The sequence below is a fragment of the Pelobates fuscus genome, chromosome 6 (assembly GCF_036172605.1).
Source record: "Pelobates fuscus isolate aPelFus1 chromosome 6, aPelFus1.pri, whole genome shotgun sequence".
Classification (NCBI taxonomy): Eukaryota; Metazoa; Chordata; class Amphibia; order Anura; family Pelobatidae; genus Pelobates; species Pelobates fuscus.
The window spans coordinates 297,295,855-297,440,033 of record NC_086322.1 but is presented as its reverse complement, the minus strand read 5'-3'; the positions used below and the strand labels follow the sequence as shown (position 1 = coordinate 297,440,033).

At 45.2% G+C, this 144,179-nt stretch overlaps 3 protein-coding genes across 7 annotated transcripts; 1 reads left to right on the top strand and 2 right to left on the bottom strand.

Annotated features, from left to right (window-relative positions):
- Window positions 1-52,897: 52,897 nt before the first annotated feature.
- YTHDF1 (YTH N6-methyladenosine RNA binding protein F1) lies at window positions 52,898-76,625 on the bottom strand. Its single transcript, XM_063459574.1, has 5 exons — window positions 76,336-76,625; window positions 69,856-69,880; window positions 68,393-68,511; window positions 64,188-65,732; window positions 52,898-53,835 (listed from the first exon to the last, which is right to left on the bottom strand). The coding sequence occupies exons 1-5, from the start codon at window positions 76,363-76,365 to the stop codon at window positions 53,809-53,811; spliced, it is 1,746 nt and encodes a 581-aa protein (XP_063315644.1). The 5' UTR covers window positions 76,366-76,625; the 3' UTR covers window positions 52,898-53,808.
- A 10,628-nt stretch (window positions 76,626-87,253) lies between these two features.
- Window positions 87,254-96,185, top strand: BIRC7 (baculoviral IAP repeat containing 7). 4 transcript variants are annotated; one of them, XM_063459571.1, is made up of 7 exons: window positions 87,254-87,825; window positions 91,324-91,423; window positions 91,517-91,598; window positions 91,689-91,731; window positions 93,023-93,217; window positions 93,991-94,059; window positions 95,432-96,185. In XM_063459571.1, the coding sequence occupies exons 1-7, from the start codon at window positions 87,273-87,275 to the stop codon at window positions 95,629-95,631; spliced, it is 1,242 nt and encodes a 413-aa protein (XP_063315641.1). In that variant the 5' UTR covers window positions 87,254-87,272; the 3' UTR covers window positions 95,632-96,185. The 4 variants fall into 4 exon arrangements, with proteins under 4 accessions (XP_063315641.1, XP_063315640.1, XP_063315643.1 ...); XM_063459570.1 differs by having other exon boundaries at window positions 93,988-94,059; XM_063459573.1 differs by lacking the exon at window positions 93,023-93,217.
- A 2,227-nt stretch (window positions 96,186-98,412) lies between these two features.
- NKAIN4 (sodium/potassium transporting ATPase interacting 4) lies at window positions 98,413-142,952 on the bottom strand. Of its 2 annotated transcripts, XM_063459584.1 has the most exons (7): window positions 142,745-142,951; window positions 111,584-111,721; window positions 111,093-111,173; window positions 108,645-108,842; window positions 107,097-107,157; window positions 104,483-104,567; window positions 98,413-98,829 (listed from the first exon to the last, which is right to left on the bottom strand). In XM_063459584.1, the coding sequence occupies exons 1-7, from the start codon at window positions 142,796-142,798 to the stop codon at window positions 98,820-98,822; spliced, it is 627 nt and encodes a 208-aa protein (XP_063315654.1). In that variant the 5' UTR covers window positions 142,799-142,951; the 3' UTR covers window positions 98,413-98,819. The 2 variants fall into 2 exon arrangements, with proteins under 2 accessions (XP_063315654.1, XP_063315655.1); XM_063459585.1 differs by lacking the exon at window positions 104,483-104,567 and having other exon boundaries at window positions 142,745-142,952.
- Between the last annotated feature and the right edge of the window lie 1,227 nt (window positions 142,953-144,179).

Genomic DNA, 144,179 nt, shown 5'->3' with positions numbered 1-144,179 from the left:
CTGAATTCTAAAATGAACATGTGGGTTTCTGTAAATTCTTCTAGGTCCCGACGTTGGGTCGGTGTTACGTTTTAACCCGGGGGTGAGGGGGAAGGGGAGGTGGGGGGGCAGTATGTTGGCTCAGGACTGAGTGCTGCTTGAATTAGTAAAGTGTTAAATTGATGACTGCTCTCAGCCCTGAGCGTGTGTCCCACCCCGCACGCTTCATGTTAGACACGGGGGATTAACGCCTGTGAGAGAGCTGGCCTCTGATTAGTTGGGCTTTGTGTGTGTATCGCTTTTTAGGATTCAGACCCCTGCATTGTGTTTGGGAGGCTGCGACGGCGGCTGGCAGGTGTGAATGATGCAGAGCGGCATCTGTGGCACAGACTGCAAAGCTTTTACCCTTCCACCAACCAGTCCCCGCAACCCTGCTAGAGCCCCAGAGACCCAAATTAAAGGAGGAGTCCTGAGGTAGATTGATTGCTCCGCAATACTTTTTAATGTAGTATTTCTGTATAAAAAAGTCCAACTTGATTTCAAGATACACTTCCCACCCGTGATTTTAATTTCAGGTCACCAAATGTATGAAAGGTTAAAAAAAAAAAAAAAGATTTGGTGGGAGGCCAGGGAATTGCTAACTTATGGGAAGGTTCTATTAAAGAGCCATGTTAGCAATCAATCATTCTATGGGTGATTTGTAGAAAGACCAGATAAATCAGGACTTCCAATCTTCATCGAACAGATGTCATTCAATATTTTTCTAGAGCGGTTTGTGTTCTGTGAAACTGGATTGTAAACGTATCGAGGCTGTAAACTTTATTTAACACATTATCAAAGTCTTTGGAAAAGTGTCTTTTTAAAATGTTTTTATTTTTTTAAGCAGGTCTCAAAAATATGTTTCATACGTTGTTTAAATATGTTTCACGTGACCATATGTATTCTGGCTCGCTTTGTTCGCCGAGGTAACGCAAAATAATGCCTTTCTGATAAAAACAAAGTGTGAATATTAATTAATGGAATTCACCTCACTAAAAGTAACGCAAAATGATGAAAATTTGCAAAAGTAATAAATAGTGGAAAGTATATCGGAATGGATTAAGAAAAAAACAAAACACAAAACAGACACAGATCTAACACTTTGATAAATGTCTCTTCTGTGTCGTGCGAAGAACTGGGCCACGTCTCTATTAAATATCCGCTCCTCGCGCAGTGAATGGGCTAAGTCTCTCTCTTGCCACCTCATGCCTGTCCTGTGCCAGTCGAATGCAAGACAGCTAAAAATGTTAGGAAGTGGCAAAGCGCCCGTGGGTGGCATTGTGCCACATTAGCATAGTCCCCACTTAATGGACTCTGGAGCTGGAAAAGTGATAAGGACATCATGCAAGGACATCACGCTTGGTGCCTCCATCCCTGTACAGACACACAGGGCATTTGTTCCCTAAGAGGAACTTCCTTTCCCTCTGTAGCTTTTATTTTGTACTATAAGGTACGCAGTGCCCTCTTGGGTGGGTGGATAGGTCTTGCCTGAAGAGCTTGCAGTCTAACATGCTGAAATTGTGCTAACAATCTTACTTTACTGAGCAACACGTCTGTTTGGCGTGCGCTGTTATCCCTTCTCTCCCTTTCATACTTGGAGCCCGTCCAGGTGTGCTGTTCTGGGAATATCCCAAACACCAGTAGGAATTCAGATCTGTGCCACTTTGGGCATCGAGGAGCACCAAGAGATGCCGGATAGTGCTGAATCACTGCCAACAGCATGAAATTACTCTATTCACAAAACAGAGAGATGAGGAGGACATGATAGCCAGACGTAAGGGTTAAATAGCTGAATTAGAAAACATCTCATCCTTCAAAATTGTGGATTTGTGTCTAATTCTGGAAAATTACTTATTGAAGTTACACAATTTACATTTCCCAAATAATGTCCCAAATAATGGCATTGCAGAGGAGAAACTGAACACTGTCAGAAGCAACATTGCCCAAATGCTGTGCTTTTATGGATTATCCTCAGTATACATAATAATATCTGTTCTGGCCATTCTGGTGTTCTATGATTGTATTGTCACTATGTGAGTGAGATCTGGAGGCTCTGCCCAGCACCCCTCTCTATGTGAATAAAATCTGGGGGGCTCTGCCCAGCACCCCCTCTCTGTGTGACTGAGATCTGGGGGGCTCTGCCAAGCACCCCTTCTCGGTATGGCTGAGTTTTGGGGGCTCTGCCCAGCACACCTCTCTGTGTGACTGAGATCTGGGGGGGATCGTCGCAGCACCCCCTCTCTGTGTGACTTAGATCTGGGGGCTCTGCCCAGCACCCCCTGTCTGTGTGACTGAGTTCTGTGGGGCTGTGACCGCGATCTGGGGGGCTCATGTCTGTATTTGGGGGGATTCTGCCTGGGTACCCCTCTCCATGTCAGGGGCACTGTATTTATGGATGGGCGCCCTCTCTAAGAATAAAGCAAAAGCTGACAATATTATTGCACCCTGGTCCTCTCACCTACATCTATGATACTCTCTCCACACGCCACATACCTCCACCCCCACTCCCCCATTCTACAGATTAATGGCTCACACTTTGCCAAATGCAAAAAAAAAAATAGTTGCTAGGCAACCAGCCAGGGGTTGCTATGGCATTTTAAGTAGAGCATTTGGACCAATTGTGAGATGGTGCTGGCTGCCAGGACAGGCTGCGAATGAGCATTGTAGATGCTGTTAAGGCATGCGTGATACAGAACGCGTGCCTCCATCCACACGCTGCGTCCCCAGAGCACGGCCTGCATGCATCAATATTCATTGGGCCAAGCGCAGCAAAGGCAATTAACTAGTCCACTGCGCAGGTTCTCTTTATTAACTCCTCGTAGGGACAGCTGCAGTGACCTAGCGATGGATTCCTCCATTGCAAGCCTGGGCGAGACAGGGTTAATCAGTATGTCCCCTGCCAGGGATCCTGGTTAATCAATCAGAAATCTTGCCGTTCTCCTCCTTTCCCTCTCGTTCAATGTTCTCTCTATTTTATGTTCTCTATTTATATGAGGAACACGTCGATTGTGATCTTGGATCCATACGTTTCGGTGGTTTATTATTTAGGATTTATATACATAGAAATGTGATGTAATCGCTGTTACTGTGTCGTATGAAACACACAAACGTCACAAATTGTCTATTGTCACCACATAGCCCTTAATAATGCTACAAACCCCTAAAAAGGCAGGACACACAAAACATGCTGACATACATATACATCAATATTTTATCACAGACATCAAAGATTAGAGGGAGAGGAGGAAAGAGACAGAATGTTAGGGAAAGAGACAGCGTGTTAGGGAAAGAGACAGCGTGTTAGGGAAAGAGACAACGTGACAGGGAAAGAGACAGCATGACAGGGAAAGGGACAGCGTGTTAGGGAAAGAGACAGCGTGTTAGGGAAAGAGACAGCGGGTTAGGGAAAGAGACAGCGTGTTAGGGAAAGAGACAACGTGACAGGGAAAGAGACAGCATGACAGGGAAAGGGACAGCGTGTTAGGGAAAGAGACAGCGTGTTAGGGAAAGAGACAACGTGTTAGGGAAAGAGACAGCATGACAGGGAAAGGGACAGTGTGATAGGGAATGAGACAGTGTGATACGGAAAGAGACAGCTTGTTAGGGAAAGAGACAGCGTGTTAGGGAAAGAGACAACTTGTTAGGGAGAAAGACAGTGTGTTGGGGAAAGAGACAGCTTGTTAGGGAAAGAGACAGCGTGTTAGGGAAAGAGACAGCGTGACAGGGAAAGAGACAGCGTGTTAGGGAATGAGACAGCGTGACAAGGAAAGAGACAGTGTGATAGGGAAAGAGACAGCGTGTTAGGGAAAGAGACAACATGTTAGGGAATGAGACAGTGTGATAGAGAAAGAGACAACATGTGAGGTAAAGAGACAGCATGCTAGAGAAAGAGATAGTGTGTTAAGGAAAGAGACAGTGTGTTAGGGAAAGAAAGTGTGGTAGGAAAAGTGACAGCGTGATAGGGCAAGAGGCAGCATGTAAGGGAAGGAGATAGGATGTTAGGGAAAGAAACAGTGTATTAGGGAAATAGACGAGGATGTGTCTTTATAGAATGTCTCTGAGTGTATTTATATAATGTCTGGCTGTGTGTTTATAAAATGTCTGTGGTGTGTGACTTTATATAATATATGTAGTTGTGTCTTTATATAATGTCTGTGACTGTGTCTATATATAATGTCTGAGTCTCTATATAATGTCTGAGTCTATATGTAATGTCTGTGGCTGTGTCTGTATATAATGTATGTGGCTGTGTCTGTATATAATGTCTGTGTATTTATATAATGTCTGTATCTGTATATAATGTCTGTGTATTTATATAATGTCTGTGTCTATATATAATGTCTGTGTATTTATAAAATGTATGTGGCTGTATCTGTATATAATGTCTGGCTGTGTATTTATAAAATGTATGTGGCTGTATCTGTATATAATGTTTATTCCCCTGAGTGATTGTACGGCAGTGTACTATGTGCTATGTAACTATGTGTCCGCTATAAATCACTATAAATCACGCTGAGAAAACAGTAATTATACAGGGATCGAACAGGATTGCCCAAGTGAGGTTAAATGTCCAGTCTGATCCCAGACAAAACCCAGCAATGCAGAGGTTAATGCTAACTGTTACGGCACCAAGTGAATATCCCAATTAGTTTATGATTTTGTGCTAATTGCAGATTCTATAGATGGTGCTTGGTTTGTGTCTCTCAACGCAATCACTGAACCGGTTATTTTGTACCAAAAGCTGCAACTTTCTGGCCATGTTAAGGTCTCAGCCGTAAAACTAAGCCCCCTATACAAGACATTGGCAAACTCTGAATTTGATCTTTATTCGATGAAAGGTTAGAGAGAGCCGAAGGGGTGAATGGCTTAAAACTAAAATCTTCAATATAAAGTGATAGAGAGAAAGGATCCATGCAGATAAACTGCAGGGTAACTCACTTACTCACACCATTGGGGAGCTATTCACTAAACAGGAAACTTCTAATAGCGTGGTCTACAAATTGTAATTTATTTGCCAGTTCTCCAATTTGAGTTTGAGGCATTCCATAGATTTATTGTATTGCTATCAGTGTGTTCAGATTACACTTCACAATGCAATGAGTGGGGACGGGAGAGCGTGAAGGAAATGGTGAACTCTGCACCAAAATGTGGGTTAGGAATGAAAAAGGGGGAAGGTGGTAATCAATGCGGAGCAGAGATGGCAGGACTTGGTAACAATGACCTAAAAATGGAGTACTATATCAGGTGACCATAGTAGTCCGACGCGGTCACAAGACAGGATTGGGGAACTAGAAAAAAGCCAAGGAGAGCATAGCCGGCGGCATTCAACGACGGGGCGTGGGAAGGAAGGATGAGAGCAGTCATGTTGGCGTGGAGAGAACCAGCGATGAACTTATGTTACGTAATAAATGGCAACAGCCAGGTTCACCTCTCTAGGACTGCGCCGTTCCTATGGATCTCACTTTCCTGCTCCGTTAGACTCTCACCCAGTCTCAGTATCTTCAAAAGATCATTAAAAACTCCATTCTTAAGGAAAGTATATTCATTAAACTGTTAATAGCTTTCCCTCCCTGCACTTTGCTTCCTTTCCAGCAACCATGTCCTCCAATAAACTAACCCTTCACTGTTCTAGCAAGTAGCAACCTACTTCTCCTGTACATGAAATACATCCTACCCTTACCTTTTGTGTCACTATACCCCACTCCCTCTGGAATGTAAGTTTGTTTAAGCAGGGCTCTCAACACACTCGGTTCCTGCGGGTTCAGCTCGTCTTGTTGTAATTGTTGTTAGTCAGCCTATTGTACAGCGCTACGGAGTTGGCGCTTTACAAATAATAATAAAAATTTATAAAAGTGCTCATTTCTATTGAAGTCTGCATGACCACATCCTTCACATCGCCTAAAAACCATTTAATTCAATAGAAGGCATCACTACCTACCCAGGCAGCTCACATTATCAGTCACATATACGGTGTGAGTAAAACAGTACCTTATAAGCACAGGCATATTTACTAACGATGTGATGCACGTCAGGCTGTTATCTCCAAGATATTTCACTGATTCAGCAGCTGAGCTATGTGAATTTACTGATAGACTGTTAGCGTAAATACTGAGTGTCGTATTCATGTAAGGAATGCTAGTAATAAGTAAGACACCCCTACACCCCCAGGCTTGAGCCACCAACCAGCTCGAACCTACCAATACCAACTGTACAAAACCCTGTGAATAGTCTTAACTAAACGTAACCATCCCAAATTGCCACCAATTCTACCTCTGGTGTACAGGTAGCATGGTGTCACCCAGTGAAAGCTGAGTTATAGTTATTGGTGGAAGCACACAGATTTAGTAAACATTGCAGTCTGGGTGACCCCGGGACACGCTCTGATCTAGTTTAAGTCCTTCATTAATAGACACAGATTGGAGATTGGACTGAGTGCCTGGAGCTGTCCATGGTGCTGGGTGTGAGGCCGGTGCTTTTTACGCTTTAATTGCTGAGCAATAGACTGCCCTGGCCCTGATAACTTGTTAAATAATGGGCTGTAACCCTACCCACAGTGACAGATAGCTGTGTATGGCGACAGATAGCTGTGAATAAGGCGACAGATAGCTGTGTGTATGGTGACAGATAGCTGTGTATATGGTGACGGTGACAAATAGCTGTGTGCATGGTGACAGATAGATGTGTGTATGGTGACAAATAGCTGTGTGTATTACGACAGAAAGCTGTGTGTATAGTGACAGATAACTGTGTATGGCAACAGATAGCTGTGTATGGCAACAGTTAACTGTGTAACACTGACATACACACACACACAGTCCATGACAGACACACACACTTACTGACAGATACACACACATACCCATTGTACAGCGCTATGGAATTTGCTGGCGCTCTATAAAAATTAAAATAATAATAATAATAACATACTGACAGACACACAGACACACACATACTGACAGACACACACTCACTGACTGACATACATACTCACGCACACACACACACACACACACTGACACACTGACAGACACACACACACACACACTGACACACAGACTCACACACTGACAGACACACACATACACACTGACACACAGACTCACACAATCAAGTTTTTTGAGGGCCACCCAGCCTCCCTACCTTTGGCGAGAGCTGGTGTGGGTCCTCTCCTATTCCTGTTGTCCAGTGTGGGGCAGCTCCTCACTCCTCCAGCGCACTGTTTAGAATGCCGGGGTCAAATGATTTCATATTCTGGCTACTGGCATCACAGAGGGCGCGTGCGGGAGGAGTGAGAAGCTGCAAGAACAGCCTCCCTCGCCACCCACCTCCTGACCCGCCTGTGCTGGGCTCCTATCGGCGGCGCGACCTTCGGGCCCCTTTAGCATCAACCCTGTGCTGGGGGGAGGGGCGGGGGGGACGGCTCAAGAGCCGCTTGCCCAGCGTTGTGGCCCAGGACAGGGGCAGCCCACCGGAAACATCCTGGTGAGCGCCCCCTGTAGGCCGGCACCCTAGGCGAATGCCTAATTCGCCTAACGGTTGCGCCGACCCTCATGATTTATATTTTTATGTGTTCCCCTAACTCTGTCTATCTGTCTGTCTATCTATCTAATAGTTTCCATTAATGTATAGATGTAGCACGGCATCAGGAATTTTTTTTTTTTGTCGGAAACATCCAAACTTTCCTGTGATTTTCCGTATCCACGCCAAACACAGCCGAATAAAATGACGAAATAATCGGCTGACATGGCCCAGTGTTGTGGGAGCCAGAAAGGTAGAACCCTGGCTAACGGCAAATGAAGCGTGGTGGAAAAAATGCAGATTGCGTAGTGTCCTTCACTGACTATTTCATCATACACTGTTACAGATTGAATGTGTGTCCAGATAAAAAGAGGTTAGATGCAGGGTTCGGACATCTTTAAAGTACCTTGGTCAGTCTGCCTGACAGATTATCCAGATTAATCAGAGCGGCCATCTGGGAGGAAGACAAGTAAGCTAAAAGCTGTAATTGTCTTTAGCTTTGCTCTATAGTTTCTTATGTGACTTTTCATGAATGAAACTATTTACACATGCAGAGTAGGATATTTTGGGTCATGGACAGCACATGTTTCCTAAATTACGTTTCTGCCAACTCTTGGTCCACAATGAACCTTGTGATTTGCAAAAAAATGCTGGAAAGTTTTTTATATTTTTATTTTTATTTTTAAATCAGTAAAAATCCTACAATAAGGGTGTGAGGGTTGTTTAAAATTTGGATCAGTATTGTAGCTAGAAAATGACAGACCTGTGAGCATGCTACCCCTGCTGGGGAAATTATTTGTGTTTACAGTGGAAGATATTCATTCAAGTAACTCCATGGCATTCTATGAAGAGGTCAGTAGAAGTATAGATCCCGGTGTTTGATTAATGTGATCTACTCGGATCAGGGTGATGCAGTGAGGATTAGGGTTAACTGAAGATACTGCATATCATATGTCCAATCCAATATACTACGTACCAAACTCCAAACCAATATACTACGTACCAAACTCCAATCCAATATACTACGTACCAAACTCCAAACCAATATACTACGTACCAAACTCCAATCCAATATACTACGTACCAAACTCCAATCCAATATACTACGTACCAAACTCCAAACCAATATACTACGTACCAAACTCCAAACCAATATACTACGTACCAAACTCCAATCCAATATACTACGTACCAAACTCCAATCCAATATACTACGTACCAAACTCCAATCCAATATACTACGTACCAAACTCCAATCCAATATACTACGTACCAAACTCCAAACCAATATACTACGTACCAAACTCCAAACCAATATACTACGTACCAAACTCCAATCCAATATACTACGTACCAAACTCCAAACCAATATACTACGTACCAAACTCCAATCCAATATACTACGTACCAAACTCCAATCCAATATACTACGTACCAAACTCCAAACCAATATACTACGTACCAAACTCCAAACCAATATACTACGTACCAAACTCCAATCCAATATACTACGTACCAAACTCCAATCCAATATACTACGTACCAAACTCCAATCCAATATACTACGTACCAAACTCCAATCCAATATACTACGTACCAAACTCCAAACCAATATACTACGTACCAAACTCCAATCCAATATACTACGTACCAAACTCCAATCCAACATACTACGTACCAAACTCCAATCCAATATACTACGTACCAAACTCCAATCCAACATACTACGTACCAAACTCCAATCCAATATACTACGTACCAAACTCCAATCCAACATACTACGTACCAAACTCCAAACCAATATACTACGTACCAAACTCCAATCCAATATACTACGTACCAAACTCCAAACCAATATACTACGTACCAAACTCCAATCCAATATAATACGTACCAAACTCCAAACCAGTATACTACGTACCAAACTCCAATCCAATATACTACGTACCAAACTCCAATCCAATATACTACGTACCAAACTCCAATCCAATATACTACGTACCAAACTCCAATCCAATATACTACGTACCAAACTCCAATCCAATATACTACGTACCAAACTCCAATCCAATATACTACGTACCAAACTCCAAACCAATATACTACATACCAAACTCCAAACCAGTATACTACGTACCAAACTCCAAACCAATATACTATGTACTGTAACTGCAAACCAAGATACTATGTAATAAAACTCCAAACCAAGATACCACATACCATAACTCGCAACCAAGATACCATGTACCAAACTCCAAACCAAAATTCTATGTACTGTAACTGCAAACCAAGATACTACGTACCATGACTGCAAACCAAGATACCATGTGTTATATCTCCAAACCAAGATACTACGTACCATAACTGCAAACCAAGATACCATGTGTCATATCTCCAAACCAAGATACTACGTACGATAACTGCAAACCAAGATACCATGTGTCATATCTCCAAACCAAGATACTAAGTACCATAACTGCAAACCAAGATACCATGTGTCATATCTCCAAACCAAAATACTAAGTACCATAACTGCAAATCAAGATACCATGTGTCATATCTCCAAACCAAGATACTACGTACCATAACTGCAAACCAAGATACCATGTGTCATATCTCCAAACCAAGATACTACGTACCATAACTGCAAACCAAGATACCATGTGTCATATCTCCAAACCAAGATACTACGTACCATATCTGCAAACCAAGATACCATGTGTCATATCTCCAAACCAAGATACTACGTACCATATCTGCAAACCAAGATACCATGTGTCATATCTCCAAACCAAGATACTACGTACCATAACTGCAAACCAAGATACCATGTGTCATATCTCCAAACCAAGATACTACATACCAAACTCCAAACCAATATACTATGTACCATATGTGATGTGATGGGATGATGGGCAGTAATTTGATGGGGCGCTGGGCAGTAATTGGGCAGTGCTGTGATGGGGTACTGGGCAGTGATGTGATGGAGGCTCTGGGCAGTGATATGATGCTGTGCTGGGCAGTGATAGGGTGCTGGGCAGTGATGTGATGGAGGCTCTGGGCAGTGATATGATGGGGTGCTGGGCAATGATGGGGTGCTGGGCAGTGATGTGATGGGGTACTGGGCGGTGATGGGGTGCGATGGGATGGGATGGGGTGTGATGGGGCACTGGACAGTGATGTGATGGGGCACTGATGGGGTGCTGGGCAGTGATGTGATGGGGCCCTGGGCACTGATGGGGTGCTGGGCAGTGATGTGTTGGAGGCTCTGGGCAGTGATATGATGGGGTGCTGGGCAGTGATGGGGTGCTGAGCAGTGATGGGGCACTGGACAGTGATTGGGTGCTGGGCAGTGATGTGATAGGGCACTGATGGAGTGCTGGGCAGTGTTGTGATGGGGTGCTGGGCAGTGATGTGACTGGGCCCTGGGCAATGATGGGGTGCTGGGCAGTGATGTGATGGGGCACTGGGCAGTGATGGGGTGCTGAGCAGTGATGTATGGGGTACTGGGCAGTGATGTGATGGGGTGCTGGGCAGTGATGGGGTGCTGGGCAGTGATGTATGGGGCACTGGGCAGTGATGTGATGGGGTGTAGGGCAGTGATGAGGTGCTGGGTAGTGATATTACAGGGTGCTGGGCAGTGACGGGGTACTGGGCAGTGATGTGATGGGGTGCAGGGCAGTGATGAGGTACTGGGTAGTGATTTGACAGGGTGCTGGGCAGTGACGGGGTGCTGGGTAGTGATGTGATGGGGCACTGGGCAGTGATGGGGTGCTGGGCAGTGTTGAGATGGGGTGCTGGGCAGTGATGTGATGGGGCCCTGGGCACTGATGGGGTGCTGGGCAGTGATGTATGGGGCACTGGGCAGTGATGTGATGGGGTGCTGGGCAGTGATGTGTTGGAGCACTGGGTGGTGATGGGGTACTGGGCAGTGATGTGATGGGGTACTGGGCAGTGATGTGATGGGGCACTGGGCAGTGATGTGATGGGGTGCAGTTCAGTGATGAGGTACTGGGTAGTGATATGACAGGGTGCTGGGCATTGACGGGGTGCTGGGTAGTGATGTGATGGGGCACTGGGCAGTGATGTGATGGGGTGCAGTTCAGTGATGAGGTACTGGGTAGTGATATGACAGGGTGCTGGGCAGTGACGGGGTGCTGGGTAGTGATGTGATGCGGCACTGGGCAGTGATGTGATGGGGTGCTGGGTAGTGTTGAGGTACTGGGTAGTGATGTGATGGGGTGATGGGCAGTGATGAGGTACTGGGTAGTGATATGACAGGGTGCTGGGCAGTGATGTGATGGGGCACTGGGCAGTGATGTGATGGGACACTGGGCAGTTACATAGTTACATAGCTGAAAAGAGACTTGCGTCCATCAAGTTTAGCCTTCCTCACATTTGTTTTTTGCTGTTGATCCAAAAGAAGGCCCAGCTCCCGATCACTGCCCAGCACCCCATCACTGCCCAAGATCCACCACTGCCTAGTACGCCATCACTGAACACCACCACATCACCACCAAGCACCCACCACTGCCCAGAACCCTATCACTGCCAGCTCCCCATCATTGCTCAGCACCCACCACTGCCCAGGACCTACAACCCACCACTGCCCAGGACCCCATCACTACCCGGCACCCAATCACCACCAAGCACCCACCACTGCCCAGAACCCTATCACTGCCAGCTCCCCATCATTGCTCAGCACCCACCAGTGCCCAGGACCTACAACCCACCACTGCCCAGTACCCCATCACTGCCCAGTGCCCAATCACCACCAAGCACCCCATCACCGACCAGAGCCCCATCATTGCCCCATCCCATTACTACCTCTATTACTGCCCCCTCTCATTATTGCCCCATCGCATTACTATTACTGTCTATCAGATGCCCAGAGCACCACATCATGCTCCCCTCCCTTGGTTCTGCATTGCAGAGATGGAACTCACATTCAGTAAATACCAAAGAATGGATTTCAACTTTGGATAGGATCTACATTGTATCTGTAAAGTGACTGTGACAGACCGCCTGGCACCCCGACCGGGTACCTCCGTCAATCGCTGCTTCTTAGTAATCCTTGAGTACCATAAGCACCGCAACAGTCACCATAACCACCGTAAACCCCACAAACCGCTGCAGCTTGTTTGGGGTCTCGCTGTCCCCCACCCACCCAAGACCAGGATCCAGCTCCCAGTGGGTAGACTAGTCCAGAGAGCAAAGCAGGCTGCTCTTACAAAAGCAATCATTGTGATCCAAGGGAGTATAGTGATTATAGTAATCCCCAGAGTGAATATAGCTCTCCAATCCCCCAAACATAAGCCTAGACTTCATGAAGGGTAAAACAAATCTTTTTAATGGCAGCCACAACGGGCCTTATATGCATGTCCCCATGCAAGGGGCACTCCCCCTTGGACCTGAGAGTAGACCACAGTAAAAACATATACACTATTACATTGGCTCTCAGGTCCAGGACACTATGCCTGGGAGATAATTGAGTCAGCACTGTATTAAACTCAATTATCTCGAGGGACAGAAAACACACATTTTTACAAAACACCCAAAATACCTTAAAACACACAAAATCCCCTGATAGCCCTGATCAGGGTGACCAACATATCCAAATATCACCCAGATCAGTTCAGGGGTTCAGGAATTTCCTCAAAGTCATAATTTGACCAACCGCCCGCATGGTCCCATGCCCAAAACAGTTCCAGAGAATCAGGGCTTGCGGTCGGTCTAGTTCGGTAGTAAAAAAACGAACAAACTACCGAACCGAGTCAATAGTCTTGTTCGTGGGAATGTTTCCACCTAACAACGCTTTTCTAAGTGTTGTAGAACCGAATGCAGGCGATGCTGGAAGTCCAGCGGTGTTCAGGAGTTTCTTTGTCCGTTTTCAGTTCCATGAGATTCATGCCCAAACACCGCTGCCTGCTTTCGCAGGAACAAGGCCGCCACATTGTGGTCGTCCATAGGAATTGCGGCCACCCAGTTGAACACTTAGAACACTGCGGTGGAAATTGTTACAAAGTAGCAATTAGGCTAACAAGCTCCAGGATGGTCTCCGGTTTGTGCGGCTGTTCGGTTCCTGAACCAAATAGAAAATCCCACGAACCAAGTCTGTTAACATGGATTTTTAAAGGGCCCATAGTCTTTTGGTAAGAGGCTCTCCAGCAGGCCCCTCCAAGAACACGTGACAAGGCTCAGTTCGTCACAGTGACTTCTTATAAACAATTCACAGCTACAAGTTGTCTTACAATGGGACACAGTGCAAAGGGCTTCCTGGGGCTGATGATGGGGGGGGGGGGTACAGCAAGCAGGGGGGGGGGATTGTTTGGGTTCTGTAAGAAGGAAAGCTTATAGAGCAGAGAGGTATTCACAGCTTGTTACCATCGTGGTTTTTGTCACTGTGTGAGAGGGGGCCTCTTCTATTGAGATCAAGCTCTCTCTCGCACTATGAAGGGCTGGCCTGTCAGACCCCCTGGATGGTGTAGCTCTAACAATCCTGCTTTTGGAGCTGTACACCACTGAGAGTCCTCACCCGCTAGCTCTTTACAAAATGACACCTTTCCTGAACCCCATCGAATGGAGCAGAATGTGAGGCCAAGGGCAGAGTGGGGACACAGAGCTGGGAGAGTGGGCAGGAGCTGCATGGAAAGCCAGTGAAAGGGCAATCAAAGGCCTGATTCAAAAATGCACACAAACAGGATAAAATGAGACACAAAGTGAGGGAAGAGAATGGAGGGTTAGTCAAACAAGACGCAGACAGGTGGGGGCATCGTTCTTGCAACACTTGGTAGTTTTTGCACAAAGACAATTATTGCATTGGGTTCCGTTACTACACTGGGACAAGTATCACATTGGGTTCCGTTACTACACTGGGACAGGTATTACATTGGGTTCTGTTACTACACTGGGACAAGTATCACATTGGGTTCCGTTACTACACTGGGACAGGGAATCACATTAGGTTCTGTTACTACACTGGGACAGGTATCACATTGGGTTCTGTTACTCCACTGGGACAAGTATCACATTGGGTTCCGTTATTACACTGGCACAGATACCACATTAAGTTCCGTTACTACACTGGGGCAGGTATTATCTTGGGTTTCCGCTACTACACTGGGACAGGTATCACATTGAGCTCTGTTACTACACTGGGACAGGTATCACATTGAGCTCTGTTACTACACTGGGACAGGAATGCATTGTGCGCTGTGCTGTGTATTACAGGGTATGTATTGTGTGCAGTGCTGTGTATTGCAGGGTGTAACAAACGCTGGTATTGCAGGTAACCGTTCGTCTGTTTCCTCCGGAACTGTGATTATAGCTCGCAGTTCGGGTGTTGATTCCAACGTTCTCCAGATGAAGTACAGCATCTAAGTATATTCCCCAAGCAAATCAGGCGAATACCTCAATTGCATCCAGTAAGATCCATGTCTGTACAAGTTTAATGGACGGAATATACTTGTTTTCTATGGGAGGAACTGCGCACCTCGTCCAGGTACAATCTGTTAATCAGGCGTGAGGAAAGCGCCACCTCGTTTGAACCATTGAACCATTTATATCACGCACTTCCTACTTTCTGTATCAAAATGACATAAACCTCTTCTCTAACAGCACACAACTAATGATGCACACACTCTCACACTATATGTCACACACACACACGTATACAGACCCGCATCCTTACAGAACATGTTCTCCTTTAACATACCAGTACGTACACATTCCCTTATATACAACTAAACATACACAATCACATACACAAGCACACAGCAATTCAAACAGACACACACACAGCAATTCAAACACACACACACACACACACACACAGCAATGTAAACCCATACACACAGTCAATTAAAAACTAATATACACACACAGCAATCCAAACACATATACAAAGCAATTCAAATGCACTTTTACACACTTACACAGCAATTAAAACACATACACATAACAATTCAGACACACTCACATAACAAATCAAACACACGCACTTACACAAAGCAATTGTAAACTCATATACACACAGAGCAATCCATACACACACACTACAATATAAACACACACAACCCTACGAACACACAAATGGCAATTCAAACACATGCAAACACTCACACAGCAATTCAAAGACACACACATTCAGCAGTTCACAACAATTCAAACACACACTCACGCACGGCAATTCAAACACACACACACACACACGAACAACAATTCAAACACACAACCACACATACACAAAGCTATTCAAACACACACAGTAATTCAGACACTCACATATACACAGCAATATAAACACACTTACATACACACATCAATCCAAACACTTAGAGCCGTATACACACAAATCAGTTCTATACACACACACATAGACATCTTAATGTGTGCTTAGTCCCAATATTTTTCTCTCTAAACTGAATTACTTACTCTGCTCTCAGCACTCCCAGTGTACACAATTCACACATCAGAAACACTTTACCCCTTCTTACCTAAAAGGGTCTGAGTTTCCCCCATTTGGTAGCAATTGGTTAAGGACTACATGTTGCAGTATTAACTCTTTGCATTCTGAATGCTGTGGGCTGGGAGGTCCCTGAATGAGTATTCAGATTCTCTAATGACTAGACTGGGATCTGCATTCTTTGTGAGGGTTTAAGATTGGGGGCGTGGGGAGGGCTTTGATCCCCCCCATCTAGCCACCCCTCCCCCTTCCCACCCTCACCCCCTGATGCTGCAGGATTGGTGTCTGTTGAAAGAAGGAATGAATAGGTATAAATCAGATTGTGAATCGGTGATGCCCCCTCCCCTCTTACTTACACCCCCCACCCTCTCCTCTAGAAGATGTAGGGGCAGTAGGGACAGGACTGTGGGCACAGTTTGGCTCTGCATCCCACTCATCTCACACTGTTTTATTCCTCCAGATCTGCAGGTGCCAAGGAAACAGGAAGAACATTTTGGGGGGGAATTTGGATGGACTTGGTTAACCCCATCATACACCCTGTAAGTTTCCTGTGTATGGCTCTCTCTAAATCGATGGTAGGATGTATACATAAATGGTAGGATGTATAGACTTATAGTAGGCTGCATAGATAGATGGTCGGATGTATAGATAAATTATACAAAGTATATAATCATGCTTTACATTTATAGATAGGTGGGAGGATCTATGGACTGGTGGTATAATGAATAGACTAGTGGTAGGATCTATGGACTGGTGGTATAATGTATAGACTGGTGGTAGGATCTATGGACTAGGGGTATAATGTATAGACTGATGGTAGGATCTATAGACTGGTGGTAATTCGTATAGACTGATGGTATAATGTATAAACTGATTGTAGAATCTATAGACTGGTGGTAATACGTATAGACTGATGGTAGGATCTATATACTGGTGGTAATTCGTATAGACTGATGGTATAATGTATAGACTGGTGGTAGGATCTATGGACTGGTGGTATAATGTATAGACTGGTGGTATAATGTATAGACTGATGGTAGGATCTATAGACTGGTGGTAATTCGTATAGACTGATGGTATAATGTATAAACTGATTGTAGAATCTATAGACTGGTGGTAATACGTATAGACTGATGGTAGGATCTATATACTGGTGGTAATTCGTATAGACTGATGGTATAATGTATAGACTGGTGGTAGGATCTATGGACTGGTGGTATAATGTATAGACTGGTGGTATAATGTATAGACTGATGGTAGGATCTATAGACTGGTAGTAATTCGTATAGACTGATGGTATAATGTATAAACTGATTGTAGAATCTATAGACTGGTGGTAATACGTATAGACTGATGGTAGGATCTATATACTGGTGGTAATTCGTATAGACTGATGGTATAATGTATAGACTGGTGGTAGGATCTATGGACTAGGGGTATAATGTATAGACTGATGGTAGGATCCATAGACTGGTGGTAATTTGTATAGACTGATGGTATAATGTATAGACTGATGGTATAATGTATAGACTGATTGTACAAATTATAGACTGGTGGTAATACGTATAGACTGATGGTAGGATCTATATACTGGTGGTATAATGTATAGATTGATGGTAGGATGTATAGACTGATGGAGAGCATATATAGGCTCATGGTAGGAAATATAGACTGGTGATATAATGTTTAGATTGGTCGTGGGAAGTATAGACTGGTGATATAATGTATAGATTGATGGTAGGATGTATAGACTGATGGTAGGGTGTAAAAGGTTGATGTTAGGATGTATAGTATCACGGTGGATGTGCATAGACTGATGTAAGGATTTATAGACTGATGTTTATATTTATAGTCTAATGGTAGGATGTGAGACTGATGATGGTCTTGTACAGACTGATGGTTGATCTGTAGTCTGATTGTAATACGTATAGACCGATGGTTGAATTTGAGACTGATGATGGGCTTGTATAGATTGATGGTGAGCATATATAGGTCCATGGTAGGATGTATAGACTGATGATCAACATATATAAGCTCATGATAATACGTATAGACCAATAGTAGGATGTATAGAATGATGGCCGGCTTATGCAGACTCATGGACTGTTATATAGACTGGTGATAGGATGTATAGACAAATGGTGAGCATATATAGATACATGGTACGATGTATAGACTGATGGTGGTCATAAATAGGCTCATGGTAGTATGATTTATAGATAGTGTGATTATTAGACTGATGGTAGGATGTATAGACCGAAGGTACGTTGTATAGACTGATAGTGGGCACATATAGGCTAACGGTAGGATGTATAGACTGATGGTACATTGTATAGACTGATGGTACGTTGTATAGACTGATAGTGGGCACATATAGGCTAACGGTAGGATGTATAGACTGATGGTACGTTGTATAGACTGATGACGAGCATTCATTCTGGTCTCTTGGTAGAATTTATATTTACAATAATACGCAGCTGAATGGCGTGTACATTTGGCTTCATGTGTTAAATTCCATGTGCCGGTTTAGAGGTGTTTCTGGACTTATTTTGTCCTATTTGGACAGGGTCAGATGCCCCCTGTCTGTGGAGCTCTTCTGGGTGTTTGGTGAGGGCAGAAGGTCAGCTTGATCTGGGTCAGCAGACTGGGACAAAGCACATCCTTCCTGTGCCGGGGGCCGCGCCACCCCCACCCCTTCCACCTTCTGAAGAATTAGGAAATTATTGTACCCAAACTCGTGTGTGTTCCCATCCATGTCCCCCACTGCTTTCATTGTTAGACCCCATCCTGGTAAAGGGGGTTCCTGTCTGCTAACAGAGTACAGCATTATTGCTGAGACTCCACTACCTTCCCCTAAAATGGAGGAAATGGGGCAGATGTAAAACAGGATAATTACTGGGACATAAACACATACCCAGGGATCTCTGTTAGTCAAAGAGAGATCCCTAGCGGGAGAGCAGTTTGGATATGGAGGGGGGAAGTGTTACCATATACATTGCTGAACCACCATTAAAATTACAAATGGGTGCTCAACCTCCTCATACATGTAATGTGGGAGCCTGACCACACTCTCTATATTATTTATGATGTGGATACCTGACCACCTTTATATTATTTAATGTGGGAGCCTGACCACGCTATATATTTTTTAATGTGGCAGCCTGACCAAACTATATATTATTTATTGTGGGAACCTGACCACGCTTTATATTATTTAATGTGGTTACCTGACCAAGCTATATATTATTTATTTAATGTGGGTTCCTGACCACGCTATATATCATTTAATGTGGGAGCCTGATATTGCTATACATTATTTAATGTGGGTACCTGACCACCTTTATGTTATTTAATGCCTGACCACGCTATATTTGATTTACTGTGGTAGTTTCACCACGTTATATAATATATAATGTTGGAGCCTATCCACACTATATATTATGTAATGTGGGAGCCTGATTATGCTATACATTATTTATTGTGGGTACCTGACCATGCTCTATATTATTTAATGTGGGAGCCTGGCCGCTCTATATATTATTTAATGTGGGAGCCTGGCCACGCTATATATATATATAATTTAATGTGGGAGCCTCACCACGCTATATATTATTTCATTTGGGAGCCTAACCACGCTATATATTATTTCATGTAGAGCCTATTATATTATTTATATATTATTCATTATTATTTAATGTGGGAGCCTGGCCACATTTTATATTATTTAATGTGGGAGCCTGACCACGGTGTATATTATTTAATGTAGGAGCCCGACCACGCTATATATTACTTAATGTGGGAGCCTGACTACACTCAATATTATTTAATGTGGGAACCTGATCACGCTATATATTATTTAATGTGGGAGCCTGATTATGCTATATATTATTTAACGTGGGAGCCTGGCCGCTCTATATATTATTTAATGTGGGAGACTGGCCGCTCTATATATTATTTAAAGTGGTAGCCTGGACGCTCTATATATTATTTCATGTAGGAGCCTGACCACACTCCATATATTATATAATATGAGAGCCGGACCACTCTGTATTATTTAATGTTGGAGCCTGGCCGCTCTGTGTACTATTTAATGTGGGAGCCTGGCCACGCTATATATATAATTTAATGTGGGAGCCTCACAACGCTTTATATTATTTAATGTTGGAGCCTGACCACGCTATTTATTATTTAATGTGGGAGCCTGACCACGCTATATATTATTAAATGTGGGAGCCTGACCACGCTATTTATTATTTAATGTGGGAGCCTGACCACGCCATATATTATTTAATGTGGGAGCCTGACCACGCTATATATTATTAAATGTGGGAGCCTGACCAACTCTTTATATAATATTTATTGTGGGAGCCTTGCCGCTCTATATATTATTTAATGTGGGAGCCTGTCCGCGCTATACATTTATTCAATGTGGGAGCCTGACCACGCTATATATTATTTAATGTGGGAACCTGACCATGCTATATTTTATTTAATGTGGGAGCCTGACCACGCTGTATATTATTTAATATGGGAGCCTGACCATGATATATATTATTTAATGTGGGAGCCTGACTGTGCTATATATATTTTTTAATGTGGGAGCCTGACCACTCTATATATTATTTAATGTGGGAGCCTGGCTGCTCTACATATTATTTAATGTGGGACTCTATCCGCGCTACATATTATTTAATGTGGGAGCCTGAACAAGCTATATATTATTTAATGTGGGAGCCTGACCATGCTATATATTATTTAAAGTGGGACCCTGACAGTGCTATATATTATTTAGTGTGGGAGCCTAACCAGGCTATATATTATTTAATGTGGGAGCCTGTCCACGCTACATATTATTTAATGTGGGAGCCTGACCATGCTATATATTATTTAATGTGGGAGCCTGTCCACGCTACATATTATTTAATGTGGGAGCCTGACCATACTATATTTTATCTAATGTGGGAGCCTGAACTTGTTGTATATTATTTTATGTGGGAGCCTGACTGTGCTATACATTATTGCATGTGGGAGCCTGACCACGCTATAAATGTTATTTAATGTGGGAGCCTGACCATGCTATATTTTATTTAATGTGGGAGCCTGACCACACTATATATTATTTAATGTAGGAGCCTGACCATGCTGTATATTATTTAATGTGGGAGCCTGACCATGCTATATATTATTTAATGTAGGAGCCTGTCCACACTATATTTTATTTAATGTGGCAGCCTGAACATGTTATATATTATTTAATGTGGGAGCCTGACCGTGTTATATATAATATAATGTGGGAGCCTGACCATGCTATATTTTATTTAATGTGGGAGCCTGAACGTGTTATATAATATTTTAAGTGGGAGCCTGACCACGCTATATTTTATTTAATGTGGGAGCCTGACCATGTTATATATTATTTAATGTGGGAGCTTGACCACGCTATAGTTTATTTAATGTGGGAGCCTGAACGTATTATTTAATGTGGGAGCCTGACTGTGCTATATTATTATGTAATTTGGGAGCCTGACTGTGTTATATATTACTTCTAAGTGGGAGCCCGACCATGTTATATATTACCTCTAAGTGGGAGCCCGACCGTGTTATATATTAATTAATGTGGGAGCCTGACCGTGTTATATACTAGTTAAAGTGGGAGCCTGACCGTGTTATATATAATTTAATGTGGGAGCCTGACCGTGTTATATATAATTTAATGTGGGAGCCTGACCATGCTATATTTTATTTAATGTTAATGTGGGAGCCTGAACGTGTTATATATTATTTTAAGTGGGAGCCTGACCGTGTTATATATAATATAATGTGGGAGCCTGACCATGCTATATTTTATTTAATGTGGGAGCCTGAACTAATATATAATATTTTAAGTGGGAGCCTGACCACGCTATATTATTTAATGTGGGAGCCTGACCACGCTATATTATTTAATGTGGGAGCCTGACCACGCTATATTTTATCCAATGTGGGAGCCTGACCGTGTTATATATTATTTAATGTGCGAGCTTGACCACGCTATATATTATCCAATGTGGGAGCCTGACGGTGTTATATATTATTTAATGTAGGAGCTTGACCACGCTGTATTATCATTTGATGTAGGAGCCTGACCGTGCTATTTATTAATAAATGTGGGAGCCTGACCGTGTTATATATTATTTCTAAGTGGGAGCCTGACCGTGTTATATATTATTTAATGTGGGAGCCTGACCGTGTTATATACTATTTAATGTGGGAGCCTGACCGTGTTATATATTATATAATGTGGGAGCCTGACCACGCTATATTTTAACTAACGTGGGAGCCCTGAACGTGTTATATCTTATTTAATGTGGGAGCCTGACTGTGTTATATATTATTTCATGTGGGAGCCTGACTACGCTCTATTTTATTTAATGTGGTAGCCTGAACGTGTTATATATTATTTTAAGTGGGAGCCTGACCACACTATATATTATTTAATGTGGGAGCCTGACCACACTATATTTTATCTAATGTGGGAGCCCTGAACGTGTTATATCTTATTTAATGTGGGAGCTTGACCACGCTATATTTTATCTAATGTGGGAGCCTGACTGTGTTATATATTATTTAATGTGGGAGCCTGACCGTGTTATATATTATTTAATGTGGGAGCCTGACCGTGTTATATATTATATAATGTGGGAGCCTGACCACGCTGTATTTTAACTAATGTGGGAGCCCTGAACGTGTTATATCTTATTTAATGTGGGAGCCTGACCATGTTTTATGTCACTTAATGTGGGAGCCTGACCGTGTTATATATTATTTTAAGTGGGAGCCTGACCACGCTCTGTTTTATTCAATGTGGGAGCCTGAACGTGTTATATATTATTTTAAGTGGGAGCCTGACCACGCTATATATTATTTAATGTGGGAGCCTGACCACGCTATATATTATTTAATGACCGTGTTATATCTTATTTAATGTGGGAGCCTGACCACGCTATATATTATTTATTGCCCGTGTTATATCTTATTTAATATCAGTGCCCTAACCCCCTCCCCCATACATATTATCTAATGTTGGTCTTGGTGGGTGTTTGACCTCCTTCTGTATTATTTTGTGTGTTTGATTCTTCCTAAGCATTATTCAATGAGGATGATCAACCCCCCCCCCCCCCCCCTCTAGATATGTTGTTATGTGCTGGGGAGGGATGTGCTTGTGATCCTTATTGAAAGGGTTAAATCAATGCATCTTCTTCTTAGGAAGTATAAGCAAAAAGGAATTAACACAAACCATACAGCTGGGATAATAAAGCGTCAGTAAACTCTATATATAGATATATATTGATATCGTACAGCTCTCTCTCCGGGGGGGGAGTCTGCCAGTCAAGATCACATGATATCTCCTGTCACTTCTGGGGGTCCTATCAATATGTAACCCTTTCACGGCTCAGTGGGGATAAACAAAGTGAATGCCTCCCCCCACTAAATCCCACTCAGTGACCCCATATGGACTGACACAGAATGATAGTAGCATGTCAGGGGGTTGGTTTAATGGAAACCTAGTCAGTGTATAGCGCTGTGATGGCAATCCATTTATCAAATTCTAATTATACAATTTTATTAAAATGAGTCAGAGATAAATAAACAGTGCAGAGACGGCGATATGTTTTAAAGGACCAATATTAAATCGAAGTATGTTTTATAATAATATTTATGTTTTATTATCGGCCACCAGACCTCCATTAATGATCCCATGCCCCTAGTGGCTTCAGGCCCTGGCTGTGCCCTGCCTGTGCTCCTCTAACACCCCCGACCGTGTTTATCTCATAATGACATGCACCCCAAAACAGCAAGGGAGTGTTTATGAGCACCCCCATTGAAAGACAAAAGATATAAGGAACGATTTAGAATTGCGGCCACGTGGATAATGCGCACGGTTTCAATGTATCCATATATCTTTACCGATAAATAGAATTGTATCCTGCTCGGCTCTGGGGCCGGAGATTAATCCAATCTCTTAGAGAAGAATATAATCTGCTTTTATTTATTGGATTCCACATAAAATATCTGATCTGCCCAAAATGCTGAGAAAATAGAACATTTTAACTCATCTCTGGAACCAGAGTCTCTCTGAACAAAAAAATAAAAGAAAATACAAATAGACGTCAAAGATTATAAATAAAATTTTGTTATACAATAGCTAGCATTTATTAATTGTATGCACATTGTGTAATTAAACACTCTGCCAACTGTTAAAATGCTTTTGCTGTGTGTTTAATAAATGTAATCTATATTACATATATATATATAGATCGTGTCTTTTATACACTACCTGTGTATATCTACAGATCTCTCTGTATATAAATATATATAATATGAGAAGAGCATAATACGTAATACTATATCTATGTATAAATGCGTAATATTTAGAATGTACAGCAGGGGAATGAAGGCAGACAGACGGACAGCCCTGTTATAGGAACACAGACAGATATTGTCCCAGTCGATAACCCTCACAGGCACTTGATGCTACTGCCAAACTCCACGTTAGTCCAGGTCGGAGGGGCCAGGGGAGGGCTAGTTGTAAGCTTGCCCCTACCCCTGTCTCAAGGACACCTCTCTCTGATGGGATTTGGGTAATGTTGATGGGTGACGTCACAGAGTCCCAGTGTAATCCTCTTGTTAGAGCAATCTAAGATGCTCAGGGGCTGGTTGGGCAGAGAAGGCTCTAATCCCATAGAAAGGATCAGATCAGGACTAGGAGCAGACCCAAACCCCCTCTCTGGACGGAAGATCAGGAGGAGTAGGATAAAGGCTCTCAACCCCTCCCAGTCTCTTTATAGAGCCGCTCGGAGGACAGGAGGAAGCTTACAGAAGAGATGGAACTAGTACCTTTGTGCTCAGAGGATCAAAAGGGGGATGACAATTGTTTGAGAGAATTCCAGTTTTTCTTTTGTTGCTGAATTTTTCTCATATCTGAGGTTTAGAGGATCATCACAGAGAAGGCTTGGTGAACGACCCCGCACCAGGGGATCATGAAGATAATAGGGAAGGTTCCTTCACCATCATCTTATGCCCTTATCATTCTGGTACTCTTAACTCTTACACCTCTTCTGTCCTGCCCAGCATTGCTCCTTTTCTCCTGGTGCATCGTGTTCCCCTGTCCCCCCAGCATTGCTCCTCTTATCCTGGCCCATCGTGTTCCCCTGTCCCCCCAGCATTGCTCCTCTTATCCTGGCCCATCGTGTTCCCCTGTCCCCCCAGCATTGCTCCTCTTCTCCTGGTCCATCGTGTTCCCCTGTCCCCCCCAGCATTGCTCCTCTTATCCTGGTCCATCGTGTTCCCCTGTCCCCCCAGCATTGCTCCTCTTATCCTGGCCCTTATGTTCCACTGTCCCCCCAGCATTGCTCCTCTTCTCCTGGTCCATCGTGTTCCCCTGTCCCCCCAGCATTGCTCCTCTTATCCTGGTCCTTCATGTTCCACTGTCCTACCCAGTATTGCTCCTCCATCATGTCCCTCTGTCTTCCTCATCAATGCTTCCTTTTACCTGATCCATCATGTTCCCCTGCCCTGCCCAGCATTCCTCCCCTTCTCTGCCCCTAATCATTCTGGTATTCTTACCTCTTACACGTCTTCTGTCCTTCCAGCATTGCTCCTCTTATCCTGGTCCTTCATATTACCCGGCCCCCTCTCCCCCCCAGCATTGCTCCCCTTTTCCTGACCCATCAGGTTCCCCTGTCCTCCCCTCCCCTCATGTTCTCATGTCCTCCCCAGAACTGCTTCCCTTCTCCTGGTCCATCATATCCCAATTTCTTCCCATGTTGTTCCCCTTCTCCTGGTCCATCATGTTCCCCTGTCCTCCCCAGTATTGCTCACCTCTTAATTGTTGATACATGTTACGGGGTTCCTGCCCCCATTGATTTCAATTGGAGTAAGCAATGTTGCTCTGGGATAGCTGTGGTTGGTTACCTGGAATAAATCAAAATCATCGAGATTTACTGACACAAGGTAACGGGCTGATTTGACGTAAAATTGCATTCTGTATGAAGACCTGTGAGAATTCTTGTGCATGTTATGTGTCATGATTCATTCATTAGAACTATAATTCCTGGATTAGTTAATTGATTATTGGCTAATGGTGGCTGAGAATGATAATGTATGCACGCCTTTCTTGCACAGGGTAATTATTATTACATTGAATTAAGATACAACTCCCTCCAAAGCCAGTTAGATGTTGCCTACAGGCTGAGCTGGGTGTTACACTTTGCCCTCCATCTGGGCAGATCTGCACCCTGTTCTTGGCCAGCACCCAGTAAACACTTTACTGTACCCTCGATAGAAGAATAGGGATGGTGTCCTGTGCCCACTGCAAACCTACTTCCTCTGGTACAGCAGTAGAAACCTCACCTTCCCTTCTTGTTAGTTGTTTTTTAGTTAATATTTTCACTATACAGAACCCAGCACACTCTAATATAGAACCCTTTTCTTTTCCAGAATGCAGTAAGACCCTTTTGGATTTGGTGCACAGCTCACAAGCAGTAACACAGAGCGTATTCTTTAAAGTCATCCCAATTAACCTCAATTGTGCACCACCCTCTACCAATAAGGTCCCCCCTCCCTGCTATACTGAGACCCCCTCTGCGTGTTCACAGTGGACCTTGATTTAATGTCTATACAATTAAGGCACGCGGTGAATGCCAAGAGAGGTGCTTCTAATCTGCTAATGGGGGAGGCCCGAGGCCCGGGCTGTGGGATAGGTTGAGAATCCACGCTATCCCCTTTGTGTCCCCCAAAGCTTTGTCTTTTCTTCAACTTAAATTACTATGATCTCTAGAAATACAATCCCAGAACTGATTTAGCACAATAAAAAAAAAACACTAAGAACAAAAGACTACTCAAAGGAACAACATTTGTGTGACCTTGTATGTGTGGCACAGTTCCACATTATACAATAATAAAAATAAATAAAAAACCCAACCATTATAATTGGCATTACCTGGAGGCACAGCATAAGCCTTCTGTAGCGGGCAGATAGTTCCTGCTCTTCCTCCCGGATATTATGGGAGTTTGGTCCACAGAAGGCTGCGGTCAGAGTACAGACCATTGGGGAGAATGGGAAGCCCCAGTGAAACGCGTGACCGACTACCCTCTGTATAACGATAACAAATACGTTTGGTTACATATGTGTGTGTTTATTACTCAATTTCTTTCTTTACCCTTCTCAGCTGACTGATGTCCTGGTCATTAAAGGTGAGCACTGAGCAGTCCAAGCGTGGCCCCTGAATAGAAGTCCAAATCAAGTAACTGTGGGAAGTGTACGAGCAAGCAATGCATCTATATGTATACTGGAGGGGCCTAATGGCCGCATAGGGTGAATAGGTGAAAATATAGCGCAATATTGAAGTCTACACTGTGCGTATGATTAAAGCGGTCAAATTCTGTTGATATGGCAATGTGTGTGAATTAATGAGTATTGCTACACTGTAGGAGGCGATGCGTGTGAATTAATGAGTATTGCTACACTGTATGAGGCGATGCGTGTGAATTAATGAGTATTGCTACACTGTAGGAGGCGATGCGTGTGAATTAATGAGTATTGCTACACTGTAGGAGGCGATGCGTGTGAATTAATGAGTATTGCTACACTGTAGGAGGCAATGCGTGTGAATTAATGAGTATTGCTACACTGTAGGAGGCAATGCGTGTGAATTAATGAGTATTGCTACACTGTAGGAGGCGATGCGTGAGAATTAATGAGTATTGCTACACTGTAGGAGGCAATGCGTGTGAATTAATGAGTATTGCTACACTGTAGGAGGCAATGCGTGTGAATTAATGAGTATTGCTACACTGTAGGAGGCGATGCGTGAGAATTAATGAGTATTGCTACACTGTAGGAGGCAATGCGTGTGAATTAATGAGTATTGCTACACTGTAGGAGAGGATGTGTGTGAAATAATGAGTATTGCTACACTGTAGGAGAGGGTGTGTGTGAATTAGTGAGTATTGATACTTTGCAGGAGGCGATGTGTGTGAATGAATGAGTATAGCTACATTGTACGAAGCAATGTGTGTGAATTAGTGAGTAAACTTACATTGTAGGAGAATATGTGTGGAAATTAGTGAGTATTGCCACATTGCAGGAGGCGATGTGTGTGAATTAATGAGTATAGATACACTGGCGGAGGCGATATGTGTGAATTAGTGAGTATAGCTACATTGTAGGAGCTGATGTGTGTTTGTATAAGTGAGTAGAGCTACACTGGAGGAGGAAGCGAAGTATTTGAATTAATAATTATAGCTACATTGTAGGAGGCGATATGTGTGAATTAATGAGTATAGCTACATTGTAGGAGGCGATATGTGTGAATTAGTGAGTATAGCTAATGTGTGTGAATTAATGAGTATAGCTGTATACTCACTAATTTCCACCATCTTCTAAACTGCAGCTATACTCATTAATTCACACACATCGCCTCGCCAGTGTAGCTATACTCATTAAGACACACACACATATTCTCCTACAATGTAGCGATACTCACTAAGTCACACACATTGCTTCGAACTCAGAGTGTGATTGTGTTATTGATGTATATGATGCTATTGGACCTGGAACCGGATATATGTTTGTGGGCTTGTTGTTGTCTATGAAAAATTGTAGTAGATGTAAAGGATTTTTGGAGAAGTGGAATGCATGAATAAGTGGAGACTACTAGTGTTGGTGTCATTGCAATATTTACTTAAAGGACTGGAAGGCCGTCATATTCATGAATGATGGCTGTAAACGAAAATGAGTGTAAAACGAGGGAAATAAACCACGTGGATTGAATTGTGTTGGTGAGTAAGTAGATTTGTGGTGGAGGCAGTGGTGAGCAGATACAGTTGTGATGGAGGCAATAGAGAGCAGGTAGACTTGTAGTGAAGATCGTGAGTAGAGTTCTAGTGGAGGCAGCATTGAGTGAGTAGAGTTTAGATGAAGGCAGCAATGAGTGAGTAGATTTGTGGTGGAGGCAGTGGTGAGCAGATACAGTCGTGATGGAGGCAGTAGAGAGCAGGTAGACTTGTGGTGAAGATCGTGAGTAGAGTTCTAGTGGAGGCAGCATTGAGTGAGTAGAGTTTAGATGAAGGCAGCAATGAGTGAGTAGATTTGTGGTGGAGGCAGTGGTGAGCAGATACAGTCGTGATGGAGGAAGCAGAGAGCAGGTAGAATTGTGGTGAAGATCGTAAGTGAGTAGAGTTGTGGTGGAGGCAGCATTGAGCGAGTAGAATAGTGATGGAGACAGCAGTAAGTGAGTAGATTTTTGGTGGAGGCAGCGGTGAGCAGATACATTTGTAATAGAGGTAGTATAGAGCGGATACAGTTGTGATGAAGACCATGAGTTTGTGATGGAGGCAATAGTGAGCAGATAGAGTTTTGATGGAGGCAGCTGTGAGCGGATAGAGTTGTGGTGGAGGCAGCTGTGAGCGGGTAGAGTTGTGATGGAGGCAGCGATGAGCAGATAGAGTTGTGGTGGAGGCAGCGGTGAGCAGGTAGAGTTGTGGTGGAGGCAGCGGTGAGCAGGTAGAGTTGTGGTGGAGGCAGCGGTGAGCAGGTAGAGTTGTGGTGGAGGCAGCGGTGAGCAGGTAGAGTTGTGATGGAGGAAGTGCTGAGCAGATAGAGTTGTGGTGGAGGCAGTAGTTGTATGTTAGAGGCAGGTTTATGTGTATTATCTGATTTGGGTATTTGGGGTTACGTATTTGGGATTTGGCTGGAGCAAAGGAGGTATTTCAATGAATACATTTATGTAAAGGATGAATGTTGACGTTTGGACAAGCAGTGTGTGCAGTCATTTGGCATGAGACATGAATGAGTCAGGTATTTTATCAGCATTTGGCGTCCATTATAGTGTAGTGTTAGTTAACGCTAGAACACCTATATTTCCTGTTTTCTCCAAGTAGAGATTTTTTACCTCTATCTAAGCTTATTTAATGGATATTGCTCTCTGACCAAGACTGAAAGCCAGCTGAAAGGGTTAAATAACGGGGTGCACTCGAGAATTGTAGGGGCTCTCTGTGTCTTTAATTTACTGGAATGATGCCTCTTACTGACTCCCATACCACCCACACTGACATAATAACATGATGACACACTGCACACTCCACTGGCATGTCAACACACCGCACACTCCACTGGCATCAACTTAATAAGGACCAGCAATTGTCAGCCTGGTCTCACATTATTTTGCTTTGCACTGACAGGGGTTGGGGGGCTCAGCTGATGTCTCCCCTCTTTTATGGTTCTTAGTATGATCCACTCCTACCGCATGTGTGGAGAGCAGAACATATGGAGGTACGTGGGGGCTGATTAAAGTAGAGATGTTTTACATGGGTCGATTTTTACATACAAAGCAGTATGTAAGCTGTATATAATGATAGGGGCCGGGAGAGATGTATTTATAAGGCCTTAAGGAAGAGTCAGGACATTTGAGGACTCTGTGAATTTTTTTCATGTGTTTTAGCACTTTCTCTGTATTTCTCTGTTTTTCCTCCACATCGCATCTTCAAAAATAAATGTCTAAACTATGACTCATGCCTCCTCTCGTGATCTTCTTTGTGCTTGTGTTTGTATGTGTGTGCGTATGTGTTTTCGTGTAGGTGTGTGTTTGTGTTTTTGTGTAGCTGTGTGGTGTGTGTGTGTAAAGTGGGTTTGGTGTTTGTGTATAGGGGGGTGAGTATAGAAGGTGTGGTATGTTTATATGTGGCTGTGTGTGTCTATAGGGGGTGTGGTGTGTGTGTGTATAAGGTGTGTTCTATGTGTGTTTATAGGAGGTGTGGTCTAGTGTGGTATGTTTATATGTTTGTTATAGGGGGTGTTGTGTATGTGTCTGTGTATAGATGGTGGGGTCTACGTGAATGTGTATGTGTGTATAGGGAGTGTGGTCCATGTGTGAGTATTTAGGGTCTAATGTATGTGTCTGTGTGTATACGGAGTGTGGTGTATGTGCCTATATTTGTATAGGGTGCGTGTTGTGTGTCTGTGTGTGTATATGGGGTGTGGTGTATGTGCATGTATATAGGGGTGGTGTGTGTATGTGTGTATACGGGTTGGGGGGTATGTACCTCTATTTGTATAGGGTACGTGTTGTGTGTATATGGGGTGTGGTGTATGTGCATGTATATAGGGGTGGTGTGTGTGTATGTGTGTATACGAGGTGGGGGGTATGTACCTGTATATAGGGGGGGTGTTGTGTGTGTAACATGACTTCTGATAACATTATCAGAAGTAAACATTAACAGTTACAGGTTAGTAACTAAACTTAAATTGTGAAGGTTTATTTTAGGAACTTAAATTTACTTTAAAAAAAATGAAATGTAGGCAGACATGTTTCCTGTTTGGCTATTGTGACCAAAGTGTTTAAATTCCCAGGTGAGTTCTCCCTGAATCCCAGTTTAGTAGATTATCCTATAAATGGGCTAAAATGAGAAGATGGGAACCTGCAGCTAAACTCCCTGTCCTACCGCGTCCTTTTATGACTGATCTAGAACTGGGAATCCGACTTCAAAGCCATGTTTACACTTTCTCTACCTTTATATTTTTTCGCAAATTTTTTTTATGAAATGTTTTTACAAATGTATATCTTTCTGTCTATCAAACTAACATCTGTCTTCCTATCTATTGTCTGTCTGTCTATCTAACTAGCTACTGTCTGTCTGTCTATTATCTATCTATTTGTCTGTCTGTCTATCTATTTATCTGTCTGTCTATCTATTATCTGTCTGTCTATTATCTATCTGTCTCCTATCTGCCTCTGAATTTTTCACCTACTACTGAGCTATTATCGGCCCTCAGTTCCCTGCTTAAAAGTTTGATGAAGTACTATATGTATGAACAGAAATTAGACATATATGTAGAAATTAGCACTTTTATACATTAACTTTGTTACACCCCTTTGGCTGTCAATCAGATAATCGGTCCTGTTACTTCCTGGTTTGGTTAGCTCAGTGGTGATAAACTCAAGAGGCATCAATTTACCTGAGCACCTGCCTTGTAAATGCTTGTCATTGAGCTGCATTGGGACGTCTGTGATTGGACAGCCACAGAAATGCTGGGCGGGGATTAGGAGAGGGCTTGCATGGGCTGCAGACAAACGATCTGCAGCGTTTACAAGCTGTTTTTAGATATAACCCAATGAAAAATGTATATTAAAATGCATGCATGTTTTCATTGGAGATATGTATCATAAACTGATTGTATTTATTTATTGGGGTAGCGGTGTAGTGTCCCTTTAATACTGCCTATTGTAAGCCTATCTCACCCCTGCAACATCACCGATCATTTGTCCAACAGGTGTCCCCCTTACTACTGCCTTTTATGAGTCTCTCCATTCTGGTGGTGTCAGTAACACCCCGAAAACCTTTACACCAGTCTCGTCTAGTTGTCGTATCCTTATAAGCTAAGATTGCTGGGTGTGATTTTGTTACAATAGGGGTGCCAGGCTTAGGATATCCAGGAAAAGCTTTAAGTAAAACCTCTGAGCCAAAAGAACATTAATAGATCACATTCAGTGTTTAGTAATAAAGTTACCCTATCGATTGGGCACAGATCAAAGGGAAACGTGTTATTGGTGTGGCTGCTTTCCATCTCATGTCTGTGCATTTTGTTTAGTGAACTTTAAGTTTAAAGACAATCACCTAAGGTGTAAAAAAAAATTTAAAAAAAATTACAACCCATCTTTAACCCCTTAAGGACACATGACATGTGTGACATGTCATGATTCCCTTTTATTCCAGAAGTTTGGTCCTTAAGGGGTTAAATGATTGACAGAGTCGCTCTATGTAAACCCCAAAAAAGATTTGCATGCAATGACATCAAACTTGACATAACACTGCTAGGAAGGGGACACAGCACTTGGAAAATGAAAGTGTCTGACGCATTTGACAACCACAGGGCACTGCAAGGAAGAGCAGCAATCAGATGGAAGGATAGGAAAGTACCCGACGCATTTCACACCACAAGACATGGTTTTAATTAATTAAAGGTATCAGGTGGGTTTAATTAATTACAGGTCACTGTGATGGGTTTCATTTACTGTGATAACTAAAGTGTGGAGTCATTCTGTATCCCTAATTTGTGCAATGTGAAATATCAACTACGTTATTTATCTGGTACATATCAACCCCACCATGACTCTCTACCATGGAGTGAGTCCACATACCGACATCACAGCAGAGAAAATAAAATTAGGAAGATTACACACGCAGCATACCTGAGAGCGCAGGACACCGTAGTTTGCCCCCTTTTAGTACTTCTCCTGTTCTTTGTAGTATGAATTATAATGAACATTAGGAATCAGCCCATGTTACTCCTAAGCAACTGCTAATTGATCTTCGTTCATCCCATAGCTGGATAGTGATTGGCGATTAAAGGTCAATATTGCCACCCTGGTTTTAAGTGGATTTATATCTGACCACGGGACATATTTAAGGGAACATTGGTGGACAACGTAAACCACGTAGTGTGAGGCTTTATCCATGCAGCGTAATACACCTTATCACTGACGGGGAGTGTGTGTATATATATATAATATACATTTTACCTGTAGGTGTGTGTATATATATATATATATATATATATATATAATTATCCACGGTCCTGCACTCGCATTTGTTTCTTCAGTGCCACGGTGCTCCTTCAGCCTTCTATCATAAATATCCCGGAAGAAAGGCACTTACTGGCCTTATTAATCAAAGAAGTGGATCCTGATGAAAGTCTTTGATAGACTGAAACGCTGACTGTATTCACAATAAACATTTGAACTTGGTCGAAAAGTCCAGTGAGAGCTCTCCTTCGTGACCATTATATATATATAGAAAATATAATATTAATCTTCCTTGTATATAAAATATAATATTGACCTTCCCTGTATATAATATATAATATTAACCTTCCCTGTATATATATATATATATATATAAATAAAATATTTACCTTCCCTGTGTTTATATATATATATATATATATATATATATATATAAATACAATATTTACCTTCCCTGTATATAATATAATATTAATCTTTCCTGTATATAATATATAATATTAATCTTCTCTGTATATAAAATATAATATACTTTGAATCTTCCCTGTATATAATATATAATATTCACCTTCCCTGTATATAATATATAATATTAACCTTCTCTGCCTATAATATAATATAAACCATCCCTGTATATAATATATAATATTAACCTTCTCTGCATATTATATAATATAAACCATCCCTGTATATATAATATAATATTAACCTTCCCAGTATATATAATATAATATTAGCCTTCCCTGTATATATAATATAATATTAACCTTCTCTGCCTATAATATAATATAAACCATCCCTGTATATATGATATAATATTAACCTTCTCTGCATATCATATAATATAAACCTTCCCTGCATATATAATATAATATTAACCTTCTCTGCATATAATATAATATAAACCTTCCCTGTATATATAATATAATATTAACCTTCTCTGCCTATAATATAATATAAACCATCCCTGTATATATAATATAATATTAACCTTCTCTGCATATAATATAATATAAACCATCCCTGTATATATAATATAATATTAACCTTCTCTGCCTATAATATATAATATTAACCTTCTCTGTATATATAATATAATATTAACCTTCTCTGCATATAATATATAATATTAACCTTCTCTGTATATATAATATAATATTAACCTTCTCTGCCTATAATATAATATTAACCTTCCCTGTATATATATAATATAATTTTAACCTTCTCTGTATATATATAATATAATATAAACCTTCTCTGCCTATAATATAATATAAACCTTATCTGCATATAATATATAATATAATCTAAACCTTCTCTGCATATAAAATATAATATTAACCTTCTCTGTATATAATATAATATTAACCTTCCCTGTATATATATATAATATAATATAAACCTTATCTGCCTATAATATATAATATTAACCTTCCCTGTATATATAATATACTATTAACCTTCTCTGCATATAATATATAATATTAACCTTCTCTGCCTATAATATAATATAAACCTTCTCTGCATATAATATAATATTAACCTTCCCAGTATTTATATAATATAATGTTAACCTTCTCTGCCTATAATATGATATTAACCTTCTGTGCATATAATATATAATATTAACCTTCTCTGCCTATAATATAATATAAACCTTCTCTGCATATAATATAATATTAACCTTCCCAGTATATATATAATATAATATTAACCTTCTCTGCCTATAATATACAATATAAACCTTCTCTGCATATCATATAATATAAACCATCCCTGTATATATAATATAATATTAACCTTCTCTGCATATAATATAATATAAACCATCCCTGTATATATAAATATAATATTAACCTTCTCTGCATATAATATAATATTAACCTTCCCAGTATATAATATAATATTAACCTTCTCTGCATATAATATATAATATTAACCTTTCCTGTATATATAATATAATATTAACCTTCCCAGTATATAATAATATTAACCTTCCCAGTATATATAATATAATATTAACCTTCCCTGTATATACAATATAATATTAACCTTCCCTGTATATATAATATAATATTAACCTTCTCAGTATATATAATATTAACCTTCCCAGTATATCTAATATTAACCTTCTCTGCATATAATATAATATTAACCTTCCCAGTATATAGTATAATATTAACCTTATCTGCCTATAATATATAATATTAACCTTCTCTGCATATATAATATAATATTAACCTTCCCAGTATATATAATATAATATTAACCTTCCCTGTATATACAATATAATATTAACCTTCCCTGTATATATAATATAATATAAACCATCTCTGCCTATAATATATAATATATACCTTCTCTGCATATCATATAATATAAACCATCCCTGTATATAAAATATAATATTAACCTTCTCTGCCTATAATATATAATATAAACCTTCTCTGCATATAATATAATATTAACCATCCCTGTATATATAATATAATATTAACCTTCTCTGCCTATAATATAATATAAACCATCCCTGTATATATAATATAATATTAACCTTCTCTGCATATAATATAATATTAACCTTCCCAGTATATATAATATAATATTAACCTGCCCTGTATATATAATATAATATTAACCTTCTCTGCCTATAATATAATATAAACCATCCCTGTATATATAATATAATATTAACCTTCTCTGCATATAATATAAACTATCCTTGTATATATAATATAATATTAACCTTCTCTGCCTATAATATATATTAACCTTCTCTGTATATATAATATAGTATTAACCTTCTCTGCCTATAATATATAATATTAACCTTCTCTGTATATATAATATAATATTAACCTTCTCTGCCTATAATATATAATATTAACCTTCTCTGTATATATAATATAATATTAACCTTCTCTGTCTATAATATAATATTAACCTTCCCTGTATGTATAATATAATATTAACCTTCTCTGCCTATAATATAATATTAACCTTCCCTGTATGTATAATATAATATTAACCTTCTCTGCCTATAATATAATATTAACCTTCCCTGTATATATAATATAATTTTAACCTTCTCTGCATATATAATATAATATAAACCTTCTCTGCATATAATATATAATACTAACCTTCTCTGTATATAATATAATATTAACCTTCCCTGTATATATATAATATAATATAAACCTTCCCTGTATATATAATATAATTTTAACCTTCTCTGCATATATAATATAATATAATATAAACCTTCTCTGCATATAATATATAATACTAACCTTCTCTGCATATAATATAATATTAACCTTCCCAGTATATAATATAATATTAACCTTCCCAGTATATATAATATAATATTAACCTTCCCTGTATAGACAATATAATATTAACCTTCCCAGTATATAATATAATATTAACCTTCCCTGTATAGACAATATAATATTAACCTTCTCAGTATATATAATATAATATTAACCTTCTCTGCATATAATATAATATTAACCTTCCCTGTATATATAATATAATATTAACCTTATCTGCATATAATATAATATTAACCTTCCCAGTATATAATATAATATTAACCTTCCCAGTATATAATATAATATTAACCTTCCCAGTATATATAATATAATATTAACCTTCTCTGCCTGTAATATAATATTAACCTTCCCTGTATATATAATATAATATTAACTTTCCCTGTATATATAATATAATATTAACCTTATCTGCATGTAATATAATATTAACCTTCCCTGTATATGATATAATATTAACCTTCCCAGTATATAATATAATATTAACCTTCCCAGTATATATAATATAATATTAACCTTCCCTGTATATATAATATAATATTAACCTTCCCTGTATATATAATATAATATTAACCTTCTCTGCATATAATATAATATTAACCTTCCCTGTATATACAATATAATATTAACCTTCTCTGCATATATAATATATTCACATTCTCTGCATATAATATAATAGTAACATTCTCTGCATATAATATAATAGTAACCTTCCCTGTATATGATATAATATTAACCTTCCCAGTATATAATATAATATTAACCTTCCCAGTATATATAATATAATATTAACCTTCCCTGTATATATAATATAATATTAACCTTCTCTGCATATAATATAATATTAACCTTCCCTGTATATACAATATAATATTAACCTTCTCTGCATATAATATAATAGTAACCTTCCCTGTATATATAATATAATATTAATCTTCTCTGCATATAATATATAATAGAAAATAAACCTTCCCCTGGAAAGACACTAACAGACCCAGCAGGCTATACAAGGTGTTAAATAGTAGCCAGGCTCAATGTATAGCTGATGTAACCCGAATCCCCAGTCTGCAGGGGGGCCGTGTGGCAATGATGACACTGGGAAGAATCAGAGTTATTACATATATCCAGATTATAATGGTGAAAAGTCATCAAATTATTGTTACATAGGCATTTAGCACCCCCTAGTGTCCAACTGAGCAAATAGCACTGCAGTGCCAGCTTGGTGGTGTGTATCACCTGCAGCTCAGTAATTAATAATCTGACAGTACCCCAACATCCTAATACCCGAACACTCCAACATCCGACCACCCGAACACCCCACCATTCCAACATCCTAACACCCGAAAACCCCACCATTCCAACATCCGAACACCCCACCATTCCAACATCCGAACACCCCACCATTCCAACATCCGACTACCCGAACACCCCACCATTCCAACATCCTAACACCCCACCATTCTAACATCCGACCACCCGAACACCCCACCATTCTAACATCCGAACACCCCACCATTCTAACATCCGAACACCCCAATGCCCTAACTGGCTGTCCAGCTTTCATGGGATGTGTTAGAACATAAATGGGGTGATCTAAATGGTTGCTTGGAGTTTCGCTGTGTAAAGCTCAGGAATTGTACAGACCGGTCAGACTAACATCAGAACTGAAAAATCTAGAAGTAATATTCCCATGATGTTTGGCCAACCTAAAGCAACTGTAAACTACATTTCTCATGATGCTTGACTTTTCTAAAATCTGGCTCCCAGTCAGCAGTCCTTTAAAGCGGCACTGTCATGCCGAACTTACCTATCCTCAATCTCTTCCTCTTCTCCCCCTCTCTCAGGATCTGTTATTCTTTTCTTCCTGTCTTATTTAGTTTTCTTTAAAATCAAAAGACAAAGTAGGGACTTTTTGCCTTATGGAGGTTTCCTCCGCTTGACCAGCTATGACCAGCGGAGGAGCAAAGTGTGCTTCATTTCCGCTGATCAGAGCAATTTTCCCACAATCCTTAGCTTTCCTCCCTGTTCCCACAATGCTTCCTGTCACTTAGACAGAACGCCGGCAAAACTGCCGAATTGCATCCTAACAGAATGAGAAGAGTTTCTCCATTCGTGTTAGGATGCAATTCGGGACTTTGTTCGGATCGCAATTTCATTCGAATTAATGAAACTCCGTTCCTATTCGTGCTGTGGCTGCATCTTGCAGCCGCTTAGTGGATAACTCCCTAATTCCCATGGTATTAGGGAGCTATCTACCAAAAGGCTGAGAGACCTAAATTGGTCTAACAACCACATTTACTAATACTAAGTAAAGATTACTTAGTATTGGCAAATTATGCCCCTACTCGCTATACCGTGAGTAGGGGCATATCTACTGCTCACTGTTTAAAAAACAAACAAAAAACTACTAACCCATGGGCGATGGGTGGGGGCCCTAAATGACAATGAGGGGGGGGGCTACTGTCCTCCCCCGGCCCCCACCCCTGCGCAGTGGGTGGGGGCTATAAATCACAATGGGGGGGACCTATTGCCCACCCCCGCCCCCACCCCTGAGCGGTGGGTGGGGGCCCTAAAAAACAATAAGGGGGGGGACCTACTGTCCTCCCCTCCGGCCCCCACCCCTGAGCGGTGGGTAGGGGCCCTATATGAGAATGGTTGGGGGGGACCTAATGTCCTCTCTCCCTGGCCCCCACCCCTGAGCTGTGGGTGGGAGCCCTAAAAAACAATAAGGGGGGACCTACTGTCCTCCCCCCCTGGCCCCCACCCCTGAGCGGTGGGTGGGGGCCCTAAAAAACAAATAGGGGGGGTGGACCTACTGTCCTCCTCTCCGGCCCCATCCCTAAAAAACAATAAGGGGGGGGACCTACTGTGGGGGCCGGGGGGGAGGACCTACGGTGGGTGGGGGCCAGTAGTTCCCCCCCCCCACCATTATTATATAGGGCCCCCACCCACTTTTCAGGGGTGGGGGCCGGGGGGCAGGGCCGGACTGGGAACAGAAAGCAGCCCTGGAAAAAAAATATTTCAGCCCTCTAATTCATTGTGTCACATAGTATGCTTGTATTGTTTATATCTATGCACTTTGAAGAAGACTTTTGTCTTACCTGCAGCCCCTCGCTCTAGATGATCCATGGGTGTTACAGTGCTATAACCACCACCCTCCAGGATGCTCCCTGTCCGTTGTGACTGGCTCTGCTTGGGGACAATTCTTTAAGCAGGGAAACACTCCATGCCAATATCAGCATATCGGCATCAGTGTGTCAATTGTATAATTTCAGAAAATATATATATAGTAAAAGAATGTCCCACATTAATAAATCACACTAGTTCAATGGCACACACACACTGACTACAGAAAAGCTCACTACAGACAAGCTCACCGATAAACACAAAAGCTCTCTGACACATGCACAAGCTCACTACAGACAAGCTTACTGCCGTACACAAATTCACTGACATTCACTCAAGCACACTAGAGACAAACTCAGTGACAAACACAACCTAACTACAGACAAGCTCACCACACACACAACCTCTCTGACCAACACAAGCTTGACAATGACAAACACAGAAGTGCTCTGACCCACACAAGCTTACTGAAACACAGAAGCTTTCTGATACACACACAAGCACACTACAAGCTCACTGATACACACACAAGCACACTACAAGCTCATTGATACACAAGCACACTACAAGCTCACTGACAAACACACAAGCACACCACAAGCTCACTGATGCACACCACAAGCTCACTGATATACACAAGCACACCACAAGCTCACTGATGCACACTAGAAGCTCACTGATATACACAAGCACACTAGAAGCTCACTGATACACACTACAAGCTCACTGATACACACACAAGCACACCACAAGCTCACTGATGCACACTACAAGCTCACTAATATACACAAGCACACTACAAGCTCACTGATATACAGAAGCACACTACATGCTCACTGATACACACAAGGACACCACAAGCTCACTGATACAAACACAAGCTCACTGATACACACACAAGCACACTACAAGCTCACGGATATACACACAAGCACACCACAAGCTCACGGATATACACACAAGCACACCACAAGCTCACTGATACACACACAAGCACACCACAAGCTCACTGATGCACACTAGAAGCTCACTGATATACACAAGCACACTATAAGCTCACTGATACACACTACAAGCTCACTGATACACACACAAGCACACCACAAGCTCACTGATGCACACCACAAGCTCACTAATATACACAAGCACACTACAAGCTCACTGATACACACCACAAGCTCACTAATATACACAAGCACACTACAAGCTCACTGATACACACCACAAGCTCACTAATATACACAAGCACACTACAAGCTCACTGATACACACCACAAGCTCAATGACATACACAAGCACACCACAAGCTCACTGATATACACAAGCTCCCTGATACACACACAAGCACATCACAAGCTCACTGATGCAAACTAGAAGCTCACTGATACACACACAAGCACACTACAAGCTCACTGATGCACACTACAAGCTCACTGATACACACACAAGCACACCACAAGCTCACTGATGCACACTACAAGGGCACTAATACACACAAGCACACTACAAGCTCACCACATGCTCACTGATATACACAAGCTCACTGATACACACGCAAGCACACCACAAGCTCACTGATGCACACTACAAGCTCACTGATATACACAAGCACACCACAAGCTCACTGATACACACCACAAGCTCACTGATACACACACACTCTCTACACACACACACTCTCTCTCTCACACTCACACACTCTCTCTCTCACACTCACACTCTCTCTCTCTCTCACACTCACACTCACTCTCTCTCACACTCACACTCACTCTCTCTCACACTCACACTCACTCTCTCTCACACTCACACTCACTCTCTCTCACACTCACACTCACTCTCTCTCACACTCACACTCACTCTCTCTCTCACACTCACACTCACTCTCTCTCTCACACTCACTCTCTCACACTCTCTCTCTCTTTCACACTCACTCACTCTCTCTCACACTCACTCACTCTCACACTCTCTCTCTCTCTCTCACACTCACTCTCTCTCTCTCACACACTCTCTCTCTCTCACACACTCTCTCTCTCTCACACACTCTCTCTCTCTCACTCTCTCTCACTCTCTCACACTCTCTCTCTCTCTCTCTCACACTCACTCTCTCTCTCTCTCACACTCACTCTCTCTCACACTCTCTCTCTCACTCTCACACTCTCTCTCTCACACTCTCTCTCTCTCATACTCACTCTCTCACACTCACTCTCACACTCACTCTCACACTCACTCTCTCTCACACTCACTCTCTCTCACACTCACTCTCTCTCACACTCACACTCTCTCTCTCTCACACTCTCTCTCTCTCTCTCTCTCACACTCACACTCACTCTCTCTCACACACTCTCTCTCACTCTCACACTCTCTCTCTCTCTCACACTCTCTCTCTCTCTCACACTCTCTCTCACACTCTCTCTCACACTCACTCTCACACTCACTCTCTCTCATACTCACTCTCTCTCACACTCACTCTCACACTCACTCACTCTCACACTCACTCACTCTCACACTCACTCTCTCTCACACTCACTCACACTCTCTCTCAGTATCAATCATACAATTACCTGTCACTGGCAGTGTGAGGATCCTTCATGAGGTGCTTCCTCTTCCTGTGTGGAAGTTCACCAGGCTGAGGCTGGTGGGCGGAGCTCCAGTGCAGGGGCTGGATCCTTACCAGACAGGCCGTGCAGAAGAGCTGGCAATGTGGGAGAGACTCTCTCTCCTCCCTGCTGCAGCTGGCTGCCACCTCTGACTGTGTAGCAGCCACTTCGGTAATTGTCTGCCCCAGGCCCCCAGCCTCCAAAAATAACCTCACAGGAGGGAAAAATGTGTCAGATGCTGCACTGCCGGCCCCAAGTCCACCGGCCCACCGGGAAATTCCCCGCTATCCCGGTGGGCCAGTCCGGCCCTGCCGGGGGGAGGACAGTATGTCCCCCCTCCTTATTGTTATTTAGTAGGTTATTTTTTAAACAGTGAGCAGCCACAGGTTGCTCACTGTTTAGCGGACATGCCCCTACTCGCGGTATAGCGAGTAGGGGCATTCGGGAGATTTTAATCTCCCTTATGCTATTATGGGGGTCATATTGACCCCCATAGAGTGAGGGAGGACATGGGGCCTTAGGAAGTGGCGGGGAGCACTGCTCCCCGCCACTTCTGTCTTTACATATTACAAGGAGGGAGCTGTGTGCCGGTAGCTCCCTCCTTGTAATAAACTGAACGAACAAGCGAACACTGATACACAGTGTTAGTTTGTTCGTCTGATGTTCTATTTATTCATTCGTCTGTCTGACGAATGAATGAATAGATGAAATTCCCGTTCGCATGTCCAAGTGTTTCACTGGGCACGTGCGGGAATCTCAGCGCTATCTAGTGTGGGCAGATGACGTGTCCCACAGGGACTTCCTCTACCCACACAAAGATGGCGGCGTCCTGAATAAAGATCGGGGCAGAAAATAAATATTAAAAAATAGGTAATATGGGGGGCTTAGGGGCCTTTGGGGGTAACTAGGGGGTCAGTTAGATGTAGTGGAGGCGGGAAGGGGGTTAAAAAAAAAACAGGATTCGGCCATGACAGTGCCGCTTTAATTTGGCAGACAAACAGCGATGTTATTATTTAATCACTAAATAGGACGCAAAGTGTGAATTCTCCTGTTAGTGCCGCCCAATACGGATATTTAACCCTTGATAAACTGGATCTCACATTAAGACCAAAATGCCCCAAATTTGAGCGTCTGGGTCCTGGTTCCCTTTAATCTGTCCCTAATAAAGGGAGGGGAGGACTGAAGGGAACATCCCATTGTACAGCGCTGCGGAATTTGTTGGCGCATTATAAATAATAATAAGAATATAGTCCTGGGAAAATAATTGTTATTTTTAAAATTATAAATTCCCTATAATCTGTCCCTTAATAGAATCAGAGAGCCAGTGCATAGCTGGCTCCCAGCGCCCCCTGCTGGTCCTACAGAGGCCAAACAGAGAACATATACAGTATTAGGATGGAATTACGTATTAAAGGGTATTTTCAAGCTTTGTAGTTTTTTTTATTCATGTGCACAGAGCATCGAAAGTGTCTTATTTATACATACACCCCCTTCCCCCCTCGCCCCCGCAACCTCAAAGGCTTCTCCTTCATGTGCACAGAACTCCCTACAGACCACGTGTGTCTTATTAACATGCACACAGTTCCTTACACCATATTTTACGGACACTCAATCAGTGCACATACACACATACACAGCGCACATACACAGCGCACGTGTACACATTATACACAGTGCACATACACACCGCACATACACACATTATACACAGCAGGCTTACTCACATTATATACAGTGCGCATACACACATTATACAAAGCGTGCGCACACACACAGACACACATTATACACAGTGCACATACACACCGCACGTACACACATTATACACAGCAGGCTTACTCACATTATATACAGTGCGCATACACACATTATACAAAGCGTGCGCACACACACATACACACATTATACACAGTGCACATACACACCGCACGTACACACATTATACACAGCAGGCTTACTCACATTATATACAGTGCGCATACACACATTATACAAAGCGCGCGCACACACATACACACATTATACACAGCGCACATACACTCCGCGCATACACATATTATACACAGCGCACATAAACACATTATACACAGCGGGTTTACTCACATTATATACAGTGCGCATACACACATACACAGCACACGTACACACATTATACAAAGTGTGCATACACACATTATCAGGACACGTACACACATTATAGACAGTGCACATACACACATACTCTGTGCACATATCCACTTTATACATAGTGCTTATACATGTTATATATAGCGCACATACACACATTATACACATCGCAGACACATACACAGCGCGCATACACACATTATACCCAGCGCAGACACATACACAGCGTGCATACACACATTATATGGAGTGCGCAGACACATACACAGAGCGCATACACACATTATATATAGTGCGCGTACACACATTATATCCAGCGCAGACACATACACAGCGCGCATACACACATTACATATAGTGCGCATACACACATTATATATAGTGCGCGTACACACTATATAAAGTGCCGCGCACACCTTATATATAGTGCTGTACACACACCTGGCGCTGGAAAAAGGTAAGTGCTGAAGGGGTTTTAACCACACACATACACACACTCTCACGAACAGACGCATACACACAAGCTAACAGACACACACATTAACTGACAGACACACACATAATGACAGACAGACACACTCACTAACAGACACCAAACAGACTCACTAACAGACACACACTAACAGACCCACACAAACTAAAGCACTCAGTAACAGACACACACAGTAACACACTCACTGACACAAACTAACACACACTGACACTCACTAGCAGGCACACACTCAATGACACACACAAACTAACACACTCACTGGCACACAATTAATAACAGACACACACAACTAACACACTCAGTAACACACACACATTTTTTTTTTTAATTTAATCCCCCAGCCTCCCTACCTTTGCTTTCCCTGGGGTCCAGTGGGGCTGCTGGGCCTGCAGGCGGCGAGGGAGCACTGATCCTCCTGTTCAGCTCCCTCGCATGCCACTTGCTGATGCCGGAGCCGGAGTGATGTCATATTCCGGCTCCGGCATCACTGCGGTGCGCGCGAGGGAGCTGGGCAGAGAGAGTTCAGGGGAGAATGCTCCCTCGCGCGCCCGCCAGGTGACACCACTGCCAGCCTCGGGGGGCCCTGAGGTGGCCAGCTCCTGGGCTCCCCAGGAGAAGAGGCTGGCAAACTGGCGTACATACCTGGGTCGCAGGGCGGCCGGGCCCCCTGGTGGGCCGGGCCCGGTTGCAGCTGCGACCCCTGCGACCTCGGTATGTACGCCAATGTGTTAAGTTAAAGCCTCTATCTGTCTCTTTTACCCCTTCCCCAACCCCTCTGTGTCTCTTTGTTTCCTCCCAGCCACCGTAGGTGTCTCTCTCCCAAGTCCTGCTCTGTCTCTTTTGCCTGTTCCCCAGCCCCCTCCAGGTGTCTCTCTCCCAGGTCCTGCTCTGTCTCTTTTGTCCCTTCCACAGTCCCTCTGTGCAGTGTTAATTTTGGCTGCAAATTTCAATTTAGTTTTAGTAATAGTCTTTTGACTAGAATGGCATTTTAGTTTTAGTCATCTGAATTGTTTTAGTTGACTAAAATTTGATTAAAATTGTTAGTCGACAACATTAACACTGCTGCGCATACACATTAGACATAGGCACATACACAGATTATATATAAGGCGCATACACACAGCCACTATTGCTTACAATGTCACCATAGCCCACACTGCCACTATTGCTGCAACTATAACCTACACCAGGCTTCCCCAAACTCCCGCCCTCCAAAAGTTGCTGAACTATGAATTAAATAGATAGGCTGAGAATCATGGGAGTTGTAGTTCAGCAACATCTGGAGGACCGTAGTTTTGGGAACCCTGACATACACGGTCACTGTAGCTCTCTCTTAGAAATGAGACGTGTCTCTGTCAGTAATAATTGCTCGTGCGTGATCTCTGTGTTGGAGAACTGTTGTGTGTCTGTCCCAGGGCCAGATTAAGAGCCCAGTGGGCCTGGTGCTGACAATTATGATGGGGCCTAATTACAGAATCTTATCGACCAAAAACTATAACAGTCATACCTCCCAAGCTTCATGTATCTAATGGAGATGGTGTTGGATGGAAACTCAAAGAATGCAGCTATAAGAATACACATACTCTATGCTAATCTCTCTCTAATTTATGCTTTCATCTTTCAAGTAAATCCATACCCCCTAACAGCAGTGTCCAGTGAAGCAAGAGGTCAATGGGCGATGTAAAAGGGTGGGCCACTGACGCAAATCACGTGACCAGAACTGCCAAAAGAGGTGAACATGCACAAAAAGGGGGCATGTCTGTCCAAAGAATTGGAAGGCAAGCCTGGCATCAGTGTCCCTATGTATCACAGTGTCAGTGTCCCCATGTCGCCCAGTCCCCTAGTCTCCCAGTGTCTGTGTCCTCATTTCTCCCTGTGTCCCCATGTCTGTGTTTCCCGTGTCACTAGGATACTAGGGGACACTGAGAGACATGGGGACACTGAGACACATGGGGGTGCTGAGACAATTGGGGACAATGGGAGACATGGGGACACAGACACTAGGGACACAGAGACATCGGACACTGAGAGACCCAGGGACACTGAGACACATGGCGGTACTGAGACACTTGGGGACAATGGGAGACATGGGGACACAGACACTATGGACACATAGTCATGGGGTTCACTGAGACATTTGGGGATGCTAAGGTACTAGGGACAGTGAGACATGGGAACACATGCACTGGGAGGCTAGGGGACACTGGGAGACATGAGGACACTGAGACACTAGGGACACTGGCTGGGATGCATGGGGACACTGAGACACTAGGAGACATGGGGGCACTTGTGGACACTGACATGGGGATACTGGGAGACATGGGGACACTTAAAAATTTGGGGTCACTGGGAGACATGGGGACACTGAGACACTGGCTGGGAGACATAGGGACACTGGGAGACATGGTGACACTGGCTGGGAGACATGTGGACACTGAGAGACATGGGGACACAGACATTTGGGGACACTGAGACACTTCGGACACTGAGAGACATGGGGACACAGACACTGGGAGACTATGGGACACTGGGAGACTATGGGGCACTGGGAGCCATGGGGACACTGAGAGACCCAGAGACACTGAGACACATGGTGGGTACTGAGACAATTGGGAACAGTGGGAAACACAGACACTAGGGACACAGAGACATGGGGACACAGACACTGGGAGACATGGGGACACTGAGACATTTGGGGACACTAATGTACTAGGGACACTGAGACATGGGAACACAGACACTGGGAGACTAGGGGACACAGACACTGGCTGGGAGGCATGGGGGCACTGGGAGACTGAAAAATATGGGGACACTGAGACACTGGCTGGGAGACATGATGACACTGGCTGGGAGACATGGGGACACTGAGACACTTTGGACACTGAGAGACTAGGGGACACTGGTAGCCATAGGGACACTGAGATACTAGGGACACTGGCTGGGAGACATGGAGACACCATGTCCCTAGTGTCTCCGTGTCCCAATGTGTCTCCTAATATTCCTATGTCTCACAGCATCCCCATGTGTCTCGGTGTCCCCATGTGTCTGTGTCCTCATGTTTCCCTGCTGCCTTTCCCTCCTATCCTTCACTTCCCTGAACTGTAGTCTGTCTCTGTAGGTTGGGAGCTGCTGTCTGAACTCTCTGTGCTGTGTAACTGCTCCCCGCAGATCAGTGAGTAGAGAGAGGCAGGGAGGGATATGCTGTAACTTCCTATCCCTGCCTCTCTCCACACATAGTGACCCTACTGGCCGGTGCTGGTATTGCAGAGTAATCTCTGTTTATACTGAAAAAAATATCTGCATTTGTATATACTGCAATACCGGCACGGCCAGGCAGCCTCAAATATCGGCTGTGCTGGTAAAATACCAGTCAGGTGGCAAACCCAAGAGTAGTGTAAAGAAAAAAAAAAGTTAAAAACATTTTTTTTTAATGGGCTTATTCCATGGGCTTGGAGCTGCAGCTCCATCAGCCCCTATGTTAATCCGGCCCTGGTCTTTCCTGTACAGTGTGCATATGATCCTATCTCTCTGCACGTCCTTTGTCTTTGTTGCTATGCAGCCATTTTGTCTTTGAGAAGTAATGTTTTCGTTCTTATTAAGTCAGTCTGTTCCTGTTAAACACTAAGCATTCTCAGGGCGGTTCTGTCATATTTCGCAATGACCCCAATGGTGACTTTGCTGCTTGCAGTGAAGACGCCTCGGGGTGCAGAGAAAGTTTGATTTACCTGATCCTGTCCCTTGTGGCTGCCGCCATGATCTTCCTGATGGTCGTCTCCGAGTGAATTATTAATGTATGTCGCAGTACGTGACATCGGTCTCCAAAAAGTAAAGTGTCCGTAATAAAAGGCCATTTCAGATTTTAGTTATAAATAGCCAAACTGGAATTCCCTGAGCCAGCTGGGTTTTCAGGCTGGCTTTTGTGGACAAAAAAATTGAAATCACTGAATTCCTGACAAACCTTTAGTGATTAACTCCGGCAACATTTGTTATTTTTTTAACCCACCAGGAATCATGGGGGAATGAAATAAAATTGCAAATTTTAGGCTAAAATGGTGTAACTGAAAAATAAATCTCCGATCCCTAGCGCTGGTTAAAAATAAATCTCCGATTCCTAGCCCTGGTTAAAAATAAATCTCTGATCCCTAGCGCTGGTTAAAAATAAATCTCCCATCCCTAGCCCTGGTTAAAAATAAATCTCTGATCCCTAGCGCTGGTTAAAAATAAATCTCCGATCCCTAGCGCTGGTTAAAAATAAATCTCCGATCCCTAGTCCTGGTTAAAAATAAATCTCCGATCCCTAGTCCTGGTTAAAAATAAATCTCCGATCCCTAGCCCTGGTTAAAAATAAATCTCTGATTCCTAGCGCTGGTTAAAAATAAATCTCCCATCCCTAGCCCTGGTTAAAAATAAATCTCTGATCCCTAGCGCTGGTTAAAAATAAATCTCCGATCCCTAGCGCTGGTTAAAAATAAATCTCCGATCCCTAGTCCTGGTTAAAAATAAATCTCCGATCCCTAGTCCTGGTTAAAAATAAATCTCCGATCCCTAGCCCTGGTTAAAAATAAATCTCTGATTCCTAGCGCTGGTTAAAAATAAATCTCCCATCCCTAGCCCTGGTTAAAAATAAATCTCTGATCCCTAGTCCTGGTTAAAAATAAATCTCCGATCCCTAGTCCTGGTTAAAAATAAATCTCCGATCCCTAGCCCTGGTTAAAAATAAATCTCTGATTCCTAGCGCTGGTTAAAAATAAATCTCCCATCCCTAGCCCTGGTTAAAAATAAATCTCTGATCCCTAGCGCTGGTTAAAAATAAATCTCCGATCCCTAGCGCTGGTTAAAAATAAATCTCCGATCCCTAGTCCTGGTTAAAAATAAATCTCCGATCCCTAGTCCTGGTTAAAAATAAATCTCCCATCCCTAGCCCTGGTTAAAAATAAATCTCTGATTCCTAGCGCTGGTTAAAAATAAATCTCCAATCTCTAGCCCTGGTTAAAAATAAATCTCTGATCCCTAGCGCTGGTTAAAAATAAATCTCCGATCCCTAGTCCTGGTTAAAAATAAATCTCCGATTCCTAGTCCTGGTTAAAAATAAATCTCTGATCCCTAGCGCTGGTTAAAAATAAATCTCTGATCCCTAGCGCTGGTTAAAAATAAATCTCCGATCCCTAGTCCTGGTTAAAAATAAATCTCCGATCCCTAGTCCTGGTTAAAAATAAATCTCTGATTCCTAGTCCTGGTTAAAAATAAATCTCTGATCCCTAGCGCTGGTTAAAAATAAATCTCCGATCCCTAGTCCTGGTTAAAAATAAATCTCCGATCCCTAGTCCTGGTTAAAAATAAATCTCCGATTCCTAGTCCTGGTTAAAAATAAATCTCTGATTCCTAGTGCTGGTAGAATCATCATACTTTAGTCCACTTGGAAAAAGCTGTTTCAGTTTGATTATCTCTGTGTACAGCTGGAAATGGACTTTGGAGTTTATTGACTTTTGGCAAACTCCGAATTGTTAAAATGGCCGCAGAGACACAGAAAGCTTTTTTTTTGCCGTCTGGCTGGGGACGCTCCCCCATGTGCAGTGAAGGCCGCGGACTCTGTTTTTAGAGATTTCCCCCAGAAGGCCCACGGTATAGAGCACGCCATAAGTCATTGCGGCTAAACATTCAGGGTTAGGAATTACAGAAAGCGGACATGGAATAGAAACAGAAACATTAAAGCTGGCTTTAAGAATTCTCCAATTCTAGTCAATTCTCCGCAACTCACAGTTTAGTGGATAAACCCCAGTAATCATCTAACGGCCCCTCTGATTATTACTCTGTAACTTACAGATTGTTACAGGTAATGCCCGACGCATCCTGTGTCTTCTCTTTAATTTAATAACTAGTTATCACCTGCATCCCGGCATTCTGCGATACAGCCTCCCAACCAGCGCGCACGCAGTCTGCACATCCATAGATGCAATTAGAAAACCAAACGCTCAGATTTTATATTGAAACCTCAGTAAATAACTCGTTAGTGTACGAGAAGCAGGGCTGGAAATCTCCACAGCTGCCTTCCTCTTCCCCTCAAAAAACAGAAGCAAACTGAAAAATGTATGATATTATTGAATATTTATTAGTCTACACAAGCAGAGCAGCCAGTGTGAGGGCCTGGCTGGAAAACGCACGATGGAAGCAATCTGCAGGGGAAAGAAAGAGAATTATTGGCTACATTCAGAGTCAAACTGAACCCCGAGAACGACCAGAGAACCAGGGGGTGCAGGGCCAGCGAGAGCAAGGGTCCCCAGGGACTGACATCATGTAATGACATGACCTGAAATGGAAGCTCTGATACATAGAACATGTACGGATCAAGTAATCCCTGAATGAGGCAATGACAATGCAATGCTTACTCCCTCCACCATATTTCAACGGCTTAGATCCAGGGATTCACAGCGCAAAATAACGGAGCTATTTACTAAAAATGTGAACTGGTAACAATTAAACTTCAACATTTTAGGCCTAATTAGTTAAACTGAAAAAACTGTCCAAATCAACTAAGTTTCTAGTTGACCTAAAATTTGACTGGGCAATTCACTAAAGGTGAGAGTTCAAAGTGAATTTCAAATTTAAAATCAAAATTGCGGAACCTGAAAACGTGTCTAAGTCAGCTGTGTTTCCAGTGCGGCCACTTTGGCCTTAAATTTGAAATTCACTATAAACTCTCACTTTTGTGAATAAGCCTGTTAATGTCCCTTTGAAAACCTAACACTTCACACTGATTAACCCTGAAAGGGCCTGACTGTGGCTAACGAAGCAAGCCATGTTAAGCATTACATGCCGGGCCGCAGACTGTGCAATCCGGCCTTCCGCACACACCTTACATATATCTTTATCGACAGATGGGACAACGCAGTCTGCGCTTATTTGCATATTGTGCACGGCACTCTGGGAGGGTAATAAAAATTCAGTCTCAGGTCAGTTTTTGAATTTCCGTAGGGTATGTTGATGACGCATGGTCTTAGATTTGAGATAATATAATCCAACTTTAAAACAAATATATTTGCAGGAGTTAATCTAATTCATCAGGTCACACACTGTGACTGTAAGAAAATCTGCAAGGTTAACCGTACCCCCCTCCCCATCCCCCCACCCTCCTCCTCCTCCTCAGAACTGCTGCTTTAAACAGACAGACACGTGCTATGTGATAGATGGAGCAGAGCTGGGTTTATTGAAATAGACATTAATATAGACCGTGGAAGGCGTGGGGGACAGAGGATGAGAGAGCATGGGACCAGCCAGCGAGTATACACAACCTCGCTAAGATCACACACGGATCAATCATAGAGTTACATGCATGATATAAGGGTTATGTGATGTGGAGGTTGAACTGTAGGAAAGGATTCTTTTTGGAAATAGACAATTCTTGAAATACTTAAAGCGTGGTCATTTAATGCAACAATCAGCAACGCAAGGAGTATGATATGAAAACGGCTCTGCAGAATGCCCACATAACAGCATGGCACCGTAGAGCTTTGTGGACGTTTATCCCATGATGCTGAGCATTATGGGGTAAGTAGCTCACACATACCTACAGTGCCATAGCTACGCACTGCTTCTGCAGGAGCAGAATAAGGAAACCCTGCTTTTACCCACTGTGTTCAGAAAATAAGGTTTTCACTAAACTGGGACCAGGCAGAGATAACAACAGAATAGCAAACTAGCAGGACTGCGCATGTTCTCCCAAATAGCGGATTAAAACTCGCAGTTTCCCCGGTAGTTCAGCAGAATTCACCATTTAGTCAACCTTTAGGGATTTACTAAAAAATTTAAATTACAAAATGGTAGCAAAACGAAGGCCTGTTGGAATCATCAAAGTTGGAAAAGATTCTCCAATCGTGAAATTCTTCAACCTGGCCACGTTTTGCTACCACTTTGCAAAGCATACGTTCGGCTTTAGTGAATATGCCCCTGGCTCTTCCATCTGAGGTCACATGGAACACAGTCTAAGGAAAGGAAAGAATATACAATTTCAATGATGTGGATTACAGGATTTTGAAGAATCGGTGAACGCTATGCAATTCTCACTTCTTTCATCTCACATTTTCAGACTAATAATTCCTTAAATGGTTTCCAGAAATAAGGAGAAAAAAAAAAAAAAAAAAAAGAGAATTCATCCTTTTTTTCATAATGAATGTGAAAAATGCCTTCCCACCAATAAAGAATCTTTGGAGTTGGTCCTGCTTTAAAACGGGTCAGTTTGACATATTCTAGGCGTATTATCAGAGATACACAGCTGGTATGGGGGGATGCAGATACATTTCTAGAATCTAGAGGAAAATAGGAGAGAACTGGCCAAAACAAAGAGATATAGAGGGGAAATTTAGAAAATGAGTGGGAAAGTAGGGACAAAGGTGGCTCGTAGCCTGCTTTAGAAGATACATAGATGCTCAAGCTTAAATTCAGTCTCCAAGCCTACAGGCTGCACCACAAATTCATTCATTCTTGAGTTTTTCATTATTTTTTTTCTCTCCCCAAAAGTAACTTTTTGTGTTTTAGATCAGTTCTAGTCACAAGGACGAATCGGTAATCCTTATTGTTTGCTTCGAGTCTGGCGTTCCTATAAGGGAAGAAAAATAACAGAAACTGTTAAAACCACTGGACAAGGAGAGCAAACCTCGCACCGAGACAAGCACCTTCAGCGTACCCACTAGGCAAACCTTACACGTCCACGCTAGTCAGGGTTCCCAGGATGTGGTCAGAGGAATGCTGGGATACTATGAATGCATTCTAGCCATCATGGCCCCACCGTCAACGTATAGCCACCTCCAGAGGAGTGCGCAGACATGACACACTTTACACCTGTACGGAGCTACACAAACCAGCAGCAACTTACGTCTCACTTCTAGCTCATCTCTCAATGCATTCTGGGTAACAACACACACAGTGATGTCACTAAAGTGAGAATTGTTGGGAAATCAGTACATTTCAGGTTTAAGGTCAAAGTAACCGGAAGTTTTGCCTTAATAACCCTGCCCCTGTATAGCTATAAATATTAAAAATATATATATTGCTTATAGATGTGAATAAAAGAACCAAGATGCGTATACGATAAACTCTGGAGTGAATTGTGAATGTAGTTAGACTCTGCCGCAGCCGCTATCTGGCCATTCAGGTTTCAATTCATATTTATTGGCTAAACCCTAAGAATTTGACGCTTGCTGTGTCATAAACTCTGATTGGTAAGGGACTGAACGTCACAATGTAAACTAAAAGATCAAATGTGTAATTTGGCGATTCTAGCCTGGATAAGACTGTGTTTCGGAGTCTGCGCAGTCCTGTACGTGGAACTTTTTTGGGGGGAAATGGGCAGATTCCTCCAGCTATTACGTTGAAGGGTCAGATTCTCTACAAAGTGTCTTAATGATTCTGGGACTCGGGGGTCGCTGTATAATTAGGGAGACGCTCTCAGGGTTGGTCACAGAAGTGAAAATTCTAAGTAAATTTCAAAATTATGGTTAAAGTAGCCGAACTGGAAGCATAGCTGACAGAGGATTTTTCCATTTTGGCTATGATGACCTTATTATTGAAATTCACTTTCAATTCTCACTTTAGTAAATTACTATTTGAAATAACACCGTGAGGTGGTCAGGTTTCTACTTCACATTCTATATGGATTACACAAGGCTTCCCTGCTCCATTACAGGTAACCGAACTACGAGACACGACTTAATTCTTTACAGCCGGTTATTAAAAAGAATCTTTTCACATGGTCAAAGGAACAATATAGGATCAGAAACACAAATATGTATTCCTCACCCCATCATGTTAAAACCACTTTTCAAGCCAACCTGGCCTACCTAAATATAGTAAAATCTTACCTTTATTCCAGTCAGCTGTTGTTGGCTCTGCCCCTGATCTGCCTGCTTGACTGACATAATCAGAATTGATTCTTTGAGCCAATCACAATGCTTTCACATAGGATTTGCTGAGACCGTCAAGGAGGCAGATCAGGAGCAGAGCCAGCACAAAGCCAACACAATCAGCATCTCCTCATAGAGATGCATTGAATCAATGCATCTCTATGAGGAATGATTAGTGTCTCCATGCAGAGGGTGGAAACACTGAAGGTCAGTCACACTGTGCAGCACGGCCCCAGGAAGCACATCTAGCAGCCATCTGAGTGGCCAGTGAAGATATCCCTAGGCTGTAATGTAAATATTGCATTTTCTCTGAAAAAACTGTATTTACAGCAAAAAGCTTGAAGGGAATGATTCTACTCACCAGGACAAATACAATAAGCTGTAGCTGTTCTGGTGACTATAGTGTCCCTTTAATATTTCCAAGTATTAGCATGGCTGACCAAATGCGCAACACCAAACTAGAACAGCAAATCTGGCGATAGCTATGGCAACGCAGGCAAACACAGGGATCTATTATATAAACTGTGATCTGAGCAGCATTGAAAGCCTGGAATATTCAACATCTCCCCAGCACTCATCACTATATCCCTTTATTGTAATTTAATGAAACATCCCGGATTATGAAAAAATGTAAATAATGTGGGGCTTGAAAGCATGAAGCAGAAATTCTAAACAAATTTATAATAAAAAAAATCCTATGAAAGCATAACACTTTCTTTAAACTTCAAGGCTAGTCCCAACTAGACTAATATTAAAGATAAAGAGTCGGCAATTCCTCTAATGGTGGCTGCAGGATGCTGGGCATTGTAGTTGTGAGACTCCCGAAACCTCTCCCTCATGACTAGGATCGGCACAGAAATGGCAAATTAATTAAAACAAAAACTAGTCGAGTTTGGGGAGCAGATGACAACTTCCTTGAATTCCTGTAATCTGTTTAACGAAGCACTTAACGCCACAGAGCACACATTAATTATCCAGTAACTGAGGTTTTCCCAGAGGCCTTCGCTGGAAGAAAGATACGGACGTTCTGCTCTGGGATTGCTCAAATTACCCAATTATGCAGATTGGAAATAATCTTAAAATATCGAGGTGGTCCGGATTCAGGGAGGACCACGAAGTCAGGAGATTCACTCCCATTTTGTCAAAATTTCTATCACAGATTTATAAATCAAGCAAACAAAGTTACCAGCGGGATCCACCTTTCAAACTATAGTGCAATATTTTAATCTTGTTTAGTAAAATTAGGCTAACATCATGGCTCCCATCTTAGAGGGCACCCTTTCCCATGATCCTCTGCTGTAAGACAGAATGTAGATATTAATCTTTGGACTTTAATATGAACTTCTCTTTCATGGCACCAGAGAACTATGGGGAACTTCACCTGAAATGTCAGTCTCCGCTTTATTTAATTATATTGAAAGTGACTAAGAATTAGAATATTAAGACATCACATTACTATACCACACCATTTACTATTGCCAATTCCTCGCCTTGCTGGCTTCCTCTTTAGAATCTAAACGTAGCTTTCAGTAGAGGTTTGGCATTTTAAGAAGTCCTGGCGAACCAGGAATGACCATGTGAGAAGGATGACGGCCGTATACAGATTAGACCAGCAGTCTAATAAATCCAAACTGAAACCCTCCATTGGCTGCAATCAATGTTACCAGTTTTACAGATAGTGAATGCATTTGTTTAATGGATCGGCCCAGGCCGTTCACATTTTACTTGATAGTAAGATCTAATTTAAATGGACAGGACTGGTGGCTGCACTGGTCAAATTGATTAGTTGGAGGTTCACAAGATCTACATAGGAGCAAAATAAACATTTATGCCATAAAACAAGGAGATTGCTTGAGTTTTAGTATAAAATAGGTTTAAAGGAAACCGTATATTTCACAACAGTATCCTAGCACTATAACCACTCCAACTAGTTGTAATAATACAGTAAACAGTGGTTCTGGTACTATGATCACTGGTTTTCTCCGACTGAAAGCATAGTAGGGAACCAACATAGGCATCGAAGATAGAAAGGTTAAAAAAGGCCTTCGTTTATCAAGGAAATGATGGATTGCGTAGGAATATTAGAGGTAGCATATTTTCTAAAGAAGGAATCATGCAGGACTGACAATAGAACTGCAAGATTAGACTCAAAAAAACGAAATGGGAAACGTTTTTTTTTAGCTTGGCTTTTGTGGTCTAAGATTTGTACTTCCTTCCACGAGCTGAATAAACTGAAAACATTGCTTCTGTTTCCTTCCAATCTCTTTACCATCACATGGCCTATCATCCTACTCCGTATCATGAAACCACATTAACTCAATGCTATCAAACGGCAGCTCCAGAACACTTTGGACTAGAATTTCCTGAATTCTCAGCGGATTTTACAGAGCATTCATTTAGCTACACTGCAATTTGGTGAAGAAATTGGAGATAAAAAAAAAAAAAAACCTTTAAAAACTTACCGCACAACCCAGATCCCAGCTGCACTGAGCGATGTACAGCAGACACAAATTCAACCCACTAAAACTTTATTAGCACAAAATGAAGGAGACGCCATACACTGGGTCTGTTCACTTGGTATATTGCTATAGCTGGATAACCTTTCTATATCACCTGGCCTTTACAAAATTCTAAATGTAGTTTTAACAGAAACAGTGAAAAATGACACAAACTGAAACTGTTCTGTTTAACACGTTGGGTGTGTATTCATAAAACCAAGAATTGTAGGGCAAATTAGCCGTGCCGAACTCTCCAACTTGTTTTATAACGCGGCTATTTTGGGCTTTTTACCGGGTCTAGAGAATAACTCCATTTTATTTGTATTCATTAATTAAGAGGTTGTCTACACGGATTTGCATCCAGTAGGTAGCCACCTTTCACTATCCCCTCTCCCCCAATCTCCAGCCGATATTACCTCCATTCATCCTTCGTGTGAGATGGGCATAAACTGAGGTAGGTTTGGGGAGAGCAAGTTGTATACATGCAGAGAGGGTGTACAGGGGACAGACCCAATAGTTGATTAATTTTAGGTTTCAGAAGGTTTCCGGTCTGTCAGGAAGGTGAATCCCCCACGGGTGCTGCCATACAACAGCGACTAAAGTCCTTCTATATACATTTTATACCTTAAAGGACCACTATAGGCACCCAGACCACTTCAGCTTAATGAAGTGGTCTGGGTGCCTGGTCCATCTAGGGTTAACCCTTTTTTCAATAAACATAGCAGTTTTCAGAGAAACTGCTATGCTTATATTTGGGTTAATCCAGCCTCTAGTGGCTGTCTCACTGACAGCCGCTTGCGTGCTTCTCACTGTGAAAATCACAGTGAGAAGACGCCAGTGTCCATAGGAAAGCATTGTAAATGCTTTCCTATGAGACTGGCTAAATGCGTGCACGGCATGCGCATTCAGCTGAAGAGGAGGCGGAGAGCTCCCTGCCTGGCACTGGAGAAAGAGGTAAGTTTAACCCCTTCCTCTCCATCCAGCCCGGCAGGAGTGGGACCCTGAGGGTGGGGGCACGAGTATGTTTTCCTGGCACTATAGTCCTTTAACCCCTTAAGGACACATGACATGTGTGACATGTCATGATTCCCTTTTATTCCAGAAGTTTGGTCCTTAAGGGGTTAAAGACTTCTCTAGGGCTGTACCGTTCCAATGGAATGCCCTTCCCCATCTCTGTTAGACTTTCACCAAATCTGCACTCCTTCAAAAACGTACTTCTTTAGGAAAGCATATGAATTAAACTGAACAGCTTTCTCTCCCCGCACCCTGATTCCTCTCCTGAAACTGTCATCAAAACAAAACACGAAGCCCTCAGTGAATACTATCCTAGCAACCTACTTTTCTACACTACCCTTACCTTCTTTGTCACTATACCCCATTCCCTCTAGCATGTAAGCTCATCGAGCAGAGCCCTCAATCCCTCTGTTAGTCCACCCATTGTACAGCGCTACGGAACTTGTTGGTGCTTTATAAATAATAACATGCTGTATCGGCCAAATTACACCTACTTACATGCGCATGATTTAAGAAAGGAAAATAATATTGGCTGCAAAATTTGTGACTGCCAGCTTGGGCAATAAGGGTGTGTGACCTGGACACCTGGACCAATACAGCAGTAGTAATTGCATTTTCTGACAATTAAAGCAAGGCATGAATTCTTCCAGGAGGCTGGGATGGTCGTAAGCGACAAATCTTTCATTTGCAGAAATTCACAGTATTTCAAAACCATGAGTGTTATACAAAATATATATTTTTTAAATTAGGCACTTATTTACCATAACACTTTAGTACTTTCAGATTAGTTCAGACAGGTAATAAGAGCCAGATGCTATTTAAATATACCGAGAGCCCAGACACAACACAGAATGAATATTTAAAGACAGTTTTACCTTGAAATTAATGGTTATATGTGTATTAAAATTTCCATTGAGAAGAGTGCTGCACTCACAAACCACTATAACGGTTTCACTAAATGACATGGTTAAAGTATGAATCCTTCCTTTCAATGTTAAACCATTCATTAATCCACTCTGTACTGCTTGGCAGAATGAGGAAGCACTAGCCTGAGCAGTAATGGGCAGCTGTGATTGACAGAGTGTCAGCTGACTGCTTCCAGCTCTTGTGAATTGGTATGGTTACAAGGAAGTGTGTAATCTCTGCCATTGCCACACCTCCAGTGGGGGCAGGGCCTATGGTGACCAGGGACCCTCTTTCAGTGTTAAACTGCTAGAAAATGGGACAGGGGACCCTGGGCACTATACCCACTTCAATGAGATGGAACGGCTTAAAATTGAATAGAGGGGCAGCAGCAGGGGACTCTGGGCCCTATATCCACTTCAATGAGATGGAATGATATAACATTAAATGGAGGGACAGCACCAGTGGACGCTGGGCACTACAACCACTTCAATGAGATGGAATGATTTAACACTGAATGGAGGGACAGCACCAGGGGACGCTGGGCACTACAACCACTTCAATGAGATGGAATGATTTAACACTGAATGGAGGGACAGCACCAGGGGACGCTGGGCACTACAACCACTTCAATGAGATGGAATGATTTAACACTGAATGGAGGGACAGCACCAGGGGACGCTTGGCACTACAACCACTTCAATGAGATGGAATGATTTAACACTGAATGGATTGACAGCACCAGGGGACGCTGGGCACTATAACCACTTCAATGAGATGGAATGATTTAACACTGAATGGAGGGACAGCACCAGGGGACGCTTGGCACTATAACCACTTCAATGAGATGGAATGATTTAACACTGAATGGAGGGACAGCACCAGGGGACGCTGGGCACTACAACCACTTCAATGAGATGTAATGATTTAACACTGAATGGAGGGACAGCACCAGGGGACGCTGGGCACTACAACCACTTCAATGAGATGTAATGATTTAACACTGAATGGAGGGACAGCACCAGGGGACGCTTGGCACTATAACCACTTCAATGAGATGGAATGATTTAACACTGAATGGAGGGACAGCGCCAGGGGACGCTGGGCACTACAACCACTTCAATGAGATGTAATGATTTAACACTGAATGGAGGGACAGCGCCAGGGAACTCTGGGCACTATAACCACTTCAATGAGATGGAATAGTTGCATGAATGCAAAAATACAGAACAGTGCACTAGTTGTGCCCAAGTAATAAAGCGATCCAACTACTGTTCACAAATTGACACTACAATTGAAATAATGCATTACAATTTCAAGCCACCATGTGTCTGGTGTTCTCTGCACTGTGTAAAGGTTGCAAGTGGAAAACAGAATGTACTTAAGCCCTTTTTGTAGAAATGTGACATGCTTTGTGCAGAGATCATGCCAGTCACTTCACATAACCACCATTGCACAAGTACTGCCATATTTTAAATGAGAGGAGCAGGAAATGTTTAATATCAGCCCCCAGCCAGAGGGAGCAGACCTTGGAGCTCCAGACTACTACTGCCTAGTACACTCAGCCAAACAGAGGCAAGGTTTCCTGATGTTAAGGGAACCATTCATATTTATTGCAAAAATAGTGCCTGTAAAAAGATTTGTTACGACCATGGCAGATGGGGGTGTACACTTAGAATAATTTTGTTTCTGGCTCTTGTTGCAATGAAGACTTTGGAGTTTGCTGGCAGTAATGGAATGGTTCAGTGAGCACTGGATGTGATTACAGTAGAAGTATAACCTCACATGCAAAAAAGAGACCAGTAACTAAATTCTTAAAGTTTTTAGCAAAAACCATAAAAATATCATAATGCAACATAGATGTCTGTCTGCAGAGGTCTCAACTCCGCCGTCATTGCACATATTGGAGATTAGAATACAGAGTGCTCCATGCTCGGTTGGATAGAGCTTCTCAATAATCACTTGGCAGGATCTCTGCACAATACCAGTGAGGAAGGAACACACGTGGCAGCTACCGTCAATCAACTTCTAGTAAACCAGAACTGAAGCCACAAGCAACACTCATGGAAACAGAATATGAAATAAATCGATTAGCAGAATCCCCCAATTAAGGAATAACAATTAGAAAGTTCATGGATTTGGAAGACACAATTTGACTTTGAAAAGGTTTATTCTCGTATTAATGTATCACATCAAGATCTTGATTAACAGAAAAAAAAAATAATCCACCCACAATTCATTGAAGCTCTTAATGAGTGAGAAGTTCACAGCGATTTCACGCTTGTTTACAACACAGAAAGACAGATTTAGTAAAGGCAAAGCAATGCATGTCCAGGTCTTAAAGGACAACCATCAGTACATTTTCTCTCTCATTTTTAGAATATTTAATGAAACACAATTATATTTTTTGGTTATGAAGTACATTGATTTTTGAGCAAATGTGACTTTCTCTCTGGCTGAGCGGCCATATTGAATCAGACACTACAGCGATCTGACCAAGTGCTGCTCAAACTAACTTGCTGGAAAACAGAGCAAACAGCAGCAGTAAGTTAGGCTGGGCAGCAGTTGGCCAGAGAACAGTAGAGTCTGACCCAACATGGCCGCTCGGCAAGATAAAAAGTGACAGTCTCTCTCAAAAATATCCATCATTTAAAAAAAAATACATAATTATCAAGTTTCATTAAATGGAATTCACTTACAGAAAAAAAAAAGTTAACATTTGATGACAGTTGTTCTTTAGTACGAAAAATAAAAAAATGCAGCAATCTGAAAAGGAATCACACAGAGGACGCCCACAACAAGCAGAAAAACGGCACTTACCGCTAACTGTAACCCTTTCAGTGCCAGAGCGGGGGGTGACACTTTATCACACGCTGCTCTGGCAATTAAAGTGTTAACCATAAACCACATTAGTAATTGTCTATTTTTTTCATGTTAAATTAAGGTTTGGGTTACCCAGCTAGCTACCAGTAAATGGCAATACAGCTGTCGAAACCCAGCCAAACATTACAAGAAAAGTTTTTAAAAAATCCAGAAGGCTGGGATTACACCACGGACAAAGGTAAGGGTGCAATTTATCTCTTTTCAGACGCAGAAGGGGGGGGGGGGGTACTGCTCATTGCTCTGCCCACCAGTCTGGGACTGAATAGGTAAATACCTGCCAGTCATTACATACAGTAGGTAATGTGCGCTGATAGGCTGTGCAGTCTGTCGCTAAATCCTCCGGGCGTCATGTGCTGTAAACTAAGGATCCATCAGAACAAGGGACTGAGAGGAAAACAGGGCTTATTGGTGCTGCTACATGCACTTTATAAACATTTTATTAATATGGCTAAAGCTACACATAAATGCTTTAGGGGCAGGAAAACGCTTACCAGATAGATCAGGCTGTGCAGAGGGTGGATTTCAGGGATCCAGGAAACTTGTCCTGTTACTCCCAAGCTGCTCGCCTACTGGGAGTGGTGACTGCCATGTTTGATCTGAGCTTTCCTGGACATTTTTCTGATGGCCAGCAGGATTTACTATCTACCTGCGACAGTATAGGGGACAGGATTCACCTCATGCAGAGAGGAAATATGGCCGAATAGATATTCCCAAACACGTGCAGCTGCTAAGCAAGCACTAACCATGCAGTCTCTACATCTATGCAGCCCATTAGTAAGTGCAAATATATGATGTTAACCCTACCTAGAGCAGAAATTCTACACATTTATATACAACACCATCCTCTTCAGAAGGACAGCTGTAGTCAGTTTATTTTTTGTTTATAACAAAAGAAAAGTTGTATAGAGAAATGCAAGAAAAGGCCCCTGTGTTTTAAAACCAGCCCTTTCAGACTTCTAGCACATATTATAAAGCTCTGTGAATGAGGAGGCCGGTCATGTCCTTCCCTTTCCTGATAGGATCCTGAAGGTGTCAGTCATGACTCCCTTATGTTACAAGCAATCACACAGGTGTGAGACCGCCAATAACGGACAGATACCTTCACCAATAGCAGTCAGTAATAGGCTAACAATACACATGGCTCCTGTTATTAAATCAGAAATTGCTGGGGGGGGGCGGATTTGCTCCTCTATTTCCCTTGCCTTACAAGCAAAAACTAAAATAAAAAAAAATAGTCTTAAAACCAAAAGGGTGCCTTTTCACACTGCTGCCTGCATTGCTTTTACAGTTGATCTAAGAAATCACATTTCACACAGTTTTCCTTTAGACAAGAGGTTGGCGCAAGACACTAAGAGGAAATGACAGACTGCTTGAGCTCTCTCGGCATATGGAAACTCCTGCAAGTGTTTGGAAATGGTGCAAAAGCTTGGGCAGGAGATACATGCGTAACAGCAACAAGTGGCTTCAATCTGCACAGGTCCCCCTTTTACAGCAGCCAATAGGAGATACGAGCTGCTTTGAAAGGTTAGTATTACAGCTGTTTTACTGAGCTAAAAGAAAAGACGTGCATAATGTCAATACTGTGGGAACTCTAGGTATAGAATACATGGGATTGTACACTAAAAATCAATATTAGTCTCTGGTCACTTTTATACGGACAGCATCATTTTATGACCAGATCTCACTTGCCTGGACAGGCACCAAATCTGACACCAAAACCCCGCTTAGCAAGAGTCGGATTTGAGTATTACCTTGCGCACGACCTCTTCCTCTTCTTGCCGCTTCTCATAATGAGAAAAGTCATCAAAGATGGAGGTCGTGTGCTTGTAAGTGGCAATGATTTTTAGCACCAGTTTTGCTTTTTCTAAGGGCACCTCCTGTGTGTCTCGGGAGTTTGTGACAGGTTTGTTATCGTTGTTCTCGAGACGGATGTGCCTAAGTTGGTTGTTGGGGACGTCCTTGACAAAGAGCCACTTGACATCGAATTTGCCCTTCCACTTGTCCTGAGACCAGACGCCAGCACTGGTGCCATAGTCCACAGGAGACCGCATCTCTGCTACCCCGCAGAAGTGTCCACTGCCGTTGACGCTAAAGAGCAGATAGACGGGGCCTTTGGCGTTCATGGAGCGGAACGCGCTGTCCAGGCGTTTGTTCCCATGCTCCGTGCTACACCAGATTGAGTACTTGATGGAACGGTGGATGTCATCCTCAGAGTAACTCTTTATTATAAACACTCGGCCATTTTTAAGGTTCCAGTCGAAGTCCTTGGGGTTGTAGCTGTGGGCAGCTTTCAGTTTCTCCAGAACTGGGTGGGAATCACTACCAGGGACAGCGTGAGACTGGGTCCCTCCAAGGGAATTGCCATCTGAACCTCCACCTTGCCCATAGGCTGCATTCCTGTTACGTGGGGCAACCCAACGATTTTGAGGTGCCTGCGGCTGTTGCGGGGGTGGTGGAGGATTTTGGTACGGTGGTTGAGAAAGAGGAGGGGGTTGAGCTGGGATGGGCTGCAACAGCTGCTGTTGTGGTTGTGGCTGCTGGATGGATTGGGGTGATGGGATTTGTTGAGGCATGGGAGACTTTGCAACGGGCCCCTTATTGTCCCAGGTACCTATGTCCATGTTATGCTTGATGGGAGGTGGTGGCAAGGCCCCTCCAATAATAGTCACCGGCTTAGTTTTAGCTTTCGGCTGTGGCTTGGCAGGTTTACTGGCTATGGCCGCCCATGAGGTTGGTTTTGATGGAGGCATACTTATACTTGTGCTTCCATTGCCAGAGAGGGCACTTGGCATTCCTACACTATTAACCACAGATCCCAAAGTCTTCACTGCGGATGCGCTGACATTGCTGCCAATCTTTAGACCAACCATGCCCTGTTCAATGCTGTTCATACCGGGAGCTTTATTCAGAGTCTCATTGTGAAAGCCAGTCTGTCCATCTACTATAGTTCCGCCCAAGGAACTTGGGGGGTAGCTATAGCTGCCCCCATAAGCCGAGTTCTGTGTCTGCTGCCCTTGAGAGCCACTAGTACCCCAGGCAGAGAAAGCAGGGTTTTCTGGGAAGAAGTTAAAGCGATGCTGGTAGATATTGCTCCCCAGACCTCCGGGTTGGCCAAAAACTGCATCGTGCATAAAGTGATGGTCGCCATTGCTAAGCTGTCCATACGGGGTGAGGTATGGGATCGGAGGGTCCCCACCAGTTGACCAGGGTGCCTCGCTGAGAGAGTACGGAAACCCAATAGATGGAGGGTAGTAACTGGAAAGGTATGGATCCGTCATGGATGGGTAGCTGTTACTCTATTGGAAAATAAAAGAAAATTGCCATTAATAGTTTTGCATGGGGAAATGGGAGTAAGAATGAGTACAACATCTTAACCCCAACAACTACTTTGCAGTGAGAACATGAATAAGCAACATGTCTAAGAACAAAATAAGAAACAGTCAAAACGTGGACAAGTGAGGAGTATGATACGTTGACCTGGACAGATACCTTTAGATCAGGGGTGCCCATAAGGTAGATCTCCCGATGTAGGAGTTCTACAACATTTGGGGATCTACCTTTTCGGCACAACTGGTTTAGATGTTTCTACCTCTTTAGTAGAGAGATCTACAATCTGTTTTCATACAGAGAAGTATAGTGAAAAAAGCAAAACATTTACAACTGTTTTCATACTAATACAATAAGGGATCACTATAAAGAGTAATCGTGGGTGGACCGGTTCAAATGTGGAGCCTACAGAGATTCCACAGTATTACCTCACTTTAATCAACATTTCGTATAAAAACCCCAACACCATGAATACAATAACAAAGATTTACAGTGACCATTAAAATGAAGATAAAATGAAATCTGAAGATTCGAGTAGGCAACTTCCGAGCATATGTATGAGGGGAGGGGTTACACAAACCACGCAAGTCCTTGCCTAACAGTTGGTACTTAATGGTTATATATATATCCACCCTCTCAATCACAAAGAATGGCAGGGTTGGTGGGTGTATGGCACCTTCCTAATGGAGCCAATGCCAACGGTCGCTATTCTTTCTTTAAGAATTGTATTTTTGTGGTTAAAAAAAAACTTGTAACTAAAGTTTCTGCTAGCTAGACACTAAAAAAAAAAAAAGTTTCCTTCATATAGAACTCGTTTCCCTGCCAGCTTGTCATTCTCCTGTGCAGTCTCAGCACTGGGAGTAAGTAGTTACAGTTCCCTTCACTTCCTCCCAGAGCAGAGATAGAGAGAGGAGGAGGAGGTGCCAGGTATTTGTCGAGCCCTGGTTTAAAGGAACATGCATTCCTAATGCATTACTGTAACTATTTAAATTCCCTCGAACATTAGAAAAGCAGTTTTACTTACCTGTAATCCTCAAGTGCACAGGTGTCCATGCGACCCTGATGATCATAGCCAATCTAAGGCTTTTCCAAAGGAGAGTATTGGGAGGCTATTGCGCATGTATGGTAAACGCCACTCTGTGTCAATCAGCATCCAATCAGAGATGCATTGTGCTAAAGATTTTTTATGGGAATCGCTCAGCGTCCCAATGCAGAACGTCAGTTCTGCAACCTTTACATGACGAAGCCAGGAAGTCCCCAGAGACTTTCCTCGCAGAGAAAAAGGCAGTGTTTTCATTGCTACCTATGACCACCACTAGTAGCCACCATTTAGGGAGCAATGAAAACACAGCATTTTCTTTGCGAGGACAGTCTCTAGATGCCAGAACCATTACATTAAAGGGATACTATAGACATAAAAAAAATAATTTCAGCTCAATGAAGCAGTTTTGGTGTATAGATCATGCCCATGCAGTATCACTGCCCAATTCTCTGCCATGTGGGAGTTTAGCTACTTTTGTTTCTGTTAATAGCTAAACCTCCCCTGGCTGGGACTCTCACAGCCTGCATGAAAAATATATATAATACAAATTTAATAAGATGTCAAACTGCTTTAGACCTTTTTATTTCCTGCTCTGTAAATTGAACTTTATTCACACACAAGATGCTTCTTTAGGCTCAAGAAGGCTGTTAAAGTAGGAGACAGACAGACACACACAGCAGGGGAATGGGAATATGGGAATTAAAAAGTGGTACAACCTGAAAACAAGGAAGTAAAACAAATTCCTATATATATATATATATATATATATATATATTCACTAGATGTAAATATCTAGAATTGTAGAAACAGACTATGTAAGGTGTAATATAATGGAAGACCAGTTGTTTCATTTTCAATCAGATCTGACAGCACAGTGTGCTTATTTTATATGCTGTTATTGCCTGCTCCGTAAATTGAACTTCAAGCACACACAGGAGGCACCTGCAGGGTCTAGCAAGCTATTAACAGAGCAGGAGATGAGAATTGCTTGATTAAACAGACTGTGCAGTAAAGGAAGTTTAACCCCTTAAGGACACATGACATGTCTGACATGTAAGGATTCCCTTTTATTCCAGAAGTTTGGTCCTTAAGGGGTTAAACATTAGATCTCTCTTTACAGGAAGTGTTTAGGAATGCTGTGCAAGTCACATGCAGGAAGGTGTGGCAAGAGCAGCATAAACAAAGTGATTTCACACCTAAATGGCAGAGAATTGAGCAGTGAGACTGCAGGGGCATGTTCTATACACCAAAACTGTTTTAGTGACTATATAGTGCCCCTTTCTCATCAGGACTGTTGAAAGTCAGGACAGGGGAGTGCTCCAGCTACATCCAGGTTTACACTAAAACCACTGCTTTTAATATAGGACCTGCTTAAAACAATCCTTATAAGGTCAATTGATAAGCAATGCCCAAACACCAGAACTCAGTAACAAAAAGAAACCTGATACAAACATACAATATTTGAGATTTGGGGGAGCTTCACCTGGTCTTTTTGGTAACGTTTGTGTTATTTACAGGTTTGACAGACATGATTATATACTTTTATATTAGAGTACTGTTGACACTGGTGGAATACTGAAATCTCACCTGGTTAGACGGTCCAGACAGATACTGCTCAAAGTCATTATCATGCACGTTGTCCTTCTGGTGCAGGGATCCGTTTTGAACTGAAATAAGATCATTGTTTGAGCGTCCTAGTGGGAAAACTTTGGGAGGAGAAATGAATTTGAAAACTAACTTAGTGAAAGAAATAGTTTATTATTTCACACAGTTTAACATGGATTCAGGGAGAGCTAAGTAAGAATCTCTATACTGTAATGTGTCTGTGCTGACAAGGCGAGTAAGAGTTATTCAGGAACGTGAGAATCGAGAACTTGGAGATTCAGCACGATTCTCGCTTCAGTAAATAACCCTGCAGTTTCTATTCAGCTATAAAATTTCATCTATATGCATAGGCCTCGTACTTGTTTAGGAATTTGAAAAAAGGGATAATAAGCCAACATCTTAACATAAAACTATTTTTTTTTCCAATACAGACTAAAACTACCCATTGCACAGTGCTACAGAATTTGTTGGCACTTAATAAATAATAATTCAATATTCTGGTAAGTGACAGTAGTCACACAGTTGGTACACTAAGAGCACATGGAGTGAGTCATTTGCAATTTGTAAGAAGTTAAACGTGTCTCTTGATGATTGAGGTAGTACCCTGGCCTCTGGGGTCCTAACACTGAGCAATACGTCTGCATGGACCATTAAATCAGAAACTCAAGTCAGCTTTGTGAACTGCCTTTCCCATCTTACTCAGTCTTCTGGCTGATAAAGCATCATGGGAAAAGCAGTTCCAAGACATAAGGGATATTAAGATTAACCTGTAGATGTAGGATAATCAGAAGGACAGACATAAAAATAACCTGACAAAGAAAACCCACCCAGCCACGGTAGGCTATATATAAACACCTAGCACATTGCATTTGAATAAATGGAAATTGCAAGGGGAAATGATTCACTCACGTCATTTTAACGTGGAATGTACAATAGTTCAATTGCAGAAAGCCAGTGATAGCACAGCACCTGCTATGCAAACCACCTATCTCCATAAAACCATTTCCAACGCCAGAATTGGAGCTAGGAGAATGAATCATATAGATACATACATATATACATATTTATTCTCCAAAAAGAAAGCCAGCACTCAAGGACTTCAACGTCCTGTCCTCAGGAAAGTTCACAGTTGTGAACTGAAACGTTGACCACTTGGATTAAATGCCTATTTTTTCACGTTGAAGTCCTTGAGTGCTGGCTTTCTTTTTGGAGATTGTATTTGTGTGCAGCTGAGAACCGGGCCAAAACTTGGAGGAGAGCTGGAGTGCAAAACTGCCATCCTATTGTATGTATATATATCTATATCAAGTGCCATATCTTGCTACAGGTATACAATGAGAATCTTGACAGCCACTTTCAATGGGTTATATGTCTATTCCTACGCTCATGGATATTAAACAAGCTGCATTACAATCAATAGAGGATGCTGACACCTTACAACTCACCTTTACTGTCTTGTCCTTTTGGTCTCTGGTGGGATTCAGGCACAAGAACAGAAAAAAACAAGAAAGAAAGAAAGAAAAAAAAATCAATAAGCATATTACATGGAAGAGGTTTGGAAGAGATAGAAATAAAGGAAGAGGCAACAGGAGGCAGGGAGGGGAAAGAGGAGGGAAGGAGAGAGGGGGAGGGAGAAAAAGGGGGGATAAGAGGGGCAGAGAGGAGGGGGAAAAGGGGGCAGAGGAGGGGGAAAAGGGGGCAGAGGAGGGGGAAAAGGGGGCAGAGGAGGGGGAAAAGGGGGCAGAGGAGGGGGAAAAGGGGGCAGAGGAGGGGGAAAAGGGGGCAGAGGAGGGGGAAAAGGGGGCAGAGGAGGGGGAAAAGGGGGCAGAGGAGGGGGAAAAGGGGGCAGAGGAGGGGGAAAAGGGTAGAGGAGGGGGAAAAGGGTAGAGGAGGGGGAAAAGGGTAGAGGAGGGGGAAAGGGTAGAGGAGGGGGAAAAGGGTAGAGGAGGGGGAAAAGGGTAGAGGAGGGGGAAAAGGGTGGGGCAGGGGGAAAAGGGTGGGGCAGGGGAAAAAGGATGGGGAGAGGGGAAAAAAAGAGGGGATGGGGAGAGGGGAAAAAAAGGAGATGGGGAGAGGGGAAAAGGATGGGGAGAGGGGAAAAGGATGGGGAGAGGGGAAAAGGATGGGGAGAGGGGAAAAGGATGGGGAGAGGGGAAAAGGATGGGGAGAGGGGAAAAGGATGGGGAGAGGGGAAAAGGATGGGGAGAGGGGAAAAGGATGGGGAGAGGGGAAAAGGATGGGGAGAGGGGAAAAGGATGGGGAGAGGGGAAAAGGATGGGGAGAGGGGAAAAGGATGGGGAGAGGGGAAAAGGATGGGGAGAGGGGAAAAGGATGGGGAGAGGGGAAAAAAGAGGGGGTGGGGAGAGGGGGAAAAAAGAGGAGATGGGGAGAGGGGGAAAAAAGAGGGGATGGGGAGAGGGGGAAAAAAGAGGGGATGGGGAGAGGGGGAAAAAAGAGGGGATGGGGAGAGGGGGAAAAAAGAGGGGGAAAAAAGAGGGGATGGGGAGAGGGGGAAAAAAGAGGGGATGGGGAGAGGGGAAAAAAAGAGGGGATGGGGAGAGGGGAAAAAAAGAGGGGATGGGGAGAGGGGGAAAAAAGAGGGGATGTGGAGAGGGGAAAAAGAGGGGATGTGGAGAGGGGAAAAAGAGGGGATGTGGAGAGGGGACAAAAGAGGGGATGTGGAGAGGGGACAAAAGAGGGGATGTGGAGAGGGGACAAAAGAGGGGATGTGGAGAGGGGACAAAAGAGGGGATGGGGAGAGGGGACAAAAGAGGGGATGGGGAGAGGGGACAAAAGAGGGGATGGGGAGAGGGGACAAAAGAGGGGATGGGGAGAGGGGACAAAAGAGGGGACAAAAGAGGGGACAAAAGAGGGGATGGGGAGAGGGGACAAAAGAGGGGATGGGGAGAGGGGACAAAAGAGGGGATGGGGAGAGGGGACAAAAGAGGGGATGGGGAGAGGGGACAAAAGAGGGGATGGGGAGAGGGGACAAAAGAGGGGATGGGGAGAGGGGACAAAAGAGGGGATGGGGAGAGGGGACAAAAGAGGGGATGGGGAGAGGGGACAAAAGAGGGGATGGGGAGAGGGGACAAAAGAGGGGATGGGGAGAGGGGACAAAAGAGGGGATGGGGAGAGGGGACAAAAGAGGGGATGGGGAGAGGGGACAAAAGAGGGGATGGGGAGAGGGGACAAAAGAGGGGATGGGGAGAGGGGACAAAAGAGGGGATGGGGAGAGGGGACAAAAGAGGGGATGGGGAGAGGGGACAAAAGAGGGGATGGGGAGAGGGGACAAAAGAGGGGATGGGGACAAAAAAAGGGGAGAGGAAAAGGGGGGACGAAAAGGGGGGGACGAAAAGGGGGGAGGAAAGGGGGGGGAGGAAAGGGGGGGGAGGAAAGGGGGGGGAGGAAAGGGGGGGGAGGAAAAAGGGGGGGAGGAAAAAGGGGGGGAGGAAAAAGGGGGGGAGGAAAAAGGGGGGGGAGGAAAAAGGGGGGGGAGGAAAAAGGGGGGGGAGGAAAAAGGGGGGGGAGGAAAAAGGGGGGGAGGAAAAAGGGGGGGAGGAAAAAGGGGGGGAGGAAAAAAGGGGGGAGGAAAAAAGGGGGGAGGAAAAAGGGGGGGGAGGAAAAAAGGGGGGGAGGAAAAAAGGGGGGGAAGGGGAGGGGGAGGAAAAAGGGGGGAGGGGGAGGAAAAAGGGGGGGAGGAAAAAGGGGGGGAGGAAAAAGGGGGGAGGAAAAAGGGGGGGGAGGAAAAAAGGGGGGGAGGAAAAAAGGGGGGGAAGGGGAGGGGGAGGAAAAAGGGGGGGAAGGGGAGGGGGAGGAAAAAGGGGGGAAGGGGAGGGGGAGGAAAAAGGGGGGAAGGGGAGGGGGAGGAAAAAGGGGGAGAGGGGGAGGGGAGAGGAAAAAGGGGGAGAGGGGGAGGGGAGAGGAAAAAGGGGGAGAGGGGGAGGGGAGAGGGGAGAGGAAAAAGGGGGAGAGGGGGAGGGGAGAGGGGAGAGGAAAAAGGGGGAGAGGGGGAGGGGAGAGGGGAGAGGAAAAAGGGGGAGAGGGGGAGGGGAGAGGAAAAAGGGGGAGAGGGGGAGGGGAGAGGAAAAAGGGGGAGGGGAGAGGAAAAAGGGGGAGGGGAGAGGAAAAAGGGGGAGGGGAGAGGAAAAAGGGGGAGGGGAGAGGAAAAAGGGGGAGGGGAGAGGAAAAAGGGGGAGGGGAGAGGAAAAAGGGGGAGGGGAGAGAAAAAAGGAGGAGGGGAGAGAAAAAAGGGGGAGGGGAGAGAAAAAAGGGGGAGAGGGGGAGCAGTTCAGTTGGTGGGGGAGATAGGGCACTTTGGTCAGTTGGTGAAGAGGCAGATCAAGCTGTGGGAGGGAGGGGGCAAGTCTGGCTGTGGGGAGGGAGGGGGCAAGTCTGGCTGTGGGGGGGGGAGGGGGCAAGTCTGGCTGTGGGGGGGGGAGGGGGCAAGTCTGGCTGTGGGGGGGGAGGGGGCAAGTCTGGCTGTGGGGGGGGAGGGGGCAAGTCTGGCTGTGGGGGGGGAGGGGGCAAGTCTGGCTGTGGGGGGGGAGGGGGCAAGTCTGGCTGTGGGGGGGGAGGGGGCAAGTCTGGCTGTGGGGGGGGAGGGGGCAAGTCTGGCTGTGGGGGGGGAGGGGGCAAGTCTGGCTGTGGGGGGGGAGGGGGCAAGTCTGGCTGTGGGGGGGGAGGGGGCAAGTCTGGCTGTGGGGGGGGAGGGGGCAAGTCTGGCTGTGGGGGGGGAGGGGGCAAGTCTGGCTGTGGGGGGGGAGGGGGCAAGTCTGGCTGTGGGGGGGGAGGGGGCAAGTCTGGCTGTGGGGGGGGAGGGGGCAAGTCTGGCTGTGGGGGGGGAGGGGGCAAGTCTGGCTGTGGGGGGGAGGGGGCAAGTCTGGCTGTGGGGGGGGAGGGGGCAAGTCTGGCTGTGGGGGGGGAGGGGGCAAGTCTGGCTGTGGGGGGGGAGGGGGCAAGTCTGGCTGTGGGGGGGGAGGGGGCAAGTCTGGCTGTGGGGGGGGAGGGGGCAAGTCTGGCTGTGGGGGGGGAGGGGGCAAGTCTGGCTGTGGGGGGGGAGGGGGCAAGTCTGGCTGTGGGGGGGGAGGGGGCAAGTCTGGCTGTGGGGGGGGAGGGGGCAAGTCTGGCTGTGGGGGGGGAGGGGGCAAGTCTGGCTGTGGGGGGGGAGGGGGCAAGTCTGGCTGTGGGGGGGGAGGGGGCAAGTCTGGCTGTGGGGGGGGAGGGGGCAAGTCTGGCTGTGGGGGGGGAGGGGGCAAGTCTGGCTGTGGGGGGGAGGGGGCAAGTCTGGCTGTGGGGGGGGAGGGGGCAAGTCTGGCTGTGGGGGGGGAGGGGGCAAGTCTGGCTGTGGGGGGGAGGGGGCAAGTCTGGCTGTGGGGGGGGAGGGGGCAAGTCTGGCTGTGGGGGGGAGGGGGCAAGTCTGGCTGTGGGGGGGAGGGGGCAAGTCTGGCTGTGGGGGGGGAGGGGGCAAGTCTGGCTGTGGGGGGGGAGGGGGCAAGTCTGGCTGTGGGGGGGGAGGGGGCAAGTCTGGCTGTGGGGGGGGAGGGGGCAAGTCTGGCTGTGGGGGGGAGGGGGCAAGTCTGGCTGTGGGGGGGGAGGGGGCAGGTCTGGCTGTGGGGGGGAGGGGGCAGGTCTGGCTGTGGGGGGAGGGGGCAGGTCTGGCTGTGGGGGGAGGGGGCAGGTCTGGCTGTGGGGGGGAGGGGGCAGGTCTGGCTGTGGGGGGGAGGGGGCAGGTCTGGCTGTGGGGGGGAGGGGGCAGGTCTGGCTGTGGGGGGGAGGGGGCAGGTCTGGCTGTGGGGGGGAGGGGGCAGGTCTGGCTGTGGGGGGGAGGGGGCAGGTCTGGCTGTGGGGGGGAGGGGGCAGGTCTGGCTGTGGGGGGGAGGGGGCAGGTCTGGCTGTGGGGGGGAGGGGGCAGGTCTGGCTGTGGGGGGGAGGGGGCAGGTCTGGCTGTGGGGGGGAGGGGGCAGGTCTGGCTGTGGGGGGGAGGGGGCAGGTCTGGCTGTGGGGGGGAGGGGGCAGGTCTGGCTGTGGGGGGGAGGGGGCAGGTCAGGCTGTGGGGGGGAGGGGGCAGGTCAGGCTGTGGGGAGGAGGGGGCAGGTCAGGCTGTGGGGGGGAGGGGGCAGGTCAGGCTGTGGGGGGGAGGGGGCAGGTCAGGCTGGGGGGGGAGGGGGCAGGTCAGGCTGTGGGGGGGAGGGGGGCAGGTCAGGCTGTGGGGGGGGAGGGGGCAGGTCAGGCTGTGGGGGGGGAGGGGGGCAGGTCAGGCTGTGGGGGGGGGAGGGGGGCAGGTCAGGCTGTGGGGGGGGCAGGTCAGGCTGTGGGGGGGGGAGGGGGGCAGGTCAGGCTTTGGGGGGGGGGAGGGGGGCAGGTCAGGCTGTGGGGGGGGAGGGGGCAGGTCAGGCTGTGGGGGGGGAGGGGGCAGGTCAGGCTGTGGGGGGGAGGGGGCAGGTCAGGCTGTGGGGGGGGAGGGGGCAGGTCAGGCTGTGGGGGGGGAGGGGGCAGGTCAGGCTGTGGGGGGGGAGGGGGCAGGTCAGGCTGTGGGGGGGAGGGGGCAGGTCAGGCTGTGGGGGGGGAGGGGGCAGGTCAGGCTGTGGGGGGGGGAGGGGGCAGGTCAGGCTGTGGGGGGGGAGGGGGCAGGTCAGGCTGTGGGGGGGAGGGGGCAGGTCAGGCTGTGGGGGGGAGGGGGCAGGTCAGGCTGTGGGGGGGAGGGGGCAGGTCAGGCTGTGGGGGTGGAGGGGGCAGGTCAGGCTGTGGGGGGGGGAGGGGGCAGGTCAGGCTGTGGGGGGGGAGGGGGGCAGGTCAGGCTGTGGGGGGGGAGGGGGCAGGTCAGGCTGTGGGGGGGAGGGGGCAGGTCAGGCTGTGGGGGGGGAGGGGGCAGGTCAGGCTGTGGGGGGGGAGGGGGCAGGTCAGGCTGTGGGGGGGGAGGGGGCAGGTCAGGCTGTGGGGGGGGAGGGGGCAGGTCAGGCTGTGGGGGGGGAGGGGGCAGGTCAGGCTGTGGGGGGGGAGGGGGCAGGTCAGGCTGTGGGGGGGAGGGGGCAGGTCAGGCTGTGGGGGGGAGGGGGCAGGTCAGGCTGTGGGGGGGGGAGGGGGCAGATCAGGCTGTGGGGGGGGGAGGGGGCAGGTCAGGCTGTGGGGGGGGAGGGGGCAGGTCAGGCTGTGGGGGGGGGGAGGGGGCAGGTCAGGCTGTGGGGGGGGAGGGGGCAGGTCAGGCTGTGGGGGGGAGGGGGCAGGTCAGGCTGTGGGGGGGGAGGGGGCAGGTCAGGCTGTGGGGGGGGGAGGGGGCAGGTCAGGCTGTGGGGGGGGGAGGGGGCAGGTCAGGCTGTGGGGGGGGAGGGGGCAGGTCAGGCTGTGGGGGGGAGGGGACAGGTCAGGCTGTGGGGGGGGGAGGGGACAGGTCAGGCTGTGGGGGGGGAGAGGGCAGGTCAGGCTGTGGGGGGGGAGGGGGCAGGTCAGGCTGTGGGGGGGGGAGGGGGCAGGTCAGGCTGTGGGGGGGGGAGGGGGCAGGTCAGGCTGTGGGGGGGAGGGGGCAGGTCAGGCTGTGGGGGGGGGAGGGGGGAGGGGGCAGGTCAGGCTGTGGGGGGGGAGGGGGCAGGTCAGGCTGTGGGGGGGGGGAGGGGGCAGATCAGGCTGGGGGAGGGGGCAGGTCAGGCTGTGGGGGGGGAGGAGGAGGGGGAGGTCAGGCTGTGGGGGGGAGGAGGAGGGGGAGGTCAGGCTGTGGGGGGGGGGAGGGGGCAGGTCAGGCTGTGGGGGGGGAGGGGGCAGGTCAGGCTGTGGGGGGGGGAGGAGGAGGGGACAGGTCAGGCTGTGGGGGGGGGAGGAGGAGGGGGCAGGTCAGGCTGTGGGGGGGGAGGAGGAGGGGACAGGTCAGGCTGTGGGGGCAGATTCCGCACAGTGAGAGTCCGATCCCGCCGTGGAGGAGGTGCGGGGATTACCTGCGGGTCCACGCTGGTGGCAGACATCATTCATGAAGCTCGGGCTGGGAGCGCGGGGCAGGCCGGGAGCCGTGCTGGAGGCTGGGTGCGGGCGGTCGCTGTGTGGAGGCCGGAGTCTGGATGTGGGAGGCCGGGGCCCGCTCTCTGGCTCGGTCAGGCCTGGCCCGGGACTGAGCAGGTTCCACACTCACCAATGGCGGCGGAGACTGGGCAGAGTGCGGCTGACGTCAGCTCCCACGCAAAGCACGCCGGGAACTGAACGCAGCGCGCATGCGCACCTCGGACCAGGGACGGTCTGCGCGGACGCTGAAAGGATGTGACGTCACAGGAGGAGAGCGGGGTTCTGGGAGAGGAAGTGGCGTTGCCGCCTTGGCTGGTCACATGACCTGAGTCCACTTCCTGAAACTTTTAGAATATTATATCAATAAAAGCGATACCATGTCCCCCAATGCAGCCTGTCCTCCCGGGCCAACACACACTGAGCTAACACAGAGGGTGGGGGTCTCCCGTGGTCACACTGAGCTAACACAATGGGTGGGGGTCTCCCGGGGTCACACTGAGCTAACACGGAGGGTGGGGGTCTCCCGGGGTCACACTGAGCTAACACAATGGGTGGGGGTCTCCCGGGGTCACACTGAGCTAACACGGAGGGTGGGGGTCTCCCGGGGTCACACTGAGCTAACACGGAGGGTGGGGGTCTCCCGGGGTCACACTGAGCTAACACGGAGGGTGGGGGTCTCCCTGGGTCACACTGAGCTAACACGGAGGGTGGGGGTCTCCCTGGGTCACACTGAGCTAACACGGAGGGTGGGGGTCTCCCGGGGTCACACTGAGCTAACACAGAGGGTGGGGGTCTCCCGGGGTCACACTGAGCTAACACGGAGGGTGGGGGTCTCCCGGGGTCACACTGAGCTAACACGGAGGGGGGGGGGCTCCCGGGGTCACACTGAGCTAACACGGAGGGGGGGGTCTCCCGGGGTCACACTGAGCTAGCAGAGGGTGGGGGTCTCCCGGGGTCACACTGAGCTAACACGGAGGGTGGGGCTCTACCGGGGTCACACTGACCTAACACGGAGGGTGGGGGTCACACTGAGCTAAGACAGAGGTTGGAGGTCTCCCGGGGGTCACACTGAGCTAACACTGAGGGTGGGGGTCTCCCGGGGTCACACTGAGCTAGCACAGAGGGTGGGGGTCTCCCGGGGTCACACTGAGCTAGCAGAGGGTGGGGGTCTCCCGGGGTCACACTGAGCTAGCAGAGGGTGGGATTCTCCCGGGGTCAAACTGAGCTAACACGGAGGGTGGGGGTCTCGGGGTCACACTGAGCTAGCAGAGGGTGGGGGTCTGCCGGGGTCACACTGAGCTAACACAGAGGGTGGGGGTCTTCCGGGGTCACACTGAGCTAACACAGAGGGTGGGGGGTCTCCCGTGGTCACACTGAGCTAGCAGAGGGTGGGGGTCTCCCGGGTTCACACTGAGATAACACAGAGGGTGGGGGTCTCCCGGGTCACACTGAGCTAACAGAGGTTGGGGGTCTCCTGGGGTCACACTGAGCTAACACAGAGGGTGGGGATCTCCCGAAGTCACACTGAGCTAACATAGAGGTTGGGGGTCTCCCGGGGTCACACTGAGCTAACACAGAGGGTGGGAGTCTCCTGAGGTCACACTGAGCTAACACCGAGGGTGGGGGTCACAGAGGTTGGGGGTCTCCCGGGGTCACACTGAGCTAACACAGAGGGTGGGGGTCTCCTGAGGTCACACTGAGCTAACACAGAGGGTGGGGGTCACAGAGGTTGGGGGTCTCCCGGGGTCACACTGAGCTAACACAGAGGGTGGGGGTCTCCTGAGGTCACACTGAGCTAACACAGAGGGTGGGGGTCACAGAGGTTGGGGGTCTCCCAGGGTCACACTGAGCTAACTCAGAGGGTGGGGGGTCTCCCGGGGTCACACTGAGCTAACACAGAGGTTGGGAGTCTCCCAGGGTCACACTGAGCTAATACAAAGGGTGGGTGTATCCTAGGGCCACACTAGGAATCACCTGTAGCGGATTGTGTTGGGCTGTACCGATGTATTATTGTTATAATGTTAAGTTTAGCTTTATTTCCTTTGTAACCACGGATTGTATGCAGCATTCGTCTGGTTGTTCGGTAAAAACACTCTGTTCGACATACGAACAAACTACCGAACAACCAGACCTCCCCAGAGTGAAGTGTGCCTCTCATTTACCTCCTGCATCTAAGTTCCAACAACATAATTGGTAATTCAACGAAAGGTATTATGTGTTCCCTGGGTGGCCGCCATTCTGTATACGAACATGTGGCGGCGGCGGCCATTTTAACATACGAATGCTCAGCGGTGTTTGGTTGTCGAGTGTCTGGAAGCCAAATCGGACACTCAACCACGCGAACACCGCTGAGACCTCCAGACTTCCATCATTTTGTGTAAAAACTACCAAACGGCCTGCCGTTCGGTAGAAAGAATCCCAGGAACAAGGGGATTCATACGAATCCAACCCCAGTCTATGTAACCCGGTACTTTCGTGTGTTTCATCTCTCAAACTGAGACCGACCGCAAGGCCAGAATGTATGGAGCTGATTTCGGCTACTACCTCCAGTGCAGTCGGTCAAATAAATACATCCATGTAACTCCCGAACCTCTGGTCCAATCCGGGTGATTTTTGAGTATGTTGCTCACTCAGATCAGGGCTACCCGGGGATGTATCTCTGGTATTAGGGGTACATCACGAAAACTGGGAGAAATGTGTCCTGCATAATGGGATTATGTGTCATGCTGAGGGGAGGAGATGTGTGGGAGGTAATGTGTAAAGGATTGGTTACTGTACTAATTACTGTAGGTACCTCCCTTGCATGGGAGAAATGCTTAAAAGAAGGATGTGTGGAATAAAAGTTAAGTTCTGCTCCTGATGCAGTGTGTCGTCCAGTCATTGGGAAAGGTGATGGGATATTCTTGGATTACTTTATTTACTGTGGATACTATTCTCTTGGATTTTACTACTTGTTCCTGAGCCTCACTTGGATTACCAGCGGAGATTGTCTGTGAGAGACCAGCTCTCTGCTACATCACCAGTGTCATGCTGATGTGGATATAGTCCACTATACGACGTGATGAAGACCACTACTTTTTTTAATGATACTATGACCGTATGAAGCAATATAAACCCTCTCGACAGATGACGATAGCGCTGTATGAAGCTATATAAACCAACTTGGCAGGTGACAATAGGACCATATGAAGTTATATAAATTCTTTCAGCAGGTGACAATAGGACCGTATAAAGCTATATAATCCCTCTTGGTAGGTGCCGATAGGACTAAATAAAGCTATAGAAACCCTCTTGGTAGGTGACAATAGGACTGTATTAAGCCATATAACCCTCTTGGTAGGTGACGATAGGACCATATAAAGCTATATAAACCCAACCAGCAGGTGACAATTGTGGCAGAACCAACCTCTGTGCACTGGAGAAGCCTGGTTGCTAGCCTCCTGCCCTGCGACTATGGCCCTGGGGTGTATTGCCCTTTAAGGAACTGAGTTGGGGCTTATGGACTATGGATTATACTGTTACTGACCCTTTAAGAACTGTATTTGGGCATAATGGATTTTGATAATTCTGTTCCTGGCCTTTTAATTACTTTGGAGCAGTGTTGCAACTTTAAATTGGCACTTCGGATACAGCCGAAGTAGTCGAAGTGGCCGCCATTCGACAAACGAACACGTGGCGGCGGCCATCTTTGTTCATTCGAACGAGGTCAGCGGTATGTGTAGCCAAATCCATGGAACTGAAATCGGCTACACATTTCAACGAACACCGCTGACCCTTACCTTCTCCTACACTGACTTTCAGCTGCAGAGACTAGAGACGCACGTTCGAATAGGACTTAGTCGTTTTTCTGCATAAAAATTGACCGGCCGCACAGCCCAAATCTATGGAACTGTTTTGGGCAGGAAAATGTGCTTGCGGTCGGTCATAAAGGACTTCCGTCTAACTTTTTATGTACTGGGGGGATTTGTATGATTTTTGATTATGTTTATATTTAAAGTATGCTGATTCTGAATATGTACGTTTTATGTGAATATGATGCATATTTTTAAAGTTACAGTGTATGTATAAAAGGTGTATTTTTCCTGCCTGTGATAAATTACATTAACCCATTGTGTTCAGTAATTATATCACAGGCAGAGGGGAGGGATTGTATGTTTGTGCTGGGTGTGTTTTACGGTTTTCCTGTATATGATTGGTTGTACTTTGTCCCACCCTGTGGGATGACCCCTTGCATGGGGACTAGCATAAAAGCCAGTGTGTGGTCATTAAAAGTTCAGATCATCTTGTACCTTCATGAAGTTTCGGCTCATGAAGTTTGGGGGATTGGAGAACTACACTCTGGGGATTGCTATAATCACTATACTCCCCAGGGTATAACCACTAAGCTTTGCTAGGAGCTTGTTCGTGTTCCTGCTCTCTGGAATTCGGAGAGGTCCACCTACTGGAAGCTGGACCCTGGTCTTAGGTCCAGAGTGGGTGGAGACGGCAAGACCCCAACCAAGCTACGGCGGTTCGTGGGGTCTGCAGTGGTTATGGTGTCAGGCAGAGTGCTTGAAGTCCTCGTAAAGCACTAGGAGCATCCGTCAGCGGAAGGTACCCGGTCGGGGTGCCAGCGGTTCTGTTACAACAAAAGGACTATATAGAGCTATATAAACCCTCTAGAAGGTTTTTCATCTTTTACACAGGAATCTAGAGAATCTTAACCTAATGAGGAAGGGATTGGGGTGAGGTGGTAAAGAAGATACGGAATGGGGGAAATTGAGGAGAAAGGTGGTAAAGATGGTGAAGGAGACAGTGGTGGTAAAGATTGTAGGGTTGTTAAGCGGGGTGCTAGGCAGACAGTGGTAAAACAGAGGTAGATACTGGTAGTGGGTGTATGTAAGAGGGTAATTAGGGAACAGGGATAACAGCAGATACCAGTCTATCCCTGAAAAGTAGCACCCCCTACTGTATGTGACAGCTGTGACGGAAGCTCCCATGCCACAGAGGCTTGAAGGCCAGCCTCCTAACCACAGAATATGGACATGGTCCCAATAGCTCCTATAAAGGGGCTGTTGTCGCTATGGGGAGGGGTATAGGTGCTCTGGACATTCATTGTGCTTCTGAGAGGGACTTGAAGACCTCTGGGGATCACTTGGACTCACTATACACATTGTGCACCTGACTGGAAGATACCCTGAAACTCTGTAACTGTTCCTCGGAACAGGACTGTGCTGAGGTCCGGTAAATAGTTTAGCTGGTATCACTTGGTTCCTCGACTCCCAAAAAGAGCTCTTTGGAGGGAAGGTCGGGGAGGCATCAGAAGATAACTGGGGCTGTAACTTGAACGTTGATTCTCCATTCAGGATGCTATTTGGACAGCGGGGTCACTCGGTGATGAGCTTTCCAGGGACATATATTGTGTGGATGTACGGTCCAGGAAAAGTGTGCTGTGGCTCTATGACCATGAGGGCACAGCAGGGAGTGTGTTAGCTGGGGAGAATGTGATTAAATCCCTACACAGTGTGGTGCCAGGGAGGGACATTTGTACAGTACATTGTATTATATGCATGATTCCCTGCAGGACGAGTCAACATTGCTGTGTATAAATAGCTGTGTTCTGTACAATAATGATAATTCTACCCGCAACATTCAGACTGGTCTAATGTGTGGGGAAAAGCTATAATCACTGCTTTACAGGAGAGAGGATCTCCAGAGCTATATTTACTGCAGCCTTGTCTGGTGAAAGAGGTCCTCAGAGACCCCAGTCAAGTTTAGCGGCTTAGGGCGAAGTCCTCTAGAGTCGCTGGTAGCAGCGAGAAAGCTGACCTGGCGGAGGTACTCAGTCGGAGTATGGAAGCTCTATCAAAATAACAACCTGCACAGAATAGGAACACCAACACCCCCTAGTGTCAGAATGTAATATCACTCCCTAGAATCTCCAGTAACCCCCCCCCCCCCAGTGTGTGTATTGAATACCAGCCCCCCAGTTTGTGTATTGAATACCATTCCCCCAGTTTGTGTATTGAATATCAGCCCCCTGTGTGTGTATTGAATACCATTTCCCCAGTTTGTGTATTGAATACCATTCCCCAGTTTGTGTATTGAATACCAGCCCCCTGTGTGTGTATTGAATACCATTCCCCCAGTTTGTGTATTGAATACCAACCCCACAGTTTGTGTATTGAATACCAGCCCCCCTGTGTGTGTACTGAATACCAGCCCCCCTGTGTGTATTGAATACCAGCCCCCCTCCCCGTGTATATTAAATACCAGCCCCCCTGGTAGCCCCCCGTATATTAAATACCAGCACCCCTAGTAGCCCCCCCCCCCGGTGTGTACTAAATACCAGCCCCCCCGGTAGCCCCCCCCGGTGTATATTAAATACCAGCCCCCCTGGTAGCCCCCCCCCCTGTATATTAAATACCAGCCCCCCTGGTAGCCCCCCCCGGTGTATATTAAATACCAGCCCCCCTAGTAGTCCGTCCCCCCCGTGTATATTAAATACCAGCCCCCCCTAGTAGCCCCCCGTGTATATTAAATACCAGCCCCCCCCAGTGCATAAAAAAACAGCCCCCTAGTAGCCCCCCCTGTATATTAAATACCAGCCCCCCTGGTAGCCCCACCCCCATGTATATTAAATACCATCCCCCCTGGTAGCCCCCCCCCGGTGTATATTAAATACCAGCCCCCCTGGTAGCCCCCCCCCCCGTGTATATTAAATACCAGCCCCCCTGGTAGCGCCCCCCAGGTGTATATTAAATACCAGCCCCCCTGGTAGCCCCACCCCCATGTATATTAAATACCAGCCCCCCTGGTAGCCCCCCCCCCGGTGTATATTAAATACCAGCCCCCCTAGTAGTCCTCCCCCCCCGTGTATATTAAATACCAGCCCCCCCTAGTAGCCCCCCGTGTATATTAAATACCAGCCCCCCCCAGTGCATAAAAAAACAGCCCCCTAGTAGCCCCCCCTGTATATTAAATACCAGCCCCCCTGGTAGCCCCACCCCCATGTATATTAAATACCATCCCCCCTGGTAGCCCCCCCCCGGTGTATATTAAATACCAGCCCCCCTGGTAGCCCCCCCCCCCCCGTGTATATTAAATACCAGCCCCCCTGGTAGCGCCCCCCAGGTGTATATTAAATACCAGCCCCACTAGTAGCCCCCCCTCAGGTGTATATTAAATACCAGCCCCCCCCCCGTGTATATTCAAATATTAAATACAAGCCCCTCTAGGTGTATATTAAATGGTACCCCCCCCCCCGTGTATATTAAATACCAGCCCCCCTAGTAGTCCCCCCCCGTGTATATTAAATACCAGCCCCCCCGTGTATATTAAATACCAGCCCCCCCAGTGTATAAAAAAAACAGCCCCCCTAGTAGCCCCCCCCCTGTATATTAAATACCAGCCCCCCCAGGGGGGGAGTGGCTAGCCGAGCAAGCAACCAGACGTGCTGATGTGGAGCTCCTGCAAGCCCCATCGATAAAAACACTATTTAGCCACGAAGATTAATTTTAAAACAACCAAAAAGAAAACCTGTGCAGAACCCCCACCGAGAGAAATGGGACGGAAAAACCGCAAACTGACCCACTCGGGGAGCTCTAAACAGCCCGATATCCGTACGTCCTTCGACAGGCCGCAACAACAGGCGCAGCCCAAGATGGCGCCCGAACAGGCCCGAGACTCTAGCTCTTCCGACGACTACCTAGAGGAAGATGACAACGAGCCATCGGGGACACCGACCCGGGTGTACCCGAGCGAAGACTCAGACTCCGACACCTCACCCTCCACTAAAAGGGACATTAAAAGACTGCTGGTTGACCTGCGGGAGGTCTGGAAGGCCGACTGGCGGGGGTGCGGTCTGAAGTTGATGGAATAACCACGCGGATCAGCGCGGTGGAAACAAGGGAGGGGGAGAGAAACCAAGAGCTGACAGAAGCAAAGGCCCAAATAGAGGCCATGTCCCAGCAACTTACCAGACTCACACGAGCAGTCACCTCGCTGGAAGCGAGGCATCGTAAGAAAAACATTAGGATTCGCGGAGTCCCGGAGAGTGTGGGTATAGAGGCCATACTGGGCTTTGCCAACACAGTCGCAGAAACACTGGGAGTGCGACCCACAGCAGGAGCCTCACCCGTTACGGCGGCATTCAGAATTAGAAAGGCCCCAACGGCACCAGCAGACGCCCCAAGGGACGTCATAGCAGTCACGCAAGATATATCCACGAAAAGTGAGATCCTGGCCCGCTCCAGGAGCAACCCTACCACCATGGTGCAAGGCAACCCCGTCCGGATTTATGACGACCTCCCTTTCACGGTGCTCCTGGAGAGGCGGAGGTTCATGCCCGTGACAAGGGAACTCCGCGACAAGGGAATACGATACAGATGGGCTGCATCGGGCACCCTCATAGTGCAACAGGGAGATTTGGTGCTCACTTTATCGGCACATGAGGACCCGGCGGACTTCCTGAGGGCGCTACACCTGCCGACACAAACCTCCTCTACAAGGAAGGAAAACACTAACCTCAAGCCCGAGGGGCCCAGCCGGGCACGGAAGCAGACCACTGACGCCGAACACACGCAGCATAAGATAAGAGTTCTGCAACCACCATAGATTGGGGCACTGGGCGGTAAGCGAGACTTTTGCTACCCCAGAGGACACAAAAACACCCACCTTGCCCCCTGCCCAGGTCTTAGCCTGAATCGCTCACCACGGCCTCACAGGGACTCTCCCAACAGAAGTGAACCGTCCACATTACCATACTCGTGTAATTTTTATTATTATTTTATATATTTTAATGTTTTTTTTCGCTACACAAGTCACCTTTTGCAGTGTAAAATGTTTTTCTATTTTTCGATAAGGAAGGAAGAGCAATTCACTAATTTTGTGGTTCCCTGGCTGAACAAACGTCTTGATGGACAGTTGTGTCTATGCAGACTTTGCTTTCATGCTACCTGCCAACCTAGCAATGAGAAATAACTGGGCAACTAGTAGTTTTACGAGAATCTAAATGTTTTATATTCACTTGACTAATATTAGACACACTGGTTTATAGAGTGTAAGGTTTCTTTCTATCTGTGCTTATGCTTGTCTTGTCGGAAGTAACTCGTAGGGTGCGAGGACAAATGCATTACATGCCTCAGTAAACAAACCAATTGTTCCGAACGCAATCCACAATGCCATTGTTAGAACTAGGTTTCTCACATGTGACAAGTGACGCACGTCATCATAGGGTAATTCTAGCAGGACCTGCATGGCCGTTTAACAATACGTACCGTTCGCTAGAAATCTTTAATCTAGATGCAGTTTTGATAGCCTGGTAGATTGGCAATTATGGTCTCCCAACGTCTCTTGAGGGAACCCCTTTTTTCAAATTTTAATTTTCTCTATTCCCGTTGGCATTTAATGATGAATACCACTTTCACCCTGATTCGAACTTATAACTGCATTACCCACCTGAGTGTTTGACATGACCGGGAGATGGCGTGCAAACCAGTTACCCCTGCGGGTCATCCGGGGGGATTGTACCGCTGTCTCTGCGATATGCCCTGCACTCAGGTTCAATATCTCTGAGGGAATCTCAATACTTACACGAGGCGTCAGATCAGGTGTATTACTGACACGAGTCGAAGCCCACTCACACATTCCAACACAAAAGTTTACCTGGCCATATCGAATGGGTAATCCTCGATAACCTGATAGGTAATATAAATATGTCACCCCCAAGACTGCACTGTTGTCACACTGAGAATAGATAAGCTTGAATCTACCATTATAAGCTGTTTACATCACGTCTACAATGTTAACCTTGTTAATTTTTTATATCACTTTCCAAGGTGCACTGTATTTCTTATGCCATGTCATTTAATGTTAATGAAAGGTTCGCTGCACTATTGTGGCGCAGCGGGCCAGATTGTACTTTCATGCACAAACAAAAATAAAGAATTAAAAAAAAAATACCAGCCCCCCTGGTAGCCCCACCCCCATGTATATTAAATACCATCCCCCCTGGTAGCCCCCCCCCCCCTGTATATTAAATACCAGCCCCCCTGGTAGCGCCTCCCCCCCCCCCCCCCCGTGTATATTAAATACCAGCCCCCCTGGAAGCGCCCCCCAGGTGTATATTAAATACCAGCCCCACTAGTAGCCCCCCCCCCTAGTAGCCCCCCCTCAGGTGTATATTAAATACCAGCCCCCCCCCAGTGTATAAAAAAAACAGCCCCCCTAGTAGCCCCCCCCCGTATATTAAATACCAGCCCCCCTGGTAGCCCCACCCCCATGTATATTAAATACCATCCCCCCTGGTAGCCCCCCCCCCCCCCCGTGTATATTAAATACCAGCCCCCCTGGTAGCACCCCCCCCCCTCCGTGTATATTAAATACCAGCCCCCCCCGTGTATATTAAATACCAGCCCCCCTGGTAGCGCCCCCCAGGTGTATATTAAATACCAGCCCCACTAGTAGCCCCCCCTCAGGTGTATATTAAATACCAGCCCCCCCCCCCCCCCGTGTATATTCAAATATTAAATACAAGCCCCTCTAGGTGTATATTAAATGGTAGCCCCCCCCCCCTGTGTATACTAAATACCAGCCCCCGTAATAGCCCCCCCCCCCCCCCCCGTGTATATTAAATACCAGCCCCCGTAATAGCCCCCCCCCCGTGTATATTAAATACCAGCCCCCGTAATAGCCCCCCCCCGTGTATATTAAATACCAGCCCCCGTAATAGCCCCCCCGTGTATATTAAATACCAGCCCCCGTAGTAGCCCCCCCCCCCGTGTATATTAAATACCAGCCCCCCTGGTAGCCGCCCCCCCCCCCCCCCCGTGTGTATTAATACCAGCCCCCCTAGTAGCCCCCCCCTCCAGTTGCTGACTCAGCCCCCCCGCCCGTGATGAATTGCTGGGATGCTGTGGCCCGAGCTCGGCCCTTGCTGGACATGTCCGGAGAGGAGGAGATGTTGGGCCCCTGGAGCCGCGAGCACCGTCCTGGCTGGAGGCCCCCGGCTCTGGTGAAGCCCGGCATGCGGTTCGAGACGTGCAGGAGGCGCAGTTTCTGTGTGCGGCCCCCGGGGGCCGTGTGTCCGTGGGAGCTGGCCCGGGCCGGGTTCTATTACCTGGGCCCCGGGGACCGGGTGCAATGTTTCTGCTGCGGCCTGGTGCTGCGGAGCTGGGAGCCCGGGGACCGACCCTCCGCGGAGCACGGCCGCTTCTCCCCCCGCTGCCCCTTCCTGCTGGGCCGGCCGGTGGGCAACGTGCTGGCCGGGCTCGGGGACTCGGTGGACGGACAGATCCTGCGGCTCCCGGGGGCCCCGGAGGAAGAGGGCGGCCAGGCCGTGTACACCGACATGATGGAGGAGAGGGACCGGCTGGACACCTACCGGGACTGGCCTCCCTATGCCGAGGTGGCCCCCCACGTGCTGGCCCGGGCTGGCTTCTTCTACACAGGTACTGGGCCCAGGAGCTTGCAATCTACTGCAGCCTCATGTAGTCTCTTATTGCAGCAGATAAATGACTTGTCTGTAATGTTAAATTGATATCCCAATTTTAATTAACATATGAAACCATAGCAGCTCGGTCTGACTGGGGTCCTGGGAGTGGGGCGTGCTGGTTGCGGGGTCCTGGGAGTGGGGCGTGCTGGTTGCGGGGTCCTGGGAGTGGGGCGTGCTGGTTGCGGGGTCCTGGGAGTGGGGCGTGCTGGTTGCGGGGTCCTGGGAGTGGGGCGTGCTGGTTGCGGGGTCCTGGGAGTGGGGCGTGCTGGTTGCGGGGTCCTGGGAGTGGGGCGTGCTGGTTGCGGGGCACTGAGAGCGTTGGTGGTAGAAAGCAGATTGTGGGGCGTGCTGGTTGCGGGGCACTGAGAGCGTTGGTGGTAGAAAGCAGATTGTGGGGCGTGCTGGTTGCGGGGCACTGAGAGCGTTGGTGGTAGAAAGCAGATTGTGGGGCGTGCTGGTTACAGGGCCCTGTGAGTGGTGGGAGCAGATTTTGGGGCCCTGGGAGTGGTGGGAGCGGCGTGTTGGTTATGGGGTGGTAGGAGTGGGGCGTGTTGGTTATGGGGTGGTGGGAGCAGATTGTGGGGGTTTGATGGTTGTAAGGCGTGTTATGTGGCGCTGGGAGTGGGGGGTGCTGGTTACGGGGCGCTGGGAGTGGGGGGTGCTGGTTACGGGGCACTGGGAGTGGGGGGTGCTGGTTACGGGGCGCTGGGAGTGGGGGGTGCTGGTAGAAAGCAGATTGTGGGGCGTGCTGGTTACGGGGCTCTGGGAGCGTTGGTGGGACAAGCAGATTGTGGGGCGTGCTGGTTACGGGGCCCTGGGAGCGTTGGTGGTAGCAAGCAGATTGTGGGGCGTACTGGTTACAGGGCCCTGGGAGTGGTGGGAGCAGATTTTGGGGCCCTGGGAGTGGTGGGAGCGGCGTGTTGGTTATGGGGTGGTAGGAGTGGGGCGTGTTGGTTATGGGGTGGTGGAAGCAGATTGTGGGGTTTGATGGCTGTAAGGCGTGTTATGTGGCGCTGGGAGTGGGGCGTGTAGGTTACGGGCCCTGGGGGTGGTAGCAGATTGTGGGGCGTGCTGGCTACGGGGCCCTGGGAGTGGGGTGTGCTGGCTACGGGGCCCTGGGAGTGGGGCGTGCTGGTTACGGGGCCCTGGGAGTGTTGGTGGTAGCAAGCAGATTGTGGGGCGTGCTGGTTACGGGGCCCTGGGAGTGGGGCGTGCTGGTTACGGGGCCCTGTGAGCATTGGTGGTAGCAAGCAGATTGTGGGGAGTGGTGGGAGCAGATTTTGGGGCCCTGGGAGTGGTGGGAGCGGCGTGTTGGTTATGGGGTGGTAGGAGTGGGGCGAGTTGGTTATGGGGTGGTGGGAGCAGATTGTGGGGGTTTGATGGTTGTAAGGCGTGTTATGTGGCGCTGGGAGTGGGGCATGTAGGTTACGGGCCCTGGGAGTGGTGGGAGCAGATTGTAGGGTTTGATGGTTGTAAGGCGTGTTGATTGTGGAGCGTGTAGGTTACGGGGCCCTGGGAGTGGTGGGAGCAGATTGTGGGGGCTGGGTGTGAATTTTCGTGTCAATGCTGGTCACAGCTCAGCCATTGTTATCAACATTTTGCCATGTAAATGTAACAAATACCTGCCCGCCGCCCCCATGTGAATTGTGCACATTTCCAAAGTTATTTTAGGGCAAAATAGATGAATTGGGTGAAGAAAAATCTGTGTAACCTGTCGTTCAGCAATATTGGCCTAAATTTGGAGATTCCCATTAAATTCTAGCAATTCCAATCTAGTGCCCCGTATAAAGGGGGCATTCTAGCTAAAGCTGTCAATGGCACAAGGTTCACACAGTCTATTGTTACACATCTAGAAACAGTATTCTGCTGTCACTGCAACACGAGTCATCAGCCAATCACAGGACTCTCCTGGTGTCACATGACTACAGGCTACAATTAATCTGCCCAGGCAAAAATTAGGAGCACCGATTCAATGACACTCAAGAATGGATTTTGGGTGTATTATTTTTCTTTGGGGGGGGGGGGGTGATGTATCCAATGGTGGTCTTCATTGCCGACCCCGATATAGAGGAAGGAGCCTGGTGCCTGAATCTGCCAGCAATATTATGGGGGATTTTGTTTAATTGCAGACTGCAGGTAAGGCAGAGATAAGGCTCAAAGTTTTTGTTGACTTTCTAAGGGGGTTAAACTACGGCTCGTTCTGCTATATACCCTAAAGTGGCAGGGGGTTTTAGAGGAGTGTCCATGTTATACATTCAGAGATTATTAATTAGTGTATCATGAATGGAAAACCTGCAAAATGAAGGCAACATTCCCAGCTCTGATATAGTCATGTATTTTTTTTTTTTAGACCAAATTTGTTTGCAGTTCTGCTTTTAATTCATTCATGTTTGTTTAGTAAATACCTTTTTAAGCGTAGTAGTGTAATGTCCACTGGTAAAGCACTGTGGCTGCTCTGCCATCTTGTGGTCCATTTCACAATATAAGCCCATTCAATCGCTCATAGAAATAACTGCTGCAGAATTTGCAAAAATCCTCTTTATTAAAGGATTGAATGTAAAATATAAATCTGTGTGTTTATTCTATTAGGAGCCTCCACTAGTAGCTCATTCATTTGTAAGTAGTAAATCTCTGTTTTGGTAATGATGATGGGGGGGGGGGGCTATTTTAGCCTGCTTCCTGGGGAATGATGTCTGCAGACACCTGACACAAGTGGTGTGAGGTCCATAGCTGCAAGAACAAACCAGAACTGGGGCAACTATTAGGGGTCTCTTTGTACTGCAGGGGTGTCATAAAACTTGTTTTTATTTTGTTATAGATGGAAAATATATTGGTACCCATTTTTCTGTAAATATATTGTTTTGTGGGTCTGTAGCTACGAGCAGGGGCCCTCTCTCCACCAGGAATAGATTCACCCCATCAGGAGCCTATTTATAAGTTTATGGGATAAGTAGTTCACCGCCATGGAACATGTAAAACACAGTTACTGGTACTTCTCTGTAAATTGATGGGGAAGTGTACAGTGGTTGCCAGGGTTTGTGACTCTGTCCTACTCCTAGCTGTATATGGGCACATGGGCAGCCTAACACTGAATGATTTGCTGGCTCCGCCCTAGCTGTATATGGGTACACTGGCAGCCTGACACGAAGTAATTGACTGTCCAGGTTCGTGATTCTGTCCTAGATGTATGTGGGCACACTGGTAGCCCGACACAAAGTGTTCATCTTGCGGTTATCTGCTAGTCTCAGGTGATTTTTAAAATTGAAATGATGCAAAGAGTGACCTTTTACATTATAACACAGATCCACATGGAATCGTGAATGCCACTGATCAATTCAAAGTCTGGGTTGTTAGTGTTAATATTAGGTTTCCTGAATTTAAAGTGCCCAATGTCAAATCCAGCAAATTACATCAAAAGGCCCAAAATGGACCAATGCATTTGCTTCCCTTCCAGGTCACAGAGATAATGTGAAGTGTTTTCACTGCGATGGGGGTTTGAGGAACTGGGAGAGAGGGGACGACCCCTGGAGAGAGCACGCCAAGTGGTTTCCAAGGTATAATACTTCACAGCTTTATTGGGGGCAGGCTGGGGAAGGAAGGTGGGCAGGGGTTGGTGGTGTTAACCTGCATTTTGTCTCCTGTGACAGGTGTGAATTCCTAGTGCGTTCCATGGGACAGACGTACGTTCAGAATATACAGGAATCTTTTTTCAATAGTCCAGATGTCTCTGTGAGTTGGCAATTAATGGGGTTAACATGTCGGGGATCCTGGGCTAGGTTTAACCTCACACTCGGCTAATTCTGGTTTTCTACTCCACAGCCTGAACATCCTCGCATATCTGTCAGTCCTGCTTCCATGACCGGTGAGGTTTTTTTTTATTTGCTATGGTCCAAATAGTGGCAGTACCATTGTGCCTTGAGATCACCACTGCCTGCGTGCCATGAGATCGCCATCTCTTACCTGGCTGTTGTAGTAGGGTGTGTTCATTGTGCGTGTGGCATTAGGTCGGTGACAGATTGTTCAGTTCTATCTTCGTATTAAGACTCTATAAGATGCCTTATATTGGTCTCTACCCAGTGTGGGGGAGTGCGCGACTACAGGGCATTAAATTCTGTAAGCTCCAAACTATCGGACCTGTTTAGAATAGCATGAGCGCCTGCTAAGGATCAGAGCTAACTGCTTCCAGTGTGTGCATCGGCCAGTTTAGAACACTTAGAAGTTCCCGATGCAGTTTTGCAGAGCTGATCTGTTAATCGCTCTGGCATATTATTATAATAACTAATCTAACAGGTTTCTGGTACACGGGCTGCAGTTTGGATTGCCATAAAATGCTGCCATTGCCGCAGCGAACTGTAACGGATCATTGTCTGCTAGTTGTGTGCGTGGCGGGTTTCACTTGCACAGGTCATTCTTGAAGCCCCGAGCTGTAGACATTACTTGCCATCATTCTCAGCCTGGCGCAGCTTAATTGGCCATAGTTAGTCCACAACCACTAGAGGGCGTCAGGGCTATGGCAGGCTTTCTTGTAATCTGTCTGATTATCGGGCTTAGGACAGAAACCTCTGTGAAACGGTTTGGAGTGAGACTAAATTCCTTCAAAGTGAGGTGGTAAGTGACTGCCATGGCAGTTTGTTGCCCCTGGGTTACTCCAATGTACCCTTCAGGAAGCTCATACAGTGAGTACTCACAGGAACAAGCTGGCAGTGAGTGTTTTATAAAGTGTTGGGTTCCTTTTACTTAATGTACCCAATGTACTCACTCTGGCTATGGAGCAACACTTTTAATTTATAAATCGAACCGGAAATGAATCCAGTTTAATGCTTTAAAATGTGTCCTATTCATAAAGATTAGCCATGGTATTGCTATGGTCGTGTTTTTACAGATTAAACTGCAACATCTGAACAGACATGGCTAGAATGATTTGCAAAGTGCTTTAAACATTAAGCCAATTCTAGATTGATCTATGCAAACAGTTTGTATTGGAGCATGTCTGTCAGACAGCTGGTCTGTAAACGGATAATTTTATATCCTTTTACCTGGTTCTCATGCCCAGTGTTTCTTCCTAACCTTGTTGGTGGGTGGGGGATCTGGAAAAGTCGTCTTTTTGCAGTACAGTTGAATGTGACTTCTCCTTGCCCCCTGGTACCTTGCAGATGCTCCTGGTGACTGTCACTCTGCCCTTCAGTCCTCTTTAGTACAAGGGGCCCTACACATGGGCTTTGCTGAGGACCTGGTGCTAACTCTGGTACAGAGTAGGCAGCTGTTGACCGGGACCTCGTACACGTCTCTGTCTGACCTTGTGACTGACCTAGTAGGGGCGGAAGAGGAGAGAATTTCGCAGAGAGGAGGTACCTTGATCCCATTTTTATGATGGAATATTAAGACGCATTCTCATGGCATGACGTAAAGCTAATCTCTGGTAGCCCTGCTTTAACACAGGTGGGTCAAGCTTCAGATGGTCTGAATCAAAAGACCTTGCATGACTTACCATTATTAAAGCAGGGGTATGATTGAGGGGAGGGGTGTGTCTGGATGGATATTTTGGCAGTGTGCCGAGATAGCGTCTCTATTCATGGTTTAACTATCAGAATGATCACTCCCAGTGTGCTGACACTCCTGTGGTGGTAGACGGCTTTTCACTGTAGCTGGACGTTCTTTCATGTTTCTGTCACAGTAAATACATGTGGTGCCAGCTGTCTCACCGAGGTTTGGTGATGGTTACGCGATTGTGTCGGTACCTGGGTGTAAATGCCGGCTCTGAGAGTTGCTGTGATGTACTGCTGTCTCCTATCAGGTTCTTCACTAAACACCAACATGTCAGGAAATTGCTAAACTAGCAGAAGCCCTGTGGATTTGGAGAATTCTTATTTTACACTATATTCAGTCTCTCAATTCCGTAGTGAATTCCTGGCAATAGTTGGTGAACAGCCCACAGCCACATATTCACATCTGTTTCTGTATAATTCCCACTCTGCTTCATTATGGGGCATTGAATGGGATTTTTTAAGACCTGTATTAACACTCTACTAACCTAGCACGGCCTACCTGCTCAGGAATAGAACAGTCTAAGCTGTAACTACCCCAGCTCGGTTCTAATCTAAATCCATATTTTTCTCAGCAGAGCCAGCAAGATTCCCAGAGGCTCCGATCCAGACTGAAGGCTCTGAATCCCAGCATCAGAAGAACACAGGTAACATGTTGTATAGCCACGTACCGAATTAGTAAATGGATTGTAAGCATTCAGCTTCCTCGCTCTTGTACTGTAAATGGGTAATATTTGGAGTATTAGAAAATGGATCGACAAAACTTGTAGCTGCAACAGTGGGGCTTATTAGGGCATGTTAGCCCCTTAATAAACATGTTGCACGCTGCATCATCCGTGTTCTTTGGAAATGTACGGCAGCATGCAATATCCTGCATATTTACTGCACTCCCTGCATGCTTTCCACTTTGGAATAACCGATCCTTGAGTAGTGGAGAACAGAGAAACTGGGAATATTAGTCACAGAAGACCCTTCCTAAAACATGGACGCACAACAACGTACCCTGTGTTAGGAGAGCCCCTCTTCATACTTCCTTATCAGGTCAGCCGTTGACAGCACCATATGATCTAAATGATCTGTCAGGAGAGGACACCCAGAGAGGCATATTGTGAGGAGATCACTACTGTGATTGTTTGCAGCCAGGGTGTGAATTAAAAGCCGCTTACTCAGTGCTCAGACTGGGTGCCGACTAATGGTGCAGCATTCTGCAAAATCTTTTTTTATTTTTTAGCAAGAACTACAAAGATTTAAGCATGCAAAAATACGGCATATTGATCATTCTAAAATCGATCGACTGCATTAAAGGAACACTAGGCACCATAACCACTTCTTCTCATGAAGTGACCTGGGTGCCATGCACCCCCTGTTTTTTTAAACCTGTAGCTGAAAATATTGCTGTTTTTGCTGAAATTACAGTATTTTCTCTGCAGGGTTTTCCTGCCTCTAGTGACGGTCGATATAACAGCCACTGGAGACTTTCCATAGATTGGCTGAGATCATCAACATTGATGACCTCAGACAATGGGGCAGACCAGCGACAGGGAGACAGAGGTAATTTAAAAAAAAAAAAAAAAAGGGAATATTTTTTCGTTTTTAAACCCTGGCAGTGACTAGGGTAGTATAGTGTTGGGAATGTGTGTTTATTTTCCGAACGCTATAGCGTTCCTGTAACGTTATATTGGTGTCCGAAGTTTCCCTTTTTAACACTGTATTCACTAAAATGAGAATTCAACGTGAATTTCACAGGCTAAAATAGCCAAACTTTAAAAATTCTCCAAGTCAGCTATGCTTCCACTTCAGCTACTTTGGCCTTAAATATGAAATTCACTCTAAAAATGGAGCATATAATAATAAAAAAAAATTAAATAAATCTGGACTAATGGCGGACCCTGAATGCAGACATCTATGTGAGTAGCATTGTGTTCAGCGTCCTCTTGGTGTGTGGTAATCACTGAAAAAGGAACGTTTTAAGGAGGAATCTGCTTTGTTTAATTGTTTAAATGTTGTGTTTTCTCCTAGATCCCCCAATCAGTACAGAAGAGGAGCTACGACGTCTAAAGGAAGAGCGTGTGTGCAAAGTGTGCTTGGACAAAGACGTGTCTATGGTGTTTGTGCCATGTGGACACCTGGTGGTCTGCACAGACTGTGCCCCTAACCTTAGGACTTGCCCGATCTGCAGGGCTGTAATTCGAGGCAATGTGAGGGCCTTCATGTCTTGACCCCCTTGGCTGGCAAGCCAGATAATGCCACTGACTCATGGCTGGTGGGAGAGCTTAGCTTTTGGATTAAAGTGTTCAGTCTCAAACTGGCAGGAAATATTGGGGATTGCAGAACCATGGCTTGATATGCCAGTCTATATCCTTGCTGTTGGTTTTAGACCAACCGTCTCTAAACCGCTACATCCTGACATGTAGAGGAGGATGCTCACTCAGATTTTTACTTCTATGTCCAACCTACAGCCCTGGTTCCTGGGGGAGATTTCTACATCACGGATTACTGGTGGTGGAGATTCCTACAGAACTGATTCATAAGGAAGCAGGCTATTCCTACCATTCTTATTCCTGGTGCAGGGAATTCATATTGTCCTGATTCCTGGTGTAGGGGGTGCAGGGAATTCATACTGTCCTGGTGTAGGAGGTGCAGGGAAAGGACCTGGGGTGTAAAGACTGAGCTATCATACTTGCCATCCATCCATTCAGTGGAGTTTTGATTAATATTTCAATTAAATATAAATTATTAATTTATTTGCTAGAATAAAGTTTATAAACAATTATTGCTGTGGAGTATTTCGCATTAAAGTATATTTTTGTTTTATTGCCTTGCTTCCTGTGTGGTTTGATTTCCAGATAAACGGACCATTTCATCCTCACATTGTCAATTTAAAGTTTTTGTATGATTTTATGTTCAGTAATATCTATTGTCAAAATTTTTACTTGAAAAGTGGAGACTTGTTAAATGTGCCTTTTCTGTTTTTTAGTATTTTTTGTTGTTGTTGTTGTTGTTGTTTTGATAGTACACCTCTATAACCACAAGAGGGCTCCACTAACCACTTAATAGGGTCATCACATTGTGCTTGTAAATTCAAGACCATTAAACTCTCAAATCATAACCAAACTACTAAAACCCGTTAACCGAATGCTATAGATAGCACTTCCCCTGTCTAGGGGTGATCCTAAATGGTTTTATTTCAGCATTAGTTCTACAAAGTGATATATGATCATTAGACGTTCCTGTTAACCGTTCATTCAAACCGCAAAATTCCCTATACTAATTGATATAATGAGGAAGTATTAACCTGAGCAGTAGTGGGCAGCTGTGATTGGCTTAAAGTGTCAGCTGACCGCTTTCAGCCTATCACAGTGACTAATTGCTGGCATGGATCATATGGCTAGAAGGAAGTGTATAATCTCTGCCTTAGCCACACCTCCGGGGGGGGGCAGTGCTATGGGAAGCCAGGGACCCTCATTCACTGTTAAACTGCTCGAAAATAGGGGACTGCAGGCACTAAAATATTCCATCTCATTGAAGTGGTTAAACACTGACGTTAAACGGACTGGAGTTATATACAACCGTTATAGCTTTATTATTAATGTGTATGTTAAAATTAGAAATTACATGGTGTATTCCCATCCTTTAAATGGAACTCTTTTGCGAGAGAAAGGCAATCATCCATATTTATCTCCTCCTTGTTATCTATAGGAATCAAGAGATTCTACATTACTACAGCTTAAAGGTCTTTTAGATATTGTAGTTCAGACTGAATTTAGAAGGTAGGTGCCCTTGAGGTTAGAGTAACTCAGTGATGATTTAGTAGTGAAATTATCCCCTTACAGCAAAACACTGATTATAATATAGGGTATTCCTGAATAAACTGGTAACTGCAAATCTTTATTCTAACATGGTACATTTTATTCATTTCTTGAGGCGGGGACACAATTCTGTTTGTTACTATTGGCAGATTTATTGAGACACTAATAGTCATCAAAACAACTTTAGCTAAATAACGCAGTGTTGGTGTATAGATCATGCCCTTGCAGTCTCACTGCTCAATTCTCTGTCATCTAGGAGTTGAATCCCTTTGTTTATGCAGCCCTAGCCACACCTCCCTGTATGTGACTTACACAGCCTTCCTAAGGACTTCCTGTAAAGAGTCATCTAATGTATACACTGCAAATTCTGTTTACTTTAGAATTTATCTCCTGCTCTGTTGAAAACTTGCTAGACCTTGCAGGAGCCCCCTGTGTGTAAATGAAGGTTCAATTTACAGAGCAGAAAATAAACTTTTTTTTTTTTTTTTTTGTTATATCTGCTTGAACATGACAGAATTTTGTTTTCATGCAGACTGTTAAATGGCAGTGAAACTTCAGAGGCAGGATATATACACAAACGCATTAACTTGTTTTGGTGACTAGTGTCTCTTTAAGGGTGATTTTAACAATTTTTCCCTCCTGTAATTTAATAAGGAACAGTTTTGTTAGCACATATTAGTAGCATATTCTTTCAGCCAGAAACTTACGGTATTTATTTTCTTTTCAGTTTGTGCCAGGGGAACCCTCCCCCCCTCTTCTGTGTTTCTTATAGAACTGAAAAAATAGCTTGAATGTTTTCTCTTTAATAATTATAAATGACATTTTAACACAGACTTTGCTATGATGTCTTAATAAAATGCAGCAAATTACATCCTTTTTCCAGAAAGAAGAGGGTTTGCCTAAATAATTAATCCAGATATAGGGCAGTTGGAAAGTGCCAGGTGTCGTGGGACTGTACCTGGCGAGCGTGGCCTTCACGTGGTCACACCTTGGTGGTACGGCTGATTTCAGTGGAAGAAGAGATGTGGCAGCTACAGAAAGTCACTTTTTTTTTTTACTACAATAATAGTGTATTAACATGGCTTGGCTTTACTGACGCTGCTTGTTCTAATACACCCCACCCTCGCCCCTGCTGGTCCTGATCCTTTATGCAATGTATATGCAGTGTCAGGGGTCCAAATATGAATCTGATGTAACAAACTGCCCCCCCAGTGTTTGCAGCGGCTTGGTTGGTTTGGATACGTTATACCACCCCTTTTACATTGTAACGAGCTGGCACAGTTGTTGGCCCTGAAGAGGCCAGGCTAAGCAGGAGTGCTGAGAAGAGGATGAATGTCAGTCATGGGTTTCCATTGTCACATAGTATCTGCAAATAGAGGGGTGCACAGCCTAGTAGTCAGAATGCTTGTATCGCTGTAGGATGCGGTGCCCGGCGAGAGCCGCAGGGCTTCCGATAGTCCCTGTACAGTCACAAGCAGCACAGGGTGCTCCAGACGGTATTGATCCCCTTATCTCGAAAGAAGGCAGCAGCGGATTCCTCCCCATTGTTGTATACATCTGCTTCCTTCAAGCCAGTGTTTGGACGCCAGTTCTGTCACTTACGCCGGCCTGAAATACAGAGATAAGTTTACCATGGCACAGATTCAGACACTGTCCTAGAACGGCTGGCTAGGGTTACCACGTGATTAAAACCAGCAATGTGTAGTGGCTTACAGCTGATTGAAACTAGCAAGGGACTAGTTACCTTAAATTAGCTAGCCTATTTAGTAATACAACTAGCCAGGTATAATATTGGAAAGGAACAGTGTGGGCACCATAAGTTAATCTCAATCAAAAAAATTACAGACTATTGTGAATGGGAACTATCAGCGACACTCAGTCCAACGCTCGCTGATTGAATATTCGGGCCATAGTCTGAATCAGAGCGAACAGGTGCCATCTTCCCAACTTTGGTGTTAAACCGTTTGTAAATGGTCTAACCGCTCAAAGTTAGTTGGTGCCTGAGACCTCTTGGCACTTGAGATGAAGTTGTTATGGTGGCTATGTTGTCCGGTTGTAGAGGACACCGGTTCACCCATCCAATACTAAAGGAGATCATAGATCTAGCATTAGAAAGGGGGGGAGCAATGCAGTTCCAGAGGTGGCAATGAATCCTATGCAGTCCTAGAGGTGGCAAGGAATACTGTGCAGTCCTAGAGGTGGCCAAATAGAAAGGGAAGCGGGCCCATTCTCTCTCTCTAGAAGGACAATGATGAGCATTGTTCTTTATTCTGACCTCCATGCTCACTGAGTCTAATCTAAACACATGATCAATCCCTCATTAATTAAATCTAACGAGCACAAAGCTGCATACAAAGCACTCGCTTACAACCCTCCATCACAATCCAGTCTGGAGCCCCTACACATACTGCCTGGGGCCCGATCTGAAGCCCCTACACATACTGCCTGGGGCCCGATCGGAAGCCCCTACACATACTGCCTGGGGCCCGATCGGAAGCCCCTACACATACTGCCTGGGGCCCGATCGGAAGCCCCTACACATACTGCCTGGGGCCCGATCTGAAGCCCCTACACATACTGCATGGGGCCCAGTCTGGAGCCCTTACACATACTGCCTGGGGCCTAATCTGAAGCCTCTACACATACTGCATGGGGCCCAGTCTGGAGCCCCTACACATACTGCCTGGGGCCCGATCTGAAGCCCCTACACATACTGCATGGGGCCTAATCTGAAGCCTCTACACATACTGCATGGGGCCCAGTCTGGAGCCCTTACACATACTGCCTGGGGCCTAATCTGAAGCCTCTACACATACTGCAGTGCATGGGGCCCAGTCTGGAGCCCCTACACATACTGCCTGGGGCCCGATCTGAAGCCCCTACACATACTGCATGGGGCCCAGTCTGGAACCCCTTACACATACTGCCTGGAGCCCTTACACATACTGCCTGGGGCCTAATCTGAAGCCTCTACCCATACTGCATTGGGCCCAGTCTGGAGCCCCTACACATACTGCCTGGGGCCCAATCTGAAGCCCCTACACATACTGCATGGGGCCAAGTCTGGAGCCCTTACACATACTGCATGGGGCCCAGTCTGGAACCCCTTACACATACTGCCTGGAGCCCTTACACATACTGCCTGGGGCCTAATCTGAAGCCTCTACCCATACTGCATTGGGCCCAGTCTGGAGCCCCTACACATACTGCCTGGGGCCCGATCTGAAGCCCCTACACATACTGCATGGGGCCCAGTCTGGAGCCCCTACACATACTGCCTGGGGCCCGATCTGAAGCCCCTACACATACTGCATGGGGCCTAATCTGAAGCCTCTACACATACTGCATGGGGCCCAGTCTGGAGCCCTTACACATACTGCCTGGGGCCTAATCTGAAGCCTCTACACATACTGCAGTGCATGGGGCCCAGTCTGGAGCCCCTACACATACTGCCTGGGGCCCGATCTGAAGCCCCTACACATACTGCATGGGGCCCAGTCTGGAACCCCTTACACATACTGCCTGGAGCCCTTACACATACTGCCTGGGGCCTAATCTGAAGCCTCTACCCATACTGCATTGGGCCCAGTCTGGAGCCCCTACACATACTGCCTGGGGCCCAATCTGAAGCCCCTACACATACTGCATGGGGCCAAGTCTGGAGCCCTTACACATACTGCATGGGGCCCAGTCTGGAACCCCTTACACATACTGCCTGGAGCCCTTACACATACTGCCTGGGGCCTAATCTGAAGCCTCTACCCATACTGCATTGGGCCCAGTCTGGAGCCCCTACACATACTGCCTGGGGCCCGATCTGAAGCCCCTACACATACTGCATGGGGCCCAGTCTGGAACCCCTTACACATACTGCCTGGAGCCCTTACACATACTGCCTGGGACCTAATCTGAAGCCTCTACCCATACTGCATTGGGCCCAGTCTGGAGCCCCTACACATACTGCCTGGGGCCCAATCTGAAGCCCCTACACATACTGCATGGGGCCAAGTCTGGAGCCCTTACACATACTGCTTGGAGCCCAATCTGAAGCCCCTACACATACTGCATGGGGCCCAGTTTGGAGCCCTTACACATACTGCCTGGAGCCCAGTCTGGAGCCCCTACACATACTGCATGGGGCCCAATCTGAAACCCCTACACATACTGCCTGGGGCCCAATCTGAAGCCCCTACACATACTGCATGGGGCCCAGTCTGGAGCCCTTACACATACTGCCTGGGACCCAATCTGAAGCCCCTGCATATACTGCCTGGGGTCCAGTCTGAAGCCCCTACACATACTGCCTGGGGGCCGATAAATACCATATCAGCCTTTTTCTAGTGGTAAAAGTATATCTTAACCCCTGACTGGGGGCCATTTAGCAGAGTGACAAGATTGTATTATTTGCTGGAAATCTACAATGTGATCAATATTTAATCTCCGGTCCAGCCCCTTCTAATGAAGCGCCTTGCTGTACTGCCTTCCTGAAATGAGAGTAGTATTCCCTGCACACCTATATATCATTCACTGCTCCGGTTATAGATTGGGTGGAGGAACAGATGTGGTGTCATTGTGTCTCGCACTAGCTGATGGGAATATTTTACGAAGACACACAATGAAATCAGAATTCATTAATAGATCTCCAACCAATGGAAACCCTAAATATTAACAGATTTGCCCTGTTATTCCCCGTAACGTAGGTGGAATCCCCGGCTACAATCTACCAGGGACCTATCTGGTGATTACTGAAGGTGTGAGCAATATCTAGCAGGTGGCTATTTTCTATCACTTGTTTAACGAGCTTTGCAACACCTTAACACTAAGGTTACACTGCACATCCCCAGATTCAATGAAGCCTATCGTTTGACTCCAGAGTTATTACATTTATGTCAAACTATCAGACGTGTGAGATGGTCATAAATAACATGAATACACACTTCACCCATGTCCAGGAGACTGTGCTACCCACACAATATGATATAATAATAATATGATATATCGACGGGGCGGTGCTGTCAATATAATAATGATATAAAATAATATATATCGACTGGGCGGTGCTGTCAATATAATAATAATAATAATATGATATAAAATGATATATTGACGGGGCGGTGCTGTCAATATAATAATAATAATAATATGATATAATATGATATATTGACGGGGCGGTGCTGTCAATATAATAATGATATAAAATAATATGTATCGACTGGGCGGTGCTGTCAATATTATAATAATATGATATAAAATAATATATATCGACTGGGCGGTGCTGTTAATATAATAATATGATATAAAAATATATATATCAACTGGGCAGTGCCGTCAATATAATATGATATAAAATGATATATCGACTGGGCGGTGCTGTCAATATAATAATAATATGATATAAAATAATATATATCGACTGGGTGGTGCTGTCAATATAATAATATGATATAAAATAATATATATCGACTGGGCGGTGCCGTCAATATAACAATAATAATAATAATATGTTATAATATGATATATCGACTGGGCAGTGCCGTCAATATAATATGATGTAAAATGATATATCGACTGGGCGGTGCTGTCAATATAATAATAATATGATATAAAATAATATATATCGACTGGGTGGTGCTGTCAATATAATAATAGGATATAAAATTATATATTGACTGGGCGGTGCCGTCAATATAATAATAGGATATAAAATAATATATATATAGACTGGGCAGTGCCGTCAATATAATAATATGATATAAAATTATATATTGACTGGGTGGTGCTGTCAGTACAATAATAATAGGATATAAAATGATATATTGACTGGGCGGTGCCCTCAATATAATAATAATAATATGATATAAAATGATATATTGACTGGGCGGTGCCGTCAATATAATAATAATAATATGATATAAAATTATATATTGACTGGGCGGTGCTGTCAATATAATAATAATATGATATAAAATGATATATCGACTGGGCGGTGCTGTCAATATAATAATAATATGATATAAAATGATATATCGACTGGGCGGTGCCGTCAATATAATAATAATATGATATAAAATTATATATCGACTGGGCGGTGCCGTCAATATAATAATGATAATATGATGTAAAATGATATATCGACTGGGCGGTGCCATCAATATAATAATAATATGATATAAAATGATATATCGACTGGGCGGTGCTGTCAATATAATAATAATATGATATAAAATGATATATCGACTGGGCGGTGCTGTCAATATAATAATAATATGATATAAAATGATATATCGACTGGGCGGTGCCGTCAATATAATAATAATATGATATAAAATGATATATCGACTGGGCGGTGCTGTCAATATAATAATAATATGATATAAAATGATATATCGACTGGGCGGTGCCGTCAATATAATAATGATAATATGATGTAAAATGATATATCGACTGGGCGGTGCCGTCAATATAATAATAATATGATATAAAATGATATATCGACTGGGCGGTGCTGTCAATATAATAATAATAATAATAATATGATATAAAATGATATATCGACTGGGCGGTGCCGTCAATATAATAATAATATGATATAAAATGATATATCGACTGGGCGGTGCCGTCAATATAATAATAATATGATATAAAATGATATATCGACTGGGCGGTGCCGTCAATATAATAATGATAATATGATGTAAAATGATATATCGACTGGGCGGTGCCGTCAATATAATAATAATATGATATAAAATGATATATCGACTGGGCGGTGCTGTCAATATAATAATAATAATAATAATATGATATAAAATGATATATCGACTGGGCGGTGCCGTCAATATAATAATAATATGATATAAAATGATATATCGACTGGGCGGTGCTGTCAATATAATAATAATAATAATAATATGATATAAAATGATATATCGACTGGGCGGTGCCGTCAATATAATAATAATATGATATAAAATGATATATCGACTGGGCGGTGCCGTCAATATAATAATAATATGATATAAAATTATATATCGACTGGGCGGTGCCGTCAATATAATAATGATAATATGATGTAAAATGATATATCGACTGGGCGGTGCCGTCAATATAATAATAATATGATATAAAATGATATATCGACTGGGCGGTGCTGTCAATATAATAATAATAATAATATGATATAAAATGATGTATTGACTGGGCTGTGCTGTCAGGGGATTTGGCCGCAGTCTTCCTGTAAAATAACTCCGCTAATACTTACAGGTAACTCTGCTTGAACAGCAGGTGGTTGGACTTTTCATTGACATGGTAGAGGGGGAATGGATCAAATCCACCAATGAAATCAACTGAAAGAAATAAATGGCCAAACAAAAATATAAACAATGAGATGGATGACATGCAGGGAGTGGAGCTCTGTACAATGTCAGAGTGGGGGCGGTGCAGATGGGGAGGTAGAACTGATAGCAAAGCTAGAAGTGTGTAGGTGGGGGGGGTAGAACTCATAGCAAAGCTAGGGGAAGGTAGGTGGGGAGGTAGAGCTGATAGAAAAGCTAGGGGGAGGTAGGTGGGGAGGTAGAGCTGATAGAAAAGCTAGGGGGAGGTAGGTGGGGAGGTAGAACTGATAGCAAAGCTAGGGGGAGGTAGGTGGGGAGGTAGAGCTGATAGAAAAGCTAGGGGGAGGTAGGTGGGGAGGTAGAGCTGATAGAAAAGCTAGGGGGAGGTAGGTGGGGAGGTAGAACTGATAGCGAAGCTAGGGGGAGGTAGGTGGGGAGGTAGAACTGATAGCAAAGCTAGGGGGAGGTAGGTGGGGAGGTAGAACTGATAGCAAAGCTAGGGGAAGGTAGGTGGGGAGGTAGAGCTGATAGAAAAGCTAGGGGGAGGTAGGTGGGGAGGTAGAACTGATAGCAAAGCTAGGGGGAGGTAGGTGGGGAGGTAGAGCTGATAGAAAAGCTAGGGGGAGGTAGGTGGGGAGGTAGAGCTGATAGAAAAGCTAGGGGGAGGTAGGTGGGGAGGTAGAACTGATAGAAAAGCTAGGGGGAGGTAGGTGGGGAGGTAGAACTGATAGCAAAGCTAGGGGGAGGTAGGTGGGGAGGTAGAGCTGATAGCAAAGCTATGGGAAGATAGGTGGGGAGGTAGAACCTGTAGCAAAGCTGGGGGGAGGTAGAACTGAAAGCAAAGCTAGGGGAGGTAGGTGGGAGGTAGAACTGATAGCAAAGCTATGGGAAGATAGGTGGGGAGGTAGAACCTGTAGCAAAGCTATGGGGATGTATGTGGGGGGTAGAACTGGTAGCAAAGCTAGGGGGAGGTAGGTGGGGGAGAAAACTGATAGCAAAGCTATGGGGAGGTAATTGTGGGTGTAGCACTGAGAGCAGAGTTGGGGAGGTACAGTAAGCGAGTGTGTAGAACTGATAGCACTAGTGGGGGAGGTAGGTAGGTTAAAACTGGGGGTAGAACAGGGAACTAGGGGACATGTAGGGGGTAGATCACAGCCCAGGGCAGTGAGTGGGGTTTGAGCAGAGGGCAGATTGTAACGGAGCGCTGGTACGCCGTCACTTGGGCATCAAGGGCTCCTTTGTTTGGGTGGGCTCTGGTAGGGAGCGGCCATTTAGACTGCAAAGACTTAGACCTAGCCGCAACATGGAGAGACAAGATGGTGCCGAACCAGAGACTGTGTGACCACGTGGGTGGGGGTTGGAGCTTTACCCTTTGTGACTCAGGGAGCTGGGTCACCTATTGCAGACTGTGTGTTAATCCCTTTACCTAATGCATAATGTTTTCCTGTGTATGCAAAGTAGGTGTTCTGTGATAGTGTGTTCTATTGGTTATTAATGGGCTTAGTGTGATTGGCTGTTTGTTTAGGCCCAGTTTGATTGGTTGCTGTTCCAAACCTTTGTGTGTTTACTAATGAGTTTACTTGTATACAAATACCTGGATGTGTCTAATAAAATGAGTTCCTGCCTGCCCTCAACATAGAGTCTCAGCTCATGTGTGGGGGGGAACAGCTGTATCTGCTCTGGGGGTAGCTTTAGCACAATACTCCCCTGGGCTATAATCACTAGCTACACTGCAATACCTGCTATACTCTCTTGGAGGAGAGGTCTTCTCACTGCAAGCTGGATCCAGGAGTGAGAAGGGACGGTGAGACACCAGCCTAGCTGCGGTGGCTAAGGGGCTACTGTGCTTATGGTACTCTGCGACAGCTAGGAGGCAGCGATTGGCGGAGGCACTCAGTCGGGGTGCCAGGCGGTCCATCACACAGATGTTGCCAATCAACCATCCTGATTTTGACAGGAAAGTTCAAATTTACACTTAGGTTGGGGGGGTAGGGGCAGGACTGGGGAGGTACAGTAGGGTGCAGGGTATGGGGGTGCTGGGATTCAGGGAGCATGGTATGGGGGTACTGGGTATCAGGGTGCATGGTATGGGGGTGCTGGGTTTCAGGGTGCATGGTATGGGGGGTGCTGGGAATCAGGAAGCAGGGTATGGGGGTGCTGGGATTCAGGAAGCATGGTATGGGGGGTGCTGGGAAGCAGGAAGCAGGGTATGGGGGTGCTGGGATTCAGGAAGCATGGTATGGGGGTGCTGGGTATCAGGGTGCAGGGTATTGGGGTGCTGGGTATCAGGGTGCAGGGTATTGGGGTGCTGGGATTCAGGGTGCAGGGTATGGGGTGATATACTGGTTGGATCAGGACAGAATGATACATTGTGACAGTAACTGTAACTGATACTGAATGTTTCAGGAAATCATAGAATGGAACCACTCCCTGGGCCCAGCACATATTGTGTTAACATTAACCTCTTTTATACCAGAGCCCATCCCTTGTGACAGACACCTGCTCAGCACTGTACGCTCCACGTTCAGCGAGCATACTCACAGCTGTCCTCTTCCTCTGTGAAGACGCTGGTCACATAACAGGCGTACACAAATCCCAGGAGCTGAAGGAGAGAGAAGGACACGTTACTGAGTCTGTGCTGCTGCAGAACCTCCTTGGTAATCAGCAATGTCAATCATGTAGTTGATTACAATCTGTAAGTAGTGACTGGAGGCAAGATGTTCTGCAGCTGTCCTGATGTAATCATAGATCTAGTTGAGAGTGGATTATCCCAAACCCTTCCTCTGGATACATCTGCCATCTCTAACACAATAAATAATTGGCCCAAATGAAATTAGATTGCAAGCTCTTCATACAAGGCTCATAGATATTAAAGATTCCAAACTGCCCACATACGAAACCAAGGTTTTCTTTTCTGTATTAATATTCTGCTCCTAATGAATAAATATATATATTACCCTATGTGGAGTTTAGGGCTTGTATTTGCCTTACAATGTGTAGATTGTATGTTATACATGTTCTGTTTGAAATGTTTTGCAGCGCTGCGGAATATGTTGGTGTCATATAAATAATTTTAGTTATAGGTGTGGTATCTCTGAAACATTCAAACACACACTATGGCATCCCCATGGTAACTGACAATATGTTGAGAATTTTCTATGTCGAGCATTGCAGTTAGATAGTGAGCTCTTAGGCCAGGATTGAACTGGTAATGTGCACACAGTGTGCTCGGACTCTGCTTATTGTGTAAAGAAAGAGAACAGCTTGCTGAATGGTTTTATACCCAGGGTCGCTGAAGGGCAGACAGAGAGAATTAAACACACAAAGACTGTGGGGTGGAGAGGGAGGAAGGGTGGGGGTGGGTCACAATATGTGAATAATTCAGCAGTCTGGGAGACAGGATCAGAACAAGCGCCATTTATCATATCTTTCACACAAAACTACAACCCCTTCCTGACAGAATGAGTAAAATGTCTGGAGACGCTCCCAGTCAGGCGGTGTAACCCTTTACAGTCTCTTTGTGATCTCATTCAATATTCTCCATCAGCAGCTGCACAGAGGGTCCCTATAGGCGGGTTGGCCATGAACCTATCTCTGTGGCAATTAAAGTGCATGAAGCAAAATGCTTTACAACTTATTGTGTTCACCTGCAAGTGGCCATGTCACGGCACCTCACCATCACCTCACCAAGATCACTGCTTGGCATCCTTGGCAAGTGATCCCTGTCAGCTGTTCATGGCCGCAAGTCACAGTGTGGGCGATAGGGCCCTGGGTACTAAATCACCTCTAATCCCATGCCATCCCAGCTGTGTCCATGTGGGCCACGATGGAGTTTAATTCACAGCTAGATTATAATCTCTGCACGTTTCTATGATTATTGGTAGCGTGCGCTGTCCTTACACCCCAAACGCAGGTAGATATCTAGTAAAAAGACTGCCTTCCTGCCTCCCCACCTCTGTCTGCCCCAAAATGAACGAGGATCAGATACATGGATTGATTAAATGAGTGCAAAGAGATAGACAGACGTGTGGACAGAGAGACAGACACGAGGGAGACATATTGAATTATTAAGGGGCGCATGTTACTCACCGCCAGTAAGATCTGCATGGCACTGTGCATCACCTCAATGTATTGGTACTCTATGGCACAACCAACCACTGAAACATACGAGTGGCTCTCCAGCCCGACCATGCCGGCGATAGGCGCTTCCTTCCTGATACAGCCTGGACCGTGTTCGCTCCACCATGACTGGTGCTGGGACACGTGGAAGGTGAGGAGGTCGCTCTCCTGTGAGAAGGGAACACAGAATGTCTAACTTGTCACCAGACCAAAACCACCCCAGAGTGTCTTCCACCCAATAATACTCAATGCAAAGCAACTGGGAGAGCACATCTCTAAAATATCAAGTGAGATGCTACATAATACACAAGTTAGCACAGCTAATTATGCTGAATGCAGCCTGTGTGTCCATCCATCTATCACTACTGTCTATAGCACGCAGCATCCAATATAGCACGCAGTATCCAATATAGCACGCAGCATCCAATATAGCACGCAGCATCCAATATAGCACGCAGCATCCAATGCAGCTTGTCCGTCCATCCCTGCTATCTATAGCACGGAGCATCCAATGCAACCTGTCCGTCCGTCTATCCCTGTTATCTATAGCACGCAGCATCCAATGCAATCTGTCCGTCCGTCCATCCCTGCTATCTATAGCACGCAGCATCCAATGCAACCTGTCCGTTCGTCTATCCCTGCTATCTATAGCATGCCGCATCCAATGCAGCCTGTCCGTCTGTCTATCCCTGCTGTCTATAGCACGCAGCATCCCATGCAGCCTGTCCGTCTTTCTATCCCTGCTGTCTATAGCACGCAGCATCCAATGCAATCTGTCCGTCCGTCTATCCCTGCTGTCTATAGCACGCAGCATCCAATGCAATCTGTCCGTCCGTCTATCCCTGCTATCTATAGTACGCAGTATCCAATGCAACCTGTGTGTCTGTCCATCAGTCTGTCCCTCCTGTCTATAGCACGCAGCATTTAATGCAGCCTGTCCGTCCATCCCTCCATGCTATATAATGCAGCATTTAATGCAGCCTGTGTGTCCGTCCGTCTATCCCTGCTATCTATAGCACGCAGCATCCAATGCAGCCTGTCCATCTATCCCTCCTGTCTATATCATGCAGCATTTAATGCAGCCTGTGTGTCCGTCCGTCTATCCCTTCTATCTATAGCACGTAGCATCCAATGTAACCTGTCCATCCGTCTATCCCTGCTATCTATATCATGCAGCATCCAATGCAGCCTGTGTGTCCGTCCGTCCATCCCTGCTATCTATAGCACGTAGCATCCAATGCAGCTTGTCCGTCTATCCCTGCTATCTATAGCACGCAGCATTTAATGCAGCCTGTGTGTCCGTCCGTCTATCCCTTCTATCTATAGCACGCAGTATCCAATGCAGCCTGTCCATCTATCCCTCCTGTCTATATCATGCAGCATTTAATGCAGCCTGTGTGTCCGTCCGTCTATCCCTTCTATCTATAGCACGTAGCATCCAATGTAACCTGTCCATCCGTCTATCCCTGCTATCTATATCATGCAGCATCCAATGCAGCCTGTGTGTCCGTCCGTCCATCCCTGCTATCTATAGCACGTAGCATCCAATGCAGCCTGTCCGTCTATCCCTGCTATCTATATCACGCAGCATTTAATGCAGCCTGTGTGTCCGTCCGTCTATCCCTTCTATCTATAGCACGTAGCATCCAATGCAACCTGTCCATCCGTCTATCCCTGCTATCTATAGCACGCAGTATCCAATGCAGCCTGTCCATCTATCCCTCCTGTCTATATCATGCAGCATTTAATGCATAGAGACTTGCGCAGTTTTACTGAAATATAAACTATAAGGACATAGACAGGGATTCTGGGAGAATTGACACAAGAATTGCACATTTAGACCAAAATAATGAACCCAGAAAAAAGACGAGCTGGCACATTTTTCCAATTAAATGATTTTGGTGAAGATTGGTAAATTCCTCGTCAATTCTTTGCAATACACATTTTATGGAATGATCTGCCTGTGCATCCAATACATGGCTGTTTCTCCGTAACACTGACTCTAACAAGGAAACAAACCATTAAATTGGCATTAGGCTAGCGAGCCAAACTTAAACCAGCCTACGATTAGTTCACCCTGGAGAGGGTCCCCTCAGTCTGTGAGCAATGAATGTTTATTGCATTCTAGCAAGCTGGGAGGGGGACACCTAGAGGGACAGCTGCTGGGGACATTCTTCACATAACAAATGGAGACCATTTGTCCAAGGGGAGTCTATACGAGTTTTTCATAAAGCAGTGATTTCAAAAACTGAACTGCAAAATTTTGCCAAAAAATTGATATTTGATAATTGCAATTTTGAAACAACCTGTACGTTTTAGCCTGAGCTGTGTATTTTAGCCTCGATTTCATAGTGCAGGTTTAGGGTAAAGAAACGCACATTGTAAAATCACAATCTCACCCCTGCACCCCACTCTTACCTTTGACAAGTCGCCCACTTCAAGGTAGAAACACATGATAAAGACATTCCACGTGACCCAGACGGCAGCCCAAATGGCGTACTGGTGGGGGAAAAAGATGGGTCTCGTTTAGGTCTCGGCAATTACAACGTCTACAGCTTTATAGGTGAATAAGTGATAAGACACAGAGAGATCCCACTCCTGCAACCATAACCACATACCAACAAATGGAGGCAAACAGTGCGTCTTCTTTAGTTATATATAAACATTGCGTGAAGATAAAGATGGCATAATCGCTGCCATTCTGTTACGGCAGTAATACCAGTTATTCTATAATGCTTCTCTCGATACAGGTTATAATTTACAATTCATGCTTTTCTTACTAGATTTGTCAAAGTTCACCGGCTGTGTCTGCAATGTGTGGAGTGCCTGGTGTGAGTATATAACCACTCGGACTATTTACTTAATTTGCAATCAGATTTCGAGATTCCAAAGAGCAGGAATTTACTTACAGCGATGACATATTTGGGTCTGTACTGCAAGGTCCCAAAAAGGCCAAGGATGATGATGATGATATGGAGGAAATTGGCCAAAATCGGTGCCCATTGATAGCCGAGAAAGTCAAACACTTGGCGTTCTAGTGCAGCAATCTGTATAGAGATACAAAGGAGAGAATCAAGGAGGATAATGAGCTTGGAGGAAGAATTAGAAAAGGAAAGGGATCAGGAGGAGAAGTAAGCCAGTGGGGAGACTATTATTCTACACGTTTAGTACAATAGACACTATGATTCTCTCTGACAATGGGAGGGAAGGTGCTCACAGTGTTCCCAGGCCTTGCTATAGGCTCCATAACAAAATGTCTGACCTTGTCCCACACACATAATGAATGCTGTGTCTTCCAGTCTCGCCGGTGACAGATCCATCAATCTGTCACCGCGTGCTTGTTTCTGATACAGGGTAGCTCCACCGCTCGCTCTGCACACAGCACAGAACCCGGCATGGTCATGGCCACCCACTGCCACCTGACCTGCAGAGCAATGCACGTCCTAGGAGTTCCTGCGTGGATGCAGCACTTACCTGCAGGCTGCAGATTTGGTGGGGGGGGTGGTCATTTTAATTGGTTTGGTGCCTGCTGGGGTTGCTATAGAAACACTCCTTGGGGTCCTGCAATATACAGGTCCCTTCCCAGAATTCTTTTCATGCCACCAAAGGTCATGTTTTGATGGATGCCTTGAGTCAATGGTGATTTTAACTCCTTCTTCCTAGAGTGGAAATCTGGCAACTCCTTCCTTTCCCAATAACACCTGCACCTATTTTTATTTTACTCCATTAACCAAGACTGCCTTGGGGACAATACAAACCTTAACATGTGGCGCTATAATCTGACCGTGTTATTAGGTGAATATATAGACAATAAGTGCATTAAATGGGTAACACAATGGGGGTACGCCTGGACTAATTCCTTGCTCTGTTGGACCCTGAACATGGGGACACCTCATTGGGGTGTTTGGGTTTAGATGGGGGAAATGGATAAATAGGTCGTATAGGGTAAGGGTGTACGTCATTTCTCAGTACAATATGTATTATTCAGTGTTTAACTCAGTTCATTCTTAGATTGGGGGCAGGAACATTTATAATACAAGCCTTGCGGGACAGATTGCAATTACTGGATAATACGTGGTATTATTACGTCATGGATCAACGACTCCTACTATTCAGAGCTGACAGCATACACAAAGTTAATTGCCTTATAAACCAGTACGATACAACACAGGCCTGCCTTTAAAAAGAGACCTAAATAATAAACAGTAGCCCAGCACTATTAATGTATCTGTTAGTTTACAAAAGCCGATATAGAAACAACGTTTTAACTCGAGTCTTATTGAGTCCTTGGATTCCATGCTCGGCCTAGTTCCCCGTCACCTGCTTGAAGTAGCTGCCCCTCTATCAGGAGATCTTCCTTGCGTTCCCCTGCACTTCTGAATGATTCAGAGCGCCCAAACCGCCAGGGAGTCCATTTGATATTGCTGCAGACCACAATGCTCATCCACCTGACCACCAGGGATTGGGCACTCAGTGGGCCTCCTCTTGAACACCAGGGATCCTGCTCACCTTCTACTAGACACCAGGAATCCAGGTCACCCACCACTGGACCACCATGGATATTACACTCAGTGTGCCTCCTCTGGATCACCATGGACCCTGCTCACCTTCTACTAGACACCAGGAATCCAGGTCACCCACCACTGGACCACCATGGATATTACACTCAGTGTGCCTCCTCTGGATCACCAGGGATTCTGCTCACCTTCCACTAGACACCAGGAATCCAGGTCACCCACCACTGGACCACCATGGATATTACACTCAGTGTGCCTCCTCTGGATCACCATGGACCCTGCTCACCTTCTACTAGACACCAGGAATCCAGGTCACCCACCACTGGACCACCATGGATATTACACTCAGTGTGCCTCCTCTGGATCACCATGGACCCTGCTCACCTTCTACTAGACACCAGGAATCCAGGTCACCCACCACTGGACCACCATGGATATTACACTCAGTGTGCCTCCTCTGGACCACCAGGGATTCTGCTCACCTTCCACTAGACAACATGGATCCTGCTCACCTTCCACTAGACCACCAGGGATCCAGCTCACCCACCACTGGACAACCAAGGAAACAAGTGTTCTGTACCATAACTATGTGAGAATCCTCTGCCAGGCAAGACTGGCCTTGCACTGACTAAACACAGGCATACGTTTCAGTCACATGCAGGCTTCCGTGGTGCTCATCAGCCATTTCCAGCTTTGGTGTATAGAACATGCCCCTGTAGTCTCAGTGCTCAATTCTCTGACATTTAGGAGTTAAATCACTTTGTTTATGCAGCCCTAGTCACACCTTCCTGCATGTGACTTACACAGCCTTCCTAAACACTTCCTGTAAGTTGTCATTTAATGTTTACACTGATAGCGTGGATATTATCTCAGTATTACACGTGGACACCTCTTACAGATAGCGTGGATATTATCTCAGTATTACACGTGGACACCTCTTACAGATAGCGTGGATATTATCTCAGTATTACACGTGGACACCTCTTACAGATAGCGTGGATATTATCTCAGTATTACACGTGGACACCTCTTACAGATAGTGTGGATATTATCTCAGTATTACACGTGGACACCTCTTACAGATAGCGTGGACATTATCTCAGTATTACACCTGGACACCTCTTACAGATAGCGTGGACATTATCTCAGTATTACACGTGGACACCTCTTACTGATAGCGTGGATATTATCTCAGTATTACACCTGGACACCTCTTACAGATAGCGTGGACATTATCTCAGTATATAACATGGACACCTCTTACAGATAGCGTGGACATTATCTCAGTATATAACATGGACACCTCTTACAGATATCGTGGACATTATCTCAGTATATAACATGGACACCTCTTACTGATAGCGTGGATATTATCTCAGTATTACACCTGGTTTAAGAGAGGTGTAGCCAGGGCTGCATAAAGAGAAATAAAGGTGATTTATCTCCTAAAGTACAGTGAATTGAGCAGTGGTACTTCAGGGGCATTGTCTATACATAAAAACTGCTTCATTAAGCTAAAATAGTTTTGAAGGCTATAGTGTCCCTTTAATAACTAAAGGGTTAATTGTCAGGAAATCAAGTGAATATCGCAATTTAGTCAGCAACGGTTTTAATTTGGCTAGTTTGGCTTAAAATGTGAAATTCACTTTACATTCCTGAGCTGTGAATGCCAAGCTTTGCCAGGTACATGCTGGACCCATGGCAAAATTATACCAACTGCTTCAAACCTAGGGAGAAGAGTTTAAATGCATCGATTGCTATATCCTAAATGTGCTGGGGTTAAACTCCATTACAGTCGCATTGTAAGGATTTAATCTTCCATTCACAAACCCCCCCAACATTTCACATGAGCAAATGGGGGACCTTTAATTTTAGCGGTGTGGGTGGGGGTGTGGCTGTTCTTACTAATAACAATTAATAAATATAAAATAGGGACACTAGGGAAGTATAAATTTACCTACATCTGAATTAGCAGCAGGTATGTTAAGATGTTTTGTGTCCTGGTGTACAATACATTCACTGTGTACAAACAGGACCAGTGACCCCTTATCGAGTCACGACATGTGGCCTGTTACAGCAGGACTTTAAGGTCATACCCAGACAGCTGGCCTTGCAGCGTGGCCTGTGCCACGTTACTGAGCAGAGAATTAGACGGTGCTAACAGCATGTGATACCCAGGATAAATATTATCCCCATGCTTAATTAATCCTCTCACAGGGTTGAGTTCTCCTCTTCCGACTCTGTCTTCGCCGAGCGTTGGCAAAATCCTATTAAATAGTAGAGTAATGGTAAACGGGATCATTTTTCCTGGGGAATCAGGATCGAGCTTGTTTGGTCTCAATAATCCCACATTCCTTGCCAGTAAATCCTAAAACAATGTAACTCACAGGTTCCCTTGCTCATGTATTACTTAATGCAGTAATCCAAAGCAGAGATTGGATTGCAAGCTCTTCAGGCAAGCACTCATTGCAATGCAAATTATTTGTTCTGTTCTCTAATGTCTGCTGTTTATTTCCTGTCATATATTTGGGATTCTTTCGGTTTTATTCACTGACTAAGCCATGAATTGTCAGAAAAATATGAAAGTTAGAAACAGAAGCAGCCTATTATTGTAAATGCTAACAAGCACACCTTAAAGGAAGCTTACTCCCCACTTCACTGCTATTTATGTATAAATTATTAATTAGTTCTGCATTGAGGGAAATCGGAAAAATGTTTTAAATATGAGCATTAATTTAAACCTCTACAGGAAACCAGAGAGGGCAGGTACAACGACGGCCTCCATCCTGGCGGGTCATCTAGATTGGGGTTACGGCTCCCTTATTCAGCCGGCCAGTTCTAACGGCTGCAGTCCTGGTCGGCCTCACACAACATCAACGTCCCAGGGATGATGTTAATCAACCACTGGAAAAGATAAAGTCATGAAAGTGGAATCTGCCCTGGAATCTCTAACATGAGGTCATTTTAATGGAAGCGGGGATGGAGGTGCACACACAGAAATGACCTGTCGCAGGGTAACAAGGACATTTAATGAGAAGACCTCTGTCCCAGACACACAGAAATTACCTATCATAGAGTAACGAGGACATTTAATGAGAAGAAGACCTCTGTGTAACGAAAATATACCCCAACTCGCAGGATAAGGTAAGTAACGCTACACTCTGTCCCGGAAACACAGAAATTACGTATTACAGAGTAACAAGGACATTTAATGAGAAGAAGACCTCCTTCCCGGACACACAAAGTACCTATCACAGAGTAACGAGGACATTTAATGAGAAGAAGACCTCCTTCCCGGACACACAAATTACCTATCACAGAGTAACGAGGACATTTAATGAGAAGAAGACCTCCATCCCAGTCACACAGAAATTACCCATTGCAAGGTAATAAGACATTTAATGAGGAGAAGACATCCATTCCGGTCACACAGAAATTACAAATCTCAGGGTAAAAGGGACATTTAATGAGAAGTAGACCTTTGTCTCGGTGCAACAGTGCGTTTATATAGGACAGAAATATAACATGCTTCTCCACAGACACTACATGAAATATTCTGTCTCAGCTCCGTGTACGTCTGGATGTAGACCACAGCTCTCCTAAAAACCACAAGTCTGCGTACGGTACGGGGTCCTCAGGAGGACAGGCCCCGTGGGGACCAGGACATGAGATTGAAAGAAAATGAGTTTCAATCCCAGACTTTATTAGTGAGCAATGACAGAACATTACTGAATGATACGAGATAAAACCAGATGAGGAATTTCCCGGTGGACCTTTGAACAAAGATTGGGTTGGCAAAGAGAAAATTCCTAGATCACCTTCTTCCGGTTATCTCCTTCCTCCACAGACGTGTCACCGGTCCCAGCGGCGACCAAAGCTTTGTGTCTGCAGCAGTTGCCATATTCCTAATTTATTAAAAATGGAAACAGACAACTGATAGACTGAGTAAAAAGGGGGTATATACATAAAAAGACACACTCCAATCACCCTTCACATATACATATTTATTACAAGGACCATCTGCCTTGTTGTTAAAGGATTCCCCTGCCTGGTATAAAGAGCAAAGTCTTCATTTAAATGAAATTGGGGTATAATTTACAGCCCCCATTAATATTGCTGGTAAGGGGGATGGGTATTTCCTATTCAGTAAAACACAAAGGGCCGATCGGTACAGGGAAGTCAGATATTGACCTCAGTTTAGTTTTGGATATTTTTTTTTTTTTTTTTAAATCATCACAATTTGCTAGAAAAAAACTTTTGAAATGGATTTATCTAGAAAAATCCCCATAGCCTTTAATGGAAACTTCTGTAGATTCTGTGTAAACAATAAGCCGGAATCTTATTGTTCAGTAAATAAACACTTTATTTCACCTGGAAAATTACCTTTGTCCTGCAGTCTCATGGCGTCTGGAAGCAACGCCCAATAGCAAATAACCCAGATTCGGCAAATTTACCATAAATGTGTAAAATATTGCCAAATGCTGTCAGGGCTAAGAAGGAGTTATATCTCTAAGCTGGATCTATAACTCCCACCAACCTTTGCCACATGTCACTTTATCCTGTGTGTTTATACCTAAGGCTCTTTTGGGACATTTACTACAATCCCACCAAGCACATGACGAATGGACGCAACCAATGGCAGGGCTTTGAGCTATTTCCAGTCATATATCATTATTATTATTATTACGGATAATAAAGCACTACTGGTACACACACCCCACACAACAATAGGAGGAGGGGATTGCCACAAGGTGGGGGCAGGGGGCTTTCCCATGGCAACCAGAAGTCTCTGCCAGATCCAACAGCTATTAAATCAGCATGAGGCAAGCAGCAGTGTACAGTGGTACTGAGAACCCACATTTAGCTTCTTGATATTACACAAGATGACCCCCTAGGTCGCTCACAACCTCCCTCCAGGAAGCCCCGTCATTGCCCAATTACTCCATTAAGGCAGGGTAGATTAAACCTGAACGCCAACTGCAAATGGATTATGTTACCCCATTCAGACGCAATGGAAACATTCTTCTAGATAAAGAAATGCAGGATCTAAAAGCCTTAACTTCACGCAAAGTGGGTTCTGACCCCGCCCCCCCTTTTCCCTCAACCCCCAACATTTCACATGGACAGAGGTGGACACTTTGATTTTAGGGGTGTGATTGGGGGTGTGGCCAGGGGCAGACTGTTTTGACTTGCTAATAAGAATTTATACAACTAAAATGTAATTTAGAACAAGAACAATGTATCTTATTTACACAGACTGATTTCTAAACACATTTATTGTAGTTTAAATACACATTACTGGGAGTATAATTACTGTGGAGCTCTGTTATACACTCAGACACATTACTGGGAGTATTATTGCTGTGGAGCTCTGTTATACACTCAGACACATTACTGGGAGCATTATTGCTGTGGAGCTCTGTTATACACTCAGACACATTACTGGGAGTATTATTGCTGTGGAGCTCTGTTATACACTCAGACACATTACTGGGAGTATTATTGCTGTGGAGTTCTGTTATATACTCAGACACATTACTGGGAGTATTATCGCTGTGGAGCTCTGTTATCCACTCAGACACATTACTGGGAGTATTATTGCTGTGGAGCTCTGTTATACACTCAGACACATTACTGGGAGTATTATTGCTGTGGAGCTCTGGTATACATTCAGACACATTACTGGGAGTATTATTGCTGTGGAGCTATGTTATACACTCAGACACATTACTGGGAGTATTATTGCTGTGGAGCTCTGTTATACACTCAGACACATTACTGGGAGTATTATTACTGTGGAGCTCTGTTGTACACTCAGACACATTACTAGGAGTATTATTGCTGTGAAGCTCTGTTATACACTCAGACATTACTGGGAGTATTATTGCCGTGGAGCTCTGTTATACACTCAAACACATTACTGGGAGTATTATTGCTGTGGAGCTCTGTTATACACTCAAACACATTACTGGGAGTATTATTGCTGTGAAGCTCTGTTATACACTCATACACATTACAGGGAGTATTATTACTGTGGAGCTTTGTTATACACAAACACATTGCTGGGAGTATTATTGCTGTGGAGCTCTGTTATACACTCAGACACATTACTAGGAGTATTACTGTCGTGGAGCTCTGTTATACACTCAGACACATTACTGGGAGTATTATTGCTGTGGAGCTCTGTTATACACTCAGACACATTACTGGGAGTATTATTGCTGTGAAGCTCTGTTATACACTCATACACATTACATGGAGTATTATTGCTGTGGAGCTTTGTTATACACAAACACATTACTGGGAGTATTATTACTGTGGAGCTCTGTTATACACTCAGACACATTACTGGGAGTATTATTGCTGTGGAGCTCTGTTATACACTCAGACACATTACTGGGAGTATTATTGCTGTGAAGCTCTGTTATACACTCAGACACATTACTGGGAGTATTATTGCTGTGGAGCTCTGTTATACACTCAGACACATTACATGGAGTATTATTGCTGTGGAGCTCTGTTATACACTCAGACACATTACTGGGAGTATTATTGCTGTGGAGCTTTGTTATACACAAACACATTACTGGGAGTATTATTACTGTGGAGCTCTGTTATACACACAGACACATTACTGGGAGTATTATTACTGTGGAGCTCTGTTATACCCTCAGACACATTACTGGGAGTACTAATGCTGTGGAGCTCTGTTATACACTCAGACACATTACTGGGAGTATTATTGCTGTGGAGCTCTGTTATACACTCAGACACATTACTGGGAGTATTATTGCTGTGTAGCTCTGTTATACACTCAGACACATTACATGGAGTATTATTGCTGTGGAGCTCTGTTATACATTCAGACACATTACTGGGAGTATTATTGCTGTGGAGCTCTGTTATACACTCAGACACATTACTGGGAGTATTATTGCTGTGGAGCTCTGTTATACACTCAGACACATTACTGGGAGTATTATTACTGTGGAGCTCTGTTATGCACTCAGACACATTACTGGGAGTATTATTGCTGTGGAGCTCTGTGATACACTCAGACACATTACTGGGAGTATTATTGCTGTGGAGCTCTGTTATACACTCAGACACATTACTGGGAGTATTATTGCTGTGGAGCTCTGTTATACACACAGACACATTACTGGGAGTATTATTGCTGTGGAGCTCTGTTATACACTCAGACACATTACTGGGAGTATTATTGCTGTGGAGCTTTGTTATACACTCAGACACATTATTGGGAGTATTACTGCTGTGGAGCACTGTTATACACTCAGACACATTACTGGGAGTGTTATTACTGTGGAGCTCTGTTATACACTCAGACACATTACTGGGAGTATTATTGCTGTGGAGCTCTGTTATACACTCAGACACATTACTGGGAGTATTGTTGCTGTGGAGCTCTGTTATACACTCAGATACATTACTGGGAGTATTATTGCTGTGGAGCTCTGTTATACACTCAGACACATTACTGGGAGTATTATTACTGTGGAGCTCTGTTATACACTCAGACACATTACTGGGAGTATTATTGCTGTGGAGCTCTGTTATACACTCAGACACATTACTGGGAGTATTATTGCTGTGGAGCTCTGTTATACACTCAGACACATTACTGGGAGTATTATTGCTGTGGAGTTCTGTTATACACTCAGACACATTACTGGGAGTATTATTGCTGTGGGGCTCTGTTATACACTCAGACACATTACTGGGAGTATTTTTGCTGTGGAGCTCTGTTATACACAGACACATTACTGGGAGTATTATTACTGTGGAGCTCTGTTATACACTCAGACACATTACTGGAAGTATTATTACTGTGGAGCTCTGTTATACACAGACACATTACTGGGAGTATTATTGCTGTGGAGCTCTGTTATACACTCAGACACATTACTGGGAGTATTATTGCTGTGGGGCTCTGTTATACACTCAGACACATTACTGGGAGTATTATTGCTGTGAAGCTCTGTTATATACTCAGACAGATTACTGGGAGTATAATTGCTGTGAAGCTCTGTTATACACTCAGACACATTACTGGGAGTATTATTGCTGTGGGGCTCTGTTATACACTCAGACACATTACTGGGAGTATTATTGCTGTGAAGCTCTGTTATATACTCAGACAGATTACTGGGAGTATTATTGCTGTGAAGCTCTGTTATACACTCAGACACATTACCGGGAGTATTATTGCTGTGGAGCTCTGTTATACACCCAGACACATTACTGGGAGTATTATTGCTGTGGGGCTCTGTTATACATTCAGACACATTACTGGGAGTATTATTACTGTGGGGCTCTGTTATACACCCAGACACATTACTGGGAGTATTATTGCTGTGGAGCTCTGTTATACACTCAGACACATTACCGGGAGTATTATTGCTGTGGAGCTCTGTTATACACCCAGACACATTACTGGGAGTATTATTGCTGTGGGGCTCTGTTATACATTCAGACACATTACTGGGAGTATTATTGCTGTGGGGCTCTGTTATACATTCAGACACATTACTGGGAGTATTATTACTGTGGGGCTCTGTTATACACCCAGACACATTACTGGGAGTATTATTGCTGTGGAGCTCTGTCATACACCCAGACACATTACTGGGAGTATTATTGCTGTGGGGCTCTGTTATACACCCAGACACATTACTGGGAGTATTGATGCTGTGGAGCTCTGTTATACACTCAGACACATTACTGGGAGTGTTATTGCTGTGGAGCTCTGTTATACACTCACACATTACTGGGAGTATTATTGCTGTGGGGCTCTGTTATACATTCAGACACATTACTGGGAGTATTATTGCTGTGGGGCTCTGTTATACACCCAGACACATTACTGGGAGTATTATTGCTGTGGGGCTCTGTTATACATTCAGACACATTACTGGGAGTATTATTGCTGTGGGGCTCCGTTATACACTCAGACACATTACTGGGAGTATTATTGCTGTGGGGCTCTGTTATACACTCAGACACATTACTGGGAGTATTATTGCTGTGGAGCTCTGTTATACACTCAGACACATTACTGGGAGTATTATTGCTGTGGAGCTCTGTTATACACTCAGACACATTACTGGGAGTATTATTGCTGTGGAGCTCTGTTATACACTCAGACACATTACTGGGAGTATTATTGCTGTGGAGCTCTGTTATACACTCAGACACATTACTGGGAGTATTATTGCTGTGGAGCTCTGTTTTACTTTCCCTCCTAAATACAGACAGTTGGGGGATATGTTCTGGGCCACATTCTAACACTGGGTGTTACCCTGGAAACCAAAGGGATTGATTAACTTTCAGCATATTGGTCAAAACTCACTCTTTACAAAAAAAAACCCCATTGTGTCTTTTTTTTCTTCAACCAAAGTAAGCAGCGACCAATAGCCGCGGGCATTAAATAGCAAATCGCAGTGAATCACATGATTTAGGTTAAAGCAGACAAACTGATTATAGATTAGTTGGATCATTTTGTCAAACCAATTATTCTGCATTTTGTGCCATTTAGTTTTACATTTTTCGCAATCCTTGGTTGTGTAAAAAGAAACACACTTTGGCAAAATGACTGACTTGTTCATCCAACCTGGGTCCTGGAAGCTCAGGGGTTAATGGCAATCCCATATCAATGGCTGAGAATGGTACATGCTTAGCGTTCTTTCCTTGGGTGCCTAGAGACCAGCCCCAGCCCCCTCCAGCCCATCGCCAAATCTCTCATCGTTAGAACACAGCTAGGCAATAAGTAATGATATGTTAAGCATCTCGGTAACATGTAATAATATGTCAAACATCTTGATAATATGTAAACCATGTAGGAGATATGTCATAGGTTTATCAACTAAAAAGCAAATGGTTTCGAATTTAAGGGGAATTTCCAATTTTAGTCCAAAACTAATTGACACGTTAGTGAATAAGTGATAACGGAGATTGATTTTGATATTCTCTGTTTAATTATTATAATTATAATTATTTTATTATTTATATAGCGCCAGCAAAATTCCATAGCGCTGTACAGTGGGTGGACTAACAGACACACACAGGCCCTGCTCAATGGGCTTACATGCTAGAGGGAGTGGGTATAGTGACACAAAGGGTATAAGTAGGGGTAATGAAGTAGGGTGCTAGAAAAGTATTCACTGGGAACCTCGTAGGTTATTTTTGACAGTTGCAGGAGAGGAGTCATGGGGGGGAGGTAATGAAAACCTGCTAACAGTTTAAATGATATGCTTTCCTGAAGAAATGTGTTTTCAAAGGTTTTTTAAGGAGTGGAGACTGGGTGAAAGTCTTACGGAGAAGGAAGGGAGTTCCACAGAAAAAGGGCAGCCCTGGAGAAGTCTTGGAGGTGAGCATTAGATGTGGGAGTAGAAACAGAGGATAGACGTAGGTCTTCGGCAGAGCACAGGGGCCTCAACAGGACATATTTGAGTATTAGGGAGGATAGATAGATTGGAGGAGGATTATGTAGGGACTTGTAAGCAAGCACCAGAATTTTAGATTGAGTCCTATGTCTAACTGAAAGCCAATGTAGAGACTGACAGAGGGGGGAGGCATTGTAGGTCCGGGCGGACAGGAAAATGAACCTCATAATAGATTGCAGCGGTGCAACCTGGGAACACATAAGACCACTGAGAAGGGGATTGAAGAAGCCAAGACGAGAAAGAGCAACGGCATGGACAGCAACCTTAGCTGCGTCTGGTGTTAAATAGGAGAGGATGCGAGCTATGTTTTTGAGATGGAAGCAGCAGGATTTGGCAACCGACTGTACATGAGGGGTGAAGGAGAGGTTGGAGTCAAAGAGACCACCTAGGCAGCGAGCCTGCGAGGTAGAGGTGATGGTGGCGCCGTTGACTTGGAGGGAGGAAAGACCAGAAGTTCTGTTTTAGACAGGTTGAGTTTAAGGAAGTGAACAGCCATCCAGTTGGAAATCGCAAAGAGGCAGTCAGAGACACTAGTCAAGATGGGCAAAGAGAGATCAGGAGGGGACAGGAAGATTTGCGTGTCATCTGCATATAAATGATAATGGAAGCCAAAGGAGCTGATGAGTTTACCAAGGGAGGCAGAATAGATGGAGAACAGTAGGGGACCAAGGACAGAACTTTGGGGAACGCCTACAGAGAGAGGTTGGGAGAAAGAGACAGAGCCAGAGAGAGAAACACTGAAAAAGCACTGGGAGAGGTAAGAGGAGCACTAGAGAGCAATATCTCGTAGACCGAGATTACAGAGAATGAGAAGAAGCTGTTGATGATCAACAGTGTCAAAGACAACAGAAAGATCAAGGAGAATTAGGATAGAGTAATGGCCACGAGATTTAGCAGCGATTAAATCATTGGATACTTTGGTCACAGCTGTTTCAACAGAGTGACGAGCGCGGAATCCAGACTGAAGCGGGCCTAGCAGAGAATTGGATTCGAGGAAGTCTGTCAATCTCGCATGCACAACTTTCTCATCTTGGAGGCATATGGCAGTAGCGATATAGGGCGGTAGTTAGATGTGGAGTTGGGGTCAAGGTTGGGCTTTTTCAGAATCAGTGTTATGGTTGCATGCTTTAAGGGTGAAGGACATGTGCCGGAGAAAAGGGAGAGATTGAAAACTTTAGTGAGAAGAAGAGCAAGAGAGGGAGACAGAGCGTGAATGAGCTATGAGGGAATAGGATCAAGGGTACAGGTGGTGGGGCGGGAGGACCGGAGCAGAGCAGAGCAGAAACTTCTTCCGTTGTAGTTGGTGTGAATGGGCATAGATAAGATTGTAGACATCTTGTCAAAATAACGTAATAACGCTGAATCCCTGATAATGTAACCATTAAACAATTTACAAAAGAACGCATAACTCGTTCACATCCTTCTTTTGGCGCATAACACATGACATCACGCGTTTTTCTGGCGCGAGCCTCATCTATTAAACAGCTGCCGGTTTATTTATCGCAGCCTTTGTTTATGGAGATCTGTACAAACCACATTTTGCGTCACTGCGCAACCTTCACTATAGCGACGCGGTTTACTAGCCTAGCAGATCCATGGCGGCACTAAACATTTTAATGGATCTTACATGCAAAGTCAGTTATACATTTTAGTGAACTTCACCGAAAAAAAATAAGGAAATTCGAACAGGTTAAAGTTTTGAAATAGCTTTCCTACAGAGGTCCACCACTTCCAAAAGGCTATATTTTAAAATACCAACTCTCGATTCAACATGATTCATTGTCCCGTCAAACGATGGCAGCTAGGTAGAAAAAAAGGTTTTGTGAGAAACTCCTACAGACACGGCAACCAATCACCAAAAATGCCGAAACAGAAAAATAATCGGAATATTGCCATGGCGTCCATTGGAGACAATTAATAAATTACTAATAAGTGATAATCTGAGAGAACGTTATTGAAGTAAAATTAGAAACTTGCGAATTTGTAACAATTCACACTTTGGCAAAAAACTTTCTATATCCTTAATAATAACTTTCACAGAGTCACAGATGTCACAATTCATTTACTGTCGAGTTGTAATGTGCAGGATCGTGACTTCATTCACCACAAACCACATTTTATTGATTATTATAAAAACATTTCATAATGTAATGAGTATCGCAGTATTCAGCAATAAATAAACCAAATTATCGAAATTGAAAACTTGGTAAAAGAAAAAGTTGCGACTCATAGAAAAAAAACTGCCTTGAATTCAGCTATTCAGGGTTATTCAAATCGAGCTTCTCATTTAAGGTAAAAATAGCCAAACTGGAAACATTCTCTTAGTCAGCTCTGCTCTCAGTTCAGCTACTCTGGCCTTAAACGTGAAATTCACTGAGTTCTCACTGTTTGTAAAAAAAAAAAAAAAAAATGACCTGATAATCTGTGACTATTCTGATCTAAATTTTTTCAGTTTGTTTTTCAAGTAGTGGGGTATCAGGGATTCGGCAATACCCAACTCACAGACCGGGTATCAGGGATTCAGGAATGCCCAGCACACAGACCGGGTATCAGGGATTCAGGAATGCCCAGCACACAGACCGGGTATCAGGGATTCAGGAATGCCCAGCTCACAGACCGGGTATCGGGGATTCAGGAATGCCCAGCACACAGACCGGGTATCAGGGATTCGGCAATACCCAACTCACAGACCGGGTATCAGGGATTCAGGAATGCCCAGCACACAGACCGGGTATCAGGGATTCAGGAATGCCCAGCACACAGACCGGATATCGGGGATTCAGGAATGCCCAGCACACAGACCGGGTATCAGGGATTCAGGAATGCCCAGCACACAGACCGGGTATCAGGGATTCAGGAATGCCCAGCACACAGACCGGGTATCAGGGATTCAGGAATGCCCAGCACACAGACCAGGTGTAAGGGATTCAGGAATGCCCAGCACACAGACCGGATATCGGGGATTCAGGAATGCCCAGCACACAGACCGGGTATCAGGGATTCAGGAATGCCCAGCACACAGACCGGGTATCAGGGATTCAGGAATGCCCAGCACACAGACCGGGTATCAGGGATTCAGGAATGCCCAGCACACAGACCGGGTATCAGGGATTCAGGAATGCCCAGCACACAGACCGGGTATCAGGGATTCAGGAATGCCCAGCTCACAGACCGGGTATCGGGGATTCAGTAATGCCCAGCACACAGACCGGGTATCAGGGATTCAGGAATGCCCAGCACACAGACCGGGTATCAGGGATTCAGGAATGCCCAGCACACAGACCGGGTATCGGGGATTCAGGAATGCCCAGCACACAGACCGGGTATCGGGGATTCAGTAATGCCCAGCACACAGACCAGGTGTAAGGGATTCAGGAATGCCCAGCACACAGACCGGGTATCAGGGATTCAGGAATGCCCAGCACACAGACCGGGTATCAGGGATTCAGGAATGCCCAGCACACAGACCGGGTATCAGGGATTCAGGAATGCCCAGCTCACAGACCGGGTATCAGGGATTCAGGAATGCCCAGCACACAGACCGGGTATCGGGGATTCAGGAATGCCCAGCACACAGACCGGGTATCAGGGATTCAGGAATGCCCAGCACACAGACCGGGTATCAGGGATTCAGTAATGCCCAGCACACAGACCAGGTGTAAGGGATTCAGGAATGCCCAGCACACAGACCGGGTATCGGGGATTCAGGAATGCCCAGCACACAGACCGGGTATCAGGGATTCAGGAATGCCCAGCACACAGACCGGGTATCAGGGATTCAGGAATGCCCAGCTCACAGACCGGGTATCGGGGATTCAGGAATGCCCAGCTCACAGACCGGGTATCGGGGATTCAGGAATGCCCAGCACACAGACCGGGTATCAGGGATTCAGGAATGCCCAGCACACAGACCGGGTATCAGGGATTCAGGAATGCCCAGCACACAGACCGGGTATCAGGGATTCAGGAATGCCCAGCTCACAGACCGGGTATCAGGGATTCAGGAATGCCCAGCACACAGACCGGGTATCAGGGATTCAGGAATGCCCAACTAACAGACCAGGTATCAGGGATTCAGGAATGTCCAACTCACAGACCGGGTATCAGGGATTCAGGAATGCCCAGCACACAGACCAGGTGTAAGGGATTCAGGAATGCCCAGCTCACAGACCGGGTATCAGGGATTCAGGAATGCCCAGCACACAGACCGGATATCGGGGATTCAGGAATGCCCAGCACACAGACCGGATATCGGGGATTCAGGAATGCCCAGCTCACAGACCGGGTATCAGGGATTCAGGAATGCCCAGCACACAGACCGGGTATCAGGGATTCAGGAATGCCCAGCACACAGACCAGGTGTAAGGGATTCAGGAATGCCCAGCACACAGACCGGGTATCAGGGATTCAGGAATGCCCAGCACACAGACCGGGTATCGGGGATTCAGGAATGCCCAGCTCACAGACCGGGTATCAGGGATTCAGGAATGCCCAGCACACAGACCGGATATCGGGGATTCAGGAATGCCCAGCCCACAGACCGGGTTTTAGGGATTCAGGAATGCCCAGCACACAGACCGGGTATCAGGGATTCAGGAATGCCCAGCACACAGACCGGGTATCAGGGATTCAGGAATGCCCAGCACACAGACCAGGTGTAAGGGATTCAGGAATGCCCAGCACACAGACCGGGTATCAGGGATTCAGGAATGCCCAGCACACAGACCGGGTATCAGGGATTCAGGAATGCCCAGCACACAGACCAGGTGTAAGGGATTCAGGAATGCCCAGCACACAGACCGGGTATCAGGGATTCAGGAATGCCCAGCACACAGACCGGGTATCAGGGATTCAGGAATGCCCAGCACACAGACCGGGTATCAGGGATTCAGGAATGCCCAGCACACAGACCGGGTATCAGGGATTCAGGAATGCCCAGCACACAGACCAGGTGTAAGGGATTCAGGAATGCCCAGCACACAGACCGGGTATCAGGGATTCAGGAATGCCCAGCACACAGACCGGGTATCAGGGATTCAGGAATGTCCAGCTCACAGACCGGGTATCGGGGATTCAGGAATGCCCAGCTCACAGACCGGGTATCAGGGATTCAGGAATGCCCAGCACACAGACCGGGTATCAGGGATTCAGGAATGCCCAGCACACAGGGTTGGTCAGCAATAAGAAATGCAGAACTGGGTTTGGTTCTTAGACATGAAACAGATCCTGATTTCAGGTTGTCAAGGGAGGCTCAGTGCCTGGCGGGGATAGCACAGAAAGGGGGGAATGGTAACTGGTTCTACATTAAACTTTCTATATTGCGTTTGGATATCACATTGTGTGATGGGAGTACAGAGTAAGCCTTGAAGAAAGTGCTTACAGGGAACGTAATGTCCCCACTATGGGTACCATTACGACTTGTGCCATCTTTACCAAAAGCAAATACGTGCCCATTGGTATAGGAGGGAGCTCTTTGAACCCCAAGAAATTAAACACGAGGTGTTCAGGTTTCCCTTACCTAGCAATCTTTAACCAGCTGCAGGAGGCAATAAATGAGTTAGTCCCTTAGTTTGGAACAGTGAATGCATTAACCCCTTAACGTATTCTGGCCAATGCATTAACTCTTTATATGAGGCCAGCACATGCCCTTCCCCTGGTACAGTGAAGAAAGGGCAGTGAATGTGTTAAACCCATAAAGAATGAATTCCACAGTGAACCTTCTGTGTAAATCCTTCCTTTTATCACTTTCAGGGTCCGGCTAGCTCTAGTTATCCATTTTAGGATAATTTAACTTGTGTAGTGCTGGGAAATAGCAAATATACAGCGTGTGACCCCAATATATAGAAAGTAATGATAACATATAGCGTGTGACCCCAATATACATTGTATGACACCAATATACAGCATGTGACCCCAATATACAGCGTGTGACCCCAATATACAGTGTGTGACACCAATATACAGTGTGTGACCTAATAAACAGCGTGTAACCCCAATATATAGAAAGTAATGATAACATATAGCGTGTGACCCCAATATACAGCATGACTTTTCAGGCAGACATTGAAAGCCTACTGTGTCATTAAGACCCCCTACACAGAGATAATAAGCTACGGATTATACTTAATTAGTTAGAAATACCACCCAGGACCTCAACAGGGTGAACACAGCATGCAACCTCAATACACAGCGTGTAACCCCAATATACAGCGTGTGACACCAATATACAGCATGTGACCCCAATATACAGCGTGTGACACCAATATACAGCATGTGACCCCAATATACAGCGTGTGACACCAATATACAGTGTGTGACCCAATAAACAGCGTGTAACCCCAATATATAGAAAGTAATGATAACATATAGCGTGTGACCCCAATATACAGCATGACTTTTCAGGCAGACATTGAAAGCCTACTGTGTCATTAAGACCCCCTACACAGAGATAATAAGCTACGGATTATACTTAATTAGTTAGAAATACCACCCAGGACCTCAACAGGGTGAACACAGCATGCAACCTCAATACACAGCGTGTAACCCCAATATACAGCGTGTGACCCCAATATACAGTGTATGACACCAATATACAGCGTGTAACCCCAATATACAGTGTATGACACCAATTTATAGCAAGTAACGCTAATATAAAGTGTGTAACCCCAATATATAGTGTGTAACCCCAATATGTAGCATGTAAGCCTAATATACAGCGAGTAATCCCAATATATAGTGTGTAACCCCAATATATAGAAAGTAACGCTAATATACAGTGTGTGATCCCCATATACAGCATGTAACCCCAATATATAGAAAGTAACCCTAGTATACGCGTGTGACCCCAATATATAGTGTGTGACTCCAATATATAGTGTGTGACCCCAATATACAGCATGTAATACCAATATACAGCGTTTAACCACAATATATAGAAAGTAATGTTAATATACAGCATGTAACCCCAATATACAGAGTATAACCGAAATATATAGGAAGTGATGCTAATATACCGCATGTAACCCCAATATATAGTGTGATGTAATTCCAGTAAAATACAAGTTTAGCAGGCTAAGATTGCCACAAGGCATATGTATGTATATGTGTTTGTAGTATCAGTTAGTTAATTACACGTAGCTAAGATACTGTTATCACTGTACTGACCAGGTGCAGGAATGTAAGAACTGGAATTACGCGTCCCTCTCCTTTGTATCAGATGAGCCACGTGGTTAGACCGGATGGATGAGTTTAGACTCTATTCATTAAATAGGTTAAGGGTATGTGTGGGTGTAGTTAATTGTGGGAGGAGCTACAGTGCTATATAAGGAATGTACTCTATGTATTCAGTACTCAGACTTTGCTGTATTTTGGTGACGCTAGTCCCTCTGAGTCCCGATCGGTGATCCAATAAAGAATCTCTTCCTTCCTGAAGAAACCTGTGTCCATCTCTCTGTGCTTGGCTTCCGTCAGTTTCTCCGGTATCATTTGGTGCATTGGCCGGGAAGCTCATCGTTCAACGGTAGCTGAGAGGCAGAGGCGTGAGACGGTCTATCTTTGCCCACGTTCTCTACGGCTGCACCCCTGAACTTCTGCGTGGACCTCCCTTCGTCTCGGCGCCACTGGTCTGTTGTCCAGGAGATCATCGGCCTCTACGTGAGAAGTGCTGGGGTGTCCCCGTCGATGAGTGTGAACTCAGGTTCAGGAACGAGGAGGTAAGACAACTGCTGTTTTAGACGGCAGGACCCACTAGGGGTATACCGATTGTGCGGTAGGCCCAAAGGGGTTTTGAATCTGTGTATCTGCCCCCTCTGTCGGAGGGAAGGAGCGAAGGCGCACCGCTCGATCGAACGCTCTTTAGTCAGACCGTTTGATTTGGTTAGTCAGGCGGGGTCCTGGTGTAAATAGCCCTAGCCGGACACCGGTGTCTTGTCTAGACTAGCGTTCTAGGGTGTATATTACGTTCGCTAGGTCGGAGGGACCGGGAGACTAAGCGGCGCCTGTGTAAATTCGGTTCGCTAGTTCTCATCCTATCTGGGCTAAGTGGGAAGGCGTGTAAATTTGGAACCCACTAGACTTTTGATAGTGCGACTAAGAGGCGCCTGTGTAAATTCGGTTCTCTAGCTCGCTATATATGTGGTGATTGGGCAGTGTGGCTAACCAAAACGGGTGTATATAGTTTTAGGTAGTCCATTCAAGGTACTGGCCAATAGTTTAGTTGGGAATTGTAAATGTGTTAACGATTGTTTTAGTAAAGTGTATATCTTGTTAGATAGCGCGAGCTCAGCCGTCTAGCGAGAGTGTTAATAGTGTGTTGCTGTATTATAGTGCACGGTACCATAACCCTGTATATTTACTGACATTATATAATAAGTACTAATCATTGTCGTCCATTGCATGTTTAACACCATAACCACTAATAATTGTATTGTGACCTTAACTTGTGCTTTGACCTATGCTAACCGTACTGTAACCGCTATTTGTAAAAGACGATGTTACTGGGGTGTGTTATAGACGGGTAATTCGTATATAGAGAATTATAGCGTGGGTGACTGTATAGTTACGCCAAAGGGCATAATATTGATTATATAGTGACTGGTGTAACAGCTGTGTGTGTACGGGAATTCCCTGAGTGTTTATTGTTATTGTGTACGTTTCACTTGGTAACCGTACCACGTGGTGCTGTTGCCAGAGGAAACGGGTGTGACTGTTGAATAGTACGCGTGTATAGTATTCGTTGTCGACGACGTTCCATTGTTAAGTATGGGTGCGTCGCAGTCAACGATTCCGGATCCCTTAGGATGTATGGTTAAGAATTTTAAAAAGGGATTCAAAGTTTGTGATTTTGGGGTAAAGATGTCTCCTGTACGTTTGGTCACTTTGTGTACTAGGGAGTGGCCTACTTTGGTTGCGGCATGGCCGCCACGTGGCAGTTTGGATCCAACTCTGGTACAGCGCTTACACGTGGCTGTATCGGGTAGGCCTGAACTTTACGGCCAGTTTCCTTATATTGACTGTTGGAGACAGGCCGTAAATGACTCGCCAAAATGGCTCCAGACATGCCACGAGGAGCAGTGTCGCCTCATGGTAGCTAGGACTTGCTCGTCCACTAGGACTGGTGTTAGGCCCATTTTGGACACGCCCCCTGAGTCCGAGATCCCTTTGCCGCCCCCTTACTTTCCGTTAAGAAGAAGTGACGCAAACGCAGGAAGTCCTGCACCCCTCCCCTCATTACCCTCATCCACTTCCGCTTCCTCCTCCAGTACAGGATCCACCCCCCCTCGTACTAAATCTCCCCTTCCGGAACCAGAATCCACCCCCATTAGAAACGAATATCCTGATTTGGCGCCACTTCAGACTTCCGGTCAAGCTTCATCTAGCTCGGCTCGAAGTGTTTTATTTACGACCTTTTCCCAAAACCGACCTCCCACATCCCCATACCCTATCTCTCCCCGACCGGAACCCATGACTGACGCCTCTCTACGTAGCCCCATCCAAACCCGACAGTTGACTGGTGCCCAACAATTAAAGCACTATCAGATGCCTCTTCGTCTGAATCCCGGGTCAGCTTATATCGATGCCGCAGGTCAAATGGCACACGCTGACCCAGTCTTCGTATATGTCCCATTTACCACAACCGATCTTTTAAACTGGAAGACCCATAATTCCTCGTATACTGAGAAACCACAAGCTATGACTGATCTGTTCACCTCAATAGTACAGACGCATAATCCGACATGGGCTGATTGCCAGCAGTTACTAATGACTTTATTTAACAATGAGGAAAGGACAAGAATAAATCAAGCAGCCATTAAAGCATTAGAGGATAGAGCCCGTGCTTTGAACCAAGCCAATCCAGCAGCATGGGCCGCGACACACTATCCCAACACCGATCCCGATTGGAACGTAAATGGTGCTGATATGGTTCAACTCAGAGCCTATAGAGACGCTATAATTGCTGGCATGAAAGCCGGAGGAAAGAAAGCCATTAACATGTCGAAGACAGTTGAGGTGATCCAGAAAAGCGATGAAGCGCCCAGTGTCTTTTATGACCGATTATTGGAGGCATACCGCTTGTATACCCCCTTTAATCCGGAAGACGCAGACAATTCCCGAATGGTTAACTCCGCCTTTGTCAGCCAAGCATACGGAGATATTAAGCGCAAGCTACAAAAGTTAGAAGGGTTTGCAGGTATGTCCATCACCCAACTAATGGAGGTAGCAAATAAGGTCTATATGAACAGGGATACAGAAAGTAAGAAAGAGGAAGAGCGCAAGATGCGTAAAAAGGCTGATATGCTAGCGGTAGCGATCGCAGGCGTAGATAAACGGGGCCCAGATAGAGGCAATAATAGATGGAGTAGGGAGCCTTTGAGTAGGGATCAATGCGCGTATTGCAAGGAAGAAGGGCATTGGAGGAACGAATGTCCGCAAAGAGAGCAGTACGAGAGAGACCAACCCAGGGCAGGCTACGGAAACTTTAGAGGTAGAGCGAGAGGTAGAGGAGGCCCCGGAGGGAGTAATGGTTATAGAGGGAGTAATGGGAACAGAGGAAGTGTTAGGGAAGACAGGTATATTCCAGCAGCGCAAAGGTCCCGCGATAGAGAAGGTAGGGACTTTGTAGGATTGGCTGACACTGTCATGGAGGACTATTGATACCGACCGGGCTCCATCCCCCTTGGTCGAGCGGAGCCTATGGTCGATGTATCAATAGGGGGGAAAAGGAGTGCGTTCATGATCGACACTGGTGCTGAACATTCAGTGGTGACTAATCTAGTTGCTCCTCCATCTGGAAGGACTATTACTGTGATAGGAGCAACTGGAAGAAGTGCTGAAAAACCGGTTCTTAAAAGTCGACTCTGTACATTGGGAGGCCACGTAGTAAAACACCAATTCCTTTATATGCCTGAATGTCCAGTCCAATTGCTGGGACGTGATATGCTATCAAAATTACAAGCGCAGATTACGTTCCTACCAAATGGAACAACATCCTTAAAGTTTAATGGACCTTCAGGTATTATGACTTTATCCGTACCAAAGGAAGAAGAGTGGCGACTTTATACAGTGTTGACTAGCCAAAACCCTAGGAGTGATGAGACATTGTTTAACATACCAGGAGTTTGGGCAGAGAACAACCCACCAGGACTGGCCCGCAATATTCCACCAATAAAAATTGAACTGAAACATGGGGTTTATCCAGTGAGCCTAAGACAATATCACATTCCGCAGAAGGCTAAGAAGAACATCCAATCCTATCTGGATAAGTTCATACGGTATGGTATCCTAAAATTCTGTACTTCCCCCTGGAACACCCCATTGCTGCCTGTTCAAAAGCCCGGTACAGATGAGTATCGACCTGTACAGGACTTAAGAGCAGTCAATGATGCGGTTGTTAGCATACATCCAGTTGTACCCAATCCATATAACCTGCTTGCTTTAATTCCGGGCGGGGCTACTTACTTCACAGTCTTAGATCTCAAAGATGCCTTCTTTTGCCTCCGAATTGCCGTAGAAAGCCAATGTATTTTCGCTTTCCAATGGGAGAACGCTGTAACGGGCTCAAAACGCCAAATGACTTGGACAAGACTGCCCCAAGGGTTTAAAAATTCACCTACCCTATTTGGTTCAGCTCTAAGTCAAGATCTACTGGATTTCGAGTCTATCCCAGGAGAATGTGTATTGTTACAATATGTAGATGACTTGTTGATAGCAGCAGTTACAAAAGAAAAATGTCAGCAAGCAACGCACGATCTACTACATATTCTCTGGAAGGCAGGATACAAGGTGTCCAGGAAGAAGGCTCAGTTGTGTTTGCCAACTGTCAAGTATCTGGGATTCCATATCTCTGAAGGTCAAAGGATTATGGGGCCAGAGAGAAAAGAAGCTGTCTGCCAAATACCAATACCCAAGAATAGAAGACAAGTGCGAGAATTCTTGGGGGCAGCAGGCTTCTGTAGGATATGGATTCCCAGCTATGCGATACTAGCAAAACCTCTGTACGCAGCCATCAAAGGTACAGAGCACGACCCCTTCTTATGGACCCAAGAACAGCAAACGGCATTTGAAGATGTGAAGAAGGCTTTGATGAGTGCCCCAGCATTAGGTCTACCTGATCACACACGACCATTCTACTTATATGTACACGAGCAAAGAAGAATGGCTGTGGGAGTATTGACACAGTACTTGGGATCATGGCAAAGACCTGTTGCCTACATGTCTAAGCAACTGGATGCAGTGGCCAGCGGACTTCCACCTTGTCTAAGAGCCGTAGCTGCAGCCGCCCTGCTAGTAGCTGAAGCCGATAAACTCACTCTGGGTCAAGAACTTTATGTACGAGTCCCACATGCAGTACAGACGTTGTTGGATTACAAAGGAAATCATTGGTTTAGTAACAGCCGTATGACCAAGTATCAAGCAATGTTGTGTGAAAACCCAAGAGTGCATTTAGAGACTGTAAACACCTTAAATCCAGCTACCCTTTTGCCGCAACCTACTGAAAGTCAACATGATTGTTTGGAAGTAATGGATGAAGTATTTTCAAGTAGACCAGATCTTCGTGATTTTCCCATCCAGAACCCCGATGTTCAATATTACACCGACGGCAGTAGTTATGTGAAAGAAGGGATCCGCTATGCAGGATATGCAGTGACAACAATAGACAAGGTGATAGAAGCTCGGCCACTGGCGAAAGGAACATCAGCACAAAAGGCAGAATTAATAGCACTAACACGAGCGTTACAATTGGCTGAAGGTTTAAGAGTAAATATCTATACGGACTCTAAGTATGCGTTTTTAACCACTCATGCCCACGGAGCTTTGTATAAAGAAAGAGGACTACTGAATTCAGAAGGCAAAGAAATCAAGTACGCAGCTGAAATCCTACAACTATTGGAAGCAGTGTGGGAGCCGAAAGAAGTCGGTATCATACATTGTCGAGCGCATCTGAGAGGAGATGGTGATGTAACCAAGGGAAATCGGATGGCAGATAGTGCAGCTAAGCGTGCTGCTGAATCAGGAAGACAGGAGTATGTAGGGCATATAGCTGCTCTTATACCAACTCCACTGTCCCAATGGACTCCAGTTTATACAGCTCAAGAAGAGGAGTGGTTAAAGACTGAACCGGGAAAGTATTTGGAGAACAAGTGGTATCAGCTAGAAGATGGAAGAATAGTCATACCAGCATCACTAGCGGTAGAAATTGTCCAAAATTATCACAACGGGACACATTCTGGGAGAGACAGTACTGAAGAATCTCTCAGGAAACATTTCTACATACCAAGATTGTCCAACTTGACTCAGGCCATTGTACGCAGATGTGTAACGTGTGCTAAGAATAATGCAAGACAAGGACCAGTAAAGCCACCAGGAGTCCAGTTTATGGGGGGACTCCCCATGTCCGATCTACAAATAGACTTTACAGTAATGCCTAAATCGGGTGGACATCGTTACCTGTTGGTAATTGTGTGCACCTATTCAGGCTGGGTAGAAGCATGTCCTACTCGTACAGAGAAAGCAGGAGAAGTTGTAAGATTCCTGCTACGAGAAATAATACCCCGATATGGACTACCCTGTTCTATAGGATCGGACAATGGTCCAGCTTTTGTTCATCAGTGCCTACAACAACTGACTCATATGCTTGGTATAAAGTGGAGGCTTCATACTGCATATAGACCCCAGAGTTCTGGTAAGGTAGAGAGAATGAATAGAACTATAAAGAACCAGTTGGCTAAAATGTGTCAGGAAACCCAACTTAAGTGGAACGTTCTCTTACCCATAGCTTTATTGCGAATCCGCAGTACCCCTACCAGAAGGATGGGCCTCTCTCCTTTTGAAATCATGTATGGGCGACCACCTCCCGTACTTGGTAACTTAAGGGGGGACTTGAGTCAGTTGGGAGAAGGAATTACCCGGCAGCAGGTTGTAGAGTTGGGTAAGACTATGGAGGAGGTACAGAAATGGGTACAAGATAGATTACCTGTGAATATTTATCCCCCTGTTCATAGTTATCATCCAGGAGACCAAGTGTGGATTAAAGAGTGGAATAATGTACCGTTAGGGCCCAAGTGGAGAGGTCCTTATGTTGTTCTTTTGTCTACCCCTACAGCGATAAAAGTAGCCGAAGTAACTCCGTGGATACATCACTCCAGGGTTAAACCAGCAGCAGTCGATTCTTGGCAAATTACAGCAGATCCAGAGAATCCCTGCAAGATCCGGTTGAAACGCACTACTCAGTCGGAGTAACGAGGAATTATTGTGGATTACAAATTTTATTGTTACAGGTGTGAGTGAGAAGGCCATAATAAAGCCTGTCCGCTTACCAACACATAGTGTATAAGCCAGGAAAGTCTCGAAGGGACACCTGTGAAGACGAGCAGAACTCCATTCCCTGCAGCCCTCACATCCTGGAAGCTGAGGTTCCATCGCACGGACGAAGACTGAGGATGACGGCGAAAGATGTGCTTTTGATTGTGTTTATTTATATGTGTTTTTATATTCAGGAAGGTAGAGGTACCGACACTCCTAGCTGTGAGGTATGCATTAAGACTACGAGAACAGGTAACCATATTTCCCAAACCCTAATTTGGCATTCACAATACGAATGTAAAGGAGAGGTATCAAGATGTAGATACCTAAATATAGACTATAGTGTGTGCCATTTAGGAGTAGGAGAACCTAAGTGCTTCAGTCCAGAGTATCAACCTCGTACAATTTGGTTGACTCTCAGGAATGGAGATCCTCAGGGGACCCTAATTAATAAGACGGTGTTAGAATCCGTACATTCTTCGGGTGTTCTGCTATTTGATGCATGTAAGGCGATATCAAGTGGTAGAAAACCGTGGAATGTATGTGGGGATCTTAGATGGGAGAGGACGTATGGGTCTAATGATAAATATATTTGTCCCAGTAGTAAAAATAAATATGTGAGTCCTAGATGCCCAAATAAAGACTATAACTTTTGTCCATATTGGTCTTGTGTGGGGTGGGCGACTTGGGGACAGACAGTAGATAAAGACATGATAGTGACTAAGTTGCCGACTAGCCCTTATTGTAAGTCTATGGAATGCAACCCAGTCCATATACTTATTAATAACCCCGACAAGTTCCTAGATAAGTATGGAAATTTATTTGGGTTTCAGATATACGGGACGGGTTTAGATCCTGGGACATTATTGTTTATAGGAATAGAGACTGATACGGTATCCTCCCAGACTCATCAAGTATACCATTCCTTTTATGAAGAGATGAGTATAGATAATAAGATCCCCCATAACGCTAAAAACCTGTTCATTGACCTAGCTGAAAGTATTGCCGGTAGTCTTAATGTTACCAACTGCTATGTGTGTGGAGGTACTAACATGGGAGACCAATGGCCTTGGGAAGCAAAGGAGGTAATGTCCGGTTCTGAGGCAGTTGACCAACTAATATCTACACAAGCCGATTATCATTTGAGTGTTAGAGGTAAATCTGAGTGGAGATTAAAGACCTCCATCATAGGTTATGTTTGCATAGCAAGGAAAGGAATAATGTATAATACTTCTGTAGGAGAATTAACTTGTCTAGGGCAAAAAGCTTATGATGATGATACTAAAAATACAACTTGGTGGTCGGCTTCAAATGTCTCAGAACCATCTAACCCGTTTGCTAGATATGCCAGTTTAAAGGATGTGTGGTTTGATTTATCCATCACATCTACCTGGAGAGCCCCAGCAAATTTGTACTGGATCTGTGGTAAGAAAGCCTATTCGGAGTTGCCACAGGACTGGGAAGGGGCATGTGTGTTGGGTATGCTCAAACCATCCTTCTTCTTGTTACCGATTGAAACAGGTGAGACTTTAGGTGTTAAAGTGTATGATGTGAATCATAGGAAGAAAAGGGGACCCTTAGAGATAGGCACCTGGGAAGATAATGAATGGCCTCCCCAGCGTATCATAGATTATTATGGGCCAGCCACGTGGGCAGAAGATGGTACCTTTGGTTATAGAACCCCTATTTATATGCTCAACCGTATTATAAGATTACAGGCGGTGGTTGAGATTATTACTAATGAGACCTCACAAGCGCTCAATCTTCTAGCGAAGCATAATACCAGGATGAGGACAGCAGTGTACCAAAATAGATTAGCCTTGGATTACCTTTTGGCAGTAGAGGGAGGTGTATGTGGGAAGTTTAACCTGAGCAATTGCTGTCTTCAAATAGATGACGAAGGGCAAGCAATAGCTGAGCTTACTAGCCATATGGTTAAACTAGTGCATGTGCCTACTCAGGTATGGAAAGGGTACAATCCAAGTAGTTGGTTTGGTAGCTGGTATGAGTGGTTTGGAGGGCTTAAGGCAGTGGTAGGTGGAGTCCTACTGATTTTACTGTTGTGTCTACTCCTACCGTGTCTTATACCCTTAGTAGTTAGGTCTGTGCAAAGCCTGATAGGAAGTATAGCAGAGAGGAAGGCTGCTGCACAGATAATGGCGATATATAAGTATAAGGCTCTAGATCAAGGAGAACCAATGCAGGAAGATGAGTGTTAAAAGATTCACATCATAAGATAAGTCTGGTCTGGTTCATGGTAACCTGAGGTATATGCAAACCAAGGTTAAGTGATGCCTCAAGTAATTGTGAAATATCAGAGGCATCAAAGGGGGGAATGTGATGTAATTCCAGTAAAATACAAGTTTAGCAGGCTAAGATTGCCACAAGGCATATGTATGTATATGTGTTTGTAGTATCAGTTAGTTAATTACACGTAGCTAAGATACTGTTATCACTGTACTGACCAGGTGCAGGAATGTAAGAACTGGAATTACGCGTCCCTCTCCTTTGTATCAGATGAGCCACGTGGTTAGACCGGATGGATGAGTTTAGACTCTATTCATTAAATAGGTTAAGGGTATGTGTGGGTGTAGTTAATTGTGGGAGGAGCTACAGTGCTATATAAGGAATGTACTCTATGTATTCAGTACTCAGACTTTGCTGTATTTTGGTGACGCTAGTCCCTCTGAGTCCCGATCGGTGATCCAATAAAGAATCTCTTCCTTCCTGAAGAAACCTGTGTCCATCTCTCTGTGCTTGGCTTCCGTCAGTTTCTCCGGTATCAATAGTGTGTAACCCCAATATATAAAAAGCAATGTTAATCACAATTTACAGCATGCACCTCATATATACAGCGTGTAATCCCAATATATAAAAAGCAATGTTAATATACAGCGTGTGACCCCAATATATAGAAAGTAATGATAACATATAGCGTGTGACCCCAATATACAGCGTGTGACACCAATATACAGTGTGTGACCCAATAAACAGCGTGTAACCCCAATATATAGAAAGTAATGATAACATATAGCGTGTGACCCCAATATACAGCATGACTTTTCAGGCAGACATTGAAAGCCTACTGTGTCATTAAGACCCCCTACACAGAGATAATAAGCTACGGATTATACTTAATTAGTTAGAAATACCACCCAGGACCTCAACAGGGTGAACACAGCATGCAACCTCAATACACAGCGTGTGACCCAATATACAGCGTGTGACCCCAACATACAGCGTGTAACCCCAATATACAGTGTATGACCCAATCTACAGCGTGTGACCCAATATACAGTGTGTAACCCCAATATACAGCGTGTGACCCCAATATACAGTGTATGACACCAATATACAGCGTGTAACCCCAATATACAGTGTATGACACCAATTTATAGCAAGTAACGCTAATATAAAGTGTGTAACCCCAATATATAGTGTGTAACCCCAATATGTAGCATGTAAGCCTAATATACAGCGAGTAATCCCAATATATAGTGTGTAACCCCAATATATAGAAAGTAACGCTAATATACAGTGTGTGATCCCCATATACAGCATGTAACCCCAATATATAGAAAGTAACCCTAGTATACAGCGTGTGACCCCAATATATAGTGTGTGACTCCAATATATAGTGTGTGACCCCAATATACAGCATGTAATACCAATATACAGCGTTTAACCCCAATATATAGAAAGTAATGTTAATATACAGCATGTAACCCCAATATACAGAGTATAACCGAAATATATAGGAAGTGATGCTAATATACCGCATGTAACCCCAATATATAGTGTGTAACCCCAATATATAAAAAGCAATGTTAATCACAATTTACAGCATGCACCTCATATATACAGCGTGTGACCCCAATATATAGAAAGTAATGATAACATATAGCGTGTAACCCCAATATACAGCATGTGACCCAATATACAGCGTGTGACTCCAATATTCAGAGTGTGACACCAATATACAGCGTGTGACTCCAACATACAGCGTGTGACCCAATATACAGCGTGTGACTCCAATATATAGAAAGTAACGCTAATATCCCATATGTAACCCCAATATATAGTGTGTAACCCCAATATACAGCGTGCATAACACAGCGCCCTAACTCCGATATACAGAGTGCATGGCACTGATCCAGCACAAATTTGGATTAAATCCCCCTGCGCATGTTTTGCGATAAAGTGCCGTGAGGCATGAAACGCGTCAGCATCCTCCATTGGTAGTCTCCTCCTCTGTGAGCACCGGGTATTTTATGTTTCGATTTGCGTGAATTCGTCAATAAATGGTATGCTTTTGGTATCTTACACCCTTGGGGCCCCAAGACCAGGTCTTGGCACCCAGACAGGATCAGGTGGCAGTCACAGGATTCAAAAAAATCAATTGGGTCAGAAAGTTTGCCTCATCTCCTCATTGTTCCTTAACATTAAAATACATGAACGACAACAATAACACAATACAAAGAGAATGTGCACAGACATCACAGCACAATAAAAGGAAAGTTAGTTGTGGGTCGGGAACCACGGAGCAGAACTACACAAAGACTCGCTCGTTCACCCACTCGCCACACCCACATTAGATTGCAAGCTCTGCGGGCAAGAGAAGTGACAGATGTCAAATACAAGGGTGGCCTAATGTTAGAACCCCAGCTATTGTTAAACTACCACTCCTATGTTGCTCTGTCAAACATAATGTTAACATATGATAAGGGATTGTTGTTTGTTGGGTCTTCATGTTGGGTCACTGGGTAGAAAGGGTTAAAGGCGGACTCACCAGCTGTAGGGTGCAGAGCAGGATTAAGGTGCATCTCCCAGTGCAGCATCCCATTCTCCTGCCAGGTTGGTACCTCTATGCCAGCTGTGAGGGTAGCACCATGCTGGCAGGGATGGCTGTGGAGTAGTGCAGTCCACTCCAGACCTGCTTCTCTGACTGTGATGTGTTGGAACAGATGCTCTATTCCCAATGTGAGACAGTGATGCTGAACACCCCCCTCCATCCCTCCCTAATCTCTATTTCTCACCATTAGCTGGGGGAAGGAGGTGGAGTGTCTTAAAGGGGCCATGCCTAATTTATCACAAACAAAAGATCGAAGGGCTGATCCTTAGTGGTCACCATTACCGCAGGGGTTAACCCCATTTATTACAGACACTGTACCCCTGCTTATATTAGGCACAAAGGAACAGCAGAGAAAATAACTGGACAAAACACTGGTACAAAGAGCTTGCACTCTAATAAAAGGAAATATATATATATATATATATATATATATATATATATAAATATATTTACACAGAAAGTAATAACGATAAGCCACCCCCTGTAGATTGTAAGCTTTGTGGCAAAATATATGTCTATATTAAATGTGGCTGATTTCAGCCACTATCATGTTAGTTAATGAAATTATGTATTATACAGAAACACATGGTTTGTTGAGATAAAAATTCCCATCTATCCAGACACTAATTTCCGATAAAAAAAACAAAACTCAAGTTTTCTGATAAAAACACGTATTGAATAAACAGGAAATTGTGGTGGAATTTATTTTTTAAAAAATCAATCAAGGTCCAAACAGGCAAACTGGAAACATTCCCGGAGTCAGCTATTCTGACTTACATTTTCTTATTTTACAGTTCGTTTTTCAATACCCTGTTTGGTGAATCCTATTATTTTCCTCCAAAAAAATCTGAATTTATGCAGAAAAGGCTCAGTCTGTGTGCTATCAAGCATATATTGACTGTCATAAAATGACCAGCACCTGGGGTAAAAATGGCGTCTAAGGGTAATGCCAATACTAGGACATTATACCTCCCAAGTGTCCCTATTTAGGAGGGACAGTCCCTATTTTTTTCCCAAATCTCTATATCCCTCTTATCTATTCTAATGTCCCTGTTTTGTAGGAGCTCCATATTGTTGATGTGTCTGACTGTATAACAGAGCTCCACAGTAAATATACTCCCAGTAATGTGTCTGAGTATATAACAGAGCTCCACAGTAATAATACTCCCAGTAATGTGTCTGAGTGTATAACAGAGCTCCACAGCAATAATACTCCCAGTAATGTGTCTGAGTGTATAACAGAGCTCCACAGCAATAATACTCCCAGTAATGTGTCTGAGTGTATAACAGAGCTCCACAGTAATAATACTCCCAGTAATGTGTCCGAGTGTATCACAGAGCTCCACAGCAATAATACTCCCAGTAATGTGTC

Excerpts from the sequence above, each read along its gene's own strand:
- YTHDF1 (XM_063459574.1), bottom strand. The coding sequence starts at position 76,365 with ATGATGTCTGCCACCAGCGTGGACCCGCAG. Across the intron at positions 65,733-68,392 it reads TGTCTGGACCGTCTAACCAG|AGTAACAGCTACCCATCCAT; the intron begins GTGAGATTTCAG and ends ATTTTCCAATAG. Across the intron at positions 53,836-64,187 it reads AGGAAGAGGTCGTGCGCAAG|GAACGCCAGACTCGAAGCAA; the intron begins GTAATACTCAAA and ends CTTCCCTTATAG.
- BIRC7 (XM_063459570.1), top strand. The coding sequence starts at position 87,273 with ATGAATTGCTGGGATGCTGTGGCCCGAGCTCGGCCCTTGCTGGACATG. Across the intron at positions 87,826-91,323 it reads GGCTGGCTTCTTCTACACAG|GTCACAGAGATAATGTGAAG; the intron begins GTACTGGGCCCA and ends CTTCCCTTCCAG. Across the intron at positions 91,424-91,516 it reads CACGCCAAGTGGTTTCCAAG|GTGTGAATTCCTAGTGCGTT; the intron begins GTATAATACTTC and ends CTCCTGTGACAG.
- NKAIN4 (XM_063459584.1), bottom strand. The coding sequence starts at position 142,798 with ATGGGATGCTGCACTGGGAGATGCACCTTAATCCTGCTCTGCACCCTA. Across the intron at positions 111,174-111,583 it reads GACCCAAATATGTCATCGCT|TACGCCATTTGGGCTGCCGT; the intron begins GTAAGTAAATTC and ends TTCCCCCACCAG. Across the intron at positions 104,568-107,096 it reads CACAGAGGAAGAGGACAGCT|TTGATTTCATTGGTGGATTT; the intron begins GTGAGTATGCTC and ends TATTTCTTTCAG.